Genomic DNA, 144,179 nt, shown 5'->3' with positions numbered 1-144,179 from the left:
GATGTGTTCAATGTTAACCAGTTGGCCGCAAGAGGCTGCCTCAGGGGCTACCACCAGACAACAGCCCCCAGGTTTCTGGGGTGTGTTTTACCTACCCAAGGAAAACCATGCATGGCTTCAGGGCAGGGCAGGGAAGGCAGAGGGAATGGGCAGCCGAACAAGTGCACCAGACACTGTAGAACCTGGTGCCGGGAAGAATCTCGATATGTAGATTTTAAAATATGCTCAGGGATCCGTGCGTTGGAGGGTGGATGATAGACTCACAGGAGCCTGATGATTGTTGTTACTTCTTTGTATTATAGTAGCACCTAGGAGCCCCAGTCCTGGAGCAGGACCCCGTTGTGCTAGGCGCTGTACAAATACAGAACAAAGAGACTGTTTCTGCCCTAATGAGCTTACAATGTAAGTATAAGATGAGAGACAACAGATGGGGGAATACAAGGAAACAATGCAACAATATTGGTCAGCATGCTAGGCTCTGGTCTCAGCACCCCAGCTGCCTCGCTGTTGCCAAAAAATGTTGGAGGCATAAAGTTTAAGGCCAGAAGGCATCATTAGCTCATCTAATCTGACTTCTTGTAGACCACAGGCCATAGAATTTCCCCCAGTTACCCTACATTGAGCCAAACAGCTTGTGTTTGACCAAAGCCTATCTTCCACAAAGGCAACCAGTCTTGATCTGCCCCTTCCTTTGGTAGTTGGTTCCAGTGGTGAATCACTGTCACTGTTCATTGGTTAATGTGGACAGCGAATCAGGTTCGCACTTTTCATCTGAAGATCTCAAAGCGCAATAGTTCCATCTCATTGCTGGCTGGAGTGCCTCCTCCTTAGGGTAAAATAGGGTTCAACAGGGCTGAGTGAAGCAAAGAAATAGCCTGTTACCCATCGGTCCCCTTCTTTTTGAAATGTCAAATTTCAAACATTCAGAATTTGAAGCATTTTAACTCACTCTTCGGTTGGTCAAAAATGGGAGTGGGGTAAGAAATTTGTGAAATTTCACTTTAAACAATTCTGAATTTTTCTTCAATTTTCAAATGTTGTTGGAATTTTGAAAAGTGGAAAATTTGCACCAGCTCTGCTTTTAGTTACATTAGAGGTATATTAGAATGGCACTGTGGAAATGTACGTTATCAGGATTATTAGATGCCATTCAGCAGTGTTGTCAGGGGCAACGGTGCACAGAGTTCAGTTAAATTTAGTAGAGCTGCTGAAGTTTTTTTTTCATTTTAACAATTTTTTGACCAAAAATGGCTTTCCAACCGAATCAGATGTTTTGGCAGAAAATGTTTTTTGATCAAACTTTTTTGGGTGTTTGCCAAAAACACAAATTCCCCCCCAATATTTGGTTTTCAAAAACTATTTTTGGTTTTAAAAATGACTGAACTTTGGGGTGGGTGGGTGGCGGGGGCTTTCTGTAAAAATCTAGAGGGATTGTTTTTCAGCAACTGAAAGGTTTTTTTAACAAAAATGGAAAGATTTTATCATTTATGTTCATGAACATCCAAACAATTAAATTTTACTAACAAAAATATTCAGGGGACCCCATATGTGAATATGCACGACAACCACCATTAAATTTGCATGCATAAATATTCACAAACTTGCACATTCATTCAGTCTGGGAACAGAAGTCATGCCATGTGACTGATGGAACCAATCACAATTAGGACACGTCTGGAATATTGACTATCAGTCTATATAGTAAAACATATTAATCAAATCAATACAAATAGTGACCAAAGTTGAGGAAATCATGATCTGGTCTTTTATAGTAAAATTCACCCCTGTGCATTGTGCCAACACACTTTCTGTGCTCTGCTTAATATTCAATTAAGCCCTCAAAATAGAGTGTAAATTGGATTTACATGATGCATAAGCATTGTGCTAGTCCTCTGCAAATGGGTGATTTTCATCCTCATTGAAAATGTTTTCTAATGCGAATGATTTACTCAGTTGTAATTAGAAAGACTCTCTGGCTACCCTAGGGGATAAATTTTATACACACGCCTCACACACAGAACTCAGGAGACCTGGCTTCTACTCCCAGCTCTGCTGCTGGCCTGCTGGATGACTTTGCACAAGTCACTTCATCTGTCTGTGCATCCATTTCCCCATCTGTGAAATGGGGATAATGATACTAACTTCCATTGTAAAGTACTTCAAGATCTAATATATTAAACCTAATGATTATTATTATTATTATTATTTATTATATTTATTATTTATTATTATTTCATTATCCCCAAAATCTTACAAAAAGAAATAACTCTGGCAAACTCTGTCCCCCTCATCCCTACTCACTCCAAATTGAAATGTTATTTTCAAAAGGAGAAATGCACCTTCAGATCTTAAAAGACCACAATGGGGAACTGTGTATGCTCTGGAATATAACATTTTATGGGTTGCAATTTAATCAGCTCTAGCTAAATCTCACATGCCTGGCTGAATAGGAGATGTCCCTTGCTACAGTCTGTACTCTACATAGTGGTATTCTGAAAAAATATTTTCTACTGCTTTTTTTTAATCAATAGATGTTTATTAATTGGCAACTTCAAAGTTTCTTAGCAGTCTGAATGGGTCAGGGGATTGGTAATAAGATTACAGAGCAATCTGATTGTAGGTCACAATACTAGTCTGCTAGAATCTGTGGTGGTGGGTGAAAGTTGTTCGGGGGGCCTACAGTAAGTTGGCAGTTCCCAGTGAATTGGTGTCCTCATCACAATGAAAAATCCCATCATAATTAGCCCCCATGTTGTTTTCCATGGTGAGTACAAGAAGTGAATAGTCCAGACAGACTGAACAGCTCATCACCTCCAGGGCAGAGTTAAGGCTCATCTGCAGAGCAGGGTGGAAGAAGCTTGCCCTGCCACCACTCTCCATGCTATATTTTTTCCATGGATAAACAGAGGCCTTGAGTCTCCAGGGCTGTCGCTCCTACACCTTTCCCCAGCAATAAATTCACTAAAAAATTGTAAAAGTAAAAAATAAGCCCTTTGCGCAGCTAACTGCACACTAGGTTTGGGAATACACACACGGGCGAGATTTCAGAGCAGCAGCCAGGTTAGTCTGTATCCGCAAAAAGAACAGGAGGACTTGTGGCACCTTAGAGACTAACACATTTATTTGCGCATAAGCTTTCGTGAGCTACAGCTCACTTCATCAGATGCATTCAAGAGAGAGAGAGAGAGAGAGAGTGCCAAAAGGCAGGTTTCCTGGAGTGTAGCTATAATTTCTCTGTACCACATCTGCATCAGACCCACATCTGCATCACCAACATCTCCGTACTGAAAAATCTGCCACAGCCTCTCTTTAATTCTGCATTAGCACTCGGTAGCCAGTGCTTTGTGTGTATGTAGGGGACGTTGCCTGAAACAGGAGAAGACAGGGGCTAAGAGATTATAGAAAATCATAATTATAATCTAAGAGATTATAGAAAATCACTTGAATCTTGTTGCCAATGGTTGGAGGGATCCTAGCTCCATCTACTGGCCAACAGGCCACTGGTGCCAAAGTTCAGGCGAGTAAACATTAAATGTAAAGAATGTAATTTATTTTTTAACCACTTCCCCTCCCGCTACAAATGGCACCCAGCAAATGATCCCCAGACCTGAAGAAGAGCTGTGTGGAGCTTGAACGTTTGTCTCTCTCACCAACAGAAGCTGGTCCAATAACAGATATTAATTACCTCACCCGCCTTGTCTCTCTAATATCCTGGGACCAACATGGTGATACCAACGCTGCACCCAGCAAAGTGCTATATTACTAATACCTCCTGGTCACTATGCACATGCATAGGAGAAATGTGATAGGTATTAACTAAAATGCCATATATGGCACTGCAGCTCGGAATGTAGACTCTTGGGGCCTGATACTGCTGAAACTTAAAATGCTTTTGCACCACTCTTATTCTATGGGCTTCATTGGAACTGATCCTGATTTACACCAGTGTGAGAGACATGATTTAGGCACTTAGTCTAGGCTGCCTACGGGATTTGGATACTCAATTCCTCTGTGTGTGTGAGACAGAGAGGGGAGGGGGAAGGGAAGGCATGAGAAAGATGTGATACTCAATACAATGCAGAGGCCTGGGCTCTGCAAACCATGTTGTCCGGCAGCACTTGATGTTAAAGAGAAGCCATTATCAAGGCTATCCAGTAGCAGTGTAAACAAACTAAGAGGGTGTGGTGGTAGATGGGGGCTGAAAGACTATAAATGTTTTGCGTATCAGTTTGAGAGCCTCTCCCCATTCCTGCACTCTAGTGGTAGGGGGAGAAGTGCTGTGTGGAAACTAGTCTGTGAAGAGCCATGTGATTGACCAAACACATACATGAATGCAAGAGGTAGAGGTGGTGGTCTCCTCCTCACAAGGGAAACAGAGCATACACATGACACGCCCACTCACTCTCACGCATACCCGTCACACCTCGCTCATACAGCCATACACACAACAGCAGAACTGCCCTGCCTGCTTTCAGACCAGAGGAGAAGTGCAAGAAGAGAGCAGTTCTGATGAATCCTACTTATCCCTGGCCAAGGAGAGAGAAGTGGGTTTCTGCAAAGCGTGACAAAGTTCCTCCTCTACCTTGGTGGGTCTTGTGCTTATTGGCGGATTTGCTCACCTTGGAGCTTCACGGCAGCCCTCAGTTTGGCCGTTTTCGTGAACCCACAGTCCAGGTCGACTCCTCCTGTGTCTGCCCAGGAGTTGAGAGGTTTGGGGGGAACCCAGGCCCGCCCTCTACTCCGGGTTCCAGCCCAGGGCCCTGTGGAATGCAGCTGTCTAGAGTGCCTCCTGGAACAGCTGTGCGACAGCTACAACTCCCTGGGCTACTTCCCCATGGCCTCCTCCCAACACCTTCTTTATCCTCACCGTAGGTCCTTCCTCCTGGTGTCTGATAATGCTTGTACTCCTCAGTCCTCCAACAGTCTGCGTTCTCTCTCTCAGCTCCTAGCACCTCTTGCTCCCAGCTCCTTACACGCGCACCACAAACTGAAGTGAGCTCCTTTTTAAAGCTGTAGCTCACGAAAGCTTATAAATTGGTTAGTCTCTAAGGTGCCACAAGTACTCCTTTTCTTTTTAAACCCAGGTGCCCTGATTAGCCTACCTTAATTGATTCTAGCAGCTTCTTGATTGGCTGCAGGTGTTCTAATCAGCCTGTCTGTCTTAATTGTCTCCAGAAGGTTCCTGATTGTTCTGGAACCTTCCCTGTTACCTTACCCAGGGAAAAGGGACCTACTTAACCTGGGGCTAATATATCTGCCTTCTATTACTCTCCTGTAGCCATCTGGCCCGACCCTGTCACAATAGACTATTCACACAGGGCCAGATTGTGGTACATTTACTCTCATCTCAAGTAGCATCTTATCCCATGAGTGGTATATCATTGGCATCAGTGGAGTAAGATAGTATTTAATGTGAGTAAAGATACCCAGAGTCTGGCTCATAGATTGTTTAAATGTTGTGAAGTCCTCATGGTGATAGGCAAGGGATAAAAATCTAGACAGATAAATAGATTGATGTAGTGGTAAAAAAGGAAGAGGGTAAACTAAATGGGATGTGAGTAAATTCAGTTCACCCATGTTAACCCTTGACTACACTGCTGGATCAATGGATGGATGGGTAGATGTGGATTTTCAGATTTTCTGAAAACTGAATGACTTTGCTTTTAGCAGGAAATAATCTGCCCAAAATAGGATGCCAACTTGTGTTGAAAAGTCATGGAGTTTGTTAGTTTGGCTTTACCTATCTCTGATTAGAGCCCTACAGGAGCCTACTGTGATGGCCCAACACACTGCATGCACTGCAGTTAGATGTTGTATTTTGGATGCCGAATGTAGCACATGGAAATATTTTCTCTCGTTTTTTTAAATAAAGGATAGACTCATTAACTGCTGCGGGTGCTGCCCCGGGCTAAACCATTCATTCAAACCCAAATGAGATCTATCAATCTGACATGTGCTATTTATCTCCTTGTGACGCTGGCAGACCAGATGCCAGCTCATGCCAAAGCTCCAAGGGCTCAAGTGAACACTGACAAATGCATAGCCGGACCCAGTCTAGCTCCCATGCGTTGGTACTGTTAAAACAGGTATTCAAATGCTAAGTGCGTGTGTCGTGTTTCGACTTTATGACATGCTTGTACATTTCTGCAGGCATTAATCTCATGTCTATCTGTATCCCATGTTATAAGGTAATAGTGTTTGCGCCGTAACTGTAAATCACCAGACAGAAGCGAAGCATTAACAAATGTTACTAACAGGAGGTGTTATCTCCTGCCCAACAAAGAAGGCCCATCAACACCAGAGGAACTATTGTGGAACATCAGAGGACAAAATACCTTGTTGGTTGCTCTCTTTGCCTCGCCCCCCCCCCCCCCCCCAGCGCCCCATGAAGAGGAGATGTGCAAGTGAATTCCTGGTAACTGAGGAGTTTACACTTGATCATTGGTTGGTGACATCTAAGTGTAGAGCTCACAACCAGTTTGGGTTTGTGCCCTGCTTCTTAGCAGTGTGCCCTGAGGACAGATTGGTACTCCATTATTGCATGCTTTCAGAATCTCAGGCTACTGGTAACCATGTGGACCCCCACAATATGTATTTGGAAAGGAAGGATGATCTTGTGATCGAGACACTGCAATGGACTGAGGAGAACTGGATTTGGTTCTCAGCTCTGGCACAGAGCTCTTATGGGGCACTGGACGAATTGCTTAATCTCTTCTGTAAAATAGGGCCCAACCCTAGTTGGTCTTTAGGCATAATAATAACAATAACAGCTATCAGGGAGGGACTGGTTTCTACTGTATGTCTGTACAGCACCTAGAACAATGGGCCCCCAAACTTTGTTGGGGCCTCTAGGCGCAACTGACGAGAGAACCAGTGGGTCAAACCCCAGGATTGGGAAGCCATGATTCAGTGCTGAGTAAAAACTGGGGCTGGAGGTCTGGAATTAAATGGACTGAAAGGAAAGAACATCAAAATGTCAATTCAGTGGGATCTGGGCCAGCTAAGCAAGTGTGGTTTGGGCAGCAAATTCCTAATTTGCAACAGCGTGCTGAGGAATTTGGGAGGAATCCGGAGGCTTGTCACTCGAATCCCATTTCAGCCTTTTGGAAAATGCCTTAAAAGAGCCGTCAAAATTGTTTATGTAATTTTTTTTCAACACCCTTTTTTTTTTTAAACCTTCAAAGTATTCCTCCTCCCCCACTCTTCACCCAGCTTTGTTTTTTATTGTTATTTTTATTATTTATAACCTTTTCATTCATAAAAGGTGCTTTGGAAAGGGATAATGGGCTTAATCTGCAGCAAGGGAGATTGAGGTAAGATATTAGGAAAAACTTTCTAACTCTAAGGGTAGTTAAGCTCTGGAATAGGCTTGCAAGGGAGGTGGTAGAATCCCCATCATTGGAGGTTTTTAAGAACAGGTTGTTCAAACACCTGTCAGGGATGGTCTAGGTGTATTTGTTCCTGCCACAATGCTGGAGGGCTGGACATGATGACCTCCCGAGGTCCCTGCCAACCCGGTTCTATGCTACTATAAGTTGGGTCTTTGACGGAGGGTTACAAAATAAAAACTATTCTATGGGACAGATCCACAGCTGGTGCAAATCACCCTAGCTCTGCTGAAGTCAGTGGGGCTATGCCAGTTTTCACTGAGGATCTGGCTTTTTACAGAGAAGAGTCAACTCTCTGATATGACAGTCTGGAGATTTCCATCTTATCCGTATGAGCTCCACCGTTGGGCTGATGATGTGTCTACGAGAGAGAATCCAGAGGAGCCTAGCCTGCTTCCCTACCCTAGCCACTCCTGCTCCACACAACTGGAACTTTATGCAGCCTTGGCAGCAGAGGTGAAAGTAAGCCGGTCCGGTCCGATGTACCGGTAAGAGCCGGTACACAGCCGACCACACTGGTGGAGGCTGGGAGCCCCGGGGCTCCGGTGGTGATTTAAAGGGCCTGGGGCTCCGTCCGCCTCTACTGCGCCAGCAACTGGAGCCCCGGGCCCTTTAAATTGTCACCGGAGCCCCAGGGTAGCAGCGGCGGCCAGGACCCCCTGGCCCTTTAAATCGCTGCCGGAGCCCCGGCCCTTTAAATTGCTGCCAGGCCACGCTAAAGGGCTGGCTGGGGGAGTGTGGCTCCAGTCCCGCCCCTTCTGCCGAGGCCCCGCCCCTTCTGGTTGCTCAGGACCCCAGCCCCCCTGCATACTGGTAAGTCCCTTAAGTTACTTTCACCCCTGCTTGGCAGAGAGGCTGCAATGGGGTCAGGGTGAAAATGAAGCATGGCCCAAAGAAGCCAGTTCCGCGGGCGCAAGCTCCTTTCCATGCACAGAACTGGGGCTCTCTGTCCCTCGGGAAAATCTCCCAAGAGAGTTAACCTCAGTGAGGTTTCAGAGTAGCAGCCGTGTTAGTCTGTATCTGCAAAAAGAAAAGGAGGACTTGTGGCACCTTAGAGACTAGCAAATTTATTTGAGCATAAGCTTTCGTGGGCTACAGCTCACTTCATCGGATGCATTCAGTGAGGGGGGTGTTGTCACTTGTATTCCAGCAGGGCCTAGAGGCCCCAGCACAGATCAGGACCCGGGGCCGGATTTCCAATTAGGCACAGTAGGTGCATGCCTAGGGGTGCCGGCGTCCTTGGAGCGCCTTACCTCTCAAAACTGTGTGCAACACAAAGGTCAGATGTAGGCGGGGACACACGCACACACTGAAGATGCTGTGCCTAGGGGCGCGTAAGGTGTAAATCCGGCCCTGTCAGGGCCCCGTTGTGCAAGGTGCTGTGTAAACACATAATGGAAAACAGTCCCTGTCCCAAAGAGCTTACAGTCTAAACCAAGAAGACAGGTAAAAATTGAGGGACAGGACATTATTTGTTGTGTTCTGTATTCTGCCCCGGATTTCCTATGTATCAGGTGGGCAAATAACCAATTATTTTTGTGCCTCAATCTGCTTAGCAAACCAGTGGATTTAGCCCTTGGAGTCCAATTGTGATCATGATACTCTATGGCTGAACAGTGCCTGGCACAATGCAGCCCTGTTCTCAGGCATTATTGTGATACACACAATACATAATCATAATGCCGCCCTCAGCCGGCTAGGGGGTTGCAGGGCTGTAGAAGCCCAGAGGAGGTGCAGGATACGTCAGGGAGCACTTGTGGGCCATGAGCTGCTCTCATGCTCCTCGCATCTGGTTTTGAAAGGAGCCGAGCAGGGGAAGAATTGCTCAGCAAAAACAAAACATTGGAATTGCATTAATTTGGTGTTTTAGTTAATTAGGTTTTGTTTTGTGGCCAGAGAGAACCTTCTCAGGCCTATTTGTTTACAAACCTCAGAGGGATACGGGATGACAAGGGCCATCGCTGTGAATTTTGCACAAATCCTGTTTGATTTATGTGATCAGTGGCTCCTGTCAATTACGAAGAATAAAATAAAAAGTAGCACTCATGACAGCAACCATGAAATGGGATGAATATTGTGAAAACTCTGAGGCAACCCGAAGTGCATATTCCCAAGGCTCTAGACCACATCTTTAGCAATACAATTCACTTTTATATTGACACATTAAAGGGTCTTGTGACATTCCAGCTTGCAAGGAAGCTGGCTTAAAGTGATGTAGTCAGGAGGGTTAGGCCCAGAAATCAGGTAGTGAAAAAATAGACGTTATACAAAATCTGATGAAATAAAATCATGAATATATTTGTATTTCTATTTTCTGTGGGTGGGTGTTGTTGTTTTGTTTTATGAAATTATTTAAACATTTCCCCACACGCTGGCGATTCAAACACTGAAGCATCTTGCTCGTGCATGAGCACCTGGAAGTGAAACAAAGTATAAACAAACAATGAAAGACTTAAACTAAAATCGAAAGCTCTTCATGGCAGTCACTGTCTCTTACTGTGGGTCTGTATGCACCTAGCACAGTGGGGACGCTGACCCTAGCTGGGGCATCTGGGTGCTACCATTATCAACCTAAACAACTATTATTATTTACTATTATTTAATATGACATTTCCCATACAAATATTTTATTGAAAAACTGAAAATTTTTCACAGAAGAACCAAAACTGAAAATTGGGGTTTGGTTTGGTTTGTATTGTTTTGGGGCTGTTAGTTTTCAAAAATTGTTTTTGGCATTAAAAAAAAACCCCGGTAAAAGTTTTCTGTTTCTAACTGGATATATTTACTGGGGAAAAATGATTCATTGGGAAAAAAACCCCCAGAAAACGATAATTTTGGACCTAAAAAAGCCTTTTTGTCTAAATTGTAGAATCATAGAAATGTAGGGCTGGAGGAACCTTGAGAAGTCCCCAAGCTCCCTGCGCTGAGGCAGGACAAGTCTACTCGGGCCAGCCAATGGCTGCTAACTCATGCTAATACCAGGAGCCGCATAGGTCTGCCCAGAGGGTCACGGTCTGAAGTATCTCTCTGACATCCCTGCTGGGAACAGGGGAGAATCTACTCCAATGGGAGGTGCAGGTGCTCAGCAGATCTGAAAATCAACCCCTTCCCAGGATCTCTGCTTGAAAGAATTTCCAGTTCAGGGGTGAAATTCTGCTTGCCTTACAGGATCAGCCACAATGAATTGGATACGATCTGTGTTGGGGTTTGGGCCTGTCTTCGGTGCAGATGCCATCCTAAAGCTGGTTAAAAACCAGGCAAATGATTGTGTGAAAAATGCCAGCTCTGTTTTCTGTTTAGCAGATTTTGAAAGGCAACATGCCATTTCCTCCACAATAAATAATGTGAGAAAAATTTCAACCATCTCTTCTCAATACCATATTGATTATGAATCATGTATAGTGTGGTAGCACCGAGGAGCTCCAGCCATGGATAAGGGCCCCACTGTGCCAGGCGCTGTACAAACCATGAACAAAAAGACAGTCCCTGCCCCAAAGAGCTTACAACTGAAATACAAGACAAAAGACAACAAGTGGGTGCCGCAGACAGATGGGGGGAGTGCAGGGATACCAATGACACCATGATCTGTAGTGGCTCAGTACACCAGCTCTCTAACCACGGTCCGCTTTTTGTAGGCATCATAGCAATGGAGACGTACAACACAAAGGTAAGTAAACCATTGCAGGATGGGAGACAGAGGTCTATAGGACAGCGACACAGCTGTGTGGTAGCGTTAAGAGGTGGTTGCTCTTGGGTTATAGGCACGGGTGTCTGAATGAATGTAAAGGGTTGTGAGTGTGTCCTAATGGACTGACCATTAGAGGTGGCAGGGAGCAGCTCTGGGCGTGAAAGAGTTAAAGAGCTGGCAGGGTGGAAAGGTCTCCATTCTACAGCTGCCTTTCCTCCTCATCAAGAAACTAGAACAGAACAGCATTTGTGCCTGGGGGAGCCAACTGGCCCACGCAGCTGCCATATGTACATCCAAACCCATTGGCATCCGGCCATCTCTTCTGGCTATTCTTTAACAGGAACATATCCTGGAGCTGTGCCAATGCACATTCATCGTGATTGGGCATTTATGCCTGGCTGGCACTGGCAAGACATCCTGGCCATCTCAGGTAGGTAGATGACTCCCTCACCCAATGAAGGAAGAGGAGATAGAAGCTGGGCTGGATTTCAGTGCTTGTGCCCTGGGGGTGGCCCAGCTCAGATGGCAATGAAGGACTTAGAAATACGAGCTAGAGTCTGAAATGAACCCCTAACCCTTGGCCTTAAAGTGATTGGAAAATGCAGGGAGCTTGAACCATTTGTGCAGCCTTTCAACCGGCCGAGTACTAACGGCTGTTCACCAGCAGATGCTATATGATGACGGCACTAGTGCTCGCTTGTCTTTTCCCCTTCCCCCTCCAGATCGTAACCAGCCGAATCACAGGTTATTAACCACTTAGCCGTAATGCCGCTGGAATGTCCCTGTCTCCAGAACGAGTCCCCTAACAGGCTACAAGATCTGAATCTTAAATCATTAATTTATTCAAGAGCATTTGATATCCAGCGATCTGAGCCTCAGCAAGAGAGCTGTCGGGGTTTGTGGTATTTTTCAGCTCACCCGGACAGGCCTATGCTACGAGGGCATTTGGAGGCATAAGTTATTTATGAGCAGGAGACGCTAACAGGCGTGATTAATACTTGACCACAAGCATGGTAATGTGTGTACGTTATTTAATGTGAGGGTTTCAAAGGAAGGTTTTGGGGAGGGGAAATGGAAAAGTTCAGTTGTGATGGGAGAAGGGAGGCTCTGACATGCTTTGGGGATTTGTTACAAAGAAACACTTTTCTTTCCCAATATCTCTTCCTTGAAGTTCTTTGTTATGCAAATGAGCACGCAAGGATTTCAGCCTGGAGACTGGTTGTGGCAGGACTTCAAAAGCGGGCATGGGTGCCAAGGGCCAAGAGCTAGGCGCTGACCCTTGTGTTTGTAGGAACCTGGGGAGGCCTGCCAGCACTGAGTCACGCAGGGCCCAGACTCGGAGTGGGTTGAGAGAAGGGCGATGAAAAGGATCAAAAGGGGCTGGAGGGAGGGACTGATTTGTGAGGGGGAAATTAAAAGAACATGTCTAGCTAGCAGCGATGGCAGAGGGAGAGAAACGTCAAAGCAGGCACAATGGAGGCAGAGGAATTGTCAAGGGTGGCAGCAAGGAGGGATAACAAGGACAACTGAGGCAGCATTTCAAGGAGAATTGCCGGGTGGGGGTGGGGAGCTACGAGATTGTGGAATGGTCTCCCAAGGACAGCAGAGCAAGCCCCATGGCTCAAGGCACTTAAAGCTGTAGATGAGAGATTACACTGCCTGGAGCTAACTTGGTTGGGCTGGCGAATGGGTCACAGGCCCAACACATCTATTCCATCCCTGACTCTCCATTTGTACACATGTGCTAGAAATGACAAGCTTAGCCATAATCTCCTGGATTATACCCTCCCGTGGGTGAAGTCCTCAGGAGAGAATCATGAGACGGAATCTCTGCAAGGCATTTCTCACGGAGGCCCTGAACCAAGCCCATTGAAGGCAATGCAAGTTTTTCCATTGGCTTTGGATCAGACCCTGAGGCTTCCTGGAATTTTCTCTGGTGCCACTACAGCTTACCTCCCCCGACCCTGGAAGAAGTAGGAAATCCAGCTCTAAAACCTTGTGGACCCCCTGAGCCCTGTGCTAATCTCAAGGGATCTAGCGGGGCGGGGAGGGGGGCACAGAGCCAATGCATGCACACAAATCCTGCATTGAATTGAACTGTGGCCACGATCACCAGCCTAGAAGCATAGGTAGGAAGTCCTGAGTGGTATTGTTTCTATGGTGGGTAGGATAATTAAGCAGGTTTAGCAGCCAGATCCTGGCTATTTTGCACATGACCATCTTAAACCCTCTCTCTCCGACGAGCCACATTTGCAAGTTGTTTTACATGTGGTCTCCAATAATTCACTGATCAATGAGGAAGGGCTTTAATCCAGGTGCCAACAGCTGTAGTGTTGCATTTCTACCTGCTGGGGAGGGGAAAAGCTGTTACACCAAATAAGGAATCCAGATTCTCTGATTACATGAAATAAAACAGCCCTAAGTGGGGTGCTCTGCTAAAAGGATTTCTTATCTGCAAACATGACAGGGTATTTATAGCAGGAAATTGGTTACACATTCCTGCTCTGGTTTGATGGCTATTGGGAAGGCATAGTGCTATTACCTACATGTAACTGCAGCTGGCCAGGGCTTGAGTTAATCACAGCACTGTATGTGTGAACTTTGTCTCAGAGATTTCTTTGTTTTGCTTTTTCACAGCTACTTTGGCTGCTGGTGGGTGAGCTCGCTGGTGCGAAAGAGCATCAGCAGAACCATGCTTTGCTTCTGAGGCAGATTGTGGCACAAATGTAGTTTCCCCCTTTTTATTCTGTTCTGCCCCTACAACCAGATGATCCCAAATCCTACTGCAAAGGGCAATTGAGCCATCTGCAAATGTCAACAGGTGTGAGCGTTGAGGTCTGACATTAGAAGAGAGCCCGTTGCAGCAATATACCCATAGGCCGAGCTGTCGTGGAGTGGGCTAAGTGTGGCTTGGAAAATGCACAGGTGATCTGAGCCAGCCATAGGACCTTTAAGGGGATCAAGGGAGAAAACAGGAAAATCAGAGTTTCACAATGTCTGGACTGAAAGAAATGAGAGCCTGGGGTAGCAAGTCCAAGCCCTTGACAGGAAATCCAGAGCAGGACTAATTTATGGCTCGCTAGGGGATCTTTATGAGAGTTCAGTAGTAAAATGACATCAACTGACAGGTTCTCAGACTGTTCTCTGTTCATTTAGCCCCAGAACTTGGACCATAAGGAAGTGAGGGGCCCGCCATTAACGAGACTCATGCCTGGAGGCTTGGGTTCAAACCTAGCTCTGGCTAAAAGCAACATGAGCCTGTTGATCTCAGCTGCTGGGCACAATCTGGTGCAACCAGCAATCTCTGCCCATGCCTGAAATAGTAGAGGGTGTTGGAGGTCCTCAGAGAGGTGCAAGCATGGGGCTGCCAGCAGACCTGGCATGTTGGCAGTTCTGCACATAGGAACCTTGCATAGCACCTGCCAGCGTGACGCCTGGCTCGAGTCAGTGCTATTAGACCCACAAATAGCCACTACATACTTAGCTATGAAATACGGGAATTTACTCTTAGCCCTTTCAGGGAACAACCCACATTAACGTGCAGTGCTTTAAAATGGCAACGTAGCACTTGGCTAATGCTGAGGAGGCAGGAAAACACCCAATCGATTCCTTGATATTCTTGTTATTTATGTAGCACAAGAGGAGTGTATGGAGTGTGGATGTGTCTGCTTTAGTCCAAGCTTGGACTTTGGGAGACCCCGCATGGTGGTGGCTGTGTTTGAGTTTGTCTACACACATGAAAGTTAATCTGGAATAAGGTAGAGTGTGAATTTAAAGTGGGTTAACTCTTCCTGATTAACTCCGTGTGTGGACACTCTTATTCTGAAATAAGAGTGCCTTATTCTGAATTAATTTAAGCCACTCCCAAAGTGGATTAAATTTATTCGTGATAAAGCATTCTTATTATGTCTTTGGGGTAATGTGGTCTAGGGCCTTGGTCTGGGACTCCAAAGACCCAGGTTCTATTCCTGTTTTATTTATTGCCTTGCTATGCAAGCTTGGGCAAGCCACTTTCACTCCTTGTATTGTCTATTTAAACTGTAATCTCCTTGGGGCAGGGATACTGTCCTACTATTTGTTTGTACAGCACCTAGAGCAATGGGAACTGGGCCTCAGTTGGGCACTACTGTAATGCTACTCCTAATAATCTCTCTTCTAAGGAGACACAGAGGATTTACCATCTGCAGGGTTCAGTGCAGCAGTTTTAAAAATGATCTCAGGCAAAACGAAGCGGAGGATGCGGTTTCCCCCCCACCCCAAATGCTTCCTTCAAAGGAGACTGTGTGGTCGGCCATGCGGGAGCAAAACAGCTCCACATCACTTCCATTTACTGGAGGCTCATCCCTGTGCTAATTTACCCTAGAAATCCTCACCCAGATAGGCTCAGCTGGACTTGCAAACAGATCTTTGGCTGCTCAAAATAACAAACATGCATCCGCAGCTATAAATTCAGCACTCACTTGACACCAGTAGGTTGTTCTTTCTGCAGGTGTTGGTTTTTTTTTTTTTTAATGCACCTGTTTCCTTTCATGGCCTTCTGTTTGTCTCCAGTGCCGGTGCTGACAGCCATTCTGTGCCTGGTGTGTCTCAAAGGTAGAGGTGCCAAACTAGGGAAGCTGTTGTCAAGATTTTTTTTTTTCCTCTCTCCCTTTTTAATTTTTAATTTTCCTGAACAGCAGAATCTGGTTTGGAAGCTGGGCCAGCCTGGCACCTGCCAAAGAGACTTGCTGCTGGCACTGGGATGTAGCTGAGATTGTATGAGGATTGCAGATCAAGGGGCCTGAAATCTCTTGCAACCAGTACATCGCATTCATTGCTGCTGAATGCCAATCTGTGACACAACTTCGTACCTGAACCCTTAACCTGAGCTTCCTCCTGACCTAAACCCAAACTCTGCGTTGCTGGAGCAGGTCTGGGTGCTAGCATAACTAGGTGGCGAAGGCATGGACTCAAAAGACCTGAGTTCTAATCCCAACTCTGCCAGTAAGTTATTTTTGGCAAGTCACTTCCCCTCCCACCCTGTGTCTGTCTTGTCTATTTATAGTGTAAGTTCTTTGGGGCAGGGGCTGTCTCACTCTTATGGGTATATGGAGTGCTAGCACAATGAAGGCCCCTATCATGCTGCAGCCTCTCGGCACAATTGTAATACACGTATAAATAACAGGACATCTATGTACGTAAATGGACCAGGCCCAGAGTTTGGCAGATAAGGGGTTAAACCCTCTTCATCCTGGAAGAAGGAGCATGGTTGCTAGCCATGAGGGCAGCGGGGACTGGACCAGCTGTAGGAAATTTGTTAATTCCCCTCCTCCCTCCCACCCCCACTGCCCAGTACAAGATAAGAGGAAGAGGTGAGGACTTCAATAGCTCAGACATAGGTGAGAGGTTTATTGCAGGAGTGGGTGGGTGAGATTCTGTGGCTTGCATTGTGCAGGTCAGACTAGATGGTCATAATGGTCCCTTCTGACCTTAAAGAGTATGAGTCTAACCTGTTAGGCCTTTGTTTTGGCTGAGGCAGGTTGTGCCTTGTCCCTTCACTTTGGGCTTAGGCTAAAAGAAGGCCCAGTGTGCTTATGGTGGGACCTTAATAAACCCTTTGGGCCAGGTTCTCTGCTGCCTTTTACATTCTGCCACCGTTTCCACTTGGGCAAAGGGCATGCAGTAGTAGTATGTATTAGCTGGATTGTGGTAGCACAGAGGGACCCCCCAGTCGTAGCTCAGGACCCTGTGGTGCTTGGAGCTGTACAAACAGAACAAAATCCACCACTGCTCTCAGAGGGGAGTATCCTGAGCACTCATGTTGTACAGCTGTGAATGACACTGCAAGGCTTGTTAGATTTACCCTTCCATTCCCCCATGAGTCCACTGGCAAAATGTCTCCACTCTCTGCAGGTGTGCAGGACCCTTTCCTGCTGCAGTAGGCCTGGAACAGCCCTTCTGACTTCCGGAGGCACCCAGCCCCTCTTTAGGAGGAATCCCCCATTACCCATGGGAAAGATAAAGGAGTAGTAAACACACAGTGAATTGCACCTTGATAAAATTGGAAGCGACCCTCTGAAAAAAAGCATATGTGGGGTAAACCATCTGGGAGAGTAAATTCTCTTTGGACTCATCAGAAATATATGGAATACTCCTGTGTATCTAGGCAGCATGGGCTAAACAGGGGATATGAAGCCAGGCACCAGTCCTGACTGCTGTTTGATTTGGGGGTAAGACCCTCGGTCTCTCTGTGCCTCGGTTTACCCATCTGCCAAATGGGGATAATAATAATGTTGTCCCACTTCAGAGTGAGGAGATCGTGAGGGTTAATTAGGGAATGTTTGTAATGCAATTTGAAGATGAAAGCACAGGCTTTCACACACCGGGGGTTTAATCTGCAGTTAGTTCAGAGTGAAAATGCCTAAGGGCACACAACGCAATTCATTAGAGCGCAGTGACTCTGCGTTTGCCGCGAATTCTAGACTCCTCCACGACAGAACCCCCTAAGTAGTATTATGCCCCCACTCTATTTTTCCCATAGACCCGTCTTTCTTTGAAAGCCCACTGCTGCCCCGTGCTGTCAGACAGATGGAAACCCTAGAGCAGAGCTCCCGCTCAGACAGCAAATCTTCCAGAGGATTAGGGTTTTACTTCAAATAGAGGAATGTAAATGTGTCTGGCTCCATCGCGGCTGGAAATTTCTTGCCGGAGCCAAGGTTGGTCCATACTTGGCGGTGACAAGCCGTTTGTTTGCCCACCCCAGTTGGACGACAGCTCTCGGGCTGGAAAATGTTAAAATGGGCTTTGCACGCTTGCAAGCAGAATCAGAGCCACCGAGGAGAGAGAACTTCACAGAGAAACCTGGATTTAGGTGGTTAGTCTCCGGCACTCGCAGGCGCTCGATGGGGTGATGTGAGCCTCGGAGTCTAGGGCAGGTTGGCTCTTTCAAAGCTACATTGCAAAGCCAGGAGTTTTAGCTCACAAATTCTCTCTTTCAGCCATCAGTGGGGCTTACAAATAAAGGGTATATCCTGCCCACAGGGTATATCACCTGCCCACAGGTGAAACAGTAAGTGGAAGCGGCAAAAAGATCCTCATACATGTTATATGAGTGACCAGAAGCCACTGAGTTATTGTGCATCTGGCCCTGAGATCTGTGCCAGTCTAATGCTGACGGATTGTGTATCCAGATCCCAGGGAGGCGTGGTTAATTCAGGATCTGGCTACACGGCCTAGCAGACCCATTGTGAAGATCTGCTAGCCCAGCTACGAAATTTCCCAGCCCGCCCTTCATTGCAGTGATTCCCGAAAACCCACAAAGATTTTCTTTCCTGTCAAATAAGTGGCTCACCCTGGGGAAGTGGGTGAGTAGAATTTTTGCAAGCCTGGGCTAGCGCTCTGCTGCCAAGCCATCCTTGGCACATGCTGGCTGGCTAGCTAGCTAGCAGTAGCAGCTGAAAAGCCAGTGCGGATGCACAGGGGCCCACGCATAGAGGCTGCCGGGAAGCTCAAAACTTTGCGGCAGGTTTGTCCCAGTGTGAAAAAGATCACAGATAACGTTTGTCAGGGACTTTTTTCTATGTTGGCGGCTCACCCCTGCAGTGGTAACTCCGGCAGTTCCTGTGTGCTGCAGCGTCCTGGTGATCAGAATTGCTTGTACCAGATACTCTGCACGGTTTGTCCGGGGCCATGCAGAGGCTCACGCTGTCTGGGCATTTGCCCATATTTCCAGGATTTGGTCCTAATTCCCGCTTTTCTTTTAAAAATCTTACAGAGACGCTCTAGCTGCACTACCATGCAAAGGGGAGAGGAGACCTCTCAGGGCAGTGGGAGTCAAAGCCACATTCAGGCTGTGATAAAGCTCACGAAAGCTTATGCTCAAATATATTTGTTAGTCTCTAAGGTGCCACAAGTACTCCTTTTCTTTTTGCGGATACAGACTAACACGGCTGCTACTCTGAAACCTGTCATTTTGATCTCTGACATCCCCTGCTGGATAATACCGGAGGAACAGAATTGCTGATGGAAATCCTTGTGTTAAAGCCATGCAAAATGTTTGCTAAAACCTCCTCCAAAACCAGCTCCAAATTCAGCCTATGTTCAAAGAAATGTTCACAAACCTGAGCAAATCTGGGAGGATTTATGGGTTTGCTTCAGAATCCCTGTGAAATTGGCTCTTTCACATAGTTTTGGTCTCCAAAACCCCCTGATGCATTTAGTACTCAGACTGCAAGCTCTCTGGGGCGGGGACTGCCTTTTTGTTCTGTGTTTGTACAGCCTGGGGACCTGGCCCAGGACTAGGGCTCCTCCAGGCACTACGGCAACAGAATAAACACATGACATTCCTTGAGTTTTGCTCTGAGGTGTTTGAACCTGCAACCCACAGCAAAACTCATAGGAGGGGATGTGATCTTGGTGGAGACTGACGCCAGAGGCGATATTCACACAAATCCTTGCAAAGCAAAGCCTTTAAGTCCTTCCCGATGCTAGTAATATCCTCCCTGGGTCTGCACCACTGAGCAATGTTGTGCTGAAGCCACATTCCTGCTAGAGGGGAAGAAGGGGAAGCCGGGAGCTGAGAATACTCTCCTCTTACTTGTAGGCCTTGGGTACAATTTAGCTGCATTTAAACTGGAGATTGCCCCCAGATCAAAACCGCTAACCAAACCGAGCTTTGGGGAAATAACTCACACAGGGAACTGCAGCCTGACCCTTTTTGCACGTGGTACAATGTGCAGCAGGAGATGCACAAGGAAGCCACAGTTTTGGTTTTGCTTGGGTACGGTTTTATAAAGCCAGGTGGTGGAGATCAGGATTCCATTTTATTCCAACCCTTAAAGTTCTGAGAGCTGGGGGGGGACTCAGAAGATCCCAACTCTGGTGCATATTATTAATCATTAGAGTCCCTACCTGAGACTAGAGCCCCTTTGGGCTAGGCACTGTACAACTGTACAATAAAAAGACAGTCCTTTCCCCCAAGTTTCAGAGTAACAGCCGTGTTAGTCTGTATTCGTAAAAAGAAAAAAGAAAAGGAGTACTTGTGGCACCTTAGAGACTAACCAGTTTATTTGAGCATGAGCTTTCGTGAGCTACAGCTCACTTCATCGGATGCATAGCATATTGTGGAAACTGCTATGCATCCGATGAAGTGAGCTGTAGCTCACGAAAGCTCATGCTCAAATAAACTGGTTAGTCTCTAAGGTGCCACAAGTCCTCCTTTTCTTTTTTCTTTCCCCCAAGGAACTTCTGCTAACCATCACCCTCAAGAGCAGAGATATCAAACATGCACTTAATTTCTTTTTCTGATGCCAGCTATGAGCAGAAATTGGTTTTGACAAAGCTCCCCTCTTACAGTTAACATCAGCATCAAAGGCGTGGTAGTTGTAAAACCCATGGGAATCTGGCTCAGAGCAGGAGAGAGAAAAATAGGGCACCAAACAAAGGAAAGATTGTGCAATTAATGTTAGAAGAAAGTAATCATGGAGAAAAATTCAGACAGATGCTGAATGTAGAAGGACTCTCATGTTTTAAAGACTAATAAAAAACCAGCTACATTTATCCGGAGTGAAATATATATAAGCGTGAGGGTGAACGGGTCGTTTGCTGGTGTCTGAAAGGAGCTGAACAGGTTAACAGTCTCTGGGAATTTTACATTAATTAATTAAGGATGGGAATTTTCCAAAGCAGCACGTGCCGCACTGGCAGCCAAAGGGACTTGTGTTCCTAAAGCATGTTAAAATGTTTTTGAAAATTCCACCAAAAAAGAGTCTTTCTGGGGTGCCTCCCTAGTTGCGTCAGGGCCCAGGCCCCAGTTACCAACACAGTGTGGTCCCAGGCCCCAGCCTCTGAACCCTGGAAGTGGGCCCCACCCTTGCAGGCCGTCTTCCTTTGTTTACAGGTGGGGAAAAGCAAAAGTTCAAACTCAGAAGAGAACAAGCCCTTCCTGGGTCTGCACAAAGGGGAAAAGTCAGTGGTGCCACTGATTTCAGGGCTCGCTTTACTGGAGTGCTTCCAGCCAGGCAGCCAAATCCCTCTCTCCTTTCTGGGCTTGCCCTGGGGTTCGCTGGACTCTTTACAGAGTTGGCGAGTCACCAGCCACTCCCTCCTCAGGGCTTCTCCCTGGCTGACCACAGCGTTTTATAGCCCTTCTCACTACCATGAATGACTGGCAGGGCTGCCTCAGGGCACAGTCAGTCCCTGTCAGTGTTATGCAACCGCTCACACCCACCCTAAAGTAATCAGTTGAAATGAGCTTACTGCTCCTAAAAGGCACTGGATTTAAGGTACCAGAGAACGAAGCCTTCTAGGTAAGGTGCAGCAGAGCCAGCTCTCCGCACACCTACCCACGGGAGCCTCTCAGGGGCATGACGAGGTGATTCGTTGCTGAGCCTGCCAACGGAGCTTCCAAATGGCACGAGGCTTGTTTCCAGTTGCTTGATTGTCCCTTAGGACCTGGACTGAGGCCGCTCGCTCATTCCCCTGGACCTGTGGGAACCATTTCCAGCCACCGCCATGTGAAGGATTCAGGCTGGCCAACCGCACGCCATTGTCATGCCTCATGAGTCATGTGTGCTTTCTCTGTAGCATTTTGTGCCCTAGCCTTTCTGCCTGGCCACTGTTAGGGGTACACCTCTGTTTGCATGCGCCTCCTCTTATGTGCCTGTCCTCTTCAATGAGCTGCACGCCTCCCTCATTAACGTTAGGCATTGGTTCCAGGAACAGGGCTTCACCTCCAGGAGTGACACTGTCTTTCCAGAAATGCCAGATAGGATGGGTGGGCACTTGACAAGGAACATCATGCTGTGGGTGTGTAGCAAAAATACATAGCCTAGCTATGGCTCTGAGTATTGCCCAGGCGTTGGAGATACCTGAGTATGCCTGATACATGTCTAATGCCACCTGCACCCCAAGTCATAAATCAGGCCCAGGTTTCCTCCTTGCTATAGCAGCCCCATCTCTGCCCCAATGGGGAATTACCTTCCCAGCTGGGAAGAGCAAACAGTGTTCAGTCAGGGCTTGATCAGGTTTGCTTTCAGCCACACAAATGTTCAGAAAACACCCAACTCCTCGTCATTTGTGACCTTAACTGTTGAGAGAGGCTTCTCTCCCAAATGGCTACCAAATGTAATATTAATTTAGTAACTACATTAGCTGAGTGAGTGGGTGTGTGATGATGTCTCCCTCTGGTGGTTGGCCCAAGTAACTATAACAGCCTACTATTTTGTCATAGCTAGAGGAGTTCTCCCTTTGTTCAATTTGTACAAGTGTTGAAGGTCATGAGTTCAATCCCCACACCACCGATTATCATGGTGCCAAGGGGCAGGCCATCTTGGTTTGTTACATCATCATGCCCAGTAGCCAACAACAAATGGGGCAGATCACTAGTCACCGGGAAATTTATTCAGGAGCAAAACAAGAAAGCTTCATTCAAAGCAGTCTCACTTTCCCCAAGCGCTTCACGGTGCAATTCTTGCTCATTCCTTGCGTTCTCAAGCACAACTGTCCCCCTAATTTAATCGCAAACATCAAAATATCTTTCACTCCTGACCTTTACTGTCCTTTCCAAAGAAATATTTTCAGCCGGGGGTTTTGTAAGGCTCAGCGCTCCAGCCCTCAACTGCAGTTTGTATTTACGTAAGTGGAACGCTAATATTTACTTAAGATTATATTGTATTTTTCATGACTGAAAGGAAGATTATGCCGCATGTTTTTATGTTTAAAAGATGGGAGGAGGGAGTGATCCCATCAGCTCGCCGAAAGGAGCGTGAGACTGGTCTGCTTTGCATTAAGGATGAAAATTGGAGTAGAACAGCGATCAGTAGGGCTAGAAGGAAAGTTATGTGAATGAGGTGGAAACACGCACACTAACACGATTTCTCAAGAAAGGGGGTGGGGAGCTGAGGAGGGGAAATGTCTGGTTAACCAAGATCTCTTAAATGGGTACAAAGTATCAGAGGAGTAGCTGTGTTAGCCTGTATCCACAAAAACAACGAGGAGTCCGGCGGCACCTTAAAGACTCACAGATTTATTTGGGCATAAGCTTCCGTGGGTAAAAAAACCCACTTCTTCAGATGCATGGAGAGATAAATCTGTTCGTCTTTAAGGTGCCACCAAACTCCTCGTTGTTTTAATTTGGTACAGAGGCCCAGTTTAGATTAGCATTTGTGACTACACTTGCATAGGGAGAGACTTCTGGTAAGTCCTTCCCTGAGTCCCCCTCCTCTCCTTGTTAATTTCCTGCTGAGCCAGGTGATTTCATGTTCAGATGCTTATTTCTACAGATGGTCTGCCTCAGATGTTTTAGGAACACTTGTGGATTTCTCCGTGGAGATGAAGGGTCTGAGTCAAACACTGCTGAAATCGGTGGGAGTCTTTCTTGCTATTAACTCCAACAGGCTTTGGAAAAGACCCTGGGTGGGGGAGGGGAGCGTATGATGACTTTTTCCCTCTTGTCATGCCCAGTTTTCAAATTTGAGTGCCTAACGTAGGTATATTTGGGGTGCTAAACGCTACCTCAGGGTACATGTACACTTACAGCAACACATAGAGACAGACACTCCATGCCCACCTACCATGGGTATAAATAGCCATGGCACAGCTTAGGTGAGTACAATACCCTGCGCCTGAACCCCCAGGTATATACCCTACACATGCTCTTTATGGGCCAAGCAGTGCCTCCCACCTCTACACTGCTAAAATTAGCCATGTAATGTCCTGCTGCCTTCCCCCTCACCAGAGCCTTTCCCCGCTGACGGAGCCTTTCACTGCGGCATGTCGCTACACACGTCGTGCCTGTATTCTAGACGACATAGCATTAGTTGCTTGTATGGCCCCCATCACCATGGTATCTGAGCGCCTCACAATTTGTCCCCACAACGCTTCTGCTATTGTCTCCAGTAACAGAAGGGGGAGCTGAGGCCGAGATAGGCTAAGCGACTTGCCCGAGGTCACACAGGGACTCTGTGGCAGAGCAGGGACTTGAACCAAGATATTCCAAGTCATAGACTAGTGCCCTAACCACTGAGCTATCCTTCAGCCTCCTAGTGCCCTTGGTGTAACCCGCTGTTCAGTGTATATTACGTGTCTCCCTCTCTATCCGATCCACAGAAGCTATGAGTCTGTTAGGGCTCCTTGCTAGGGGTCTGAGGACCCACTCCAATGCCAGATGAAGTCAATGGGAGTCTTCCCATTAATTTCAAGGGATGTAGCATCAAACCCTCAGTCTTTTATTTCAAGCAGTAGAGGGTCATGCTCTTAGCTCTGCGGATCCTCAGCTCAATCACTGATGATGATCGCGAGGATGGTTCTTACACAGATACAACATCTGAGATCAGGATGCATAGCATTGCATGCCCTTGCTCTTGCTGCTTTCCAGTGCAGAACCCAAAAGCGTCTGACTTTCAATTGTCCCCACACGTTTGCACCCACGATTAACCGCTGGGGCCAACACTGGCATTAAAGCATAGACTGTCTTCACGGCTCACCAATCAGCTAGCTGGCGATTTCAAAGCTAGCGTTGATGCCTGCATATTTAACTGCCGGCCCAGAACTGCTGGCACAAATATATGTGGCTGCAAAAACAACAAGAAGACGAGATCCTGGGTTGGTATCCCTTGAAAGCTGAGGCCCTTAATGTCATTCTGTGTGGAGCAGGGATTTTGTTTTTTGTTTTGCCTGCATAAATACATTCAATACACTACCAGCAGGTATTAGCATTGCTTGACAGCGGTTCCAAAGAAAGCAGGAGATGTTAGAGAACAGGCGCGCATGTTCCTTTGGAGACCACCCACGGGCTCTATTTATGCACTAAAGAAACAAAAATGAAGTTGTCTCCCTCTTTAAAAAATACCTGACTAACAGAACTGTGTGGTCTGGTGGTGCCTCTCCCGCCGTGTGTAACTTATTGGAGAAACAAACACAGCCCTCGTTCGGTTTTATCGCTCTGCTCAGGCTTCCATGGGATCTGAGCTGTTCAGTGAAATGCCCCTGGTAAGCCGTCGAAGGAAGGCCTCTGGGCTGGTGACGATGGCAGTCAAGGATCAAATGGCGCAGAGACTGGGTGGTGTATGGCACCGACACTTCTTCCCCTCCGTTTCCGCAGAATTGAAGATTTCATTTAAAAAATATATTACATTTCTAGCCCTTGTATTTTTTATTATTTATTGTTTGCATCATCATGGCGCACAGGAGACCTAGTCATGGACCAGACAGAACAAAACACAGAACAAAAAGAAGGCACCTGCCCTAAGGAGCGAAGGAAACCGTTCTGACTGGGACCCAGGGCAGCGCTGTTTTAGGCCAGGTCTACACTAAAAAGTTCAGTTGACCCAGCTACCTTGCTCAGGGGTGTGAAAAATCCACCCCCCTGAGTGATGTCATTGAGATGACCTAATCCCTGGTGTAGACAGTGCTCTGGCGATGGAAGAATTGCATTGGAGAGGTGGGTTCACTACAGGGTGGGGAGAACCCCTCCTGTTGGGGTAGTGAGTGGCCACACACAAGCCCTGCAGCTGGGCTGTTGAACCGGTTTACGTGTAGACCTAGTCTTCCTCAATCTGCTGATAGCCTGCCTGAAATGACACTTCCAGGCAGGGCTGGCCCTAGACCGAATGGCGCCCCAGGTGAGGAGTGTTTGCAGCGCCCCTCCCCCACTCCATTGGTTAAACTTTTGAATACCTTACGGCGCCTCCCAAGTCCGGCACCCGAGGCAGTCACCTGGCTTGCCTGCCCCTAAATCTGACCCTGCTTCCAGGAGAGGTGTGAAGTGTCCCCATTCCCCTCAATGGGGCATTGGCTCTGACACATAACCATGGCGGTTTAACTATCATGATTAACTATTTTGCTGTTGATCATTTTTAACATCCAGCTACGGTGGCTATGTGGCCAGAGCTTGAGTAAATTGCTCACACACTTCAGGTCGGGTGCTCCAGTGCAAACCACTGAGCTGAGGACTGGTACCTCACTGAGCTGAGGATTGATACCTTCCCAGTCCTCAGCTGTTCCAGCAGTCTGAGTTCACGTGTTGCCGGGCGGAGCGGGGTTCATCCCTTCTCTTTGGTGTTGGTTCCAGTTCACGTAGGGTCTACGACTGGGAAATATGCTTTGAGTTTCAGGCTTTGCTTTCATTATTATTGATCTTGCAGGAACACCTGGAGGCTGCAACCTGGATCAGGGCCTTGTGCACGTCCTACCCCATAACGAGAGACAGTGACTTCCCTGAACTTCGTACCGCAGAAACAAAGGATGGGGAGGGGAGACACAGGGGCAAAGTGACTCGCTCCAGATGACACAGCCAGTCAGTGGGAAAGCTGGGAAGAGAATCCATGTCTGCTGAGTGCCAGCCTGCTCCCCTGAACCACACCCCCATCACAAGCTCCAGCACCCCCCTCAACACCAGCAAGGCCCCAAGAAATGTACTTAGAAGAGACAGCCTACAGATCTGTATCTGACCTTCCTTCCTTGCCCAGCCCCTCGGTATGTTCCTGTCTTACCAATGGTAAGTCCCACAATTTTGGGCCCCAGCCAGCGAAGCCGTAGAGGCCTGATGCTGGAAGCCATATGTACATTTCTTGAAACAGCCCATGGTTTGTTGCTGCATGTGTTTATTTTTTGTATGGCTGCTTCAGACAGGCATGGAGCATCCCTGTACCTAGGGTGGGGAAATCACCCTAGGGAAGAGGGGGCCAAGACAAATGTCAGCATCCGAAGGTGATGAATCTGTCTTCCCAGGCTGCATGTCCTTAGAGCAGAGAGACTATTAAAGAACCTTCCCCTGCTTGGGGCTCAGAGGCAGAACCTGGACTTCCCCAAATCTGTGCCCCCTGCAGTGCCCCCGAGGGAATGTGTCATCCTGGCCTTGCCCACACTTCGCACAGGTGGTTTTAATTATGGCTGCTGAGCTAACAAGCACCTGGGCAGACTGAATTTGCCTGCAGAGGCACAAGTTAATGAACCCGGGCCTATGAGGTTCCAGCCAACTCACTGCTCATGAACTGAGCTCCGAGAGCCAGCCCTGGCACAACTACAAAGCAAACCTGCTCCCTCGGCGATCCAAGTCTATCTGCTTGTAGCACTTTGCAGATGGTTGGGTCTAACTCCCTGGCAGATGGCTGCTCCCACATCCAGGATGGAGAGAGGTGGAGCTCTCTTCTCCCAGGCCAAATGGGTCCAAAGGAGCTGAGCTTTGGAGCTAGAAATGGGAGAACTGCAAAAGGTTTGGGGCTTGGAGAAGCACCCCAGAAACGTGGCTGCTTCTCTGAACTAGCACCTGGTGAGTGTGTAAAACTGGGCTACAGTTATCTCAAGAAGAGGCTTTCCTGCAAGATTTCCAGTATTTCTCTTTTCCGCTCCAGCTGGAAATACCAGGCAGGGACCATTTTTTTGTTCTGTGTTTGTATGGCACCAGTTTGTCACTGGGGCTTCTTGGCACTACAGATAATAGCTAATACCACAAGCAGAAACTTTCCATTTCCTGCACGCTGGAGTGGAAAGGTCTCCAGAACAATAAGACAAAGTGTAGCTGAACGTGTCAGAGTCTTCAAAAGGGATTGTTTCTAAAAACGAGTAAAGATATTAGGAGAGTTCGGGTAGGAAGAGACTCTGGGGCATTAACAGCCTTTTCAGACTCATTTTCACCATCCCCATTGGAGACAGTCATGCAGAGAGGGCCTACATTTTAAGAAGCTTCTTCCTGATGCTTGTCACACAGCCGAATAAATTGAGAGAGGAGCTCCTTTGAATTCACTGGCTTCCGTCTGTGTAAAACATAAGCAAGAGGGAAAACATGCCCCGAGCAGGCAAAAGTGTGTCTGCCCTTTTGTGCATGGCTGAGATGTGTGCTTCAAATGACCTGTCTGCACATGTGTGTGCAAATTAGGGATGCACATGCTCAAAAAAACCAGTGTGTGCAAATCTCTGACTCACCTGGCCTATGTCTCTTCCCAATAGAGTGTGTGCTATGATCTTTTTACCGTATCTCATCCTTCCCTCTGCCCTTATATCAGAGTTCTGATATAAGCAGCATCAGATCTCTCCTTTGCCCCACAGGACTGAACAAATCCTGCAACGTATTGGAAACACTTCAAACGCTCTGTGAATTTCACAAATTGATACCTGGCGGATTTATCAGCTTTAGCAGTTTAACGCTTCTCTGCTGCGGTTTAATTTTACGCTGTTTTCGTTGACAGAAGGTTTAATATTCAAAGAAAAGGAAAAAAAAATTTTAAAGCTTAGAACATTTCCCCTGGCGATAACCACTCAGACGCCACGGGGATTTGGCCTGGAGTTGATCTCTGAACAGGTATCATTTTTCCCCTATTAAAACATACCCTTAGTGGCTATGTGGCAAAACATAGCAGGAGGATGACCAGGACCGGCTCCAGGCACCAGCAAAGCAAGCACATGCTTGGGGCAGTGCAATTCCAGGGGCAGCGTTCCGGCCCCCTTTGGTGCTTGAGCGGTTGTGTTGTCGGAGCTTCGGGTGGCCAATCTTTTGCCTTGGGGCGGCAAAAAACCTAGAGCCGGCCCTGAGGATGACCTTGTGGATAGAGCACTGGACTGGGACTCAGGAGACCTGGATTCCTGGCTTTGCCATTGCGCTGCAGGGTCGCAACACCCCTCTGTGCCTCAGTTTCCTCATCTTTAAAATGGAGCTAATGGTGTTGACATGCCTTTGTAAAATGCTGTGAGATCTACGGCTGAACAGAGCTAGGCATTATTATTGTAAACTCATCGTTTACAACTGCTGCAGGGCGTGGCGATTGGAGCAAATAATCCACCATCTGTGGAGTCTCCCTCGTACAACCAATGACACTGTTGCATGCAAATTAGCTGTAGCGTAAGGGTGTTGATTGGTTGAGTTACCTCTGATATCACAATGGTCTAGGGCTCTTAGCACGGCATCAGTGCGTCCCTTACTGTAGCTGTATGCTGCACCGATGTAATTCATAAAGTCAAAACGGCTGACAACTGTAAAACTGGATAGTAACAGGCTGTGAATCCCAGTGATCATTGAACCTGGTGATAGTCTAAACAAAACGAGCTCATAGCCATGTTTGTAGCTGTTTCCATCGCTTCACACAGACTCAGCAGACATTCTAGGCTTTAGAATGACACACACAGACCCTGATAATCCTGCAATCTTACACAGACACAGTCACTCACCCACTCATTCACAGCTTGGTCTGAGGAGGGATGGGATGAGCACAAGCCCTGGTTAGTAATGAGTGGGTTGGTTTAATATAAATGGGAAGACAGAAGGAAGGTCACTGTCAGCATTAAATGTTTGCAAAAAGAAAAGGAGTACTTGTGGCACCTTAGAGACTAACCAATTTATTTGAGCATAAGCTTTCGTGAGCTACAGCTCACTTCATCGGATGTGCTGTAGCTCACGAAAGCTTATGCTCAAATAAATTGGTTAGTCTCTAAGGTGCCACAAGTACTCCTTTTCTTTTTGCGAATACAGACTAACACGGCTGTTACTCTGAAACCTGTCATTAAATGTTTGTGGCTCACTCGAGTCTTCTGCAGATCTCAAGTCCACAGGAGCTTACACTAACAGTTTTTATCTTCATTTTGTGTCAGTTCCGCCCTCTCGGGAGAAACAAACTCACAGTGAAACTCAGCCAGAAATACCGAGTTGTGTCCAATGCTGGGTTGCAATTCTGAGGCTTCTCAGATCCAGATGATGCATGGCATGCTGGGACCTGCAGTCTCAGTAGACTGCACCTGCCATGTTGGAAATGAGGCTGTCTGTCTAGCTCGGTACCTAGATGGCCCCCATCACCTTCACATCTGGTCCTCACTCAAGTGGGTTCTACTCTTACAACACCCTGATGTGGCCGGGGAGTGCCATTATTCCCATTTTACAGATGGGCAATTGGGGCACAGAGTGATCAAGTGATAGGCCCAAGGTCACACAGCCAGTCTGTGGAAAAGTCAAGAACTGACTCTAGGGTTTGTGTCCCACTCCAGTGCCGTAACCACAAGAGGAGCTTTCCTCCCAGTGAGTGCTCTGTTAGAGCTCTTTGAGCCACATTTGACCTGTGGGCTTCACCTGCTAACCCAGAGGTACTATTTTCATTGGCGGCGGGACATTGTTATACGTTTGAATAGTTAAATATTGTACCCATGCCAAGGAGAAATAATGATTTCAGGCGGGGAGGCAGGCTCACCTTTCTGTTGTTTGTTTCTTCCGCTGACTCCTGCCAATACACACAAAGCTCCGTGCCACTGAGAGTTCGAGCAAGACGAGGTTTCTGCATATCACAAATAGGACTCCTGCTTAACCTTTCTCCTGACAGGATGTGGGCAGCGTATCGGCCCAATAAATTGCTTTATGGCCTTGTTTGCTGCAAGCAATGCAGCCAAGGTAGGGAAAACATTGGTAAGCTTTTTTTTTTTTTTTCCTTTTTAGTTCAGATGGTGGCATGGTTCCCGTATTTATTTACTTTAATGTCGTTATTTAAAGGGACACTGTTGAGTTATATTTGACGCCCTCTGATTTAGTTTTTCTAAGAATGAGCTCATACGTGTGGCAGAACATTAAAAAATATTGAACACAAAGGAGTTTTAAGTAACAAAAATAAACAAACACTCCCCCAGTGTTTGTGCAATTCAAGTATTACAAGGTTTTGGTGGTTCCGAGGGGCTTACACATTTCCTGTCTATTCTATAGAGGTTCTTATATTGCCTCATCCTTCTAGAATCTGATCACCTTCCAAGATTGTATTAAGTAGCATTACTAACATCTGTCACTTGCGGTTCATTCTTTCTCTGATCTCCAGGGGGAGAATTCTGTGCAATGGTGTGTTTTGTTTAGATAGGATTTTGCTTGGGGCAATTTTTTTTTATATCTACATGCTGCTAATGTGTTTATATCGGAGAAGGCAGGTCAGAGAAGTGCACCTTGCATTTGAAGTGGAAGATGGTGAGGTTTGTGATGGTCATTAGTTCTTATGGGAGTTTGTTCCACAGTCTCAGACCTGTAAAGCTTCTCTCCTGCACAGACAGCTTTACGCTTGTTCCACACTGCCCACCACAATGAGGCCCTGATCTCAGGCTGACATCTATGTGCTACCATAGGGGCTGGACATAGTGGTGCTGGGGAAGCTGCTGCAGCCCCTGGCTTGAAGTGGATTCCATTATGTAGAGGATTTACAGTTTGGTCAATGGCTCTCAGCATCCCCACTATACAAATTGTTCCAGCACCCCTGGGTGCTACTATAATACAAATGAAACAAATAATTAATAAGAATGCAAGTGAAATGAACCCTACACAGAAGTGGAACTGTCCTGTCTATTTCATTGCCTACTTTATGAGAGAGAAAAAACAAACATAAGAAGCAAACTGACATCATTAAAAAGAAAATGTAAACGAAACTTCTCAGCTTTAATAAGGTATGGTATTATGAGCACAGCTGATCTGAAACTGGACAGTATTTCTGTGGAAAAAAAATTAAAAGAAACAAAACACTTTCTTCAAAAAAAAATCTGTTTTATCAGCAAAAAGCAAAAACTTGCACACTTTTCAGTTCTGTCGTTCATTGAAACAATGGAAAATTTAGAAAATAACCCCCTGGAAATGCTTGTTTAGAAAAAGAGCCAGTTTTCATCAAACTAAATTGAAAACAAAAATTTCTTCCACCAATTCTATTTGTGAATAACATAATGAAGAAATTTGCTTATGAAAAATATGTGATTTGTATCTTGACGGTTTCTCTTTAAGGAGAGGTGCCAAACTGCCAATGTCCAATCATAATATTTTGCAAGTATTTAGCAACTTTTATCTAAAGATCTTAAAGCACTAAAAAAATATAATAGAGAGGGTGATTGTTTTTCCTCTCCCCTTCCCTTGTCTATTTAGATTGTAAGCTCGCCAGAGCAGGGGCTGCCTCTTACTATGTGTTTATACAGTGAGAAACAGAATGGGACAGTGATCATCTTGACCAGGACCTCTAGGCTCTTGATATTGTAATATAAATAAATAATGATGAATTATTAGGCAGTGTATTTTAGTCTGTAGCAGGTTGGCTGGTCCTTTAAGGCAAGCCAGGCTCAGCCGGGCCTGGGAATTAGTCCCCAGCTGATGGTGATATGGTAAACCTAATGATAATTAGTGACCCCAGCTGCAGGGAATCCGAAAGGACTACTTAAATAGAACTGGGACTGCAGTGTGGAGCCAGAGGCTGCAGAGAAGTTAGGGCTCTCTCCTTCAGGCTGGCAAACCCGCAGGGAGCAAGGTCAGTAAAAGCAGGTCAGTGAAACCCAAGAAGGGCAGAAGACTCATTAGTTCAGCAGAGAAGGGAGGAGCCAGAGGCTGGAGCACCAAAGGGAGGCTGTTAAGCACAAGGAGAGGCAGGCAGTGGCCTACAGAAACAGCAGCACATCTGAAGAAGCAGACTTAGCCCTGGTCTACGCTACAAATGTATGTCGGTACAACTACATTGCTCGGGGGACCATCCACACCCCTGAGCGATGTTGTTATACCGACCGAACTCCCGGTGTAGACGGTGCTATGTAGAGGGGGCTGCTCCATCGATGTGGTTACTGCCTCTGTGGGAGGTAGATTAACTACGCAGGCGAGAGAAGCTCTCCCGCAGTGTAGACAGTGTCTTCGCTAAGTGCTATAGCTGCACTGGTGGCTGTAAGTGTAGACAAGCCTGAGCTGCTTAATCCAGGGTCCCTGGGCTGAAGTAGAGGGTGGGTCTGGGTTCCCCTACGAGCCCTGAGAGAGGAGCATGCAAGCTCAATCCAGGAGCACTAGGTTCCGCTCCTGTAGGGGAGGGCCAGTAAAAACACTTCAGTGGAGCCTGAGACGGGTGCAAGAATTATTATTGGGCTGTTTAGCTTGGATTTTCAGTTGGATCCTGTTTTACCTTGGAAGGGGACCGAACATTTTGCGATTGGGCCGGAGGACTGAAGACCTGGTGAGAGGCAGCCGCCCAGCAGGAAGTGCCGGGGGTGAGGACCCCTTGCAGCATTGCACCCTGACACAAGAGGATGCTGCGGGTGGAGAGTGCACCACATTGTACAGTCCCATTTTGCTGACCCCTGTGTCGTAGTTAATTGAAGAGATGTGACTCTCCCAAGGTGACGGAGCGAGCAAGTGCTTTAGCTTTAGACACCTCCTGTGCCTAGTGATGACCATTTCTTCCATTGCTGTCTGTCCAGAGCAAGACATTTGATGCCATCATAAGTGTCAGAGTTGGGAACAGAAGTTGGGAGTCTTGATCCCCAATGTCTTGCTCTACCCATTAGATCCCATTCCCTCCCTTGGTTCCCGAAGACTGTAATGTCTTATGGCCAGTGAATCCAGCTCCAGCGCTGGAAAGTTCATCTGGAATGTCAGACGCTGCTGAGGTGACAGGAGTCAAAGGTACGAGGAGAGGCAAGTCTCTGGAGAGTGCCCGTGGCCAGCCGCAAATCCATGTGAAGCCGGATTAAGAGCGCACAGAGATAGTGTCATGTTTGGCCTGGGCCCAAGACTCTCGATTCCTAGAGTGCTGGAGTCAAGCTGCCAGAAATGTGATCGCCTGGAATGTGCTTTAAAATAAATATTTCCTCTCAGGTATTTCTTTCATCTAAGGGTTACTGGCAAGGTTGACATGCCTAAGATCCAACGCCTAGTTTAGTTTGGGATCTGTTTCCTAATAGAGAACAATTTATCCATCCCTCCCAAATCAGGCCTGCAGATTGGCTGCTGAAATCTGAACATCTCAGCTGCGTGACCCAGCAAGGAGAGCGGTAGGACTGAGTTGGTCTCCGTGGGTGCATGGGCCATGAGCCATATTTTGCTTTCCCTTCCATCTGGTGCTAGCAAGAGGCTGTAACATACAAGAGCCCGGAGTTCTGATGCACTCAGATTTGGACCGAAAGCAACCAGCAACAATCAGAGAGATTAAACCGGAGACTTTATTCGGGCAAACGTAAAAGCCGTACTGCCTGCCATCTTGTCTTTCTCCGCCCCACTCTAGCACCCTCTGGTGTTCTCCATTGTATACTGCAGTGTAGGTTTCCGCCCCTGCTCAGTTCAGTGGGCCTTAGGTGTGATTTGCCAGGAGTGCTATCTCATGAATAAACTTAGTTTTTTTCCATTGATGGAAATCCCATTGTAAGAGCCAACTTGGCAAGAACGGAGGGTGCTACTTATATAATTGAACAAATTATAGGACAGAATATTAGCTCTGCATAAAGCAGAGTGAATGATTTATAACATGCAAACACTGCCCACCTACTCCATGATGTACAGCACACACAACTCTCTGGGCTTGTTCTGTTTGCTTGGCCTCAATACAACCGGGCAGAAGTTTCATATGAATAACCACTAGTTAACTAGGTAACCAGTAGCACTGGGGATTAAATGAAATGAACATTCAATGTTAATGCCATTGGTTGGGAAAGGAGGAGTTGAGGGTACAGTTCTTTTAGACCTCCACAGAGACAGCCAGTCACCATCTCTGCGATGCATTTGGAAGGAAGCCACTTGGCTTTGTCCTCTGGTTTGTGGAGAATACTTTGCAGCTCTCATCTTTCAGGAAATATTTCATTGCTGGAAAGGGAGAATTATCAGAGTCCCTTGCTAAATAAATATGGGTACAAAATCCACAAATATCCCACACGTCTGGACAGCGGGTGGTGAGTTCTCTGCGCCAGGCTCCCTCTGTCCAAGTAGCTAAGTTCAAAGTTGGAACCAGGAGAGGAATAGAAAGATTGGGATGAACTGAAATGGGCGTGAGGTGGAGGGGAAGGCAGTGGCAGATGAACCGAACTACTCAATGTGTTTCTCATGTAATCGCCAAAAGCTTCTCCTGGGTTTGACAGACGGTGCGACTTGTTTTTCAAATGATCTCAAAGATTTTGTTTTCTTTTTTCTCACTGGGGCTTGTGAAACTGAAGGACTGATAGCAGTGACAGCAACCAGGCAGAACGTAGGTGAGCATTTCTGCTCATGCACGTTTAGTCCTGACCTGCAACCCTCTGCTAGTCCACCTCTGGGTACCCCCAGAGCTCTGACCCAAGGTGTCTCCTGAGCAGCAGCTATTGTCAAATTGCTAAGGGGTGAGCTGGTGCTTTGGGATGTTATTAGTTATCCTAGGTGTGAATTTTTGGTGATCCTTTACACTGTGTAGTTACTAGTGTAGTTGGAGATGGACAGATACCGAGGAAACAACACACCGCACCTGGCCTGAGTGAAATGAGCTGGGAGCAGGCTCCTCATGGACAAGTATCTGCATTGCATTACAATCAGCAGCACAGTTGCACTTATTGAGCCCTTTGTTGTTACCCTCTGCGGGGAAGCCCCAGAGTGAATAGATCCTAGATGCTCAGGGGGTGGTTACCTCTGCAGATCAAGGCTGAGACACACTGGCAGGGGGTCAGATGTCTGAGAAGCTCCCTCTGCCCCATCCACATTGTTCCTATTCCATGGATAAGAAAAGGATTCCAGTCTCCAGGGCTGTCAAGCTGGCACCAAGGAGCAATGGTCTCATGTTGCAGTGGGGGAAGTCTAGGCTGGATATTAGGAAACACTATTTCACTAGGAGGGTGGTGAAGAACTGGAATGGGTTACCTAGGGAGATGGTGGAATCTCCATCCTTAGAGGTTTTTAAGGCCTGGCTTGACAAAGCCCTTGCTAGGATGATTTAGTTGGGGATTGGTCCTGCTTTGAGCAGGGTATTGGACTAGATGACCTCCTGAGGTCTCTTCCAACCCTAATATTCTATTCTATTATTCTAAGTCCATGTTTTAGCATTTGTTATCCCCTGGGTTTAGTCCATTCCTGGCTCTCTGGCCCCTCCTGTGTTTCAGGGGCTGGGCCATTTGCAGTGCTTAGTTTGTAATGAAAGAGGTGCAATTTTATTACATTCATAACTGATGCAGCAAGTCCAGAGGTGCTGGGGCTATGAACTGCGAAGCCAAGTTGCCAGGGCTCAGTCCTGGCACAAATTCAGCTCTGGCCTTTTTGCTCTAGTGGGCTTCACGCACACTTCTGGGATTTCAAACAGGCTGGCATTACATTCATTTTAAATAAAACAGATCACGGGGCTCCAGCTCTGGTCATATCAAATGTTGTTGTTATTATTGTTTTGATCATAGTCATGGACCAGGACCCCATGGGGCTGGGTACTGCACAAACATAGACCAACAAGACCCAACAATCTTACAATCTAAGTGAACAGCATATGTACAGCCCCTAGCACGCTGGGGCTGTGGTCTGTGACTTGGGCTGCTAGATGCTACCACAGTACAAATAATAATAATAATTAATATAATGATGCCTGGTTTAAAAAAATACAAAACTAAAAGATCACATCCCTCTGGTGCTCCCTTCAGCTCCCCCATCCTAAAATTCAGGTTAATCCATTGTAAACCACTTTCTGGAGTAGTGGCGTAATTCATCCACCACAGGAACGCTGAGATCCCACGCCACCAGCTTTTAGGCTGCTCAGTGGGCAGTCTCTCTTAGCTAGAGCCCGGCCCCTTCCGAAAGTGCGGAATAAAGCTCTCTGTAATCCACGCTGGGAACTCTGGTATTCATGAAGCTCAGCCCTGCTTACGAGAACCGAGATTCCAGAAATATGTTGGTTTATAGAACAAAGCGGGTGGGTATGCTGGAAGGGGAGGGAGGTCTTTTGGTTTGGTTTATATTCAAAGATCCAAAATATCACAGAAATGTCTTATGTTGATGAAGCAACCTTCGACACCAGGAAACATACAACCCAGGGCTGCTCTTGATAACACAGGGGTGAACGGATGCAGCAGCCGTTCAGAGTCAGCATATGATGGCCTGGCGTTAGGGGCCTACTCCCATGCTTAGAGGTGAGCACGTGCTTCAGTATTTGGCTGGATCAGGGCCAGCCCACTCAGCATGTTGCAGCGTGGGGAATCCCCCCAGGGAAGAGATGAAGGGTTGTTTCCTTGGTGAGCTGTGAATGAGACAGGCCATCAATAATGCAAACGAAGGGACACTGGGGACACCATATATGCTGGAGTATGAAGCTCTGAAATGCTGTTAAGAATTACTGCATGCCCTGTTGGTCACAGGATATGAGAGAGACAAGGTGGGTGCGGCAGACCTGCTGACAGGGGGCCAAAGGGGCCAATTGCCCAGGGGCCCAGGAAATTTAAAAGGGCTTGGGAGCCCCAGGCCCTTTGAAATCACCTGGGCAGGCTGCTGGGCTCCCTGCACACGTAACCGCTCCAGGCACTGTGCTTTGGGGGGCCTTGCAGGCCGGCGCGATTGGTCCCAGAAGTGACAGGTAGTCCCGGAAGTGACGGACTCATCACTTCTGCCCCCAGCCAATGTATATGAAGTGCTTTGAGATCCTTGCATGTATTCCATATAAGTGCAAAGATTTCTTAATAATAAACAAACGCTTTTTGTTTATCACAAAAAGGAAAACAAACAATAAAACTTGCACCAAGCTCACCGTTTCAGTATGCAACACCCAGAGCATCTAGAGGGGAAGCAAGCATGCATCTGCCAAGGATATCTGGATCTAATTTACAAAGGGCTAGGAGGGGATAATCACAAGGAAATGGGAGATGTCTCCTTAGAAGCTCTTTATAAATTGGATCCCACTATTAGCAACAGTGTCTGAAGATGCCCTGAGCTCTGTGGACTGAGACGATGGAGCAGGACCAACTTCTGCGTAAAGTTTGTGGTTTTCAAACAACTTTCTTTTTTAATAGACTTTTTGTGGAAAGCAAGCAGTCAATATTGGTTTCAGCTTGTTCCCTCATCTTTATAAGCCTGTAGGTTAGAGATAGGCTCACACTAAACCTCCAGATCTCAACACACACACATTTGGTGTGCTCAAAATACAAATTTTGCAGCTCAGCCTCTCAGGAATGCTGTAACAGGGGGTGAAGTTCAGGAAAAAGGTCCAAGTTTGGGATCAGCTGTGGGTAGGAGACACAATTTTGATTTGAAGCGTCTCGGAACTTCTCCAGATGGCAAAAATTGTTTGGAAAACAAAATATTAGGAGATTAGCTTTTCCTGTAGTATTTCTGAATTTCAGCTTCTAGTCGTGCCTGAGACCTGGCAAGACACGCAGAGCATGAAACAGAACAATATTGGGAGTGGAACGAGTAAATGATCTTTCCTCAGCCTCCAAAAAGGTTTCATTCAAAATGTCTGAAGCTATGAAATTCTGGGAAAAGGATCAATGGGAGAGAGATTTTTTTTTCTCAATTCTGCCATTGTGCAAATTCTGTCAAGGCATTTGGTTTGTTTCATTTCGAAAACCTTTAGTGCACCTTGAAGTAAGAAAAAAAACCCACCTCAAAAATAAATAAAATCCATTTTGTCATTCTCCTTTTTAAAAAGAAATTAAAGAGAGGGAACGAAAGATCTACAATTAATCTCCCAACATGGCTTCTGTAGATAGCCCCTGCTCTAAGGAGCTAACAGCTGGGCACTGGGTGCTGCTGTAATACAAATAAATCATAATAAGAGGTGTTTTGTGAAGTGTATTTGGTGATAGAAAGATAAGGACTCACCGCAACTGGGCTGGGGGAGCTAGTCAGGTCTGTTAACTTCTTGAAAAGTGGGTAGGCCAAATCCCATATCCCATTTGCAGATGATGTTGCTAATACTTGCCATTCAGCTGCAATCTAAAGACCATTCTGTGACTGGAAAGAATTCAGGCATAGAGCAGACGGCGCCAGGCTGGAGGAAGGAAAGGCACTTTCAGGATCTGCCTCTTGGCAGTTTAGCTCACAATAAAGGGACAAAGAGACAGGGTAGAGTGTGCTTTATTATGGCTGCTTATTTTATTTTGGAAAATGAATCTGGAGCTGGGGAACAGACTGGGATTGGCAGTCCAGGAGTTGTTGATAAAGGAAGAAGTACAGAAAACACAAGTAGCAAGCGTGTGCTTACACACACAAATACTCGGTGGTACTGTGACTTGCCGGCACAGGAGCAGAGTAGAATGGCCCCAGTGCCATACCGGCTAGTAGGTTATGGAGGACGAGACGTTGCTTAGCACCAACGGTAATGGTGAGATGCAGAGGTTAGGAGGGAAAGTGCCCCTTCGTCTTAGCAATAAAGCTAGCCAGGTGGAGGCATTGTGGTCTAGCTATGAGCACGCTGGTATGGGAAGGTGGCAGTCCGGGGTTGTGTTCCCAGCTCTGCTACTGACTTGTTTTGCAGTCTTGAGCAAGACACTTCATTGCTCTGTGCCTCAGTTTCCCATCTTTAAAATAGGAATAACGATACTTACCCATCTGTGGGACGCACTTTGAATCTTTGCATGAAAAAGTGCTATCAGTGGCTGATTTTTACTAACTAAGGGGAGAAGGTGGCTGATAAACTGAGAAAGGATCATGACCCCCCTACCAACCCTTTTGTACAATTTCTGGCTTGAAAGGCCAAACCCAAACTAGATTTAGGGCTAACCAGCCGGGGTCAGAGTCAAATTGGGTCAGAGCCAGGCCCACAAGGCAGCACATGGCTATTCAGAGGCGTGTGCACTGAAGTCAGCCTGTGCCTCTGCCCACGAGCCTGTAGGCTGCCTGTGTGGTTCTGTGGTGGTGTGAGTTATGACTTCAGAAGGGGGGGCGAGGGACAAAATAAGTAGCCGAAGATGAATAGTGGGTTTTTTTGACAGCTCATTAAGCCTATAATAAGTGCCTGGCTGTGTTGCTTTTGGGAGCAGGTTCTGTGGTCGCGGAGGAAAAGATGGCTAATGCGTTTATTTGTACATCGCATTTCGGAAAATTGCTTAAGTTGTATTTCTGACTGTTTCCATCACTGCCTCGGCTCTGTCTGCGCGCAGCCTGCCAAAGCTGGCCGGAGGAGAGCCATGCTGCAGCAGGAAAGGGCTTCTGTGCTTTCACAAGAGCCCTCCCCTCCCTATACCCTGCTTCCCCCCACCCCTCAGATAACAGAGACCTCGGCGTCATGGCAAAGGGGACTTGAAGAAGGGACAGACCCTGCCGGAGCCTGCCTCCCACGCCCACCCAGCTAGATGATTGAGTCTGTTTCTAATGCTGTGGGCAGGGAAGGTGGTCACCATCGGGGACTGTAGTCCCGCTGTGGGCTAGGCGTGGCTTGGACCCCTTGCCCCTCTCTCCCCACCCTTTGAGGGGGTTCAAATAGATTTCCTCAGCTCTGGATTAGCTTCTCATTTGGCCATGGGCATTGCTTTGTCTTGGGATCTTTCCTGAGTCTGTTTCATTTGCAAAAAGTGAAGCTGGATGCTGGTTAAGTTGAACAAGCGGCACTCCATTGAACCCTATGGACTGCTCTGTCTGTGGGCCTCAGTTGCTTCCAGCTTAACTCCCCGCCTTCCCCAGTCCCCGGCTGTCCCCTCGGACTCTAGTTCCGCTGATCATGATACATCGATGAGAGAGAGCTTGGCCATGAGTGACTGCACAACGCTGAGTGAGCTACCCACGCCAGCAGTCTGTGCACAACGGAGCAGCCCCCCTGCTCCCCTACCCCAATGCAGGAATGAGCGGGCAAGAAGTGGGTGGAGCCAAGGCTGAGTTTGCCCAATGGGCTGCCCAGTAGAGCTGAACTGGTACGTGGGGGCAGTAATTTGTACCGGGTTCAGGCATGGCATAGTTTACTTCCTGCCTGGAGCAAGGGAGGAATCAAGGACAGAATTGCAACCTTTTCTGTTGCAATTTGGTCTCTGGTCTGCTCTGAGGCAGCTGTGCACTGTCCTTCACCTAGGACTTGTAGTAACTGCACAATCCAATCCAAAAACGGGCCAGAGCTGCAATATTTGGATTAAGATCCAGAATTTGATGCCTCTTTTCTCCACCACCTGCTCGGGTTGCCAGTTTTGGTTGGATGTAGTGTCATGACTTCCCATGTCGTCCTAGGACATAATCGTCAATGCCCGGAGACTCCAGGACAATCTTGGAAGCTTGGTAACCCTACCCCAACGGTCCAACAATCATGGGATAGAATTTCAAGCCATTGAGTAATCAGTGGAATTCTGGCACATAAGATTCATCCAGAGCTGGGGGTACTTGATGGGGAAGGTCTACAACTAATAGCTGCCATGTGTTCCTTACAGAGTCCTGGCACTGCCAATGCTTAAATCATTACCTGCCACAGGAACTCCACACCTAGGGCCAGTCAGATCTTCATTAACTCCATGAGAGCTCCTGGAGGGTTTGGAAGTGGAAGACTTCAAACAGATCTGCTCCCCGTGAGGACTGGCTACTGCTGCTGGGGAGTGCAGGGGGGGGGTGCAGAAAGTGAGGGGATGACATTACAGTGAGGGGGTGACATTGCAGCTACTGTAGCTGTAATTCATCCTCTCACTTTCTGAAGATGTCCCCCCTTCAATGCCCCCCCCCCCACTTTGTTAGTTGCTGTTTCTCTCCCTGCCCCCAGCCACCCACCCGCCTGGTCGTCTAGACTGCCAATCTGCAAGGTTCCTCGTCTTTCTGTCTGCACAGGATGAGTAATGTTTACACTCATTTATTTAATCCCTGCTACTTCAAGATGTCCTCAGGCCAGCAGGAATGCAGGGCTGAGACATTAACAGGAGACCTGGAGAGCAGTAAAAACAGAGCACAAAATGTAGGGCCTTTCCCCCTCGGTACTGGTGGGGTTCGGGATTCCCTAGAACCGAGTATCCTCAGTGCACTGGGGGGATGGGGGGGAATCCCTTCGTCTAACTGCCCCTCCCAGCCGGGTCAGACGTTCCTTTCCTAACTACCCTTTAAATCTAAGGACTCCTCTTTTCCTTCCCTGAACGTTCTCTTCACTGACCCTGGCCCTAGAGCCCCATCCCGTCCCTTTCTCCTCAGGACTCTACCTCTGGCTTCTTGGGCCATCATGCTGCAACCACTGCCCTCGCTAACTTGAGATTAGGGCCATTCTATCTACCTGCATAGTATTCCCTATAGCCCCCCAAGTTCCCCCTGTGGTGTCATGCCCACCCCTCACAAGCCATCCCTTTCCATTACCACCCTCCCCAGCAGGCTTTCCCTGGGAACCCGCCACCCTTCCTCTCATGCGCCCCTGCCCCAGAGCAAACCCTTCCTTAGAGCGCACCTCCTCGTTCTCAGCCACCCACACACTCCTTGTGGTGTTTGGGCTCCTCTGCTGATGAGGATCCCCCTGTTCTTAGGCGGTGGGGTTCCTCCAATGAGCCCCCCTCGCCTTTGCCTTTCTTATGAACTCCCCAGCCAAACAGCCTAGGGGTGAGCCCCAGCTAGTTCTCCCATGTGGCCATTCGCCCTCCTGGGTTTCTCCTTCCGTCCACCCCCAGTCGTCGATAACCCCGTGTCTCAGTACGCTGCCCCTGAAAACTGCGTCCGCCAGCTCTGGAGGTCCTAAAAACCTCTGGCTTGCTGCTGCCTCAACATGCAGCAGGTTGCTGACCTATCTGCTTCTATACCAGTTGCTGTTGATTCTGCTGCCAGAACCACGGCGTCCCGGCATCCCACTGCTGGTACCATGTGTGCAGGGTCCTGCCTGGGCTTCATGACTCCGTTTCCCTTGTCCTCAGCATAAACTAGCCCAAACAGGCTTTTCCTTTAGTCTCTAGCGTGTTCTTCTGTACTCTGACTCATCTCTCCTCAAAAGCAGTCATACACACCCTCCCTCCATCCCCGCAAGCTGGGGGTTACCAATCTTTTCTTCAGAGTTGTATCTCACCTGTCTACATCTGCTGGGAGTGTATTCCTTCAGAGTGTCTTTCCAATTCCCTTCTCCCTCCCTGAGCACTATTTTTTCCATCACAGGCCTCTTCTGAGTCTAGAGACCCTTCCTTCCTGCCCGCCTGGTGAATCCCCTTTACTGTGCTCCAGTCCTGATTTGCCAATAAACCACCCCCTGGAATAGCCAGTTGCTCCAAGGTGGAGTACAGACTAGGGTTGTCATGGGCAAACTAAGCCCATTGAAAGGCCATTTGCCCCATAATGCGGTGGAGGATATCTGAATGGATGGCTGGGTGGATTCATAAGAGGATGGACAGGATTAGAGGTCCTAATCTCATCCCGTGATCCAGACCACCAGATCATGCCTATAAGCTACTGCAAAACAGGATTCATCCTGGAATAAACTGAGATCCCTGTCTAGAGCTGCTGTAGCAGCTGCTGCTGTCTTCCCCTGTCTTACAAATTTTATTTTTAAACAGAGACTGCATCTTTTATTGAAAACCTACAGCAGCAGACCATGAGTGGCTTTCTTTGATGGAAATTTCCATCTCCTCTAGACTTCAATAGCATGAGGCAAAAAGACGGAGCATGAACATGAGGAGCTGTGCCTGGCGCCACCGGTGGGCCTGTGGCTTGCCAGGCCCTTTGACGCTCTATCAAAGGCCCCACACTGAGAGCGTGTTTGGGTTCCATGTCGGTGGTTTGTTTATTCATTTCTCCAAGGGGTGTCTAGGTAAACTCCATGGGTCTGTCCACGTGAACACTCACACCGAGAGAACTTGCCACGAGCTGCGGTGGGGATTCTGGGCGCCGCCATGTGACAAGACACCCCAGCGTGGCGAGCATAGCTGGAGGTAACATCTAATTCCAGGAACGAGGGGACCAGCCAGCAGTGCTATGGTCATGCAACACAGCGCTGTGATAAAGTAGCTCTCATGGTCCCAGGAGGTTGGATTGAGTTGTGGAGACAAGCAGCACAGCCCTGGGTTGCCACTCCTTGGGAGAATCAGAGGCCAGTCTTTCAGCACAACACAGCTTTGAGTCTTCCCTGTCCATTGCCTTCATTACCTCCCCTGGCTCCATCCTTCACGACGTGTGTGGTGTACCCTACCCAAGCAGATGTATGCTGGCCTTCCTGTTATTAGATTATTCTTGGCAGTTCCTACACTTCTCATAATTAGCTCTCTAAGAGGGCTAAGCAAGAGCAACACGTACTCTGCCATTTTGTCTGTGAAGCTGGTGGGGGAAGGTACAAAGGCAGAAGGAGCTGTGACCTGTAGAAAGCATGGTAGAGGAGCCTTCTCTCATTTCAGAAAGCATCCAAAGGCCCTTCACTCAAACAGGACAGACCGTCAGGTGGTGTAACGCTAGGTGACCCAGTCAGGTCAATGGGATTATGCCACTTCATGGCCACCGAGGTACACACTCAACATAATTTTGCAAAAGACGCCAGCTGGGTTTAAGCTAAAGCAGGAGCTGCTGCCACTGTGACCCAGCTGGAGGTTGATATGGGCTGAAGCCACAATGGAGAAGATGCACTGGTTAACTCAGCTATGCAGATGACGTTCTGTGGTGCTTGATCAAGCAGCTGCGGCTGCTGCTGATGTAATGAATGTGGAAACATTCTGCATTGCTGAACTAAGGCAGATTTAAAAGTATAATAGCTGGCAATATTCAATAGTCACCCTGACTCCGGGAGGGCTTATCTGGACTGAGGTTTGAAAAAGGAAGTGGTCAAACTCGAATGAATTATTTGCCATGTTGTTGTAGCCATGCTGGTCCCAGTATATTAGCGAGACAAGGTGAGTGAGGTAATACCTCTTACGGGACCAACTTCTATTGGTGAAAGAGACGAGCTTTCGACCTGAAGGAGCGCTCTGTGTAGCTCAATAGCTTATTTCTTTCACCCGCTGGAGTTGGTCCCATAAGAGGTATTACCTCACCCAGCTTGTCTCTCTGATGAAGTGAGCTGTAGCTCACGAAAGCGTATGCTCAAATAAATTGGTTAGTTTCTAAGGTGCCACAAGTACTCCTTTTCTCTCTGATGAGTTATATCAGGCTCCATGAAGAGAAATTGTATAAACATAAACTCACAAAAAGGCAGAACATTCATGATAAAAAAAAGCCGAGTCTCGGCTCTGATGGTGAAATTCACCCCGGGCAGAAGGCCAGCACTACCTAAGCACCACTTACATCCCACTTTAGGGCCTATATGGATCTAAGTGACACATAGGTCTTGTCCTGGAAATCTGCACAGGGGTGAATATCATCCTTAACTCAAATCATGATTATCCCTGTTGTTTTCACAGCAGCCCCACTGCCGCTGACTCAACACATGGCCTTGGGTAAATTATGTCACTGCTCCGTGCCTCAGTTTCCTCACCTTAAAATGGGGGCTGTGCTCCTTGACCTACCTTGTGGATGTGTTAAGGATGGAGAGAGCCCCTGATAGCTTGGTCTTTCATCAGTTTGTTTTACAGTGCATTTTTTTTAATACACACAAAGAACCTGTGTGGAAAGTCCAATAGAAATTAATAAATAACAGGACTTTTCGGCAGGTTCTCAGCAGCAAATTACAATATCCCTTGTGTTAGTTTGTCAGCTGGCACATTGGAAGGGGAAGAAACCAAGTCTCCACCCATTTCGTTCCTCCTTGCCCACTTGCTCTGCACATCTTACTCCTGTAAGCCCAGCTCCACGGTGTGGGTCCCATCCAGCGGTGTAAGGGAGACTCTTACTTCCCTGCATGGACAGAGCGCCCAGTTACAAGCTAGCCATATGAACGTTATTTACAGAGCCATAAGTGCACAGAGCTCTGGTATTGTGGGTGATCCGTAGTAAAAATACAGCGGACTGCAGAAGAACACACCAACAAATTTACAACCTAAAGCCACAAGCTCAGGCAGTACAGTCTGAAGCCAAACACAGAGTGCACATCCACAGCACTTTTCATCTGCAAAGCAAGAATTGACTACAGCGAAGTGCAGTTGTGCGTTGTGCAGGAGGTCAGCTTAGATGGCCACAGTGGTTCCGTTCAGGCCTTAAAATCTACGAATTCTGCAAACATTAACCAATTAATTCTCATAACTGTCCCACGAGGCTGGTCAGAATCATTATCCCTATTTTACAGATGGGAAAACTGAGGCAGAGAACAGTCAAATGACATATCCAGAGCCACAGCAAGAGTCAGTGGAAGATCTGGGATAGGAATCTCCTGGTTCGTAGTCCTCTGGAGTTCCTCCATCTTGTATCTGAGGAGATGCATGAGCTAACTTCTTGGCTGAACCAGCCAATATATGAAATCAGCATTTTACTGTCAGGATCTCTGATCTTTCATGGCAGAATGAAGTTAATTGACTCGGTTGACTTGCAATTTCACACATAACGGCTCACACGTTGCTAAACAAACAAGCGTCATTTGGTAGCTCCAGTTCTCTCAACATGAGATCATGTCCGGTCTGACTCTAACACAGTATTTTTGTTTTATGCTGGCCTGACGCCTGGGTAAAAACTCTACTTGTCTTACACTGTGTTCGGAGGTGTGTGTGCGTGTGCAGGGGGCTGGGAATGACTAGACTTCAGTTTTGAAAGCGACGTATTTCCAAGAACACACTCAGCGTGAAGGCATTTAACCCTAAATCTTGACTTACCTTTGCACAGCACCTTTAAAATTCTTCATACTGAGTTGAAATCAGAGGACTAGCAAAAGACCTAGGCATTATTTAAGTCTTTGAAATGCAATTTAAGTGGGACTGCAGCATGGTCAATGCTCACTATTTTATCGCGAGGCTGAGGATCTGGGGTGTTCTCAAAGCTCCAGCTTCCGGATTCCTATGATGATGTGAGAATCTCAGCTTTCCTTTAAAAGAAATAAATATGTTTTTTGTGGCTGCAGAGAAAAGCCTGAAATTGTTGAACCCCCAAAAGCCTCCGATTCTAGAAGGCCAATACGAAGACCCCTGCATAGATTATGTTTAATAATCTCATGTTTTTTAAAGGTTTCAGAGTAGCAGCCGTGTTAGTCTGTATCTGCAAAAAGAAAAGGAGTACTTGTGGCATGCATCCGATGAAGTGAGCTGTAGCTCACGAAAGCTTATGCTCAAATAAATTCATTAGTCTCTAAGGTGCCACAAGTTCTCCTTTTCTTCTCTTAATGCTGTTTTTGCTTCTGTTCTGTTTTCTCTGGGCCCTCCATCAAAGATATCAGAGGGACTGGACCTACTACCCCATCCCATCGCGAGGGGCAGGATGCCTCTGTCTGTATGTAGGGCGTGCACAGATGGGCTCGGTATGGAAAGTGCCCCATGGCCATGAGAATGGTGCTTTGTTAACGGTTACATTCAAAGAAAATATTACAGCCCTCAGCTAAGACACATTTAGTGAAATGAGTCACTACCAATATCCCTTTAGAGGGGGGTCTGTTTGCTTTGAATGCAACACCCCCTTGGAATGATAACATCAATTTTACAACAGCAAATGTGTCACATTGCAACCTGGGGCTATCCTACCAGCTGTGAGCACCTATCACATTTTGACAAGAGAAGACCCGGCTCTTTATTGTGTTTGCTCAGAGACGATGACTGCCTAGCGAGGTCTGGCATGCTCATTTGATCATTAGCAGTCATCTGTTAAGCCAGACTTCTTGGAGGGGCTGGGGATGGGGGAGGGAGATGTGCTTGAGTGAAACAGAGCTGGTTTGCTCTCAGGGTGTCAGACAGCGGAGTGAAACGCAAGCAGAATAAAGCCATCCTTGCTCACGCTGGTTAAGGAAAAAAATATCATTACAGATCTGCTTCTGCTGGCTGCTGGGCTGGCCACAATGAATAGCATTGGGCAGATTCTCCAGGGGTGTAAATTGATTTCAATGGAGCTGCACCTGTTTACACCAGTCGAGGATCTGGCCCCATATTTGGGAGAAAGAAAGAAAGATTAGAAGGAAAATAGGGAAATGTCTATGATTGCTTTAAGAAAAGGAGTACTTGTGGCACCTTAGAGACTAACCAATTTGTTTGAGCATAAGCTTTCGTGAGCTACAGCTCACTTCATCGGATGTACTTCATCGGATGTGCTGTAGCTCACGAAAGCTTATGCTCAAATAAATTGGTTAGTCTCTAAGGTGCCACAAGTCCTCCTTTTCTTTTTGCGAATAACACGGCTGTTACTCTGAAACCTATGATCGCTTTTCTGCTCTTCGCCCACAGCCCTTCTGTGCTACCAGGCACATTTCATTGACATCAATAGAATGGGAAGCTGTTCCTGGTACTTTCTGCAACACAGCAGGTGCTGTCTAATCCAGGTGTGTTCTACCAGGACAAATCTTGTGTGTTCATCGACAGGAGGCACCTGATACATTCAGCTGTGTGGTGTTCTATCAGTTCGTACCTGGTGCATTCCGTAGCCGTTCAGGTGTGTTCCCCCCAATGTACTACCTGGTACGTTCAGCAGGGGAGTTTAGCCTGGATGTTTTACAATATTTGTCATTACACAGAACACATTGTCTCCAGATGTGCCTGGAGCATGCAGTAGCAGCTGAGCTGTGTTCTACTGGACGCGGGTGGTACATTCAGCAGCACAGCAGAAATGTTCTTCCCGGATGTACTTTATTTCTCCACGACTCTTGCAAGTAGAACCAGTTTAGGGGCCTTTTTGGTTCAACTTAGGCACTTGGGGAGGACCCCAGGGGTTTTAACCCATGCTAAGAGGTTGAGTCATTGTGTGAACATGCAGGACTCGCTGTGCGGTCACTCTACCTCTTTGTGCATCCCATATGTCAGCCTTTAAGATGGGTAAAGCACAGCTATGGGCAAATCAGTAAAATTAGGGCCAACTCAGACTTTTTGGAGTTTTGTTTAATTCTGCAATTCTGTTTTCATTTCTATGCACCTCTTCACTTCTGGTTCTGCCTGGCAATTCCGGGCCCAGCTGGGAACAGGACCAGTCAGAGATCTGGAGAGAGAGCCTATTCCCATGAGATCGCCAGCCCACACTTACAGGCCAAGGTGGGATGGTTATACATTTTGGTTCACACCCTGATGTCTGGGTGCTTAGCTGAATTGGGCTGCTGAATCTTTCCGGCTTCACCTCTTGCTATTCAAAAGCAGGAACCTCAAGGAAAGCCAGATTCGGAGATGATTTTTCTCAGGGAAACATACTTTCCTTCCTACTACCTGGGCAAGACAGGGGTTTAGGGCTGGATGCAAAGCCCATTGAAGTCCAACTGGCTTTAATGGGATTTGATCAAGCCCTCCCAGCAACACAAATACAATTCTCCCCTGCTCTTCTCTGCTGAAAGTGACCTTCCTGACCCCCTGGTTGTGAATGAGTTGGGAAACCCTCAGGGCCGCCCAGAGGATTCAGGGGGCCTGGGGTCTTTGACGGTCCTTCTGCTCCGGGTCTTTGGGGCACTTCGCCGAAGACGTGGAGCGGAAGGACCCCCGCCACCCAATTGCCGCCGAAGACCCAGAGCGGAAGAAGCGGCTGCGGGTCCTTCACTCTGGGTGTGTTCGGCGGCACTGAAGGACCCCTCGCCGCCGAAAGCTCTTGTGGGAGCCCCTGCGGGGCCCGGGGACTGGGGCAAATTGCCCCACTTGCCTCCCCCTCTGGGCGGCCCTGGAAACCCTTAGGGATTGTCCTGTTTGCCTTACAGAGAAGTTGAGTGAGTAGGATTCGAGGCAAGCTAACCTTCCTTTCACTCATCTTTTTGAAATGCTTTCTAAGTGGCAGGAAACTACAGCCCCATTCAGACAAAATCAGGTTGGGAGTGTTCACAACTATCGATGAGCTGTTTAATTAAGATAACAAAGGCAGTAAGTGATCCCCAGTCCTGTTTTTGTTTCCAGAGGTATATTTCAGGTGTGTTCACTGCTACGTCCCCGGCTGCAGCCGTAGTAAATATTAGACCTTTCAGGACAGGATTATTCTTTCCTCTCTGCACTCAGAAAGGCCAGGGAAAAGTTTGATCAACTTTCCTAGCAGGAATGAGACGCTAAGGAAAATCACCAGTGTCCACTGCCACTCAGCCTGGTCTCAATATGGTCACGGACTTCTGGTTCTACTGACCATGCCTGCTACATAAGGACCTTTATGGGAAGCATATTCCTTTCTTTGTAGCACCTCAGGAGATTGGTGGAAGTGGCAAACAGCTTTAAGGGCCCATCTACAAAGGAAACTCTGTAAGCGTTTTTCGGCACGGGTGGAAGCTGGATTATAGACCGGACATGGGGATTTTACCCTGCACTGAAGAAGGTCAGATGACACATGGATAAGATTGCTGGTAGACAGGCCTCCAGCATTGGTAACTGCAGAAGTTTTCCTACCACCGTCAAGACCTTATGGCTTAGTTACCCAAAGTTGAGGCCATTTTCCCCACAACAACGTATGGTGCACATCACAGGGGTGTGGGTGTGTGGGTGTGTATTATATATTCCAAGCGTCTGGGTCTCAGACCCACCATTAGAGGATTACTCTACCTATACCTATATCAACACAGTATCTGAGCACCTAGGATATGATCTAAGAACCTGTGGTAAACGGCACCTGTGAAATGTAGCATGGGAATGAGGGAAGAATATCAAAGGTCCCCAGCACCTAACTATGGTGCAATGGCTTTAATACTAAATGTATTTCTGCTTTCCCCTGACATCCCAGCTCCATGCCACCGACAGAACCAGGGAGATCCTCTACTGGAGTGTGGGTAGAATGTGCAAGGGGGATAGGATGTGGATAGGATGGAGGAAAAGCATTCTCCCTGGGAGTCAGTTCATGTCAGGGATCGTGTCATCTCCCACTGGACCCTTGGCACGTACAAGCCAAGATCCCTGCTAACAGCAGAAGCCTGCTAGGATTTGCATAGCTGCTGCTCAGCTCACCATCTGTTGCTGATCATATTTCAGGAGCTAACTGGCAACTGGAGCAGCCCGGATGAAACAAGAAAGGAGTAACCGCTGATCTCCCCCCACGTTGCAATTGCTCAGACCCAGTCCCCTTTCCACATGTACCAGAATCTACTGGAGTAGCTCCAGGATTTTATCCCATGGTCAGACCCCGGGAACCACCACCACCACAAACACCATGAGATGTCTTCCTTTGCTTGGCTGCCCAGTACAATATCATAAGTAATCTGTGGGATGCAGTTGATTCCTAGGGCAACCTGCTTCTGATCATCCATGAAGTGGCACCTGGTTTCTGTTTTCTCTTCAAGTCCGTGGGCCAAATTTCCTCCTCACCGGTGGGACAACAACATAACAGACGAGAGAATGACAAGCTGGAAGCTTGTCTGAGTGTGAAGCATTCCAGTGGGCGAGGGAACATGATGGTATTTACCGCTGGGAAAGGATGGGAAGCAAATTGTAGATGAATACTTTACATGTCAAAAGATGATGAAGAGCCTAGTGCCATCTACTGGGGTTTGGAGAGGAATAAACAGGAAAGCCAACGTCAGAGAGGGAAAGAATCTGCCTTTGAAATGGACTCCCTCCAAAGGCATCTGCTGATGTTCTCACTGTGAGGATGATTTATTACATGCTCAGCACGGCCAGTGAGCCCAGCCTGCTGCAGAACACACAGGAAAGACCTACCCTGCCCCAAAGAACTTACAGTATAAAACATAATCACCTCGCTGCGAGGATGCAATGGGAACCCAGAGCAGGGGATAACTTTGGGGCTGAGTCTTCTCTTAGGACTTGTCTACCCCATTTGAAAGTTTGCACTAGTTTAACTTCAGTTAGTTTTTAAACCAATTTAAGCTAAGCTGAATTAAGTCACTGTTAAATAGAAATCAGAGCATTTACAAAGGAGTTTGCACCACTAGAACTAAATCGGCTAAAAATTGGGTAAACTGGCCACACTCTCTCATGTCCACAAGGCCTTAATCATGCCGGATCAGACCTTACTCCAGAAGTTAGACACACAGGGGCTACTCACTGATCTATGCAGCATGACTAAGGGCAACAGAATTGGGTCCTTCTAGGGTTTTTTCCCCCTTTCTTGTTCATTGCCATATGCTCCCTTCTTGTGGGCACTCTGGAAGATATGGGGATTTGAATGATGGGAAGAGGTGTCTTAGTGAACTGGGACTTTGTTCTCTGCAGAAGGAGCAGTGTGGAGTTTTTACTTTGTTCACTGAATTATGAATTCAGCTAATAGTCGTTGATCAGCTGATCAGTAGTGGAGTTGGCTGAAATTCACCAAAAAATGTATTTGATCAGCATCCCATTAGCTCTGCCTTCTATCCAACGCTGCACATACACAGCAAGGGCCTATGCCTGCATCCATCAAAGACAACAGGAGTTGCCACTGACTTCAGTGGAAGCGGGAGCAGGTCTTTATCCAATGGACTTCATTGTTAATGTCTCTAGTACATCCTTCTTGATTGCTAGCAGACCTTGAGGTGCCTGCCGCACATTGTCAAGGTAGGCATCATGTCAGCAATAAAAACCAACAACAGGAAAATGCGCCTATTTTCTCTTACAGAAGGAAGCAGTGGAAGCAGAAGGCACAGAAAAAAAATCAAATCACATGGACGTGATATCAGGTATCCCTAATTGGATACATGTAGGTCCCCAGCAAAACTGTCCACATGCAACATCGGGACTAGAACTCAGGACCAGATCTCGGCCAGCTCAGTTAAAGGAACATGCCTGCGACAGAAGGTTGACATGATGTTTAGCAATATTATTAAAGTTCACTTCCACTCTGTGAACCAACCACAAGGGGGCGACAGATTCTCACACGGGGACAAGTCTGATCCCATCCAGTGGTGCCCAGAGACACCAGCCGCCTACATTAGACAATCACTCATACAGATCGTCTAAGTGGTGGTGACCAGAAGGCACTTAAGAAATACAGCCAACACCCGCAGAAAACTGGAGTAGGAGATGCGCAAGAGCCGTGCTTTGCACAAAGTGAAACAAGCTGGCTTCCATTCCAGAAAATGCTTTCATTCACTGGAGAATTTAATTAGCCATGGAAGGCTCTAATTACCCTTCTAAAAAAAAAAGCCCAGAATACCCTTGACTGAGAGCCACGTTCTTTTCCTGTTTCTAAAGTAAACAGTGGAGACTGAGGCAGTTGTTTTCTGAGCTACAAAGGGATGTATTTAGTAGATCTAAATGTTTGCTTTTTTTTTTTTTTTTTTGGAAAACGAGGTATTTCCCACGAGCCCCGTGCCTGGCCCTGCCAGCAAGTACACACCTGGCGGCCACGCTCTGAAACGTCGCACCGCTACAAAGAAAGAATAGGCTGTGGTATGTTTGCAACTGATTTATCCACGAGCCATTTCCCCAGCATTGCTCCTACAGGAATGCTGGTTGTCTGTTTGTCTTTCTTCCTTTGTTTGTTAATAGACAGATATTCCACATGCTGGTTAACTGGCCAAAGGCAGGAGGTACCTGTTATGGAACGGAGGTGTGAGGGAATAGGAAAGTGAACAGGCCACCTCACACAACACAGCATAGCTTATTCCCTCAATAGAATGGGATTATTCTGACCAACGGGAAAATCACAGGGAGGCCCTGGGAGTTAGGACTGCTAGGGTCTGTTCCTGGCTTTTTCACCAGCTTGCTGGATGCCCTGGATAGTGTTGACAACAATGAGCACCCCCAGATATTTCTGACATGGTACAGATCAATACTGTACTGTACATTCTTGGGGCTGGCAAATGATTGTAATACCATCCTGGGCAAATAAGTTCTGGTGCTCACTAGAGATCCCATGACTTTCTTGTATGAGTCATGGTGGTAAATTAACTCTGGTAGCCTGGCTAACTCCTAATTTGGGTTGTTTTACACTCCACCTATCTAAATTCTTTCTGCAGTCCCAACTGGATTCCTCTCTTTCTGTCCAGTTGGCTGCATGTCAATAGTGGGTGATGGGATCCCTTTGGATATACTGTTACAGCCGATGTCCCCAGATGGAGCTATCACACATAGTCTTCCCAATTTTTGTTCTTAGTATATGATCAGTGTTCAGTCCTCAAAAAAATGCAGTATTGTTAGTTTCTGATGCTGGATTTTATTTATTTGTTTATTTATTGAGGGACCTTTCTGCAAACAGCAGAAGAGCTTGCGCTCTGCCTTGATCTCGCTAAGGACAGTCAATTCTTGGTGCAGTTGCTCCCTGGCAACCCGGCACTCGTGTTTGGGCTGAGATTGCTGAAAGAAGGGATTGCGTGCTTGCTCTTTGTGACCACCTCTGTACAAGGACAGGTGTTGCTATAAATAATAATAAGAGAATATAAAGGAAACCTATTTCAACAAGTGCATTGAAATCTCGTTCTTTATAATCCACCCTTACACTGATCTTTTGCCTAATATTAGGTCTTTAAACCTTGATCCAAAGCACATTGAAGTCAGATGGAGCCTTTCTGTTCACTTCAATGGGTGACAGAGAATTGTTGGTGCCCAGCTAGGGAAATCCTTGCTAATGATGGAGATTTATTTATTAGCTGCAGTGTTAACAGCCCTCAGATCAGAGCAGCAGGAGGGGAGTTTATCCAGGCCCAGAAGGTTCATGCTTTATAATGGATTATATGGGATCTGGCCACCCACCCTGGCTATGCTTTATTTACCCATGTGTAGCCACCCTGATTGCTTCCATAGGGAATGTGGAGGAATATGTTTATTGGCTTTCTACTGCATTTAGTTAACCTCTTCCTGGCTGCTAGTGGGACCAGCCTATATCCATTGCAGTGCAACTCCAACAGGGAGAGCAAACGAAATGCAGAGAGAGCTGTCAACCTGCAGGGCATGGGGGGGGCAAGTTCGGAGCTGAGAATAGGAGGGCATTTTGCATAGCTTTTACTTAATAACAATAATACCTAGCTCTCCTGCACTGTTAACCTATGGAACCTCTCCCAGGCTCAGCTCAGCCCCAGCACTTGTCTACAGGAGGTCAGACTAGATGATTCTGATGGTCCCTCTTGACCTTAGAGTCGAGGAGTCTGAGTTGACAGTTCAGCTTCAGAAGAGGTGATTAGATATGTGATGACAGCCCGGTCCTAGAGCTGTCTAGACTGGAAGAGTGTCCCCTTTCCCCTGGAATCTGAACTGCAACATCAGATCATATCCTTTTGCTACAGCAAAGCTCATGTTCCCCAGATGAGTAGTAAAATGTGCTCTAGAAGTGCACAGTAATAGTAATTGTAATTGAGTTAACATCTTGTATTTACAGGGTGCCTTTCAGCCCGAAACATCCCAAAGCACTTTGCAAATTATGGTCTGAATCCTACATTCCTTACACAGGCAAAACGCCCATTACCGGCAAAAGGAATTTTGCCAGAGTAAGAACTTCAGAATGTATACATACCGCTGATGTGCAGCCACCTCTGGGGTGGAGCACCGCAGACCGATGAGGCACAACATGCTGGATCATACTGAGAGGAGGGTCAGGAACAACAGAACAAACCCCTGCTTTTGTGAAAAGTGCCAGGGGCTCAAGAGCTGATAGAACCTCAGTTTCTGGGTCTCCTCTGAAACACACACACACACATACTCTTTCTCTCTCTCTCTCTCCTCTGCAGAAGGCCAGCACAAGCGGGAGACACCAATTAAGAACTGCCAAGAGGGCTGAAGTGGTACTTAATTGGTGTCTAGGCCTCATGCTGATTCCTCTGCATGGGTTGAATTTCACTTACAGAGAGCAAAGTAACTGGGAGTAAAGTGAATGAAGTTCTTATTCCTGCTGCTGCTAATAGCCTCCAGTATTTGCCTAGAAAGACAGCTGGTATTGTGAACCATGGGCGGGAAGAGCTAATCATCCACAGTTCCATTGCGGCCTCTCACTGCTCAGAATCCACCCAAACTTTGTTGCCAATACCTGCTGCACCCAGACCTCATCCGGCACTGGTGCTGTCCTGGGCAGCTGGCTCTGCTCAGAGCCTTCCCATTTTTCAGCGTGAGCCCATTTCCTTGGGTTAGAATCACGCCCAAGATCCATCCATGTTGTTTCTGAGCGATGCTCGCCTTCAGGCAGGAGTGTGTCACCCTCTGGTGCATGAGCGCTGAATAGCAGAGACCCCAGCGAGAAGTGAGTTTGGCGCGTGACCAGGCTCAGGCTGATCAGTGCCTTTGGGGGCAGGGTTATGATGAAAATAACTGACAACAGGCCAGTAACTTCAGGAGTGTGAAGAGGAACGAGACCCAGACCCACAGAGAACCGTGGAATCAGACTTACATTAGAGATGGAAAAGTCTAGTACTTCCTTTGCCATGACCGCCACCCTGAGACCAGGACCAATGTCCAATCTCGCCCATTCATCTGCACCAGCTGACTTAGTTCTAGAGCTAATCAAAGAAAAAACGTGGCTGGAAAATGGCCTTTTTTGGAAACATTTTGGAAAAAAAAATATGGTTTTTTTTGGAAGAATGGGAAAGTTTTGATTTTTGGTAGAAAAACCAGAAAGTGTTTGTGAACATTTTCTACAAATCCCCCCCACACCCCAAATTTTATATTTCTTTTGAAAAATTTCATGGAAAATATTCACCATTTTCTGACCGGCTCTAACTGGTTTCACCAGGCCGGGGGTTCTGATCACTCTCCTAGCTGCCAAGTTTCTTCCAAACACCTGCATGGGATAGGGAGGACTACCCAAGCCTGGGTTGCTCAGGGCCCCCAGCAATGTCAAGCCTGCCCAGGTCCTGGGCAGTGGCCCTGGCATTCCTGGAGCTGGCTCTGCCATAGGTGAGTTGATATGGACCATTGTGCATGATCCCAAAATGTCGGTCTCCATTTCCAAAAATTGGAGAGGGGAATTGTCGCTGCACAGCTGCACGTCACGTGTCACTGCACTACGGAACCTCGCTGCGCACGCATGTATCACTGCATTGCGGGGGTTCGTTGCCTGAGCGGCGTGTTTCGTGAGGCCCTGGGGCCTGCCATTTCCTCGTCTGAGAGGATTTTTCTTGCAACAGATATGCGAAAAGCCCCCCGAAAGAGGCACTCTGAGCTAAAATAATCAGTCCCTTTCAGAACCAGAGAGAACCCGACCCAGAACTTCAAATCTAAAGTCTTTTTGTTTTTCAGGGCAGCTTCTGACACAGAGCCTGGGAACTATGATTTTTGGTTCTGGAGAGAATCCAAAGCCAGAAGGGGGTGCTATTTTCTGGTTCAGGTCAGGCCAAAATCTCAGGCGACGTTTTCAGCTGTAAAATGATGGAAATTTCACGAGAGCAGCTCATCTTGCTCGATTCGCACCATTCAAGATGGCAGATATCTTGCTCGTTGAGCTAATTTTGTGAAACTTCTGCCACTGTGGGACTGACATCTTCCCATCTAGAAGCCTGCACAATTTCAGTGCTGATGAACTGGAACCCAAAACAAGGTTTGGACACAAACCCAAACCAAACTCAGACTCAATCTGGATCACAGTCAAGTGCAACATATTCCTTTGGGTTAGCTCAGGTCGACATGAGAGGGATTGTTTTCAGCATAGGGCTGCAGCTCTCAGCAACACTGGCATAAATCTGAAACAACGCCACTGGCTTTCATACAGTAACTCCAGGTTCACACGGATGGAACTGAAACGAGAATCTGACCCTTCAGCTTCTCCTTAGAGGGGAAATATTGTCCCCCTATGCTGAAAAAAATCCTTCTCATGTGTGTAATGGGGGACGGCCTTGCAAACATAATTTATGTACTGCGGTCAAATTTAAGCCTCAATTTTTTTTATTCCTTTGCTTTTAGTGATGAGCTGGAACTGACTTGAGCAGCCTCCCACTGAGAACCATGTGTCACCAATTAAAAACACTCTAGCGCCCTCTTTTGTACGAAGTGCACACCACCCACCACTTAGGGGAATCCTTCCCATAGGACTTTTTTCCGATGAAAACCCAGGGCACCTCCAGGTTCCCACCGGCCCACCGTCTCCGGTAATGTGGTCACGTGATCGGAGCCCAGAAAGGGAGCATACTATTTTCTTCATTTCATTTTGTCTCCTTGATTTGACAGCCCAAAAGATCTGGTTTCTGCTCACTGCCGAGGGGCTCACGCCCGTAGAAGAAGCTGTGTGCACATGTTGTGGCGTAAAGAGTGTGTCCTTCCTCCCATCAGTTGTCTTTATTCCCGATGGCGCCTCATTCATCGTCGCTGGAATGCACTAAATGGCAGCCTCGTGGGGCGGAGCTGAGGCACGAAAATCCTCCTTGGGATTGGGTGCCACCTGCCTCAACTGCCCTCAGCCGCCTTTGTTCAGAATCTTCTGGTGGAACACGACTGAGTGCAGGTGTGAATCACAGAGACGGGGCCGAAGTCCACCTGATGCCCACCGAAAGCTACCCACTCCCAAACTCTGCTGAAAAGCGCAGTCAGCCATGAGAACGGGCCGGGGAGTAATGCACTCATCTTTTATTGCCTGGAGACATGGGGTAAATCCAGCTTAAAAACACACAGGAGTCAAGGCTGGGCTGCCTCTCTGTTTATCAAGAGAGGCCCAATGCTGTTCCAGAAGCAGGGGCGTTGCAGGTCAGGGTTGAGAAACCCGAGCAGAAGGCTCGGGTTTAGGACTGGGATAATGGGGGAGTGGAGGGGGGTTTGCAGATCAGGACCCAGAACTCTGAATAGGTCCAGATGGGAGGAAGCTCTGGAATAGCAGGAGCGTTATCAGCAAAGTAGCACCTGGCTGCCCCAGCTGAGAGCAGCTGCATGCACATAGTGATAGATAGTGTCTGTCCAAAACAGCTTATAGTGTAAATGGACAAGATGAAAGATGGGAGAGGAAAGAGAAGTGCAGAGAGGTAAAGCAATTTGGACAGGGTCACAAAGCTAGGAATAGAATCTAAGTGTCCTGACCCGCAGTCCAGTGCACTCTCCAGTAGACCACACTGCCTCCGTGTGGGCCCTTGGCAGAGCTGTACCGGTAAGGGGCCCAAGACTAGCATACAGAGGAAAGCGGATACTGTATCGGGATTCACCTGCACTGAACAGCACAGAGGTTTCATAGATGCTGAGCTCTGCCCCAGAGCTGTGCAGAGAGCCCAGAGATGGCATGGCAGGGAGGTGTCCAAATTAAGGTCTACTAGCAGAGCTGTGGAGACCCATGGAGAAGGTGCTAGCCAAGGGATGTCAGAGGCTTGAGCCTATTGAGTGATGAGTTCTGCTGAGCGTTCTCAGGTGCTGTGCAGAGGGGAGCTTTGGCCACAAATAACCAGCAAACCGGCAATGCCATCAGATTCTGTAGACAGGTAAAGAAACTTTAAAAGTCAGTGCAGCATCCCTCCTGGGCAGGGGTGGAAACTTTTAGCATCCCACATGAGCCCACATCAGAGGGCTAAGCAGACCTTGGACAAGCAGGTTGTGTGTTTGCAGAGCTTAGGGGTTATCCCAGTGCCCCCCCCCTGCAGCATTGCTTTACCCCATGCCTCCCGGGGACAATGCAGCCCTCAGCTCCCACTCCTGCATCCCCTCTCTCCTCCCCACAAGCTCACGGAGATTTGCTTTGGAATGGCCGGGTGGGTCTAATCCCATCCCCCTTTGAGTAAAGCCCTTGCAAAAAAAATCAAGAGAATCCATTTATTTTTTTGTGGGATCTTATCAGACTAATCCCTTGCGGCAGAGTTATTCCTTTCATTCGCTGGGAGCCTGTGTGTGTGCACAGAGCATGCTGCTGCAGAGCCTGGGACTCGAAACCACATATGAAAGTAGGAAATGAATGTATAAATCAGAGTATTACCATGGCGCCCGCGAGCACTGCCATACCAGAGAGATGCTGCATCTCGTTGTCTCTCCCGTAAATGCCCTACTTTTAGGGGTTTCGGATACAGCTATAGGAATCCATACCCTTTTCCTGTCCCACCCCCTCATTGCTGGGATTGGGTTGGCCAGGGCGAAGTTCCAGGATGTAAAAGGAAGGAAAGTTAGCGGTTTGGAGATTGAAGGGCCCTGGGTTTTTTTTTTTAAAAGAACTCCTGTGACTGCGGAGAAAAACAAAATTCTATGGGTTTCATTTATTGCACTGGCAATAAATGCACTAGTCAGCCTGCAAAGTGGATCTACGGCATCTGCCGCTCAGCGGAGGAAAAACGAAATCAAATTTTGATTTATTCCCACGGCCCTGGAGCCTGCTTTGTTAACAGATTATTTCTCCATCAAGGATTTCCCAACCCCCATTCCCACCCCTAGGATTTTGCCTTAGTGGGTCAGTTCTGTGCTGTGCGTGTGGTAACAAAAAATCCCCTTGCTGTGGTCATCATTCCCAAATGAAGGCCTTTTCCAAGGGGATTGTGGCCAAATGCACTATAGCCCCACATGTAGGCTGCGGAGATCAGCATAGGAAAAGAGAAGAGAGAACTAGTATTTATTCAATCAAAAGCCCCGGGGGTGCCAATGAACTATGGAGCCTTCTGCCTCTAGGTCGCCAGTTCAAATCCTGCCTAGGTTGGTCCTCTGACCGAATGTTGCTAGCATCTGATGGCCATTGGGCAGCCCGCATGAAAGGAGTTAGCTGTCCCAGTCAGCTGACAGATGTCCACATCAAAACAAACCATCGTCACAACTGGAACATCACTCCCTGGGCATTAGCAGCCTGAGCAGAGAGACCCACTAGGGAATGGGCATTGAAGGGTAGACAGCCTGCCTTCTCATCTTCACAGGGGTCCCATCCATGGGCGATGGGACTGGGAGGGCCTTTTGGCAGAGCAGAGCTTGTGGGAAGCTGGCAGACCTGCTGCCCAAGCTATACCTGTTCTGTGGGACCTTACACCAGCATTATGTTGACTCATAATTCTTGGATTCTAGGGGTAGGGAAAAGAGGAGGGAAAGGGGAATTATCTCCTCTTCCCACATCAGGATAGGGGGGACTATAGGAACCTGCTCACACCCTTGTGAGTGGAGCTGTCCAGGATCTGAGTGGAGACATAAGAAGCCTCCTGTGTCCCTTAGCCAGGCAAAGAAGCTTTGAGAGCAAAGATGACAGGTGAACTTCTCAGTGCTCTCTGGCCCCTGCCAACCCATCCCACTGGGCCTAGCACGCAGGGGCATCTCTTGTATACCATGGACCCGACTCTGCCAAGTGCTGAGCACCACCTGTGAGCGCCCTCAACTTCCGCTGAAGTCCATGGGAGTTGGGAACACTCAGCCTCGCAGAATTAGACCCTGTATGAACGGAACCATCTAGGCAGAAGAGGGCAGGTGAAGGATGGGATTCCAGTGCATCCTGGACTGAGAGCTGGACTCAGACTCTGCGCATTGCTTTAATCTAGTATTTGTTGGTTTAATTTTCTAATAACGTATTCCACAGAGCAGTGCAGCCAGACTGGAGCCATAACCCAGAACAGCTGCTGGCATGAAAAACGCTACTGTATCTCTGACACTAGAGTCTTTTATAGCCAAGTTACGATGGTTTCAGCACTGGTGCACTCACAACCGGTATTAAATATCTGAATTAGCGCACCCCGTCCACAGCTCGTCTCGACAGCCCCGGTTTCTTTCCAACATTCCCCAAGGACAAGCAAATGGTCTGCAGGCAGCACCTTGAGCTGAAGGCTCAGGGCGGCCAATTGTCAAGGTGACACGGAGCTTTTTAACCTGTCGGTCTCTGGGTGAGCGTTGGAGCCGGTCAGTGGTAAAGTAATGCTGGAATCTCATTAAGTGGCCAGGGAGGATGGTCTCAGCCCATTCCTAGCGAGCAAGGTGTCCACATCAACAGAACCATTCGAGCAACTGGCACTCATTGGCCCCCTGCCGGCAGGCAGCTGGAGCCAGTGGCTGAATGGGCCATGAAGCCTGAACTCGACTATGTTTCCCAGGCGGTACTTGCCCTATATTTATCTTAGACGCCTGTCTGTTCCTCCTGCTTATTCCCAAGCTTCCAAGGCAGGCCTTTACCTTAGGCCTATCCAAATCCCCCGGTCAATTCTACATGCCGGCAGCTCCCACTGACTTCAGGCATGCTCGTCTCGGAAAACAGAGCTTTGAACCGTACGCCATAGTCTGCGTTTCCCGTCTACTAAAACCCCACTGATGAGAGCTGCTAAAAAAATTGTTCAAAATGGAAACCTTAACAGGAAAATTTCAGTCTCTTGCAACAATTTTTTTGGGGCGGGGGGGTGTTAGCCGATGGCCAGGGATGTTTGGTGAGGTGCCAGCTATGCCCGTTTATACCATCCGTGACTTTAACCGCTAGGATGCACTGTCCCTTCGCGGCGGGCAGCCCGGGCTAGGCTGACGGATGCCCCAAGGTCCTAACCACCCGTGACTTTAACTGCTAGAGCTCAGAGCTCCTTCGCAGCGGGCAGTCAACACTGACTGACAGGTGCCCCAATGGCAGCACTAAGAGCCTCTCCACACCCGTGACTTTAACTGCTAGAGCTCAGAGCTCCTTCGCAGCGGGCAGTCAGGATTGACTGACAGGTGCCCCAAGAGTTTGCCCTGTGGAGGCGGCACAACTCAACGCTAGGCTCTTAGTACTCTCACCTAATGGCCAGGCTTTGTAGCCAAAACGGCTGAGGTTCTTTAATTGTGTTGGCTGCTTCACAGTAAACCAGAGAAACAAGTCAGGCTTCTGCACAAATGGTTACCAAAATTTATTAAACTAGATTCTAATCATGTGGTTACAAAATTGCTAGTGCCTACTTATTTAAATGTAGAGATGTTACACACACAAACAAGTTACAAAACTGAAGCTACAATCCCAAAGAAAGAAAACAAAGTATAGAGCTCTATTTCAAAATATGTGTACACTAAAGATAGGAGATCAGGTGTGGGTGCTTCTTACCCTCCTTGCATCTCTCGATTCCAGCGGTGCCAAGCCAGGATCGGTCACTCAATTCCGCGGAAAGACGAATAAGGGACAAGGCTCAGGGACCCTCTTAGCTGCAGAAGCCTTGGGAGGCTGTCACTTATCTGACCAGCAGATAGATAGTGAAAAGCACTCAAAAATCATGGTGCTGTAGGTCCCCTACTTATACCTCTGTACTCCTTTATTCTCTTTCTCCTTTCTTATGCCAAATTGGGGCTAGTCTGTCTGGGTGACGCCAGCTCTCGCAAGAGTAGTTCACACTTGCAAGGGAGAAACAATAAGTTTCGACTACTGGACACTTCTTTTATCAGGGTAAATATTTTCCCACCTAGGATGTTGGTGTGTGTGCATCATGCTGTTTTAGTGGGGGCTAAGAGCCATGTCTGTCACAGGGCCTCTGCCTGCTGTGAGCCCAATTGTTGTATACGTTCCCAGAGGCACATTGTCGCAGCACACCTGTGCTTCTCACAGCTTCAAAGGCTGTGCTGGAGTGCCCTGGTGTTTTGGCTCCCGTGTGTTTCCAGCAATGCTGGTCTGAGGGGGAGGGCTGGCTGTCTGGCTACAGGGGGCGACCAAAAAGAAAAACTCCCAGCCTTCCTAAATTTTTCAGTTTCCAAAAACTGAAAAAATTCCCTGGGAAAACTTAGACAACAACCAAAGCAAAAAAAAAAAAAAGGTTTTCTTTGAAAAATGTCACAAGAAATATATTTTCCCTGAGCAGCTCTGCCATCGATGTGCAACTCCGCAGCTGTGTTCCCTCCTCCTGCATTGCAACGGTGGATGAAAATGACCCCTGTGGTGCATGTCACTATGATGCTCGTTTGTCGGTTTGGTTCCTGAACTGTCCATTGATATGTCTAAGCAGCCCATCTCTCTGCAGAGGCACGGTGTCTGGCAATATCACACTCTCACGCTCATGGGCCCTGTAAATTCACTACCCAAATTTTGTTTAAAAAAGGGGAAAAAAATCCCTAAAGGTGCCCTTTTACCCTCATCCATCATTGTTTATTTAGCTTCTCTAGGCGTTAAGGTGCTGGTCTTGCAAACACTTGAGCATGTGCTTAATTTTAAGCAAAAGTAGCCGTGGTGAAGTTGAAGGCACATGCATTAGAGTTGGCAGGATCAAGACCTACATCAAAGTGGATTCTGAGTGACAGCCGCACCTTGATTTCGCTTTCTTTTCCTTTTTCCTTCTCTCTTTCCCTCCTTCATTTTCTTTCAGCAGAAGCAGAGTGAGCATCAAATCTGAAAAAGATGCCGGCATTCCAGAATCATGAATGATAGTTTAAAAAAAAAGCACAAATCAGAACTTCTCTTCAAATAAACACGGACGTTTCTGATCTAGTTGTTTATGACTCTCTGTTACAGCCCATTTAGCTGACAAAAGCCAAGCGAAATCAGCATTTGATGGCTGTGAAGAAATGAAAAGCCATCGGCCCCACATGAAAGGGAAGGCAGTGGAATAAACAAACTCTGATTACATGGAAGGAGTTGTGTGTTTGCTTAGAAAGAGATCAGTGAATCACAGCCGGTTGTTTGCCCTGGAGGAGGAGGAGAAGAGAAAGAGCACATCCTGAATAATTCGCGCAGTGGGAACATTTACACCAGGGGTAATCAGTTATTTTTTGTCAAGATCCACATTTCTTGGTCAAGGTTCAGACTCCAGTGAAAACAATATAAAAATAATAACAATAAGGATGATCATAAGTCAATAAAAAGATGTTGGAAAGTGTCTGGCGGTCTGGATTTGGCCCGTGGTCCGCCTGCCCCTGATTTACACACATCACACGCGCAATTCTTCTGCTCAGGGCTGTAAGACAGGAAGTCTGGCTCAGTGGTTAGTGCGCTAACCTGGGACTCGGGTGATCTCGGAGTCTGGCTGTGCCTTGGTTCCCCTCTAGAAAATGGGCGTAATGGCACTGCCCTACCTCACAGGGGTATTGGGAGGATACATACATTAAAGACGCTGAGGGACTCAGATGCTGTGGGAATGGGGGCCGTGTAAATAGCTAAGATCAATAAGTGTCTCCAAAGAGTTACTCAGTGCCTCAGTGTGTCACCGGATGGGGCTTTGCGATGGCATTGGGTGGCTTTGATATAGCTTAAATCTTAAAATAATTTAAAAAATATTATCAACACCGTTCTGTTCACTGTGGTCACCAACATCTTTTATTCTGGGGCTCTCACCCTGAGGTTAGCTGGCTTCCATCCAGAGAGAAAGGCTGGTCTAGCCTGGACTCAGGAGGGCTGGGTTCAAACCCTGCCACTGCCACACCCGCCCTGGATTACACCATTACCGTGGACGGCGTGTGACTGTTCTGGCTGCAAAATGTGGGTGGGAAAGCAGAACTATCGGCATTGTACAGCAAATTGAGACGCAGGGACTAAGTGACTTGGCATGAGGTCACACAGCAGGTCAATGGCAGAGCCAGGGATAGAAGTGAGGTCTGGTGATGCCCTGCCCCAGGACTTAGTTGCTGGACCAAGCTGCTTGTAGAAATGCTCTTACGAGCTCACTGTCCTTGAGCATTTCATAGAGAGAAGGATGCTCCCTTGCATCGGGCTCTAGCCTCGGGAGCAGCAGACATGGGGCAGCTCCAGGCTCTGCCAAAGGCTTCTCGTATGGCCTTGGGCAAGTCACTCCACCTCTTTGTTCCCTAGCTGTAAAAAGAGGGTGTCTCTTTGGGGGTGCATGACCACCCAAAATGAAATGGTGCCCATGATCCCATGGTTTTTGTAGAATTTGCCCACCACTACTAGTTCTAATGCCTCCAGAAAAGGGCCACAAGATCTTCTGCCCAGCAGACTCTGAGCCCATCATTTTAATTTGGCTTTGAACGGTCACACTCCCACATATTTCCCAAAGAATCCATGTAAACCTGCAGCCACGTCACCTGCGTGTACACCTTCCCCACTGCCGGCCACAGCGCCTCCCATGCCAGGACACTGTTAATTATCTAGCTGGTTTTACTGGATGGATTTCCAGCACCCAGAGGAACCCCCCGGGTCTATGCAAAGGTTGACCGGAGGAAGGGAAAATCAGTGGGTGGAAACGAATATAAATCCAGGGTCTTTGATCTTTTACATCATCTGCAAGACATTCGAAAGCTAAATGCAACATAATAAACAAGCTGTCAGGAGTAGGGAGTGAAGGGATCCACATGCATTGGGTGCGGTGCTCTCCACACGGGGCAGAACGCAACGGGAGGTGAGACAAGTGACGGGATGCCGCCCAAATGTTCCGCCGCCCCTACTTATGCCATCTCTCATTTGTCATCGGCTTTGCTCACTTCTGATCTTTCAGCACGAGCATGGTCTGCGGAGGCAGCCTCATGCTTCATGCCGCACTGCCGCTTTGATTTGGGAAACGGCAGGTGGAGAAGTGCCCATCACGCTTCCTTCATGTTCCATCAATTCTGTGTGTGTCTGTCTTCTCCAGATGGCTTGGGAGCCCTTCGGGGGCTCTGGATTCATTTAAAGAACAATGGCCAACACAAGGCAAATCCAAATGGAGTGCAAGGATCTAAAGCGATGAAGCCTGAAGCCAGCACAGCTGCTTGGATGAATCTCAAAAAAGTTGGAGGATTACTTTGGTTCCAGTAAAGCATCCAGAAATTTAGAGGCTTGTGTAATACAGTAGATGAGTGTCTGGGATCATGTCACCCTCTCGTGGCTGTCCTTAGTGACTATAACAGATTACTGCTTCCTTTCACCTAGAGGAGGTGCTCATTAAGCCCAGATGGTAAAGGTTTGCGTTTCTGCTGCTGAAATTCCCAAGTTTGACTTCTGTTGCTAACCATGGTGTCTGTACATATGTGGCACAATTTTATTATGCTTACTTAGATTTTCTGAACTTCTTGGGACTGCAGAGGTAAGCCTGATTTCTCAAAGGAATAGGTTTGCACATGGTATTTTGGATTTTCTGCTCTTCACTGTAAGCCCACAGTAAATATACCATACAAATATTTTAGATAGAGAGAATTTATATATATATATATGCAGTCAATTTATATATATATATATATAAAATTCACTGCACATATATATATATATATACATATATAAAACCTTTACTGCAGATATATACAAATTGTCTGTCCTTAAGGATCATATCTGCAAAGGGTCAGAAGCCTGGGGCCATAGGCACAACTGCACAGTTAGTCCACATATTTTCTGCAATGGCCACAATAGGCTGGTGAGACTCCTCTGGGACCTTTGGCATATGCAAATACCCTGGTTGCCTGCATTCATAAAAACTGCATTTGCCAGTTCATTGCACACGTTTAAGCACACAACGAAACAACCAATGACCTCCTCCCCACCACCCAAAAACCCTCTGGAAGTCACAGTGTGGGCACCTACCATCAGCCTGTTCACGCTGTTTGGATGTTGTATCCTTGCCTCCAACCCCCTTCCCCCCCCCGGCCGAATCCATTGGTTGTTTGGCCATGAGCATGTTTGGAAGACATCTACAGGAACACATTGTGGCCACTACCTCATCATAAACAGCAAGGGCTACTGTTTACACAGCACTGTCCACTTGGAATATATGCCTTAGGCCAGCGCCTTAGCTGGTTGAAACCAACTTCACTGCCATCAATGCCCCTTTGCACTAGCTGAGGATCTGGCCTTAAAGTGGGCTAAGCAATACTCTGATTCTTTTGCTCCTGTGCCAGGCTCTGTTCCTATCAGCAAACAGAGCTCCCAGTTGCAGGAGAGCTCAGGCTCTATTGCATTGTTATGTGGATAAAGTCCCTTTTCTTACGGAAGAGACATGTTGGGAATAAAACAGAGGTCATTTCACCCCTTGCCTGTGTTCCGGATTCCCCCTGAGACTGGCGTCTCTCTGTCTTCTCCAGTGACCTCAGCATTCGGGATGGAAGCCTGCCTGGTAGCTGGTTCCACCCTGTTGCAATATTCATTTACTTCTTGCTCTTGTGCTCGCTCTCTGGGACCCTTCAGCTTCCTGACCACTGCACTTAATTTGTCTCAGGTTTTAGAATTTATTTCGGTGTCTCCAGTCCTAGTGTCTGGGACTAGCTGAAAATAGTAACCCAGGCTGATCTTATCTGCAGCTATTATAGACTTCAATTATATCCTCCCCGGACTATCTGTTACTTCTAAGAAATTAGATCTTGGTTGTTGTTTTCTTACCCCTTTGCTTGTCCTCATAAACCTTGCAGGCTCGGGATCTGCCTTCAGTGCAGCGTTTCAGGAGCCAGATTGGGTTTTTATAACAATAATGTAATAACGCTTTGCACTTCCATAGCCCCTTCCATGGAAGACTTCCAACCGCCTTTTGTGAATTAAGCCTCACCACAGCCTTGCACGAGGCATTGTCATCCTCATTCTACTGATGGGGAAACTGAGGCATGGAGGGGCTACGGCCTAATTTTGAGAGGTGCTTTCAGTGGCTTCACTTGGAGTTGTGGGTGCTCAGCACCTCTGAACATCAGGTCCTCGGTGACTTGCTTGAGGCCACGTGGTGGGTCAGCGTCAGAGCCAGGAGTGGACCCCCAAGAGTCCTGATTCCCAGTCCCTTGCTATAACCTCTGGGCAGTGCCCTCCCTTGTTAAAGACCAGGCAGTTAGCCATGCAGCAAATGGCTGCCAGTGTAGGACACTGATGTTTTCCAGATGCAGCATTCGGGAGCAGCTTTGGCATGGGGAGGAGATCCCAGAATTAACCAGATATCCTGGAATCGAACTAAAAAAACTGGCTACAATGGGCTGTTAAGACTGAAGCCAGAGCAGGATGTTCCCCAGGCTCATGCCAAATTCCAGGGGCCCTCTCCTCTTTCCCCACCCCCAGCTCACATGTGCCCCGGCAGCCCTCTGCACTTCATTTCCCTCTCACAACTGCAGCATGGGGCACCCACCTCTTTACCGCATCATCCCCATTAGAGTCCACCTCAATGGCTCCCCACTAACATGCTAGAAAAGCTGGCGAGAGACCCGTCGTTCCTTTCCTCAGAACTTTGCTGCTGGGGTTCCCATCAAATCAGGTAGGTGGCTTATTAGATTAAGGAACTTCTTGCTCCTAGAGCAAAGGCAGGTCGGAGGGAGATGCAGGAAGACCCTTTAGGTACCATAACTGTCCCTGCAGAAGGGAGTATGGCAGGAATGACAAGGAGAGCCAGATGGAGACGTTATTGCCCAGCTAACTCACTGTAATCAGCACCACACTGCAGCCAAAATATCCCACTGCCAGCCAGGGTCTTACCCCCGCAATTCTCTCCAGTCAAATGCAGAGGGATCATATTCATATTAAGAACACAGTGTAGCCTACATAGAGTGGTTATTACTCCTGTGCTACCAGGCGTAGATACAGACAGCTGAGCGAGTTGTTCACCTGGACTCGCTGCCAGGTAAGGGCTCCTTGCTACTGAAGATAAAGAAATTGATCTACGCTTAGGATGAAATCCTGATCCCCTTGAAGTCAATGGCAAAACTCCCATCGCCATCAGTGGAGCTAGGACTTCACCCTGGAAGTTGAGCAAAGAGTGATTTTTTTAGCTGGTTTCTCGGAGCAAAGGACGTTCTTTGTCTTGGGGTCATAGGATGAAAGGAGGGCCAAAGTGACCAGGCAGACCAAAACCAAAACGACAGTTCTGCACGCCCCCAAACTTTGGTGAGTTTGGAATCTAGGTCTGATAGCTACAGCGGCAGTCCAATATTTTCAGCTTAGGGAAGGGACTGTCTTTTAATAAGTGTTTGTTAAGTGCCTAGCACAGTGAGGTCTCAACCCCGATTGGAGCCCTTAAACACTCTGCCAAATAACCACATTCATAAATAATAATAATTCCTATGCTTAAAATGGTTGGGTTATTTTTTTACTTCCACCTATCTCCCCTCTATTGTTTACATATGGTCCTTTCAGTTCTTGAAATGGTTTCTTGGCTTGTACTATAATCAATCACTCTTGAATTTTATGCTGGAATGAATATGCTGCTTGAAAAATAAATAGATCCTGCAGGATATTTAGATAAATAAATAAATAGATAGATCCTGCAGAATCCTCAGCTCTTGTGTGGCAAACAGAAGCAGGGAAACACACTGAGCTGCCACAAGGGGCCTGTGGCTTCATTAACCCTCCTGTGGTGACATCTCGGGTGCAATATGCTGTTCCATATCAGGAGATGGCATTCAGGTGGTGGCTTGCAGAAATCAGGACTGGAGTGATAAGCAAATAGGAGGCAGATGGGATAATTGTGGCCTTTTGAATTTTCATAAAACCTCTAAATATTTTCTAAGTTTCTCCATATTTTCCCCCAAAATCAACAGCAAGGAATGAGGAAGAGGGAGAGGGAGAGAGAACATAAAGAAAATGTGAATGAAAATGATAATATTTTAGCCGCTGTACATTTGCTCGTGCAGAGTGTATAATCCATCTGTAAATGTACACGGCTGCCAGAGATCATTAAGTCAGATAATAGGGCTGGACCTAAACCAGGGCCAGATAATTGCATAGCCACTGGACAACATTTGCATCCTTATTATTATGAATAGCTGTGACCCCAGTCCTGCAATCTGAACTGCATGGGCAGAACCCCACAGAGACTTTAACTGGACTCTCTGCTAACACATTAGTCCCAGCACGCTGGTCAGATGGCAGGACCGGGGCCCACTGACATAGTGGCATGAAGACATACCGCACATTTAGCGATAATGAGGAAGACTTTGTCCCTCCCTGGAGCACCTACACCAACACTGTGCAACCTGCTGTGATATAAGTGTAACCAACCCTGATTCTCCAGGCTGTAAACTAATCTTTGCAGTGTTCAGCAAGGGGTTTCTCCCCTATGTATTGTATTGCACAATTGGCTGGGTGCACCTGATTTGATAAGCATCAGAGTCAAGGGGAATCAGGCCCTTTGCAACCCAGGACTTTTTCTTGTTTTCGTCTGAAACATCAGGTAGTCAGCAGGCCTGATTAAAAGGACCAATTGTCTGATCTCGTACAGGGTTCCCAGGCTTGGTAACTGACGTGTGGAGACCTGATTTCACAAGAAAAATGCTTTGTGTTGGGCAAGAGTGAAGGATGCTCCTGTCAGCCCTGGGAATGTGCAGTGGCCAAAGGGAATTCCACCCATTGCTGAGCATTTTTGCCAGCTGACCTGTGGGTGTCTCAAGACTTGGGAGGAAAAGCACCAAAGAAACCCCTACCAGCTATTTACATGGGATCAGGTTCTCTGCTGTGCCAGAATATATGGAAATATATTGCGGTCAATTCTGTCCTCAGATAAGTTGGTGCAACACCTGCTGCTTTCAGTGGGAGCTGGACCTGCAAACCTGAGGGTGGGGGATTGAGCACATTATGCCATGGCATCGTATGCTTTAGCACCAGGGCATTAACAGGGGCCTGTTTGGCCACGTTTTATACAATCTCACATCTCTTCTGACTCTCCAAGCGAAGGTGTAAGTACTTGTGCAGAGAAGGCCTGATTCGGTGAGCTTTTCTCAGAGGGAGTGGTATTTACTCATGAGAGTGGCGTCATTGATCACGAAGGCCCAGTGCGTGAGAAAGGATTCCTCAAAATTAGTGAGGATCACACAGACTCGGGCTCAGCATAAATAGAAGTGTCGCCCTAACAACGGTAACGTCACCCCCACACACCCTGCTTTAAAAAAAAATCCTTCATTCCACCCCTCCCTCCCCAAATGCCAGCATTGCAATGCCAAATGGATTTTTTTCTTCCAGGTGACTGAGTTGAGTGCACAGTGATTATTTACTCTCTCTCAGAGAGACTCCTGGAGTAGCTCAGCACATCGATATTAATTTAAAAAATCCATCAGTCACGTTCCCGCTTGCTAATTAATTAAACAAAACCGGCAAAAAAGAACCACACACACAACTGGTCAGGACATGTTTTTTCCTTCGAAAATTTTGCAGGTTTTGTTGAAACACTTTTTTATTTTTACAAAAACCCAGAAAATTTTGACTGAAATGGAAAATATTTTTTGCAGAAATGTCCAGTTCTTTTAAAATGTTATTTCTTGTCAAAAAGTACTTTGATGGAAATTTTCCCACCAGCTCTAACCAAATACACATGCACGCACGCACGCACACGATCCTCCAAAGGCTTTGACCGGCACTGGTTTCATTTCTCAAACAGGGCAAAGCTCGATAGTCTCCTGTAACCTTTTAGCCCCAGTATGTCACTGGATTCCGTAAGTACTTCAATAGTGTAAAACCCAGGCACTTGGGCCTCAGATGGGGACCAGTCAAACACTGATCTCATTTCCAGCTTCGCCATGTGGCCTCCATGAAATATTCTTCATGCTGGACTTTGAGACATTAAGAGCATATTTTATGTTCTCTCTGTATATCTGGAAGCTCCATCGGTTTAAGCAGGGGGTTATCTGGGTGGGGATGGAACATGGCTGAGATGAGAGCAAGGTCCTATTATCTACCCTCAATTCCATGGAGGAATACACCCGGGAGTTAATAATGCTGGCTCAATCCCCATTGATTCCTGTGGGCTCCCTGCTGGCAACCCTCCCCCCCGCCTCCAGGAGTCTATCTTAAAAGGCAGCATTTATTAAGAAACATAACAATTCTAGCCACCAAACATGATTCCACGCAGCTTGGGTTTCAGCTTTGTTTCCTTTGCTAACCAGAGACCAAGTCCTGTCCGCAACTCTATAAACACACAGTGACATCTAGTGGCTGAGTGATATACTGCAGGTAAATATATCATACAGCCGGTTGAAAAATCCAATTTGATTTCCATTAAAAATTTCGAATGAACCAATTTCATTCTTAAAGCGCTACAGAAAATTTTAGTTTTTCTAATGGCAAAGAAAAAGAAAAGAAAAATTTCATTTTATTTTGAAGTGAAATTTTTGTTTTGCTTTTCAAAAACCGACTGAAAATTTCAATTTGAAACTAAAGAGAAAGTTTCATTTTTGTTTCAATTTTTTTTTTCATCTACAAGTTTAAAAAATGTCATTGACATCAAAATGTTACACCAAATGTTTACACTACTTCAACAAAAAGGCATTTTTCAAAGAAAAAAACCTTTCAGCTAGTCTTACACAGGCCAGAGAAAGCAGGTAGGGGCAGTGTCACAGGGTAGCTGGCCCATTACGGGAACTGAGTTTAGCCCCCATCTGTAATTGATCGGCTGCCTCCCAGCGGAGGTGGTGTGGCCAGTGATCATGTGATAGCTTGAAGATCACCTGGTCCTCATAAAAACCAGCAGAGGCAGGCAAGCAAACTTAGTTTACAGGTGACTTCTAGGTGAACGGCCTGCAGAGTGTTATCCTGCAGGGAGCAGGTTATGGAAGAGATGGGAGCTTGCTGGGACTCCCAAGCAGGTGGCCTGGGGAGTATAATTCTGTAGGGTGCAGATAGGTCCCTACAGACCCAAGGGGAAGAAGGAACATGACTGAGGCATTTAGCTTGTGTTATTTTGAAGAAATAACAGGGAAGCCCTGAAGAAAAGGTGACTGGAATCCTGTAGCTGGAGCGTGCTCTTTGGTGCAGGGACCAGTGAGTTAGCCCCCTTGGCGTGCTTGAGGATATCTAGAACTACTCTCCCAGAGGAGATGGAGGGTCCCTGGCAGCAATGCGGAATGACCAGCCCTGACCAAGTCAGCTGGCACAGGCCAGCTGTGGTTTTTAATTGCAGTATAGACATACTGTAAGAATCATCAGGGCTTGGACATAGGAGTTGGCAATTTGGAGAGCGCCTCAGACCTTTTACTATTTTGCAAACTTGCAAAGCAAGTTCCCAGTTTGTACAACCATTTCCCGCACCTCCTATCAGCGAAGGCTGGGTTTGGTTTCAAGGCAGATTCAATTAACAACGTATTTGCCTACCAAGGGAATCCTGTGCTATGTAGACAATGAAGAACCATGGAAGGCTATGCTTGCTCTTCTCTCCAGGCCAGAGAGAGAGCGCCCGTGCCCAGAGCAGTGACAGGTGCTCAGATACCAGGATGATGGGTACAAGTAGTACAACAGAGAGATTGCAAACCCCACACTTTACAATTTGCCTAGTGATTTGTACCTAAACTGAGACACCTTAAAGGGACCTGATACTCAGAGGACAAGTGCTCAACACTTTCTGAAAATGAGACCCCCTAGCAGGTGTTTGAGTTGGAGCCCCTAAAATCACCAGCTACCTTTGAAAATGTATTGCCTTAAATATAGGCTAGCTTCTGGCTTAACTTGATCTATTAGCTAATACAAACAAGACGTGGGGGTGTGTTTACAGATCAGACATGAACATTGGTGTTCTGTGATTTGTTTAGAAGTCCAATTAAAAGACCTTTCTAGTCACATATCCTCCTACAATCTTGTGAAAGCAAAACACATTATAGCTGAGGTTTTGCATGAGAATTGGAAAGCAAAATTCACTATAAACAAAAATGAAACTGAACAGACTAGTCGCAAATGGTGAAATGCAAAATTTAAACAAATAGCAAAAATACTGGGGTTAAATGTTCTTGCCATTAATAGTAAGAGAGGTAAAGGACTTATTTTAAATCGTGATTTGTTATGTTGATAGTGTCTTAAAATCAGTCTCTCTGTCAGATAATGTCAGTCTTGCTCTTAATTTTGTTGCGAGGATGGTTTAGACTGGGACCACAGAGACTGGGTTCATCTGCTGGCTCTGCCACAGGCACCTAAAAACGGGGACAATAATATTTCCTTTGTACGTCTTGTCTATTTAGACTGTAAACTTCTGGGGGAAGAAACTGTCTCTTACTATGTGTACAGACAGTGCTTAGCACAAAGGGGCTCATTCTCAGTTTGGGGCTTTTACGTGCTACTCTAATACAAATAACTACATAATTGTCTTTAGCTTGTAATAAGCCCACTGAAATATGCTCCAGTTGTTCATGGCCAGACCAGCCTGTTATGAATGAAAGTTTTGTTGTTGCTGTTCTTACTTGATTATCTCTATTCATTCTTCCCTCTTCTTACCCCTTTTTACTTTGATATATCAACCTGCATTCATGTATGCCAGGAGGATAGCAAGGAACCTTTCCGAGTTTAGGCTCAATGCTTTATGGCTGCGACTGCTTATTTCTATTCGATTGCATGGGCTTGGAATAATTTCTGAAGTGATCTAAACTCAGTCATCCAAGTCCATAGAAACCAGAGCCAATCCAGCAATGAAGACGTGGCGTATCCCAAAGAGACAATAAATTAAAGATGTAACATAGCCAGGGCCTACATAAAGCATAACTCATGCATAATTCACAATGCCTCCCAGCGAACTATGCAAAAGCCATACACAATCCAAGCCCTTTGCTCTCAGTTTCCTCAGGAACCATTGAGATTAAAACGATGAAGATGTGAGAGTGTGCCTGCGAAAGCTCATTCCCCCCACCCTTACTCTAACTCTGACAACCATAAGGTTGCATGGAGCGCTCGAGCAGAGAGGGGGAAAGCTGAGACCTTTAGTCTGTAGCCAGATGCTGAGCAGGGGTGAAAGGCCGCACGTCTCCCGCGCCGGGTCTGGGATAATGAAGATGGGTCGCAGAAATGGTGGTGGTTTGAAGCTCTTATCCTGAGTGTTCTGGAGTCTGGTACATTTGCATCTCTGTGCAATGGCAAAGCAGGGCTCTCGGGGATGAGCTGGGCTATCGTTTATTGCCAGGGACTTTGCCTCTCCAGTGACTGGAAAAGCAATCTTGGGTTTAGAACTCACCCCGATGCAGAAGCCCTCTTCTTCCCCTCAATACCCAAGTTTCCTCACCTCCCCTGAGTACCGGAGCACCAGCCAGCATAGAGGAGCCACTCAAGTTTCCTCTTCTTGGTAAGGATGCGTTAGCCTTCTCTCTCGCTATCAAGTAATCTAGGCTTTGCTGATCCTGCCCCTCCCTATGGTGTTTAGCTGTCAGCTAAGGAGCTCACAGGAATTCACACCCCTTTATACCCTGTTAGTCATTAGCCCCCTCTTAGTGATGGATAAGCCAAGGCACCGAAATCAGGTGCTGGTCCACATTTGGGTGAAAAGCAATATAGACGTGACTGTACGTCTCATGGTGAGCTAGGGCAAGGAACAAGGATTCAGCTCTCTCCGTTTTGTACGCCATAGATGGAACTTGGACACAATGGTGGGGGGGCTTTAGAAATGCTATTGGCAGTGGGTTAGACTGGTATAGAAAAGGGCCCTCTCACTGCATGGGCTAAAGAAGAGAGGGGGGCTGTAGCAGAGCACTGCTGTAATCCAGACCAGGGAGAGGAGGGGGAACTCTCCCGGACTGCGATTTTAGCAGAGGAGAGGGAGCAGGACTCGCCTTTACAGCCCCTTTCGAGTGAGCCATATATCCAGTTCACTCTGTGACCAACACACCCTCCTGGAATTCTACTCCAGTGACCTGGGCTGAATTTGAACATTGAAGGCCTCACAAAAATCTCTTGCCAGTCTCCTGAGCCACTTATGGCCAGATTTTTAAAGCTATTTAGGCACAGAGTAGGATTTTCAAAAGCGCCTAGGCACCTAACTCCTATTGGGCCCCTAAGCACTTTTGAAAAAAGAAAAGGAGAACTAGTGGCACCTTAGAGACTAACCAATTTATTTGAGCATAAGCTTTCGTGAGCTACAGCTCACTTCATCAGATGCATTATGCATCGAAAGCTCATGCTCAAATAAATTGGTTAGTCTCTAAGGTGCCACTAGTACTCCTTTTTCTTTTTGCGAATACAGACTAACACGGCTGCTACTCTGAAACCTAAGCACTTTTGAAAATCTCACCAGGCACCTATCTACATCTTTAGGAGTCTAAATACCTTTAAAAATCTGTCCCTCACTCTCGGCTGCATGCCTAGCAACTGTGATGCACAAACAGGTACTCGGGAACTCTCCCCAGGGAGCCGATAACCTGCCCAGTGTTCATTTTTGTTCCCAGGAATAACATTTTTGAGATTGATTTAATCTTTTCAATTTAATTTTGGTGCTTTGCTTTTATTATTTGCTTTCATTCCAGGCAATAATCCATCTGCAAATGATGTCGAATTTTAAACCGCGGTCAGAGTGAACATTTGCTGAGGGAAAATTATTAGCAAGGCTCTCTGTCAGAAGAAGAGGTACAGACAGTGTAAATAAGTTAAATTAATGAATCTTGCTAATTCAATTTGCCCTTAGAAATTAAAACTAACCCAGGAAATCCTATTTGTTTGTATATGTCCCCTCTGAAGAGCATTAATACCTCATGCCACTGAGGTCATATGTCAATTGAGAGACCGTGAAGCAAATCTAGGGCAAAATTACTAGAAAAGAGTATAATTGTTTGTATTATTGTAATACCTAGAGGACCCAATGGTGCTATACGCATGGACAGTAAGACATACTCCCAGTCCTGAAGAGTTTACAATCTGTCCAAGGCAAGACAGACAACGTGTAGGTGAATGGAAATACTGTCATCTCCATTACACAGAAGGGGCTCAGAGATACAGAAAGATTAAATGACTTACCTGAGATCACAAAAGGAATCTGTGGCAGAGACATAAATTCAGCCCAATGAACCCACATAACTTCCAATGTGAAGCTGAATAATGGAAGTAAAGACTGATGCCTGCATTGAGCGGAGAAGGTCAGTTGAGCAGGGAAATGTGTTTGGTTTGATAAATGCAACAGGAATTCCTTCCCTTCAGTTGAGGCAAGATTTTATTGTGTGAACAACAAAAGGTTCTGAGGATTGAATTGGATGAATCCTCCAAAATCTGAGTATCAGTCTGGACTATGCAAACCTCTTGGGCCTGCATATTGAAATGCAACTTTTGCAAAACCAACCTGTTTTCAAGACACTTCTACTTCTATTCCTGGTCAGAACTAGCAAACCCCTGATCCAACTCCCATTTAAGTCAAAGGACCATTTCCATTTCCAGGAATTAGAAAGGGTCCTAAAACAAAGACTCCAGGCTTCAAGATGAAAAATAACATGGAGAAAATTCACTGGGCTTTTGCAGACTTCAAAAACAGATTCAGTTCAGGGTTGCTTCCAATTTTAGGTGAGTTTGGGTCAATTCTTCTGCTGCAGTCAGGATCCCTGTCTATAATTTTCAAAGTTCATTAGAGTTCGGAACATGTTGCATTTTAGGTTCAAAATCATTTTTCCAAGCCATATAATATACAAATGCTTATGATCCTTGGACAAACTATTACTAACATTCTGCTCTTTCATGTCTTTGAACTTGCAACATGGCAAGCTACATGAAAGTAACCAATTGAAACGAATAATTGGAGAGTTTTCCAGCAAATAATTGCTGCCCTGGGTAAAAATAATAATGGATTTCTTGATTTATTTTTCTTCATTCCCCACTCTGCATAACATAATCTAGGGGTGTTAATGAGAATGGGTGAGCAATCAGGTTAAATGTGTTATTAAAGTTTAAATACTCCACTGTATTTATACCCAACAAATGAGAGATTATTTGACTTCATGCTAGTGAAATAATAGATTGTGTTCATAATCTGATAATTGCAAAGTGCTTTACAAATATAAATTATGCTCAACACTGCTCCTCGGTGATAAGTTTTATGATACCCATTCTACAAAGAGAGAATCAAACACAGAAAGGTAAGGCCTAATTTTTGTAGAATGCCTACTAATTCTGAGTGCCCAAACTGACACTTTGGGCCTGATTTGCAGAGATTCTGAGCATCTGCAGCTCCTATTGACTTAAATTGGGGTCAGCAGCACCATGCAATGCCAGAGCCAGGGTGTCTCAAATTGGGCACTCAAAAAATGAGTCCCCAGAAATTGAAAATTTAAACCTAAGTGATCTTCTCAAGGCCACAGAGCAAGGCACATGCATAATCAAGGACAGGAGCCAGGAGTCATCTACACCTGTGCTCTAACTGTCCTCTCTGGCAGGATAGCTTTATTCTACCAAACATCCAATAACCCACAACGTTCCTTTGTGACTAGTTGACTATGTAGCATTGCTACTTGATATTAAACAGGTCAATTTATATACTGATAGAGTTGCTCCCTGGGAACCAGGGATTAATATTTTAACTGAGATTCTTATAAAAGGAGAAAAGGAGTATTTGTGGCACCTTAGAGACTAATTTTAAATTTGTTAGTCTCTAAGGTGCCACAAGTACTCCTTTTCTTTTTGCGGATACAGACTAACACGGCTGCTACTCTGAAACTTATAAAAGGAGATTACCTCCATGCTGTTTGACCGTCTCCGTTCCAGGACTGGTTTGTATAGTGTAAATAAACAAGTTGAATTCAGAATATACCCAGACTCCCCATCACTAATTTCTCCTCTAATTGAGAGCCAGCCAGCAATGCCCCAACGTCTGCTACTGCTTTCATTCACCAAAGAATAATCTTTCCTCTTATTATGAAATGCATTTTGAATGCAAGGTCTTTTTAACTGCACTACAGCCCTACAATCAATTGCTCCAAAGACACGAAGGGAAATCATTACCTAAGTGCACATCACTTGCTTTATGGCTCTAAAGCTAGTATATATATTGCCACCTGCCACACTGTGGGTATGTTGCATGCCATAAAGAGAGAGTGCACCACAGGATACATCTTCCCATAACCGCTTTCCTGTGCAATGCAACAGCAAGATGCATAAAAGCATACATCCCCTCCCCTCCACATTTTATTTTCTTGTTCAGGCTGCTTTACGCAACCTTAGCGGTGATCTTCCATCACTTATAGCTGTTGTCTGTTGAGCAGAATTTTTCATGGAAGTTTACTTTCTTCCTGGCTTTGCAGCATTCCCTGTGGTCATTTGGGTTTTGCACAAATCGCAGTAGAGAACAACTCTTGCTTGTCTGTGATTTGTTGTGGACGGAGAACAAGGCATGGGCTGTAGAGATAGGGTGCCAAACATTTAGCCCTTGGGCCAGATCTGATGTATTGGCATGACCATGTGTTCCGCACTACAGTAGCCACAGAACAAAGCTATAGTTTTCAAAAGGGCTGGAAGCAATTAGGCACACAATTCCCACTGAAAGTCTATAGAAACCAGGTGTTCAGTTCCCACAGATAAGTATTTCTCAATGAACGGTCCATGGACCGGTGCTGGTCCCCGAGATCTCCCTGACACAGTTTAGGAAGGCAGCAAGCCGGTCCCTGGTATCAAAAAGACTGAGAAACAATGAGATAGATGCCTTTGAAAAGCCCAGCCCTAATTAATTTTCATGTACTCGCATTAACAATTCATCCAACACTTATAAGGCCAAATGCAAACAAACACCTCTTTGCCTATTCACAAATACAGGGCTCAATTCAGGCTGCAGGCAAGTCCCCCCTAAAGCAAATGCACATTAATGCAGTGAAAGCAGGTTTAGTGATGGCCTTTTACTAGATGCCCTCAGCTCCAAGCACAGCCAGTAGGCAAAACATACAGATTTATGTTATCAGTACAAAATTCAATAGCTTGTTGTAGGCACCCATGGCATAATATAGTACAAATATTCAAACAGCTCCCTTATTACAACTCCGGCATTCCCATCCAACAGTTAACCAGCAAAGCCAGGCAATACAAACTGAAAGTCTCCCCATCTCCCACCACAATCAAAGTTGTCCTCACTCTCTAAAAGCTGGAGAAAAGAGATGGGTTTTGCAGCATGTGCTTAAGGGCAACTTCAGTTCATGAAAACACAACGGACAGAGCGTTGGTTTATATGACAGTAAGGCCTGATCCAGCAACTCGCTCTCCACGGATGAGCCCTGGTTGTCAGAGTCTCAGTAGAGCCAATGGGGCTCCACTTTGGTGCAAGAGACCCAGCTTGACAGGATCAGATTGCAGGATTGGGGTCATAGTTATGATCACGTAATGCAGGGCCACCTTAAATTGGTGCAGGCTTTTTCGGTTCCTTTTACATGCCCAGCACACATATTGTGGGGTTCTGTATGGTCATGATGGCATTCAAGAGATCTGAAGGAGAAACTTCTTACAAGTGGGCAGCCTCTTCTACTGGAGATGGGCATTTCCCAGAGGAATTAACATAAACGTTTGCCATTAATTATTTACTGGCACTATTGCTTTCAACCATTCTCTACAATGAGCTGCCACATTTGAGAGATTAAAGACAAACCAAGACCATTAAGCACATGGCTTGACTTTGTATTATCAGGATCCCAAAACTGCAATCCCACTTCACAGTTCAGTTTGGTGCCAGCTATTTTCCTTGACGTAATGCAGAATTGAATGTTTAATGGATTTCTTTCCCCTGAAGATTTTTTCCCCACTAGTTGGAGAAAGATAAATACAAGTGTGAATATGAGGTAAAAACTGGCAGGCATGCCAGACCAAAAAAATAAATAAAAATTGCATTTCAATTGTGACAAGTTAGTTATGGCCTGATTATCCGAATTCCTTAGCATCTGGAATTCCCATTAAAGGCAATGGCAGACCTCCCATTGACTAATGGTAGAGGATCAAACCCCCAAAGGTATTATATTAATATACTATAAATTATAGGATAAATGCAGAGGGCCAGATGCTAATCACAGCCCCATGTGGTGTGCATCACTGCACATCGGTAACTGCACTTTAATGAAGTGCATCACTGAAACACTATTGCCATAGGTCAGGATGTACAACAACTGTGTTAACATGCCTTAGGGCATTACTAATACACCTGTTTTTTCTTGTATATTTATCCTAAAATAATCTAATTAACATCTCGACAGATCTGACATTTCTGAAATCAGAATTTAGAGCATGAAAAAAAATTGCAAAAAAAACAGCCCTGAGAATTTAACTGACTGGTAAGGCAATTGATGGAGTAGCTGAACTAGAAGGACATGAGAACAAACATGTAGATTTGCTAAGTTAAGATGAACAAGCCAAACATGCTCAAAACAAGTTATGGTAGGTGTCCTTTAGCAAAGTCTGCTTCCGCTTCTTCTGGTGTTTAAGAAAAAAACCCACCAAAATACAACTTAAGTGTTGAAAGTCTGCCCTGCTTTCCACTGCATTGAATGTAGCTCGCATGCTACATACAAGCAGGTGTGACAAGAGTGTTACTAGTATTTAAACTGGTCCTCAGTTTAAGACCACTCCAGAAAACTGGGCAGGTAGCAACCTTTAAATTCTTAAAGAACGTCACAACACATCATTCAAAGAATCCTCCTTCCCAAGCAACAGAGCTACTTCCTCCTCAGGTCTGGAGAAGCCTCTGTTGACCTAGTGCCCCGATTCCATGGGATAGGGAGCCAGATGGCCAGTGAAACCTCTATTCCAGTCTAAATTTGCTCTTGCAGATATTTATTAAACAAAAAGTAAAATCCTATATTAATATAATATTAAATCTGCAAATTTAGGCCCTGATCCAGCAAAGCACTTAAGCACCTGAGTAATCTCAATGAAGTCAAAGGGACTACTTATGTGTCTAAATTTAAACATGCTTAAATGCTTTTCTGGCTCAAAGCCTTAAGCACAAAAGTTACATAATGAACATTTTAAGGTTTGTATAGCAAGACTGATTGGCTCACATTGTGTCATCACACAATTTTGTCATTTTTTAACAACTTGCATAACCATTTTTCTTGCACTTTAGCCACATAGGATATTGTCATTTTAGAGTTCAGTTGATTTCTTAACTTACATAAAAAGGGGCTGAAACTATATACTGAAATAAGGCATGAGTGACAGCAGTGTGTTATAAGGGATGTCACACTGCAATCTTAACTTTAGCTTTGGCTGTCATTAAAGTGGTAACACAGGTTTGTCAGATCCCAAGCACAGAAGTAATTATAAATGATTAATGTACGCATTTCAGAAGCAAGTATCAGAAGGGTAGCCGTGTTTGCCGCTTTTACAGATCCAGACTAAGAGTCCTGTGGCACCTTATAGACTAACAGATGTATGGAGCATAAGCTTTCGTGGGGGAATACCCTGTATCCGACGAAGTGGGCATTCACCCGCGAAAGCTTATGCTCGAATATGTCTGTTAGTCTGTAAGGTGCCACAGGACTCTTTGCCGCTATTTCAGAAACACAGTCTTTATCTATCAAATCACTACTTCCCCAGGATTGTACATCAGCAAATGCAGTAATATACTTAATACAGGTGTCACACTGTGCTGAGTATCTGAGTCATCTCTTCTAATTAGGTCAGAGCTATTCATAGTTAGGTCAGAGCTATTCTTTTTATACCACACTAGAAATCAACCAATATGGCTAGTGATGCCTTAAATTTGCTAAACCTTTCCAAATGCTGTATACCAGGAATAACTGCATTGTTTTTATACGAAGATTAAAATAGTAAAGAGGAGACATTAAGTATTGGTACTCCAGGTAGCATGTATGAAAGTTTTTCCTTGACAGGAAAGAACAAACAGGTGACCACAGAGCTGCCAATGAAAACCGGTAACCTTTCACAACCAAAATATAAAATTTGAATATAGTTGGAAGGAATAACCGGTTCTAACTCAAATTCATTTTGGACCTGTAACTAATTCATTTGTAAAATGTCAAACACATAGGATTATTCTAATAAAGACAAGACTCTGTCAGTGCTAGTTTTCTGATCTGTTTCTTTCAATGCCAATTTAGCAGTAAGAGAGAAGATGGGTAAGAATATAGACACTTTTCCAGTAGGAGCAGAACTCAGCAAACAGGAGAGATGTTTTGAAAATGTGCTTTCAGTTGAACAAATTATTCTACTGACATCTGAAAATCACCTGCAGATATTAAAGTGAAGTGTCTTACGTTTTGCCAGAATTTTTAAAATCCACTGTCTATAGGATTTGTATATCAGATTAGACATGGAATGGTTTTTGAGAAGTTAGGGTAGGACCCAAGCCCATTTAAATCAATGGGAGTCGTTCTACTTACTTCATTGTACTGGGATCAAACCCTTTCATACCTGCTAACAATTAGAAATGAAGGTAAATATGTGCGGCATTTGCCCAAATACTAGTTTCTGTGTATTCTGTATATTATTTATTGTATAAATGTGTCCATATCATTGGACCTGATCTTGCAGAGCTAAGGCAGAAAAAGAGACAACCTAGGAAGAATGTTGATGTAAGCGCTGAGATATGTTTTGGACTTGTTTGCATTGTGTTTAATAAATGGAGCCTGCATGCTGATTTGGGATTCTGGGCATGATGGGAACATTACATAATTTATGGAAATGTTGCACATGCAAGGACTGCATGATTGGGCCAACTGCCTATACCTCTTCTACGCAACGTTATAGAAAAAAATTAAATATAACCAAAGTTCATATTGAAGTTGACTTTTTTCCATATTATACAAGATGTGACCATGACAGCAACAGTGATTTTAATAAAAGTTCTAGCACAGAGACATTTTTTGGCCAATAAAGGCATAAAACTAAGGAGATGGATAGCTTAACATGCAGTATACAAGATGCTTCTTATCACGAGTACTTTTAGTTTCTTACCATTCTTCTCTATACAAAGGCTGAAAGAACAGACAACTGTGACCTCCAACTGGCAATGCTGCATAGCTGAAAATGGGCGACTATACTGGGCACAAAACCTCAACTATTGTATTGTTTCTAAAGGCACGCTTTATAACCAGCAACTTCCAGCTTCAAGAAGGTCCAGTAAGTAAATTGAAACACTCCCACAGCTGACTAGATATTGGATAAAAACGGAGGGTGGTCTGTATTAGAAGATAAGAATTAACTAGCAAAGTAGCATACCAGGAATGAAATAGTTTTAAGATATTTCACAGAGGTATATGAAGGAACACTTGCAGGAATACTCTAGACAGCACATCCAAAATAACCATTTCTATACATGCTCTATTGACAGCTTATGTCAAGTATACAGCAACATTAAATTCTACTTCAGCTATGATTCTGGAGTTGATCGGAAATTCATAGAAGAGCAAAGCATGACCACCTTCCAATACCCCTAATGTTTTTCTTAATAATTTCTTTTTCCTGGCATTAAGGCTAACGCAGCTGTGGCATGAAATAGTTCCTCCAGTAGTTCAAAGGCCAAAATTAACTGATGTAAGTATATAAAATGTAATATCTGCCACAAATAGCACATTTTAATGCCGAACTTCTGCATTCTTTATATGGACAAGATTAGACAGCAGGGAAATTTGTTTTTCCTGGTAGCGGTTTCTTGCAACTCCAAGAAGAGTATTTAGTTTAGGTAAATAGGTAACTGACTTCTAGATGCAGGCCCTTACTGAAAGGGCAATATGTTTTTTAAAATAGCAAAACTATTTTTAATTGATTTGTTAAATTTTTAATATAAGACTCAGCTAGCTCACTTTTACACATTAAACAAGATCACGAATCATTCTGCATGCCATTTTAAAAATCACCCAAAGGAAAGCAAAATTTCTGTTTTTCTATTTGAATTTACATCAGAGTGACCATTTTAAGAGGAATTCAATAGGTGCACCAAAATCTTTCGGTCTTGTACTTGAAACACTATCGTGGTAATAGGATTTTATAAAGGACCTAATTTAAGGCATGCAACTTCTAACATGGATGACAGACAATTCTATATGTACAATTTGAAAACTATTAAAGAAATCATCCAGTGAATAACAAAAAAAAAAGTTAAAAATGCTTTTAATGTTCTGTCAAACAGCATAGTTTTACTATAGCCCTGCAAAGAACATAAGTGTAATATTAATATAATATTTCAAATAAACAGTGACTTGCAGTCCACATCAACTGCTATTTAGAAAACTGTTTAGGTCAACTGAGGTGAGCCATCTTCCTCTTGTCTTCCAGGGAAGAGTCCTATGGACATTTTCTGCAACACCATAATAGTAACAAGTATAAATGGCTGACTTTTTTTTTTTTTTAAATGAGGAACTCCCTTAGAAGTCAACTGAAATGCTATTTAAATAAAAGTTTGATTCCATATAATTAATTTAACACAGACATGAAAAATTACAAATGAATATATTTTGGGCCTGATCTTGCTTCTATTGAAATCAGTGGCAAAACTCCCACTAACTTCAATACGAGGATCTTTAAGGAAAGGCCAAAATACTTTGTACTTGTTAGGAGCAGAGGTTAGGCACTCTGGGTGAAATCCTGGCCCCCATGAAGACAATGGACTTTCCCATTAGCTTCAACAGGGCCAGGTTTTCACTTTGTTTTTCAAACAGCAGTACAGGACGTCTAATCACCTAAACCATGAAATCCTTATACTGCATTAAATTTCTCTGATGTCAACATCCCTTGTAAAAGAAATACAGAACTCAGTCATAAGGTCAGAAAAACGATTTTCAGCTCTTTTGTTTTAAAATATATTTGTCGTTTAACCCTATATTTTATATACGTGTGTGTGCGCGCGTGCACGCGTGCGCACATGCATGTGCTGTTCTGGATCTGGGATCTTAAATGCAATTTTTAAAATATAGGTTCATAATTAAATGCAAACAAAACATTTTAATGCAAAAGTTAGGGTTGAAATATCAAGCACTTGAGAGTCAAGCAATATAAAACATCGCCTGTGTAAAGTTACTTGATATTTAACCTTAACATTGCATTAACAGTAGGTTTTTTACATGTGACTTTCTAATTAAAGAAATACAACTCTTGAGTTATTTGGCTTGTGAAGCTGATAATGATCCTGGATTTATAATAATGACTTCTGGGTCACCAGTTCTCTTTGCTGATTAACTCAGCAGACTCTCTGCCCCAGTGACTAACAGAACCAACCTTAAAAGACTTTTTAAACTCACTGAACTGCAATTTATTTGGCTTGCAGATCTTGCACACTTTGCCAGTTCGACTGAGCATCCAACATGCAAAATAGCAGTCATTAAAAATTCAACTTTGGAATTTTTAAAGTGTCAATCAGATCTACGAAGTCAGACAGGTTTGAATTTCTTTTATCTTGAGGCACTTGAGAGTTTTTCAAGCATAAATATTCTGATCAGAACATATGGGAAAATGTTTTTTCTATATTCCAGAAACAGAAAAAAATGGATCAACTTACATAAGTCATACCTTCCAAAACAATTAATTTTTGAACTGAGAGGCAAAATATAGGTAATTCTAGACCAGAAGGACTTTGTTACTCAAATTTGTTGTTAGATTTCAAATAGAACTATATTTACCACAATAATTTATGGACTTAATTCTTCAAGGTGCTGGGCACTCTGGTCTTGATTTTAATTTAAGTATGTGAACAGTCCCAATGAAATCAAGAGGACTACTCATATGTTTAAGTAAGTACTTTGTAGGATGAAGCTCAATATTCTTGGAACTCAGGGGCATAGCAAGAACTCAGCATTCTACAAAAAAATTAACCATCAGTGTGTGTGCGCGCATTTGTATGTTTTCTTCCAGCCAGATGTCACATGGGATTTGACAATTAATTTTCCATTCTTCTGAACCTCAAATTCTCATCCTCACATGAAAGCTCCGAAAAGAGAACCTTTCAAAAAAAACAAAAACAGAACAAAACAACAAAGAAGCGACAATGCCCGTGACTTACATAAACATTGATATTTAGACAAATGGGTGATTAGTACATTCTTACCAGGTTAAGAGAGTCATGCAGCAGATTTTTGGATCTACAACTCAGACCCTATTTAAATTAGGAACTGTACATCAATAAATTAAAGCATTTCACAAATAATACTAGTGAAACTTAATACACTTTCTCAAATAATTATAAAATAAGATGATACTTAGCTATCTTAAACTTTTAACAATAATAGTACATTTACAATATTTATAAATAAATTATCACAATTACAAACACTGAACTATGTGTGTACAATACTAACTTAGCCCAAAGACCAAAGAGACATACAGACTTTAAAAGGATTACTGAAACCAATTTAATGTCTTGCAACCGGGTGAAGTCTTAAACTTTTTGTTCTGCAGGAATATAATCCACTAAAGGGCACATCTGCAGTAAGTGTCACTATGTCAAAGTACAAAAGACTGGATGCATCAGATTAAATAAGTTACTTTTTCGATGTCTTCATTAGCTAATTTTGTTTTTAGAAGGAAAGTTACAGAATGTATTGTTGAAATACTTAATGTAAATAAGGAGTTGTTTTCCTTTCCAAAAAGAGTTTTTTTCCACTTAATCCTCTCAAGAAATTGTTTAAAACTAGATAGAAGAAGTGCATTTTAATGACGAGAAAATAAATACACTTGATTCCTTTGGAATAAATTACTAAGTTGGGTCTGAAAAGCAAAAATGTTATGATGTCAGCACCAAATCTTATTATTTGAAGTTGAAGTCTCCCTCCACAGGTAAGAGAAAGGTGTACCGTCCAGTGAGAGAAAGAAAGAATAATAGTATGAAAGTGCACTGTGCAACAAACTGTAAGAAAGACTGAAGAGTGTGAACATGCCCTTTAGGCATCAACTTTAAAGCTGATGTGTCTTTACTAGAAAAGAGATCTGTTGCTGACAAAGGTTTTCAGAAGGGAGTCCCCCTGGACCAGTGTGGACAAAGGTGTAACCGTGTGCACAGATGGAACCATTTTCAACACCATTACAGGATATCAGGATTATTCAGTCACACAACTAAAAGTCTGCACAGAAAATGTGTTAGAATTATTTGAGAGTGTAATGCATTCTGTCACTGTGCTAAAAGTGGCCCATTTATACCTCAGTTACACACCAAACATGCCCAACAATCCTTGTCAGCAATGGATTCATTTGTAGTGTAGACAGGACTACAGAGAAGTGAAAAAATAAACCCCAGTCATTTACATACCATATTAGCAACTAAAATAGCCAATTCTTCAGATTTATTTTTTTTTTAACAGATCTATTGCTTTATTTTGAAAATCTAGTCCAGATAACTTGATAAAGTTTTGTACTTCCAATTTGAGACGTTATAGGTCCAATCCTGCTAACTCTTACTCACATAGGTTATCCTTACTGATGTAAGTAGTCCTATTGTTTGCATAATTAGATCATATACTTCTTAGTGGGATCATTTTTTGTAAAAATTAGGAAGTTAAGATTTCTTTGTACACAATGCACTTGGAGAATACAAGAGCAGTTTCTAATCCCAATAACCGAGTGCTAGGTTTGTAGCATAAATGTCTACTTCCAAATCAAGATAGTTGAGAACCTACCCTAATACTGCAATATGGCATGACACATACACTTTTCCAAATACAGACCTATTTAGTAGCTGCCAGATAATCCAGATTACATAGTACATCATAAACTATTTTAAAAAAATGATTGAAGATTTAAATTCAGGGATATTACCCAAGACCTATTATAATTAAATCAGAACTCTTTCCAAAGACTGGACACACCACCCTCCCCCTCATCGAGAGTATAAAGTAACCAGTGCAAATATCTCAACACTTCCCTTCATTTAGATGCCAGGCCAGTGGTTCTAGCCAGCCACCTGCTTCCACTGGCACTAGCAACTGATTTGCTCTCTCTTTATTACAGTCTTAAAAACTTGCCAATATGGTTGGCCAAAATGACACTTTTTCCCTGAAAAAATTAAACAGTAGACATTATTTTCACAATCTTGGGGATGGTGTGAAGGCATGACACGTTCTCAAACAAACAAACTTTGGAATCTGGGACACATCTTCCAACCTGCTCTGCATCCAAGTTATGTAAAAAAAAGTTCTCTTTTTCCCCCCTTTGCACTAAATTCCATCATATAACCTTTCCCTCACTTCCCCCTTTTTTCCTGTATTTTGTGTTTCAGTAGCTTTTATGAATTATGGTGCTATGTTGGTCCTGCACACAGTCTTGACGTATGAATCGTGCAAAATCTCAGAATAATTTTTAAGCCTTACATACAAGGGTGTCCCCATATGACACTGATCCAGCCCAGAGAGTTATCCTTTGACACTTTGCCCTTCCTTTTTCCAAAACTTTCAGGGGATGCCATCTTTCCTTTGGCAACACTGTGAAGGAGGCACTCCCCAGTCATACATGTAGGATAGCCTGAGCTTAACCTCCTCCTTGCAGAGCTTCCCTTCTTTGGCCAAAGTCTGATGCTTCTCTAACATGTCCTCAATGCTCTGCTTGTGAGTGACAATATACTTATTGTTGCAGCCCCGTGACTTGTACTCAGTGTCAAAACGTGGGTCATGCACCCTCTTCACATCAACAGGAGCCAGCCAAGCTCCCAGTGAGACATCTTCACTCTGCCACATGTTGAAATAGTCTTGGCTGAGTCGCAGGTAATGCACCAGGTCTGCAGACAGCACATAGCCACCACCCAGGGCGTAAGGCAGGTAGTAGTCGCATAGGAGCCAGGTGCTCTCTTTCCATTTGCCACCCGACTTCACTCGACCACGGCCAGAAAAGAAGCCCCAGTAGAGACGACGTGGCTCCTTGGCCCTCAGCTCTTCCACGAGTACGTCCAGGCGTACAAAGGTGTCATCATCAGCCTTGAGGACAAAGCGGAAGTCCAAGTGCAGATCAAGCCAGACATACATTGCCAGGACCTTGGTAGTCAGGTTCTCATAGGAATCACGAAGCTCAGGCAGCAACAGCAGGTCCCGGTGACGGCTCTGCTCCAACTCTAAGCTGTGAAGCTCCTCCCCAGCCAGGCTGCCTGTGCCAATCACGAAACGACACCAGATGTCGTCCTGAGGGGGCCGGCCAGCCATCGAGAGCCAGGTGCTGCGGATAATGCTGCGGCGCTCTGTATACTTGGGGCCGCTGGCGATGAGGACAGCCAGGAAAGCCGTCTCCTCAGGGGGCAGCGGGGCTGCCAGTAGGGGCGGCCCGGCTCCCACTCCACCGCGGGGCGGCTGCAGTGCCTGGTTGTGGGGCAGACCCCGACCTGGCAAGGGCCTGAGGCTCTCTGAGGTGCACTTGGCCAGGTAGAGCAGGACTACAGCGAAGAGCGCCAGGCCACCCAGGCCCAGCGCTGTCTTGTGGCGACACAGGAGCCGCAGCAGCTTCATCGTGGCAGGGAGAGACACCGACGCCTCCTCGGAGGCCGAGGCGAGAACCAGGCCCAAGGCTGCTATGGGCACCCCCTTCCTAGGGCAGCACCAGGCCAGGCCCAGCCCTCACACCTCCCTCCTCCCGAGCGGGCAGCGCAAACCTCGGCCCCCACAATGGCTCCTGCCCCTCAGCCACAGGCCCCACCCTCAGCACCTTGCGTGGCCCTGAGGATTAGGCAGGAATCGCAGCAGTCCTGCCCCCTTCCAGCTGAATGTCCTGGATGGAGACTGGTACGGGTAGCGGGCTGGGAGACTCTTCCTCTCCGAGCACAGTGAGGGCGCCACAAGTCCCCTCAGAGGCGGCTTCATGCCCTGGTCCCTCCACCTCTTTCTCTTCGCTCACGGAGCCGTGCCAGCAGCTCCCTCGCTGCCGAGTCAGCGTGAGCAGCACCCGCTGCGGGGCCGCCTGCCCCTGTGCCAGGGGGAGAGACTCGGACGGGGGAGAGGCTGGGGCTCGCACCTAGGGTGACCAGATGCAAGAATTAAAATATCGGGACACATGGGGGGGGCGGGGGGGGAAGATGGGCAGCAGGTGGACCCCCACACACACTCCCCCCCCCCAGACTGGAACCCCCAAGCCCTCCCTCTCCCCCCCCCCCGACTGGAACCCCGAGCCCGCCCCCCTCCTCCCCCAGGCTGAAACCCCTCTCTATTCCCCCCCATCTGGAACCCCGAGCCCCCCTCCCCCCACAGCTGGAACCCTGAGCCCCCCTCTCTCTCCCCCCCCCCGCGGCTGGAACCCCAAGGCCCCCCAGGCTGAAACCCCAAGCCCCCCTCTCCTCCCCCAGGCTGAAACCCCTCTCTATTCCCCCCCCCGGAACCTCGAGCCCCCCTCCCCCCACGGCTGGAACCCCAAGCCCCCCTCTTTCTCTCCCCTCTGCCCCGCGGCTGGAACCCCGAGCCCCCCCCCTCTCTCCCTCCGCCCCGCGGCTGGAACCCCGAGCCCCCCCCCCCTCCCTCCGCCCCGCGGCTGGAACCCCGAGCCGAGCCCAGCCCCCCCCCTCCCCCCGCCCCGCGGCTGGAACCCCGAGCCCCCCCCCCCGCCCCGCGGCTGGAACCCCAAGGCCCCCCAGCCTGAAACCCCAAGCCCCCCTCTCCTCCCCCAGGCTGAAACCCCTCTCTATTCCCCCCCCGGAACCTCGAGCCCCCCCCCGCGGCTGGAACCCCAAGCCCCCCTCTCTCTCTCTCTTCCCTTCCTTTCCCTTCCCGCCCCGCGGCTGGAACCCCGAGCCCCCCTCTCTCCCCCCCTCCCGGCTCGAACCCCGAGGCCCCCCTCTCCCCGCGCAGCCCCAGCACCACGGGTCGGGGGCGCACGGCCCCGGCTCCGGCCCCCGCTGCAAGGCCGGGGCTCCGGGCTGGGGTAAGGCGGGGTTGGGGCGCGGGAGGAAGCGCGGGCTCCGGGGCCGGGCGGCACTTACCTCGCGCAGCTCCCCCAGAAGCGGCGGGGGTCCCCCCCCTCTGGCTCCTAGGCGGAGGGAAGGCCAGGTGGCTCTGCGCGCCGCAGCGACTTCCGCCCGCAGGCCCCGCCCCCGCAGCTCCCATTGCCCGCAGTTCCCCACCAATGGGAGCTGCGGAGCCGGCGCGGGTGGCGGGGGCAGCGCAGGGAGATGTCCCCGCTTCTGGGGAGGGAGCCCCCTAGCACGCCAGTGTAAAAACTCCGAGACTCGGGTGCCCGGGGTTCTCTTGTGGGCAGGCGGTGGAGGGTGGGCAGCTGGGGGCTGACATGGGGCCTTTGGACACCGGTTACTCTGACCGCCAAGGCCCAGAGCCTCAAAGGTATTGAGGTGCCTAACTCCCCTTCCCATAGAAATCAATGGGAATTAGGCACCTTAGTACCCATGTGAAGTAATTTAGAAAGGATCAGCTGGGGCTTTCCAGTCAGGGGTTGCACTGGAATGCTTTCTGATGGAATAGCAGTTTATTTGGAGACTTCCATGTTGTACTTTGGAAACTAAACTTAAAAAAAAGAAAAATTAACCCCCTTGCTCGCAGGCTGGCAAAGATAACCTGCACATTGTGAACTAAGCATGACACAGCGATGTCTGCCTGAGTCGGCAGACACCCTTCTACAATCACTCTGAGAGGTGAGGTGACCAAGGCCTGGAGAAGGGGGCTAAGGTACTGATTTGATAGAAAAGTTGCCACCCTCTTGCAAAACAAAAATTGGCTTATATTATATTTGTGTGATCTATTGAGATTCCCCATCTATTTAAAATTAGCATTAGTAGTAAACAATTATTTGCATTATGATAGCCCCCAAGTCCCCACTTGGGATTGGGGTCCGATTGCACTGTACATATATAAGAGGCAATCAGGACTTACATCTGACAGAAACAGAGCAGACAAGAGGTAGAGGGTAGGGATATGGCAGAGAAGTAAATGAATATGAGGATGAAATGGAAGGGTTTTGTAAATTACACTTTGCTGTTGTATTTGTTGTTACTTTGGGGTAGAGGAAGGATGAGGAGCAGTAGGAACTGGGAAGTTAGGAAGAAGAAGGGGAGCTGGTCAATTCCATTTCTTAATATTTCTATTTTATATTATCATGTATGAATGCATCCGACAAAGTGAGCTGTAGCTCACGAAAGCTTATGCTCAAATAAATTTGTTAGGTCTCTAAGGTGCCACAAGTCCTCCTGGTGTTTCAGCTTGACCAGTGTCATCTGGTAGCTGCATAGAGGGTCCTCTGGCCCCAATCAAAGATGGTTGCCAACGGTATTCCGATAACATTTGCTTCTCTGCCCCAAACAAAGATGGCCACCCACAGCCACGCAAAGGAATAGCGACTATAGGGCTCTCTGCCCTAAACAAAGATGGCAGCCCACAGCCATGCAAAGGAATAGTGACTATAGGGCTCCCTGCCCTAAACAAAGATGGCCGCCCACAGCCACGCAAATGAATAGCTACTATAGGCCTCCCTGCCCTAAACAAAGATGGCCGCCCACTACGGGAGAGCCTTCCCTCCCCTAATCCAAGATGGTCGCTCACTCCGCGGGCCCTTTTTCAAAGGTGGCCTTGGCGGTGCCTGCTTTGAACTCGCTCTTTCGTGGCACTGCTCGGGTGTCCGTTCCTCTCAGGAGAGCGACGTCTCCGTGTGTGTAGCCCCCGGACCGCGGCCCCGCGCTGTGGCTCCTTCCATCCATCCACTCAGGCGGGTTGGGACGCCCCGGGGTCCTTGCCTTAGTGTTGAGTGGCGCTTCCGGCTTCCTGTCCCCCTCTCAGCCATCGTTGTCTGAGGGGGTTTCGGAGGAGGGTCGCGCCGGGGAGCGGAACCGAGGGGCCCGGGCCGGGGTGGGCATGAGGAGCCTGGCCGCTTCCCGCACAGGTACCGGCGTTGGCGTGGGCTGCCTGCCGCGGAGCCCCCCCGCGCTTGCGGCGGGTTGGGCGAAGGAGAGGGGCTGGGAGCTCTGAGGGGCTGGGGGGAGGAAGGGAGCTGAGTGTCTCTCTACCCACCTGGGGTGGGGGTGGGGGGCCTACGGGGCGGGGCGGGGCGGGGTGGGGGGGGGGCTGCGCTGGGACCTTGAGACAGAGGGTGGATCGAGACTTGGGGTCTGGAGATGGCCGTGTGGGTCAGGGGGGGCAACGCTGGGACCTGGAGGTGTCAGGGGCTCCTTCCCCCCCTCTCCCCCCCCCCCTTGTCGCTCGACGACCCTCGTCCGTTCCCTTCAGCTCCCTTTCCCCCGGTGTCTCTTCTGCCCCTAGTTGTGTGTTCGTGCACGTGGCGCTTACTCCTGGTGGGGGGGGGGGGATTCTGCGCCCCCAAAATGGCACATTCTGTGCACAGTATTTTAAAATCTGCCTCTTTTATTTGTCAGAATGACCCTATAGAATCATGCCGGATTCAATTGTTTTGGTAATTTATTTCAAAATACCTGTAACAGTACCGATGACAACATTCCCCTAGGAGCAGAGAGTTAAAGAAACCCCTGCGCCAGCCCAGTTCTTGTTGCTGTGGCCCCTCTCCTCCAGATCCCAGCTTGGGTGGGGGGGCAAACACCCACACCCCCTCCCCAGTGCTTCATTTGTAATGAAAGAGGTGCCGGGGCTCAAACAATTTTTTTTACTTTCATAACTGATGCAGCAAGCCCAGAGGTGCCGGGGCTATGAACTGTGGAGCCTAGAGATGCCAGGACTCAGCCCTGGCACAAATTAAACACAACCCAGCTGAGAGGTGCCCCCTCCCCCCAGAGCCCAGCTGCGTGCCCTGTCTCCACTGAGGGATACAGATGGAGAAACTGCCTGATGCTGGATCCGAGGCTTGAGTTTCCTGCACAAGGCTTCCTTCCTTCAGGGAATGCCTGGATCCCTCCAGCTCCCCCTTCCTCCAGCAATGTCGACTGTTTGCCAGCTGGGATCTGCTGGGTCCAGCAGCCCCTAGTGGTGGCCAGTGGCTATGCAGTGCCAATTCTGCAGGTGAAAAAGAAAATTCTGCACAGAGCACTGATTTTTGTGCAAATTCTGTACTGCACAGTGCTGCAGAATTCCCTCAGGAGTAAGTGACTGTATACAGTGTGTACAGTCTGTGCATGCTGACAGCTTTTCCTCAAGTTGTTGCTGTATAATTGAGCTATTGGGTGGGATGGGGCAGGTGAAGGTTCAATAACAGAGTTTGGTAGAAAGTGGGGTTAGCCTGCAAAACGGGAAACTCGAAATGGACTTGTTCAATTCAGCTTTGTAAAAATGGTCATGAAACTGTATCAGCCCTAACAGAATTTGCTTAAATTTACCATGATGATGGGACTCTGGTAGCTTGATTTTTATTTTTTTTTTTAATTGACTAAAAAAATAGAGTGCCCTCTAAACAGCTTTCCCTTAGTTAAAAACAAAATCATTAAACCTTCTCTCGCCCCCCCCACCCTATGTTTAGAAAGATCTTTTGGCTGGGCCTGAGAGTAACAATAATAAATGTTATTGGACTCTTGTTCCTCTCCTTGATGCATAGCTAGCTATTCGCTTTCAATTTCAGCTTCCTTGCAGTAATTAGTGTAAACACTCTTGCGGTGACTGGATAATGGCATCCACTGTCAACAAATAGTGACACTCACTACACACACAGTTATGTCAAATGCACAAACAAATTAGAGAAAATATTTTCTTTTTTCAATCTCTTTCAGTTGCAGTAATTTTAGGGATTATTGGTAACAATAGTAGATACAAAATTTTCAGATGGAAAAGTGATGCTTGAAATTGATATTATTGTCCTTGTATAATGGTGATGGTGGGGATTTTCTCACATGTCAAAATAATAGTTCTGTCCAGGTAGGTGTGCAAACAGAAATTTACAAGGTTGATTTTAATTGTGTAGTTCAGCGAGGAAGGAAAAATGTCCTCTTCTAATCTTAAATGTGATCGTATTAAGTTCTGAAACATTATGGTTGATATTCCTCAAACCTCTGAGCAAATGTCCTAAGCTTGTCTGTTGTAATTATCCAGGTAGATATCTATATTCTTCTTAAATCTTTCCTCAGTAGTGAATACTGCAGGTTTAGTAGGTGCTGTATAGTGTTTCTCCACTGTTTATCCCTTAAAATTTTTTTAAAATTATTACATCATATTTGCTAAAACTTGTAATACTTTTATGACTCTACCAGGATTCTGTCAGAAACTTATTTCTGTAATTGGCTAAATCTCCTTTTACCAGGATGTTCTAGTAAATGCACTTTTGGTAATCACTTTATCTCTTGAGATTTAAAATGTTGTTTTAGTCTGAAAAATGATTTAAAAAACAAAAAAAACAAGCATTGTGATGTTCCATGTTCATTTCTCACTGATTCCACATCATATTTGCTCAGTTCTAAGTAAAGATTCTTTCCTACCTGCCAGCCCTAGAAACATTTCTTGGGAACTTGGTCATGCGCTGCCCACGAAAAGTCTTGAAACAGTCTGTTGTTGGCACACGCTCTAGGTTAGAATCAGCTCTCTCTTTTAGAGTTGAACTGGATTTGGAGTGCTCACTGAAATAAAGTTAGTAAAAGGAGTAAAAACTTAATTCAGGTCCTGATTTTAGAAATACTTGTCCAGTGAAATACTTCTGATTGTCAGAAGCTGGGAGTGGATGACCGGGAATGGATCACTTGATGATTGCTTGTTCTGTTCATTCCCTTTGAAGTACCAGGCATCTGCCACTGTTGGAAGACTGGACACTGGACCCATTGGTCTGACCCAATGGTCAGACCCTTCTTATGTACGTATATGTGTGTTTGCAAGATTGGGGCCTTAGGTCCTAGTTCTTCAGTGAGTTTTATGACCACGCAATGCCATAATCAACCACAAGTGATACTCTGTGCAGGCACAAGCATCTGCCTACATCGGGGTGGGCATACATTTTGGCCCGAGGGCCACATCTGGGAATAGAAATTGTATGGCAGGCTATGAATGCTCAAAAAAATTGGGTTTGGAGTGTGGGAGGGGGTGAGGTCTCTGGTTAGGGGTGCATGCTCCAGAGTGGGGACAGAAATGAGTTCAGGGTGCTGGAGGGGGCTCCAGGTGGGGGAGTGGAGGGGGGGGGTGAGGGCTCCGGCTGGGGGTGCAAGCTCTGGGGTGGGGCTGGGGATGAGGAGTTTGGGGTGTAGGAAGGTGCTCCAGGCTGGGACTGAGGGGTTCGGAGGGCAGGAGGGGGATCAGGGCTGGGGCAGGGGTTGGGGTGCGGGAAGCCATAGGAGCTGGAGGGGGGCCATGGTGCTGCTCCCCAGCAGGAGCTCGAGGGCCGGATTAAAACGGCCGGATCCGACCCGTGGGCCATAGTTTGCCCATTCCTGGCCTACATGGTGCCCAAAGCAGGATGGGGGGGTCTTAGCAGCAAGCTGATGTGATTCTGACTCTATAAAGGGATGAGATCTGTTAAATTAGACACTTTTCAGAGCAAAGCCCCATGTTAGAAAGAACTGTTTTCTCTGTTGGTTGTGGAATGTAGCTTCATATGTCTCAGACTTCCCTGATGTATGCTAGAATTATGCCGGTAATGTAACATTTTGCCTCAGCCTTTGTCATCTGATCTGTACATGTGCTCTTCTCAAACAGACATACATTGAACTTCTCGACATTCCCTATAATCAGATTTTACCCCCCTCCCTTTTTTTATTTTGGTAGCTGGAACTGCTTTTGCAACTGCACTACACTTTTTTGCAAAACCTGTTTCTTACTCTAGTTACTTATACAACATTCGTTTGTTCTAATTGCAAAACAGGCTTCTGTCATTTAAGATAAGCTTTTAATGTTGACCGACAGAATATGCTGGATTTTTACTTTTAGATTTGGAGCTTAAAATAAAATTGTAGCTTTACAATTTTAGGTTCCTTATTTCTGCTTTTTTTCCCCCCTACTTTCAGGTCATTTAATCTCTCTTTCACCATAATTTAATTTGTTAATATTTTGGACAAGAACAACAACAATGATGTCAAAACAAGCCTTCCTCTGCAGTTTGGGCTCTCTCTATTTGTCCCTCCTGTTTCTGTTCCTGCTGATGGATGTCTATGCCAGGCCTGCAAATAATTCTGCCTTAAAAGAGAAAGCGGTTGACAGCAAAGATGAGAATGAGATCCTGCCCCCAGACCACCTGAATGGGGTCAAAATGGAGATGGATGGACATCTTAACAAGGAGTTTCATCAAGAGGTTTTTCTAGGAAAGGAGATGGAAGAGTTTGATGAAGATTCTGAACCAAGAAGGAACAGAAGGAAGCTTATGGCCATATTTTCAAAGTAAGTTATGTTATAGTGTATCAAGAAAAATATGTAACCAATCCCGCTGCATTTATATTTTTCTCTACTTCCTCTATGTTCAGTTAATTAAACTTCTTTGAAAAACAAGCTTGAAAGATTTTTTTGAAGGATGATTACAATGAGAGGAATGAGCAACCTTGCCTAAAGCGTTACATTTATGTTAGTAAAGTATTCAACTAACTTAGGCCCTGACCCTTTAAACTAATCAGTGGGGCTTAAGATGTGCGGTTCTCCGCACCTCCAGTGCCCATGCAGAACCACTTTAATCAGCTTTCAGAATTGGGGCCTTAGATTGTTGTTAAAATCCACCACAGAAAATGAAATTCCCACGTGAAAAAAATTAATGTTAAGTAGCTTCTTGGATTACTAAAATTGAAAGATTTTAGGAGGTTTTTTTCCCCCCTCCAAGAAGCTTGTTTACTTCTTGGATTTTGAGTGCTTTGGGTATAGTCAGGCTCATTTTCTAGTCTCATGCATTAGTGTAGTAGAATTTTCCAAAGGATAGGGCGCTGCACTGTGAATTGGAAAACATGGGTTCTGTTCTATACTCTGCCACTGGACCTGCACTGTGACCTTAGGGAAGTCACTTCATTTCTCTGTTACTCCGTTTTAATCGATGCGTAAGTATATGTTGTTTAGGGCTGCTGTTGGGCCTGGGCTTACTTCCCTTCTGGTATGATCCACAGAAATACTATCAGGGGAAAAGAAAATATTGTGGAGAGAATCAGGACTAAAGAAAAAAGACAAACTCAGCAAAAAGCTCACTTTCCCATAGCATGTATAGTCCCTTTTTGTTCAAAAGCCTCTTGAAGTTGATACTATGTCTGACTCTTTTTTTTCCTTGTATTTTATATGTTTAAATGATTAAATAACTCCTGTAACCTTAGTATCTTGGTCCATCCCAAGTATTTATAAACTGAAATAATTTCTCTCCCTTTCTTCATTCTTCATGAGTTCCTGAAGAGGTTACAAAATTCTGTTACTGCTGCAGTTAAACATATGTAGGCAACTCCCCAGAGCTTAGAAAGGGAAGTATAATGAAAGGTAAGGTATAATATTTAAATTATGACACCATGCTAAACATCATTACTTGAAGGTCCTCAGACTAGATGGGCTTTTATTCTAATGTAACAAAAAAAAATTAATCCTATTTTAAGCATAAAAATGTGCCCACTTTTTGTATTTGTTTATAAAGCACCTTTCGTTCTATTAGGAGAGGCTTAAATCAATAACTAGATAAATTCCTATTTTAGCAGACCTGGAAATCAGTGCAGTAAAGTGCACTTGTGTAAGTTTTAAGACTAGAACATATGAAGAATAAAACCACAGTGAATTGTCACTACCACTAGATGGCAGAGTTGCTTCTCTTTGTGTTTTGTGACCGTGGATTTATTTGTTATAACAGTGTAGACTGAGTTGGTACTTCTAATATTTGTAGGTAATTCTGGTGGCAGTAAAAAAAGATCTTGAATATGTGAAGTTTTTTCATTTTGTTTAATTGTGCTGGAGTTGGCAGGGAGGCTTTGAAATCAATTTTTATTGGAACAGTTTGTAATTGAGTATCTGGCAATGATGGAGGTGACTATGCATTTGCAATTTTGAAGACTGCTGATTTCCCCAGATATTTCTGTTTATCACCATGCAGCAATTCTATTCTTTAGCCACTGCAACACTTGGAAAACAGGGTGTTGCTTCTTCAGTAGGTGCTGTCAATGCAACTCCATTGAGGGTGGTTGTTTTATTTTTTTTTTTAAGGTCCTCATTTAGCATTCAGTTCTCCCTGCCAAACAAAGCAATCTACTCCATGAAATGTCTGATTTGCAATTCCTGGGAGCAGGATAGTTCTGTGGTGTGCTGTAATGACACCACCCCTCTCATTAGAGCTCTGCGCGGATACAAATTTTGTATCTGCGCAATCTGCAAAAATGATCTGCGGATATCTGCATCAATGGATATAAAGCAAATATCCGTGGATTTACAGGACTCTAATTATCATTACAAGGAATGCATTTTGTAATAGTTACTATTACACCTTTAAAATGCTGTATCACTAACTAAACTTTACAGCACTCCTATGAGATGGTCACTTATTGTTCTACTTTTAAACCTAGGAAGAACTGAGGCACAGATGTTAAGAGGATTGCTCAAGGGTAAAGAGAGTTTGTGTCAGACTGGGGAGTTCCTGGCAACTAATGAAAAGGAGTACTCGTGGCACCTTAGAGACTAACAAATTTATTTGAGCATAAGCTTTTGTGAGTTACAGCTCACTTCATTGGATGGTTTGCTTGGATCATAGCTCTTTTTTATGGTAGACTGGAACCTTGCAGAACTTTTTGTCTCTTTAGCCAGTGCAACAAACCCAGTTCTGAAAACGTAACTTACTAATGAAAAATTGTGCTGTATTCTCAACAGCAGATGTCTGAAAGGGTTAACACACAGCTTATTTTTCAAATGCTAACCAATTTGTATACTTATCCTGGCTTACCCTTCTACACTTAAACTAAAATCATTTATTGCTAATCTGCTGTTCAACCAATCACTCCACTGACAGTTTTACAAATTAAGGATTTATTGTTAAGCCTGTATCAAATAAACATTTGGCAATAACGAAACTGAAAGCTGATTAGCAGATTCAGATGTTGATTAGTGACTTTTGTAAATCACAAATTGCAGTCTCCCTTTGCTTTTATCTATTTGTTGCAATGGAGGCTGCCTTGGTAGGTCAAAAGCAGTTTGGCCACCTCTGTCCTGACCTTAGAAATGATTATCGACCTAATTCACGTGCTTTTCCACATTGTGCTCCCTCGGTGAGATCAGATTAGAAGGTTTGCCAAATTCTTTAGGGAATTAAAGAAGCTTGTTTTCCAGATGTACTCCTAAAGATTGAGTTAGAAGATAAAAATGACCTTCCTTTCACCAGGGGTAAGGAGTCTTTGGGAAAAGGAAAATGCCTCTCTTAAAGACTTTTTAAAAAAAAATTACTTTTCTTTTTTAATGAGCAGCAGCTAAAGTTCCTGGATCTATTTATATGCCACTTGGAATGGTACCCTCAAAGTGTGTAGCATGTTGTCTAATGGGGTGATTAAGGAACAAGGTGAGACACTATTCCTTTTCTGGAAAAGGTAACTCAGAGGTAGAGTTTTTATCCTATCCACATTCTTCTAGATAAATTAGTAACTATTGGATCTTTTAGGCTCTTATCAAAACAGGCATGTTTTCAAATCTAAAGACTGAGACAGAAATTTGAAACTCTGAGACGAGTGGGTAAAAGCAGCAGTTGCTGTATGAGGGAGTAATCTTGTATAGGTCCAGTTTTACATGGAGATGGAGATTGAGACTGGAGATGAGACGGTTTCCCCCCACCCGCTCCCCTGCATCCTCCCATGTCTTGTACAATTGGGGGATGCTGTCTTTTTAAATGGATAACTTGACCCAATAGCTAGATATTTAACTGATGCTGTCTTTGAACCAACAACGGGGCTGAAGTGACTAAAGTTCAGGGGACTAGAATTTTTTTTCTCTAATTTTGAGCCTAGAATTTTTTATATTTAGCGAAGTACAGCTAAAGCCCCTTTAATGGACTGGTGTTTAGAGTAAACTGTGCCCAAAGTAGATCTGTCAGCTCTGTTCTGCAGCTGACTCTTCTTTAAATATATTAAAATAAACGTGTTATTTTCATGTTCTACTTGACTTTTCCCATACCAGAAAATTTGGTTGGCCTTGTCTGTTATTTTCTGGTATCACTCCTATCAGCCAAAGTGTGCTTTGATCAAGTTAATTAGGGACACAGCCATTCTTTCATACAAAATAGTAGCTGACATTTTTGTGGTCAGTAATTAATATGTTTTTGATCAAATGCAGTTTGTCTTGTGGGGTAAACCCAATGATGTAATTTGCTGAATATCTAATTGGAACTTAATGTAACTTTCAGATATGAAAAATACAAATTTTATAATATGATTAGATTTTGCACATCAACCATCTATAACAAACTAGACCTAAGAAGTAAGAATACATGCCTATGAAATGTCTCACCATTGTAGCTGTTCCAGCATTCATACGTTATGTAATATTTAAAAATGATGGGGATGAGCTAGACAAAATGTGGTGATAAGTTCTGTGTTCAATGCAGCACAGACAGTTGCAGTCTCATTGCATTTTAACTAGTCCTCTTCTCATATTAGCCTGTACGGTTTTCTAAGGCTGTGTTCCTTGTGATACAGTTTAGGTTTCTTTGAATTATATTCATAAACTTTTTTTTTCTTTTCAGAGATTTTCGAGAGCCTGGAATAGATAAGATTATATAATTGAAGAGAGTAAGGTATTTGTCATAACAGTCTTGGCTTCTGTTTCTGAGGCTACTCTCACTTAGTGGAGATAAGATGTCTCGCTAGCACAGAGTCATTCTAAATGTAGTGACTAAATATGTATTAAAAACAGACTGTTCCAGTACTTTTGGTGGCGTCACCAGGGGGCGGTGGTGTTTTCTGGGTTTTTTTGGGTGTCTGGGGACGTAAAAAAAACCCAGTGAATCTGGTACTAAGGTATTAAAGGCTCTTCATTCTCTGTCCAATTACTGAAAAAGAAAGCAGGGAGAGGTACAGCAAACTTCAATTTCTCCCTGTGATAAGAGCAAAGTTATTTTTAATTATCAGGTTCCACAGGGGAATTAACTGAGAGGGTATGATCTTCAAGATTCAGACATACGAATGGGCTAATTGATTTAAACAGTAACTTGCCTGTTGTAAAGACTTGAGATATTTTCATAAATTCTGAAACCTGGATGTTAAGTAAAGTCTTTTTTTTTTATTATTATTATTATTATTAAACAAACTACTTAATTTTTTTATTCTTGTTATGGAAAAAGCATACTAAATTGAATTTCTGGGTCAACGCAAAAAACTCCATATTTATCTGTCTCTAAAACCAACGACAACAAAAAAGTCCCCTGAATTGTTTCCTGGTGGAAGTACACTGGGATAAGGGCTAATTTTGACAAGACATCTGTCATTGAAGTCTTGGCCAAAAATGATCACTTTATGCAGAAATTCCTGCTGCATATCATTAGAACATAAGATTATCATAACATATAAACATATCTGCTTATCTTTTTATCTTTCCGTAAGAAGGTGAGTATCTGGGCACTTGATGGGCGAAGAAGTGTGTTAAGATATTCAGTATTCAATGTGTGGCCATACCATGAATTACCATAGACTAGACTGGATGCCAGAATTCAAATCACAAATCTCAGTTGTAAAGGGTGGGCTTTCTTAGTTTAATTAAATTAAATCTGTTTTGTAGTTTGAATTTAGTAATTCCATTTCAGTAATGTAGTACATGTGGTTTCCTGTCAGGATGTCTTTGTGGTAATAACCTACCACTGTGCGTGTCTGGAAAGTGAGTATTCACCTTTTTAATTGCTCATATTTTGCTAATATCTCCTACCCCTTGTAAGCACACACATTTGGCAATTGAATGCCAGTCCTTGACTAATCATTCATGGGGTCCCTAGCCAGAAAACTTACATCCTGTTTGCTTCCAGTATGTGTAGGGGTAAGGTTGTTTCCCTCTTTCTCCTGTGAAACTCCTGAGCTCACTCCTTCTTGAGGCTGAGCATGTGGGGTTCGTACAAGCACTGAAAGGGAAGAGGCTGAACTTTAGTGATGCTTGTAAGCTCTCATAGCATTTGAGGTCCATTATTCTTATCGCTCAGAATAGAAGTAGGGGAGTGGTTATGCTGGGGATTGCCAAAACCAATGGAGTGTTTTAATGTATAGTTAAAAAGGGCATAATTTGGGGATAATGTTGAAGTACATCTGGTATACCTAATCACAATTTTCATTTATAATGTCATTGCCTATCCTTTTGTGAGGGAAGGCAGATGATGAGATTATAGCCATAGCAGTGGTAGATTTGAACAATTATACTGAAAGTAGAATGAAGCTCAGGGAACATGTTAGCTTGCTTGTTGTTATGAAGATAGACTTTTAGATTTGATGGGTTGTTTAGCTAAAAACCTTACCTACCTTGATAGTTGTCCTATTTGTCATGATCTGTGTATTTTTAAAGTATGCTACATCTAGAGATTTAAAGAAGTTGTCTAGCAAACTCTTATATATCACTTTAACTGTAAATAAATGACATTGTTCTCATTATTAAATATTACCTTTTGAGTCTGGTTTTCATTATCTGTATGCAATGGGAATAGTCTTGTTCTTAAATAAACTGTATTTAGAGCTAATGGAAATTGCTAGTCTGACAATCTTAATATATACAGCAGGAGCAATGCAGTCTTCCCCAAATGGCTATGTCAGTGTGCCTGGAAACCTGATGTGGGGAATGGACTCTAGTTATAAGAAGGGAGTTCAGTCATTGACCTGTTTGCTGAGATTGCCACAAAGGTCCAGTTGTGATGCTTTGTGATGTGGACTCCTGCTGGGCGGAAAATAGGCTGAGATCACCAAGCTCATTTCATGTAGGCCACTGGATAACTCTCAGTTGGTGGCTGGTTTTTGTTACTTTGGTCAGTACTGTGCTTGATTCACTACAAATAAATTGGATTTCTGTAAGTAAGCCTTCTCCTATGGAACACCTGTAATAAGGCCACATTTGTTCCTTTTAACAGAAATACTGTGTTTATCTTTAAAGGCCCGATATAAACATTAATACTAATATTTCTTAACTATTTTTGCTGTGCATGGACAATGAAATATGGTACATGCGTACTCCCTGACTCTCCCTTATATCTGAACTTATTGCCACCAGTTAAGAGTGCTAACCTTGACTGGGTTTATTTGCTTATTAAGTGTAATGGTATTTGTAACAGTTTTTGTGAATTACACTGGATGTCACTAAAGTGCATTCAGACCATGGCACAGTTATCACATATTGCAGCAGCTACCATCTATTTTTGGAAATCTGTAATTTTCTTGTGGAAAAAGCACACAGTTTAGTGAACTATAATGTAATATCATTTGTCTTGTATTTTATGTTGTTGAGAACTCAGGATTATTGTCAGAGGAAGGTGTTTCAGTCTGACTTCTTATTCTGGAAACAATTTCTTGGAGAGATTTCTACAGAATTTATGAAATGCTACATTAATTTTTGCTGTAATATTAATGGTATTTCTTGAAGAACAAGAGGAACCAATGTATTTATCAGAGCTGATGCATGACAGTGTTGAAAGATTATCAACCTGCATCAGGCATTTTCCACCCAGAGACAACTGAGGAATGTCTACGCTGAGTTGTGTTTCTTCTGTATATTTTGTTCACTTTACATGGAAGCTTAAATTCTCTTAAGATCATGTAGGCTACAGTTCTGTGGAATATACATTATTTCTGAACTAAGATCTGGGTTTTTTCCCCTTTAGCTGAACACTTTGCTGTCGTCTTCTCAGAGCTCTTAGCAAAACTTTCTCTATTACTTAAATATTTGTGAATTGTAGGCTGTACTAGTATCATTTGTCATCTTTGTTTGTACAGCTTTAGCCCCATGTTACCCAGTAGCTAACCTTTCATTACTATTACTGGGAATCCTTTTCAATAGTCCATTCTAAATAAGATATCTACATGCACTATTATTTTGATGGTCCATTCTGCCTCTTAGATTATAAGCTCAGAGCAGGGACCATGTCTTGTTCTGTACAGTTGTAAGCGCACTGTTTGCCTAAAAAATATGATGCTTTATAGATGTCAAAAGGAATATGGCCAGCCTTACCACTGGGTGTACCAATTCATTGAATCAATATGTCTGGATGATTCTTGGGAACCACAGTGGTGAAGAAAAGCAATACCATATAGAGAACTGAGGAATGGGTTAATGGGCCATTAGAGGCAAATGCAAGAATGCTGCCTTTTTACAATCACTAAATGGACAGTCTTATTTGGGAGCCATTATTAAATTTCTATATTGAATAGAGGTCATGTGCAGTGACTGTAGGCTTCTGGTCTGGTCTAATGCAATTGAGAGGTGTCAAAGTTAAGGATAAAACTTTCTGTTGCCATTTTGTTACTTATTCAGTACCAAAATATCACAAATATCATTACTCGGGTAGCTTAACTATAATGTATGTACAAGTGTGATGAACATATTTTACTATTGTCAGCTCTAAATTACTGCTTGCCACAGTGAGTCTGATATTCCATGTGTGCATGTACTTACATTGTGAGAAAACAATACAGTATTTAAAAACTTTAATGTTGCACTTTTTAATACAGATGAATATTTAAAAAGATCAGATGTTTGGGTTGTTCTAACTGTAACATTTGAGTTGACATTTAAAGGTGGAGGAACGTATTAAATAACCTAAGTGTCAATGATAAAATTTATGAAGTCTTAAGATAGTGATGAAAACAGATAAAAGATGAAGTGAAGCCTGTGTCTGTATACGCTTCTTAAAATTTTAACATGGGTGGTTTTGGTATACTTTAAATAGGTTCTTAAATGTCAACAAAATGTCTTCTATTTTTGATGCTCACTTACATTTGGATTGTTGATATGTTCAGAAAAGGGACTCTAAAAATGACATTTGGGTGATGGTACTTATTCTCATTTCATGATATATTAAATTTGCGTAACTGAAATATGATTTAACAACTGCCAATGGTACAGTCTCATCTGTTCTCTAAAAACTGAGCAAACTTCTTGCTCTTTTATCCATCATTGCCAACAGACTTTACAATTAGCACATATCTTGCAATTTGGTCAATGAGTCTGAATGTAATATAGATTACGGTTCTGCACTTGACCAGTAGTGAACATAGAAATATCTTGTCTTTGTACTAAAAAAGGAAAGCAGATGTGACTGGCGAGACTCACAGGGAGCAGATGTCCATTACCTCGGTTTTAACTTTTTTGTAAGATCGCTTTTCAGTCAACCATCCTATAAACATGTAGAAACAATGGTTGTCTTCATGGATCAAGGGTTAAAAATAATCATTAGAAGACCTTCTGGATATCTTTTAATGTTACAGCAATAACATTAAAGGAATTGAGAAACCTTTTTAGAGGCTCATGCACCAAGGTTTTTCACTTTATTTTCATTCTCTTAATGACTATAGCTTTTTCTAATAAATGGTTAAGCATAAGGGGCATCTCATCTTCCCAGTAAATGAAGGAGAGTTTATGAATTTAATAATAAAAAAGGAGGGGGAAAGAATGCTAAATCCTGAAAGTCAGCAAGAGACAAGCTTGGAAGTACACTGAATTGAGATATTGCAGTGAACTCAGAGGAAGAAAGGGTCTAGAAGGAAGCAAGAAGTAAAAGATGCTGAGACATCTGCACTAGTGAGAGTCTACAATAGCAAGCAAGTTGAAAAATCAGAAACAATTACACTTTAAGTTTAGGAAAGGTAGAGTTAGCATAGCATGGACCATGCAGTGTACTCCTGTCTGGGATTTCTTTATTTAAAAAAAAAAAAAAAAAAAAACTTTGCAGTTTTTAAAAGCTGGGTAGATGTTGCCAACTTACAGGATAATGAAAGATAATTAAGCACCTTACTTCATTGGGCAGTCCCACGAACATTGTTCTTCACTTGAGAAGAGCAAAAAGGCTGACTGCTGCAACTGAAGGAAAACAGCGTGGCGTACTTAGAACACGATGGCCGTCCTGAACAGTGAAAGAAATAAACTTAAATGAAAATAACTGATCCTATTAAGGGAGTTTGTCTCATTCTGCCCACTCATCTATTCAGACTTTACATTTAGCCATTTTTAACTTCCCAGGTAACTTTATAGCTGTCTCTGAAATGTTTACTCTTCAGTCAATGGCTCAGTGTTAAATAATATATTACTCAAGTAGTGAGTAATATTTTTTTCTGTAATTAAACTGAACCATCTCACTTCTGTTTTAACTGTCTTCTGTTCATGTTAGTGGGCAGTGAAGTGACATGTCTAGTGTTTTGGGGTATTTTTGGACTCTTAACTGTTCTTATATCTTCCTCTGCAGGGTAGATATTAATAGGGACAAAAAAATAAGTGCTAAAGAGATGCAGCGTTGGATCATGGAGAAGACAGAAGAGCATTTCCAGGAAGCTGTGGAAGAGAACAAAATGCATTTCCGAGCTGTGGACCCTGATGGTGATGGTAGGAGAACAACATTTATCTTGTGAAATAGTCATTCTAGGGCATCTAAAAACATTATAGCTAGAGGTCAGACTGACTATGGGCTACACATTTAATTGCTCTGAAACACTCACCATAGGCCAAATCCTAATCCGGGGTGGCCAACCTGTGGCTCCAGAGCCACATGTGGCTCTTCAGAGGTTAATATGCGGCTCCTTGTACGGGCACCGACTCCAAGGCTGGAGCTACAGGTGCCAACTTTCCAGTGTGCTTGGGGGTGCCCACTGCAGAACCCCTGGCTCTGCCACAGGACCTGCCCCCACTCCACCCCTTCCTACCCCCTCCCCTGAGCCTGGCATGCCCTTGCTCTCCCTCCCCCAGCCTCCTGCATGCCATGAAACAGCTGATCGGGAGGGAGGGGGAGGCGCTGATCAGCGGGCTGCTGGTGGGTGGAAGGCTCAGGGCGCGGGATGTGGGGGCTGCTGATGTATTACTGTGGCTCTTTGGAAATGTACATTGGTAAATTCTGGCTCCTTCTCAGGCTCAGGTTGGCCACCCCTGTCTTAGTCCCTTTGAAGTCCATGAGACCAGTTTCATCCTTACATTTGTATCATTCATTGGGGAGGACAATAGAGGATTTTTCTTCTCTGAAGACTTGACTGCACTAGGAGAAACTTTCTTAATATTTTCCATGATTGCTATCTCTGGTTCAGCTTTACCAACATTAGTAATATTGGGAGCTCTCATTTGCTCCCACAGTCACTTTTAACGTCATGTATATCATGTAACCTTGCTCAGAGCAGGTCTAATTGACTATTTAAAAACGCATATCAGTATTGGGGCTTCCAACATTACTAATGCTGGCTGAGATGTGCTGGTGTTGGCAACGGTCGGAAATTAAAAAAAAAAAAAAATCCCCAGGGTTATCAGGGCCTTAGAGTTGGTGTTTTATTCACTTTGATTTCTTTCAAGAGAGCAGATTCAATGATAACACGGTAAGGCAAAAGCAGTATAGTTAACCAGATAAACGTAGCTATTAGATCTTTGATCACTCTCTGGGAAGCTACTTAGTTTATAATATAAAACACTTAAAAGGAACTTAAAAGAAATTTAAAATGGTTGTCATGGAGTCAGATTGAATCCTTAGGCAGTCCTACGCATTAAAAATAACATAGGGACCAAATTCTGCCCTTGGTGATGCGTGTGAGCTCTCATTGATCTCCAAAGACATAATTTTGACCCTTAGAATGGACAGCTATAGGAATATTTCAGGCCTTACCTTTGTGGAAAGGAACCCTAGTCCACTTTGAGGAGGATTGGTTGGGAGGTATTTTTGCCATATCGCTGCTCCCAGTGAAATTTACAAGGGTTGGGTGGTTATGAGTAAATGTGAATGGATGTGGTTCTTACAGATTGCAGATGTGTAAAGGGTTTTAATAAATGATTTCAAAAGAAACAAGACCAGAAGCTTGGATTTTAAAATGTTAGACTATTTTTGATGTCTGAGATATGTCTCTGTCTTACAGGCCATGTGTCTTGGGACGAGTATAAAATAAAGTTTTTGGCAAGCAAGGGCTTTAATGAAAAAGAGATTGCAGAGAAGATGAAAAACAATGAAGAGCTAAAAATTGATGAAGAAAGTAAGTATTTTCAGTTGCTGATACCAGCATATTTTGCCTAAGAAAAGCATTGTACTGCTCCAGTTCTTTGACCAGCAGTAAATTGGCTGAACTGGCAGCTTAGAAATCAAGACTCAGTACAGGACTACTGTTCCAGCTGTAAGACTGCATCTACTTTGGCTTTGAAAGGAGACAGAGGTGAAATGCCACAGAAGCTGCTACCAAGAATGAAGAGAGGAAAGGAGCTGAACGTTAAACACCACCTTGCATGATCAGGTCCTTGAGAGCCCTCTAATCCTATAAAGATTGGGCCCTACATTTTTAGGATCACTGGATTTCAGTTTTGCAATTTTCACCTTTTTAGCTGTGATTTATAAACTGGGAAATTCACTTCAATAGAATGGCAAGATGGAGGGGTGGGGGGTGGGGTGGGGGGGAAGGCAGAATAAATTAGTTATTGTGCCCAATATATTCTACAGCAAGTGCAGATTAGCCCAGGTCATTGTTTACTTTGAGAAGTAGGAATGGTCATGTGAAAAAAGAAATACAGCATAGCCCCATTTATCCAGTCTAAATGGGACTGGGACCAGATTGATGAGCTGGAGAATGGGAACATGCAACACTGCAGCACCATCTAGCAGCCACAGGAGAGAGTGCCTGCTTCTGGACCTCTGCGAGAGCTGGATAATGGAGGGTTGGATAAATGGAGTTCTACTGTGAATTCTTTTTCTCTATCCTGGGCTGGGTTGTGTGCTGGGTTGGTACAATAGCTTTTCGTTTCTGAAGACTTAAGGTCAAATTCTTTGTCCAAAGTGAAGGTTGGTTAGGCAGTCTCAACTTTGTCTTCATTCATCCAGTGTGCCCTGTGATGCTGGCAAACCAGGGGCCAGCTCTTACCAAGTCTATAGGTGTCAGCTGAGTACTGACAAATTCATAGCTGGAAACCAGACCAGATCATCTATATGTTGCTGCGCACCCACCTCCCTACCCCTTGACTCAACACATTCAGTTGCAATTTCTGCAGCCTCCATAATTGTGGAAGGTTGTAACTACCCATAACAACTGCTCCTGTACCATCAGATGAGTTTTTCATAGCCCCTGACCCTATTATCAATTTTTCATAAAATTACACATTTTATGCACATATTCAACACAAGTGATACTGTCAAACATTTTAAGATTCCTATACTTCAAATCGATAGGACTCAGATGTAATCTTAAACCTTTTCAATATATTTTCTTTAAATTTCTTATACATCTTAGCATCACCCTCCTCTGTATCATTAAAAACTCATCTTGCCTCCCCAGTTATTCTGGTCAAGAGGATTGGTATCCACTTATCCTTTGGAATCTTGTGGATACCATACAGTCGCTCAGAGATGGACAGGAACTCCTCTGTACAGTCAGTCTCTTGATAAATTGGGCAGGCTTTCTCCCTGTGCGGAGGTATACTCACTCGCTGGGGATGCTGCTTTTGCTCCTCCAGCTCTTTGAGCTGCAATGTGTGAGCTTCCATCTGTTTCTGGTGTGCTCTCTCCTCAGCTTCTAGTTCCATGCATCTTTCGTGAGCTTCCTCCTCCACCTCCTAGGTTTCTGTCTTCTCCTTGATCTGCAATTCCACCATCAGTCTCTGGTGCTCACGTTCTTCCTGGGTTGCCCGGAGCTTCAGCCGTACCAGTCAGTGGCCGTGGCATCTGGGGCAGAAGGTATTCGTGCCCCACCTCTATTCCTTTCCCTGCTGCCTAGTCAAAACGTATGCACAAAGCGCTCAGTTGCAGATTCGAAGCTATCCTTTCAGGACTTTTCAAGGGGGGTAGGGGCAAATCCCAAGGGAAGGGAAATCCCCCTGTCCCCCAGGTTAAGAGGGGGGAGGAGGGGTCTAGAAATAAACCTAACCCCAACTTTAATGAAAAAAACAAAACAAAACAAAACCTCAAGGGAGGCCAGATTTTAAAGCCCCTTACCCGAAGGCAAGGCAGTTAGTCTGCTACACTGCTTGGATCCCAGTGTGATGAAGTTAGGCTGGACAGTTATAAAGAGAGTGGTGGGTTTTGTTTTTGTTTTTTTTTTGTTTTGTCCCAGCCAAACCAGGTTTTTATTGTATACCTGCCACATTCAACTACAAAGACCAGAACCAGTCCAGAACGTCAAAGCTCAGGGCTACCACCCATACAGATGAGACCTTCGTTCTTAAGACAGAAAACTCTTGGAGATGGCTAGGAAAGCACTCCTATCACCAACACACTCTGTGGAAGGCAGGTATACTAATTCTAGAATGATAAAAGCCCTTTTCCCTATAAGCTGAAAAGGGGTTACCTCTGGTCAGCTAGGGACATATGAGTCCAGTTAAGGGCTGCCTGAGACCTTTTAAAAACCCCTTCTCTTGTGAGAGAGGAGGAGAGGCAAGCTGCTGAAGGGCTAGTGGGAGTAGGGAGAAAGCCTTCTCTAGGGTAGGAGGCTGCACTCCTTCCTACATGGAAAGCTACCTAACTGCCTGTTTAGGGGAAGGACCGGCACCTTGGGGCCAGTAACAAGGTTACCCCACCCCCAGAGAGGGGGTAATAAAATATATTCCCCTTTGTTTTGTGTTATGAATTTGTTTCTTTTGTTTGGTGGAGAAGTACTTGGGCCTGCCCCGAGACCTACCTCGAAAATAATGAGAAATAAACCCCAAGTGGCGAAATAAACATCATCCAGAGTGGGGCTGATTTACTCCAGCCCACTATCAGATAGGGAAGCTCTGAGCCTGGCAAAGTGGATGAGGTGCTTTGCGACTCCAGCCATATAAAATCAAGTTACCCAAAGCTTAGATTCCCCCACAATTTACACTCCCGACCCTTGGTGTTAGTGCCACGACCATTGCCCCAGGCTCAGCAGTAGAGGAGGAGGAAGAGCCAGTGAACTATTTAGGACTGAGTCTTGGGAAAGTAATGAAAAATGTATTAAGGATGCTAAGTTAAATGTCATAGATTGTAAGGGCTGGAGGGACACAGCATCCGCAAGTCACTTTGGTTAAGGAGAGTTTGGTGAGAGGAAGACAAAACTCCCTGTAAGAGTTTAAGTGTAATGCTTTGACTGAGTTCTCTGTGACTGTGCCTCTGGCTAAGATCCACCCTGAGCAGGGGAATTTTAAGGGTGAGGTCGTGGTAGCATCAGGAATTTGCTTCCTGCTGATATTTTAATAGGTAGTAACATTTTAGCCATGTCTAAGCAGGTTAATGTTATAACTCGCAGCCAGAAAGAGGGCTCCTCTGTCCACAGACAAAGCAGGGAGGACTGGAAAGGGGCTGGGGGAATGCCCTCAGTTCTTTGTTGAGAGTAATAACTTGTCTTCAGAGGAGGAATTTGAAAATGCCATTGCTGTGGCCAGAATCTGCTCTGAACTTAAGTGAGGCTCAAGAGGAGTTTGTGAAGGCTGAACAAGCCAACCCTTCTCTGGACCAAGAGAGGGTTGCGGCTCAGAATAATACCCCTGCTGGGGAAGAAAAAGGTAGTTTTTTTTGTTTTTGTTTTTTGGTAGAAGGAGACATACTGGTGAGGTTTGCAAGCAGGTAATTGTGCCTGAGAAATACAGAGGAGAGTTGCTGCAGATAACTCATGATTGTCATTCACAGGACACTTAAGAGTGGAAAGAACCTGTGACAGGCTTAAACGGAATTTGTATTGCCCTCACATGTTTGAGACAATACAAAATTACTGTAAGAGTTCTGACTTATGGTCAGAAGTGTAAGAGATTAAAGGGACCCTGCAAGGCCATTTATGCTAATGGCTATACAGCCATTGCCTATAATCAAAGAGGTGTTTACCAGAGTGTCTGCAGATATTGTAGTATCCCTCACTAAGCCTTCCAGGACTGGAAAGAAATATATACTTGGTGTGGCTCACCTGAACCTGAAGCCGCAGTTTTATCTAATATCAAAGCTCCGATGGTAGCCACTGCCCTATTCACCATTTTTAGCAGGTCGGTTTTCGCAGGGAAATTGTCATAGAATCCGAGAAGAGTAGGACTGAAAGGGACTTCACTAGGTCATCTAGTCGAGTCCTCTGCACTCAAGGCAAGACTAAGTAATAACCTAGACCATTGCTGACAGGCGTTTGTCTAACGTGTTCTTTTAAACTTCCAATGATGGAGACTCCACAATCTCCCTAGGTAACTTGTTCAGTGCTTAATTACCCTGACAGGAAGTTTTTTCCTAATGTCCAAACTAAACCTCCCTTGCTGCAATTTAAGCCCATTGCTTCTTGTCTTATCCTCAGAAGTTAAGGAGAACAATATTTCATCTTCCTCCTTGTAACAACCTTTTACGTGCTTGAAAACTGTTACGTCCCCCCTCAGTCTTTTCTTCTCCAGAATACACAAACCCAGTTTTTTCAATCTTTCCTCCTAGGTCATGTTTTCTAGACCTTTTAATAATTTTTGTTGCTTTCCTCTGGACTTCTTTCAATTTGTCCACATCTTCCCTGAAGTGTGGCACCCAGAACTGGACACACTACTGCAGCTGAGCCTTAGCGCAGAATAGAATGGAAGAATTACTTCTTGTGTCTTGCTTAGAACAATCCCAGAATGATCTTTTTTTCTTTTTTTTTTTTTCTTTTTTGCAATAGTATTACACTGTTGACTTTTATTTAGCTTGTGATCCGCTATAATCCTTCCGCAGTACTCCTTCCTAGGCAGTCATTTCCCATTTTGTATGTATGCAATTGATTCTTCCTTCCTAAGTGGAGTACTTTGCATTTGTCCTTATTGAATTTCATCTTGTCAGACCATGGTGCAAACTTCATGTCTGTTATCTTTAAAAAGTTGTGGGAGTTGTTTGAAGTGAAGCATTTAAAGGCTGCCCCCTATCATCCAGAAACTAATGGTCTGGTGGAGAGATTTAATGGAACTTTGAAAGCTGTACTGAAAATGTATGGCACCAGGTGAGAGAAGGAGTGGGATGCGTTACTCCCTTATTTGCTATTTGCATGCAGAAGTGTCCCCCTAGAGTCTTTTGGCTTTGCCTCCTTTGATCTCCTGTATGGGAGACTGGTTAGGGGACCCGTAGATTTAATTCAAGGCTTTGGGGAGGGTAGTACCGAGGAGACAAGACAACCTGTAGGGGAGTATGTCACTTGTTTTAAAGAGAATTTACAAGCTGTGATGGATCTGTTGCAACAGAACCTGGAAAGAAGTCAGGAATCGCAGAAGGCTTGGTATGATAGGCGTGCTGAAGAAAGATCATGTGATATTGATGATTTGGTGTTAGTGCAGATTCTAGTGAGGAAAAACAAAATGCACAATTGTTGGGAAGGATTGTCAAGAAGCCTCATGGCAAGGGAGCTGTACAAACTGTACGTGTCAATAGATGGAAAGCTTACCACAAAACGGAGATGGGAGTGACTATGATTTGTTGTGCTGATAAGGGAACGTTTACTGACCCTTTAATTGATTTGGTCAGGGAGAGTAAGGAAGAGACTCCTCTGGAGAGCACCGAGATGTGGGAGGGTCTGAAAAGCCCCAAAGCAAGAAATGTTAGTCCCTTTAAAGCATCACAGACAGGTATTTTCCAGCTAGCCAAGTTTAACTGACAGGTTGGCACTCTCAGTCAACCACTCCAGATAGCGTGATATGCCCCTCCTCCTCCCCTAAAAAAAAAAAAAAAAAGGTACCACTGCAGTTTTTGCATAGTGGGTGGTCTTTTCTTAGGAGATACTTAAGACTTGGATAACAGAAGATCTGTCAAAGCTGTTAGGATAATGGTGGGTTTGAACTAACACTGTCCCTGTGACTAGCCAGGGTTTTGGGTCTCTTACTCTTATGAGGACCAAATCCAGAAAATAGTCTCCATCTCGGTGCTGAATGCTTCCATTGCTCTTCTGTTTTTGTGGACAAATATATAGCATAGCAAGCTGATTAGTTAGTAAAACAGTGTACGATTTCAGTCCTATTGCAATATTTTTGTTTATTTTGTTTGTTAAAATGATGAGAAGGCGGGATTTGCAATTTGCAGAACATTATCATTTATATATAAACACAAAATATATGCAAGAAACTATATGAAGTGTATACTGTCTGCCTAGCACTCAACGAATACTACAAATATAGCAGCAAAATCAGATCAATTCAAAGCCTTCTCATTTCCATATTATGCAAAAAGAGATTCTTCAAGTTAGTGAGGTTGAACATTGCTCTGTGCCATTCTGCAGTTTTGTGTTGAATCTCACCTGTTGCTGTTCTAAACATGGTTACTGTTTAAGGAGTAATTTCTTTTCCTGTCTCAAAAGTATTAAATTTACTGTTAGTCTTTCCTTGCAGGAATTAGTCATTTGAAAGTGGGTTATGTTTCCACTCATCAAAAGGCAACTAAAATGCAAATAGGCCTTTGAATTTTATGCAATACAGGTGTTTTCCCTGCCATATCTTATGGCATTGTGGTTAACTACAGTTTACAGGAATGCTGATCAGATAAAAATGTTTTAAGATTTGCTGAATAAGGAAATTGTGCGTACAGTTAATTTTAGTACCTGGGCAACAGACAACTGAGCTTTGTTTGAGAAAATTAAACTAATTTGTCTACCACTTCCTGAGGATGAGGACAGGCAGAATTACTTTTCATTTAGTCTCTCGGTACAATATCTTATTTTGATTAGATAGTCTAGATAAAATATTCATCATGTTGCTCTCAAGGTCCAGGCTATGTGTAAGGATGGCACTTTTACTCAGTAATTGTGTAAATGCAATGTAGGGCTGACCTGCAACATCCCTGCCATTCTGATACTGGGACATCCAAAGTGTAAGGGCACTGGGTGGTAGTTTGGTGCGGCAGACTAGGTTGAAACTATAATTTTACTTCACTTGTGACTAAAATCCACATAGGAAAAGGGCAATTTTGAGGGAGCCCGACTCATGATTTTTAAATATTTAGGGTTGTCAATGTTAAGACTGTGTAAGCAGACCTTGCAACTAATATATGCTCAGTGATGCTTATGAGCAGCCATGTGCACATCAGAATCTATTTTAGGGGCCTGATCCAAAGTTCATTTAAGTCAGTGGGTAGTCTTTTCATTAACTTCAATAGTCATTGGATCAGGCACTTACTGAGAGCAAGAAAGTTGCCCAGGAAACTTGGATTGTCTAGCTCTTCTTTTCAAAATATGCATTGGTTATTTTAACTCCTTTCTGGCTGGCTCCTGGTATTACTCTGACTAGCATGTTCTAAAGCTGGAAGGAGAACTTGTTGTAAGAAATGGACAGAGGGAACCTCAGGTTAAAAAATACAGTGTAAACTGTAGTTTGTGCTTGTTTCCAAACTTGCCCCATAATTGGAGTACATATTAAGACCACTTGAAGGATTCCTCCTGCCCTCTGTGATAAACCCTGTTCTAAATTCTGGGGAAGGATCATTACTTATGAAATGGCTCTAGAACTATAGAGGCAACTGATACTTTCTTCCTTATTTATAATTTAACAGCACCCAAAAGCGTGTTAGACAGTTCCCCAAACAGATAAAACATGATCCCTGTCACAAGGAATTTACACATTAATTTTGGACTTGCATCACAGGATTATGTAGAATGTTGTTGGGTCTTGCTAAATGTATGTTGGCATAGCGGGTGGGTGGGTGGGTGTGAGAGAGAGGCTGGACTTCGAGTGTTTCTGTCCTTAAAAATGCCCAAAATAGGAGGAGAGAAACGTTATGTATTTAATCCCTTCAAGTTCAGTTTCAGTCCCAGACTGTCTAGGTGTGTATTGTAAATTATATTGCAGATTAAAAAACAATTCTGTAGTGTACTTTCAGTGGAAACTATTGTTCGGATAGTAGTTTTTTCAGTCAGTCAAATTCAGGAAAACATCCGCGTTTAAAAAAAAAAAAATGCTTGTCAGCCATATGACACATGCAAAAAAATGAAAGGAACAGAAGCGTAAGCTAGCCTTTTTTGTTCCGATGTAACTCTGTGCATGTGTGGTTAAATTTGCATCCGCTCCTTACAGCAAAAATGTTCCACTTATTAGATTCTAACCATAACTGAAGAATTTGCAAGGTTTGGCTCTATAATACAACCAATTTTTTAAATAAAACATTCTCAGATACTCCAATTCTAATATAGAACACTTGGATTACTGAGAGGAGTTCCAAACTCATTGAAATGTAAATTTAGTTTTTACTGTGCAGCTGGAATGATAACTATGGTTAAGGTTGCCACAGCATTTCCATTCTAAGCTGTTTAAGTCTTTTATAAGTTTCCAAAACTTTCATCAATTGGACTGAAATTTCACAGGTTTAGTCTTTGACCAAGGTCTTTGGGTGTTCTTGTTTTTGTTTTTGAAGGCTGAGTCAAAAATGATTCAGACATAAGGTACATTTGTGGTACATGGTACATATGGGGGTGTGGAGTTTTTTTTTAATCAAACTTTAAGTATGGCTCTAGCTGTTCGAAATTGATAGAATTTAGAAATTTGGAAGGAGCAGATCATTGAGAGTGCCTATGACTTTCTTCATAAACTCATGGATTTTAAGGTCAGAAAAGACCATCATGATCATCTAGCCTGACCTCCTGCATGTCGCAGGCCACAGAATCTTACCTACCCACTCTTGTAATAGGCCCGTAGCCTCTTTCTGAGTTACTGGAGTCCTCAAATCGTGATGTAAGGATTGCACAGAATACCAGTAGAGTACCAATACCAATAACTTAGTAGATACGCTGAAAAATCTATAAGAGCAAATCCAGTTCAGAGAAGTCTGTTTGGATTGGGGACATTCAATGAACACTTAAGCGGTGTAGTGTTTTTGTGATTTAGTAGGTGACAGTCTTTTGTCTTTTCTGAACCAGTTACCAGCATGGTAGTAGGGGGTATTGTGCTGCTAAAGATGATCTTTTAGATAAGCCATAAAACCAAAATACTGAGTCTGACAACTTGTTGCCATTAAAGATACCATGGCACTTTTTTTCCAAACAAAGAAGTGTTAACCCCATTGTCTTGGCTCTCTCAATACTCTCCATGTCCTGTACTAAATTGTTTTGTAGTATTAGTGTTTGCTAAAGTTGTTTTTGTCCCAAAGGCGGCTATATTTCAGTGGCATAGGAAATGATTTCTTTGTATAGTTTGGGATATTTTGGAGTGAAACATTCCATCATTGTAAGAGATTATTACTTATTTAGTACCCTGAAGTATTAAAACAGGTTCCAGCTGATAGGTCAGTCTATCTTACATAAATTCATGAAAAATTGTGTTGTATTTTAACAACTGTAAATAATCTATATTCTCCAAATACAGAATATTATACTACTATTAAGTTTCCAGGGCTGATTATTACACTTTTTTTTTTTTTTTTTTTTTTAGCACAGGAAGTTTTAGATAACCTGAAAGACCGCTGGTACCAAGCTGACAATCCACCTGCTGACCTGTTACTGAATGAGGAAGAGTTCTTGTCTTTTCTTCATCCGGAGCATAGTAGGGGGATGCTGAAGTTTATGGTCAAAGAAATCATCCGTGATCTAGGTATGTCAGTTATTTGGGACCTGTGTACCCTACAAAACTTACTGTTTGGGTACATGTTACATCATGGTAGCATCCTGGAACAAACTGAAACATGGTTTGATCTTGTATGTGTGGATGGGACCAAACTGCTATCATCAGGGTACAGCTCTGGAGGCAACTCGATGGAGTTGCTCCTAGTTATATCAATGGTGAACTCTGCCTGTAACTCAATACTAACTGTAAGGGTGTTATAGATTTTTGGTTCACTGTATACAGGCAAGACCCAACCATACTACAGTATGTTTGGGTACTGCTGTGTTACTACAAGGTCACTCAATCTAGCAGATCGTAGCATAGGTGGATTTGATGTGTGTTCTCGTCATTTTGTGATTCAATGGCATGAAGGACTCTCACAGGGTGACACTGGCTCTATAAGAGGGAAGATGCTTGTGCACCCATGATTGGTCAGCTGACTCCAGTTAATCTTAAAAGAGGGCACTGGGCACTAAAGGGGGAGATATCAGCAGGTGAGAGCAGCCTGAGACCAGGACACTGGAGGAGTTCCCCGAAGGAAGCTGTGGTGGCTGCTGGGGGAAGGCTGAAAGCAAGAGAGCAGCAGAGGGAGTTGTCTGCTGACTTTTAAACCTAAGAATCAAAACTGAGGGCCAGAGAGGGTTGAAGCAGGGGTGCAGTAGACAAGCTTATCCACTGATGACTCCACGCTAGAGAGCTGGAGCCAGGGGAACAGTGGAAGGGCCTACCTCTTGGCCTGTCTTAGACAAAACAGTTAACAGAACAGGGGGCATGACAGATGCTCCCATGAGGAGGATTAACTCCCATAAGAGAAGCTGGGGTGGGGGATGCTCTGCTAGGAAGAGCGGGGTTGCACTCGAGCTGAAGGGCTGGGGTGGCGGTCCTGGTTCAAGGACAAGAGAGGACTGACACAGAGCCTGGGTGTGGTGGAAGACACTAGAACATAGTATGTGCTGTGTCTGAACTTGAGGATCTGAGACTGAGGATGGTATGCGCTGGATGTGAGAAATGGACTACGTTTGGGACTTTCGTTATGGATTATTTGAACTATGTTTTAGTAATAAACCATCCCCAAAGAGGTTATTAGTGAGTCAAGAAAGTTCACATGGAGTTACTGGAGAGTCTAAAGGAGGAAAACTGAGGTGTTCTGGGCTCGGTTGCCCTTTGACAAGGACACTGTGGAAACTAACTACTTTGTCCTTTCCAGGTACCACTAGTAGATTATCCAGAATCATACTTTTTACGCATGTTAAAGTAGGAAATAGTCGATATTTCTAAGAACTTAATACCTCAACAAGTGTTCATTGCCACAAAATCATTGCTGTGTTTTTTAACTTGTTAATAGTTCATCAAAATAACTTCTCTGCTTGTTGGAATGTAAAAACTGTTTAAGTGCAAGAGTTTGTCGGTTCTGGAATATATCTTTAAAAGCATGATGGATGTTCCTGTTTATCTAGGATAGGCATGCCCAGATTTGATGGTTGTCAATGCTTCTTTACAGTTATATCAAAACAAATGAGCTTTAAACGTTATCACTTATACCTAAGGCTCTGTGTATGTCACGGAGGTCGCGGATTCTGTGAGTTTCTGTGACCTCTGTGACTTGTGCAGCAGCCTGTGCGGCTGATCCCCGGGAGCCATCTGAGCAGCTCGGGCACCCCTGGCCAGTTGCACTGGCTGCTGCTGGGGCAGTCTCGAGCCTCCCCATTCCCCAGCAGCAGGAATTTGGGTGTGGGGGGCTCAGAGCGGTGTTTACTTGTGGGGGCTCCCCAGAAGGGTGACAGGAACTCCCCTCCTTCACCTCCTAGTTCCACATGCTGCCTCCATCCACATACACCGCCTTCGCAGCTCCCATTGGCCGCGATTCCCAGCCAATGGGAGCTGTAGAACTGGGGCTTGGGGTGGAGCTAGAAGCTGGAGGTTGCAGTTTCTCAGGAGCTGGGTAGGGAACCCGTCCCAGGCCTGCCCACTTCTCCAAGCACCCATGGTGCCCCCCCCCCCCACCCCCGGCACAGGTTTAGTCGGGTATATAGTAAAAGTCATGGACAGGTCACAGGCCATGAATTTTTGTTTGCAGCCTGCGACCTGTCCATGACTTTTACTAAAAATACCCATGACTAAAACGTAACCTTCATTATACCATTCACAGGCAAACATCAAATACGTAAAATAAAATTGTGATACCTCTCATTGGACTACTAATAGAGTCTGGTTCATATATTTAACTTTCCTCTGTCACCATTTTAATTAGAATGATTGATGTATTTTTATAATAGTGCTAGAACAATTCATTATTTCAAAAACAAATTCACAATCATCAGTAGTAAGTCTTACAAAATATTACTGGAAATCCTTCTGTAGGTTTCTTCTAATGCACATCGCACACTTCAAAGATTACAATATCAAGAGAAGATCATTTCAAACATCAACAAGGAAACACTTGTCACATATATTAAGAATCCCTACTGCATTCAATTAATGTTGTTAAAATGTCACAAGTCCAGGGCTCTGGAGACACCCAGAGTTCTCATTTTTCCAAACTGCATGTTCAAGAAGAAATTCAACTTGTATGTCTTTCAGTAAGGGACTTACTGGAATAATTTTCAAATAAGTACAAGTAAAGCCTTAAGATATGCATGGGAATTTATAGTATAAACCTTTACAAACTATGGAAAAGTGTACATTGTGAAGACTATTTTAAAAACAGGTTAAAACACTGTAGCCAATTTGTGTTCATGCTCATGAGGATTAAAAACATGCTGTCATCATTCATAAACCAGAAACTGGTTTGAAAGGACACATATGGTTTATGAAAGTGGCGGTGAAGCGGAGGGAACCAATTGTGTTCTACATATAGCCAGACTGACTGACCAGCTGGTGCACAAAGCCCTCTACTGTGCATGCAATAGTGAGCTGTTAATCTGACAGTACGTTGCATGACTCTTTTTTTTTTTTTTTTAAACTTTCTCTTTGGTTGGAAAAATGAAATAACTTGCAAGTCAAGATTTCTCAGTTGAATCATTCTTAAAGCATGTTAGTTTTTTTGGCCTAATATCCTTTGAGTGTCCTTTCAAAAAGAACTGGTTCCTGTTTGTCGCTTTATCTGCAGGTGAGGTGTAGTGTAAGCAGTATATGGTTCATTTTTCTCTGCTGCTCTGCTTCAGATCAGAGATGGCATGGATCACCCCTAGGCATAAGCAGTTTGAGCAGTATGAGCTACAGACTTATTGCACCTAGGGAGTTGGGTTTGTGCCTATAACCAGAAGGTGAACACTGAAACACAGGGTTTATTTCACTTGGCCAGCCATTTCCTTGACTGATTATTTTCTACTTTAACTGGAAACATAACTTAGACCGGATAAAATTGTTATAAGGAACAAATGGAATCAGTTTTATAATTTCCTCACTTACACTTGTGCTGAAACCACAGGGTACCACCAAGAGCCTTGAACTCTAGGAATTGTTCATGTCTTACTTCTCAATGGACACTTGTAAGTAGACTCCTCACTCCAGTTGTTTTTTGGCTTGCATTACAGATCAAGATGGAGATAAGAAACTCACCCTTTCAGAGTTCATTTCCTTGCCTGTTGGTACAGTAGAGAACCAGCAAGCTCAGGATATTGATGATGATTGGGTGAAAGATAGAAAGAAGGAATTTGAGGAAGTGATTGATGCCAACCACGATGGCATTGTCACCATGGAAGAGCTGGAGGTGGGTGACTCTGAAATCATTATTTTATTTATGTATATCGTTGAAAATATGACAGCACTTTCCAAACCCAGAGGAAGCCAAAACCTGGCCTCAGATGAAGGGTGATGGAAAAGATGCAGTTCTTATGCTTACATTTTGGACCATAATATAGCCAGGTACAAATATAGAAGGATGCTAGAGTAACTTTAGCCTACATGCTGGGTTTTTTTTTTTGTTTTTTGGGTTTTTTTTGTTTTGCTTTTGCATATTGCCTTGCATAGGAATTTTTAAATGTGTAGTGCACAAAACCAAATTGTTGATAGGAGTAGAAGCACACTTCTGATCTGAACGTGAGTAACTGACAACCTATGTATTCAAATTCATTAAAAAAAAAAAAAGTGAGAACCATGATTTGTGAATATACTTTTTTCAAAAGTCATTTACCTGTAAAAGTTGCCAAGTAGGTGCGCCATCGACTGCACCACATGCATTTGTTTTTTGTTAAGAGATTTTGATTCTGAAGAGATTGGATTGTTAAAAACATGAAAACTAGAGATGAATCAGATTAGGCAGACTATGCTCTGTCTTGTTATGTGAAGGAGTCCTAGAATTAATGAGTCTTTTCTCACTAGTTCTCCCGTCTAAGGGAGGTCACTTGTGTGTGGGTGCGGGGACTGGGGGGAGGAATAAGATTAGTGAGCAATAAGAGAACAAAATTCCAGAAGGTAGATGCTCTGTTTAGATGCTTATTAAAGGAGTAATCAGTAACATGTGCAAAAAGTTCTGAGTTCCAAAATCTAAATTTGGAATAGTAGGGAGGAAAGTGAACTCCTCATTTCTGGCCCCACCGCAGAGCCCGCACCCCCCAACCAGAGACCTCACCCGCTCCCGAACCCCAACCCCAATTTTTTTCAGCATTCATGGCCCGCCCTACAATTTCTATTCCCAGATGTGGCCCTCGGGCCAAAAAATTTGCCCACCTTTGCCTTATAACATGGGATACAGATGTTGTATGTGAGATTAATGCATGCAGCAATTTACAAGCATTCAATAAAGTCTAAACACTAAAGACGTTTTTATAACTTGGGTACCTATTTTACCAGTACTAACACACAGGTGATCCAGACTGATTCAAGCTATGTATTTGTCAGTATCCAAGTGAGCAAGGGGACCTTGGTGTAAGTTGGAATCTGGTTTGCTAGTGTCACAGTATTGCATGTCAGATTTTTGACACTGGGTTTGGAGGAGGCTGTCTAGATCAAAAGTTTCCTTCAGAAATCCTGGTTATTTGATAGTTACAAATACATCTCAAATTTTAAATATTGTGATTTGTTCGCTTCATCTGTCCCAGGTCCTCAGTGCATGTAAAGCAATGCTTCCTCCTAAAAGTGCCCACCAGTGCCCACACCCATAAATCGTGCAAGAAAAGAAACCTCTTACAACTTTAATCTATATTTTTTTCATTTACTCAAAGCCTGATGTCGTGGAAACTTCTGTAATTTGTTTCCGTTTTAATGTTCAATAGAGCCAAAGTTTAATAGTGTCAATTCTTGTGTGAAACTAAGTCATCACAGAAAATGGGACATTCTTAGCAATCTTATCAAAACAGGTGATCACATTTGGTTGATGTGTTTTTTGTTTCTGGGTTAGTCATTGTGAGAGATTTTAATTTGGATTTTTCTAGTTTCCATTTTACAAAAATCTGCCAGGCAGAGAGTAAGTCTTAGAAACCATTGGCACCTTGAAATTACTCTGGTAGAACTTGTTGCTGCTTTATCTGACTTGAAGAGCTTTACATATATCATGAATGGAATCCTTTTTTCTCTCCATAGTGGAATATTTTGAGTTCAGAATGAGGGAGAGTCCTTACAAATGCCTTGTGTTTTTACTTTCCACATGTGTGGTGTCTGACTGATAAATTCTGTTCAATAATAACTTAAACTGAAAAAATCGGGTTTTGTCTTTTGAAAGAAAAACCTTCCTTTATCATGAAAATCTACCTTGTTTAAGAGTAGCAGCCGTGTTAGTCTGTATTCGCAAAAAGAAAAGGAGTACTTGTGGCTCCTTAGAGACTAACCAATTTATTTGAGCATAAGCTTTCGTGAGCTACAGCTCACTTCATCAGATGCATGCAGTGGAAAATGCAGTGGGGATGTTTTTATACATACAGACCACGAAAAAATGGGTGTTTATCACTTCAAAAGGTTTTCTCTCCCCACCCCACTCTCCTGCTGGTAATAGCTTATCTAAAGTGATCACTCTCCTTACAATGCACTCTCCTTACAATGTAATGTGTATGATAATCCTTGATTATCATACACATTGTAAGGAGAGTGATCACTTTAGATAAGCTATTACCAGCAGGAGAGTGGGGTGGGGAGAGAGAACCTTTTGAAGTGATAAAACACCCATTTTTTCGTGGTCTGTATGTATAAAAACATCCCCACTGCATTTTCCACTTTTATACATCTGATGAAGTGAGCTGTAGCTCACGAAAGCTTATGCTCAAATATATTGGTTAGTCTCTAAGGTGCCACAAGTACTCCTTTTCTTTTTACATTGTTTAAGAAAGTCTAAATGAAGAGGCAATGGGTGTCCTTTTATCAGAGCACAGATTCCTTTAAACCGGTATCACCAGAATACTTATTGTGTCTGTGTGTCTCATGCACATGCTCATAGAATTTGTTAGAGTTGGGAAGTGAAGTGACTTTAAAATGGATCCAGGGCTTCCATCAGAGACTTCCTGATCACATTTGCTCAGGTTAGAAGATCAAAGATATTGTTTGTTACCAGCACTGCAGGCTCAACCTGCTTTCTAAAAGTCAAGCTGTGTTCTTAATGTCTCCTACAGTTCATGAACAACTAGATAGCAGGCATCTGCATCTCCTGGCAATTTTGTGAACAAAGCATGATGCAGAGTGGGTTTCAGATAATTTCTCTCATCAGTCATATGAGCTTTACTTGTAGAAGAGGTCTCGTAATAAATGCCTATGCAGAAAAGTGTTAATCCAAAAGATTGAGGGTTAGCCTATCAAAGAGACCTTAACTCAGCCTCTCTACTTGCAGGTGTAATTTTCCTCGGAAAAAGAAATTGGGAGGAAACAAAAATAAAAAAGATCCCTAAAGTTGTCTAGTGGGGCCTGAGCAACCACTACTTTTATTTTGTGTGGGATCTTTCCTTGGCTGATTCTAGGTCTAATCTGGTGTCTGGAAACTTGCAGACGTCTCTTACTTTCTGTCACTGACTAAGACTGCTGGAGGCCAATTTCCACATCAAACAAATTGTTGAAATACCAGTTGCAGTCAGCCACCAGCTAACATCAGAGAAGTTTTGGACTTTTGGTAGAACCAAGGAGGGGATGGGGTTTGGAAGGACCTTTGAGAAGAAAGTTATTGACTGGGCCGACTGACGTATTTTGGTGCTTTCTATCATTTATATTCATTTTTGGGTCAAATAATGGAGGCTTCAGTATTTTCTCAAACAGTCAAAGGCTGAGGGTTCCAAATTTTGGCTTGGAGGCATGTGCTGTACTGCACCCAATGGCAGAAATTGAATCCTTTCTTATCTGTTGTAGGAATACATGGATCCTATGAATGAGTACAATGCCTTAAATGAAGCCAAGCAGATGATAGCTGTGGCAGATGAGAATCAGAACCATCACTTGGAGCTGGAGGAGATCCTGAAATACAGCGAATATTTCACTGGCAGCAAGCTTATGGACTACGCACGTAATGTCCATGAGGAGTTCTGATCATGCTCATCTCTGCAGAGCTCTGAAGCACCTTCTTGCTTTCCAAAAACAAAAAGAAAGTTACCTTGCTGCTATATGTGTTGTGTGTGTATGATGTGTTGTCCTAGACTTAAAAAAAGCCCCGTCCATATAAAAGAACTGCACTTCTCCTTTAACCTTCAGTATAAAGAAGGAAAGGGCTGTAAGTAACAAGGCAAGATCTGGACTAACCAGTTCATACTACCTTGTGCAGTTATTATAGCTGAAAGTTCGGCTTAGGCCTTGTGAAGGCATCTTTAAATATCTAACTTCTCTTGCCTACGAAGCTGCTGATCTATGAAAATCATCATTAACATTGGAGGATCTTAGTTTTTTTTAAAGGGGATCGTTTCAGATATTTCTTTTCTGACAGCATTCTAGGAGAATCCAGCAAGGAATTAATTGGCTTAAAAGCTGCATTGGTTTTGCTCAGCACAGGATCCTTTATATTTAGGGGTGTGGATATGTACTTTTCAGCTCATGAATGTCAGCTGTAAATTGCATCAGAGGTGCACGCTGTCTTAATGTAGGTGGGCTGATTAGGTTGTGTTTTCAGCTGCCTTTAATATATATTCACCTCACTCACTTCTAAATGTACTAGAGTGGCCACTGGCCGGGTGAAGAAAAGAAAAATTTGAACACTCTCTTAAAATATTCACTCTAAGTGAATGGCTCCATCAGATGAACTATGACTGCTGAGGAGCTTATTGATATTCACCATTGCTTTTGGCTGGACAGGCATGGCTTTCGTTGCATTCCATTATATGAATGAGAAGCCTGCTGCATCTGAGTCAAAGTTTTTGAACAGAGTAAGTATTTTCTTTTAGCACTCTGCTGACAGGAACCATATGGCTGGAAAGAACAGACAGCCATGAGAAAGGAAATGGCAACCACGTTGATTTAAAGGCTGTCCAACCCGATCTGTACTTTTTTGGTTCATCCTCCTCCTCTTCTTGCATTTTTCACAATACGTTTTAGTCTGGATATTGGGTGTGCAGTGTTGGAGACTATTAAATAACTGCTTTTCCAACACTGCTTTCACAATCTGAAAAATTACTTTCCTTTTTAAACAGGAGTGTTTGAAATTTTACAAGTGAAATCCTTTTTTCGATTTAAAGCAGAATGGAAACTGATCTACAGTGTCACAGAAATCCCACTCTTGTGCTGTTCTGCAGCTATGGGAATGAGAAGCTCATTTTAATCACTTTCATTTCAAAACGGTTCACATTTCTAAATACAGAGAGGGGAATGTCTTAACCTGTGAATGTTCAGGGAGCTGCAGGCAGAAAAAATGGATTCAGCTTTTAGAATCATGAGCTGTGTTGCAACTAATTAGAATTCACTCTGTCTGTCTGGTTAAATTTGTTAAAACTAGTTAAATGTGTAGAGCTATTTGGTTAGGTCTCACAAGCTAATCCCTACAAGTAGGATTGGTCTCAACCACCACTGGTTTAATGTATGTCCCACTCTTCTCTAGCTGTACTGTGCTCTAGCAGAGGCAGTTCAGAACTTCTTAAGGGTCCTTGAGCTTTTTGGTTTAATCTGTTTTGGCGGTAATCTCTATGGAGAATTGTGTAACACCAGGGTCATAGCCACTCATGTTTAAAATAAAAAATGCTTCACTTTATTCTAGCGTTACCCTTGCTGTAAAAAACCCATCTTTTGGGGGATTGCTTGAAATTCCAATTAAGGTGTGTTCTATCTGATCAAGTTTATTCTCTTAATATAATGTAAATACAGAGATTGCTGTTTGTTTTGATTTAAAATGTCCCCTTTTTTTGTTAAATGGCTTGTATCAAAGTATTTTTATATACATTGATCTTTTTTGCATTAAATATTTTTCTCTGTGCTTTGGAAATGCTCCAGCATTGAGATTCTTCGTTAAGACAAACTATTTAAGACCTCAGATTAAAGAAATTGAATCATGAAGTGAAAATAAGTCAAATAGAAGGGGGGAAAGAGTGGGGAAATTGTGAAAGTCTACTCATGTTCTACTCATAATCAAAAGTAGCTGGATGTTCCTTTTTAAAATGAGTTTCCAGAGACTGACTTAGACCCCAACTACTCTAGGACTTGCAACCAACTTCGGGTTTTGTTTAAACATGGTTGGTTTGTAGTGTAGACAGGGCCTGAAACAATACCTCTGATGTGATTTTTTTATCTCACACCTGATGTTACCCTGGCATCACTGTTACCTTTTTCATTGTGGATTAATCTGTTCAGTTGCCATCATGAGGATTAGAAACCGAGACTTGATCTACACAATCTCCTCTGTCTCCTCCCCCTCTTCAAGAACTAGTACCCCTTTTGGTGGGGGAGGGGGGCAACTGGGCTGTGTGGAGAGACTCGGATTCCTCTCTCCACATTTTACAAAGAAGGAAACTAAGTTCAGATACCATTCTGTTTAATCATCCTATGGTTCTTTAGTGTTCTACTTCCAATCTTGCCTTTCCCAATTTCTGCATCTGTCAGATTTTTATCCACAGGGCAGTTTTCATCTGCCAGTAATCTACTATTGATCCAGTTCTTCCATTTAGCACTACTTACAGTAGTTGATTGTTTAGCTTTTATCCATGGTCATTTACCACTGTTCATAACATAAAAGCAGTCTGCCTACTGCTATAAAGTGCTTGGTAGCCAAGCTATCACTGGCACGTGGCAGGTGGGAGGGTTTGTGTTTTGGGGGAAGGTGGGGGGAATTAAATGAAACCTATTTGGTCTTTAGTAGACTAATGTTGAGTTATTCATTGTGTAATATAACTTAGGGTGTGTGCATATAGTTACAACTTCCTGAAACTGCAATGTAAAGTGTGTACATTAACAGTATTTACCAACTGAATGATACTTTACCAGCATTCAATTGTAATGAAGTAGCATCTGAATACATAGTCATCAGCGTTTACATTGTTTTTGCTTTAAATGTGTTTAGCACATTTCCAACCTTATGTTGTTTGTAAATTTCATCCACATCAAAGTCTTTTGTTCTGATTCCCTTTCAAATGAATAAACAGATCCTGCTACTTGCTATGAAAGGGGGAGGAAGACCGTTGAATTTGATCAAAAGTTGCAAAGGGAAGAAATAAGTCAGTAAGATATAAAATTATATTTACCTGATTTTTTTTTATAGTGATGTTACCTAGCAAGACTGAGGCCCCTGTATTTCCTATGTACAGACCAGCGTGGGTCATGTTCTTTTTTCATTGCAGGTAGAGCAAAAGATGATTTGGAATGAAAAAAAAAAAAAATCTGCAGCTCTGGTTTCTTTTGAAAGGAACGGCTTTACTAAAGCTGTAACTTTCCAATTATTTGGAGAGGACTGTAGACTGGAAAAAAATTGGGATATGTCTTTAAAAATTCAGAGACATTGGGGGAACAGCATAAATAAAATACAGCAATAGAATTGCTCTGCAATCCTCTCAACTGTATCAGATTATAAGGGATGTCATTCATTTCAGGTCCAAATTTACTTCCCTCCAATAGAGACCTGGTGGTGGTTTCTTGCAAGTGAACTGTAAATTGACATCAGAAATGCCGAGGCTTAGAAGTCTGGTTCTAAAACACTTGACAAATTTTAAATAAAAATCAAATAAAATCCCTTTTTGACTATTGTCTTCTAATTTGGGCCTTGGCTTGAACACCTTTAGAGGCCATTATCACTAGGGTAGCTAAGCAGATTCTGGGAACCCCGAAACCTGTGTATCTAACTCCTGTTGATAAAACTTGAATGATGAATGTAGGTGAAACCTCGCTGCTTCTGTCATCGGTCTCATTCTCCCTTTCTGTGCTGTACTAGTGCATGAAGGAGAACAAGCTGATGCCCTCTCCCACACTTCTCACTACTGCTGGCTTCCCCCTCCCACATCCCAGGCACACCTTCTTTCAGGTCCTCCTCCTCAGTCATGGAAGGGAACAGAATTGGTGTGATTTTGCTGTACAGGAGGACACCAAACAACGCTAAGGGACATCCATGTGGGTTCCTCATCTCCTGTGCCCTAAGGGAAACAGTTCTGCAGGGTGCTTCATTTCCCATAGAGCACAGGAAGGCTTTGAGAGAAGGGTCAGAATGGCTGGTTCGTGTATAGGCCAAACTCCCCTGGCTAGAGCAATGCAGCTGATGTGGAAGCTACTGTGGCTCTAATGCAGTAGCCCCACTGTTGGGCAAAGGGGCTGATTCCATGTGCACCTAGCCCCTGTGGAATTAGCATGTACACAGTCCGTATTTCACTTCCACTGTACCCTGATGTACCACACTCTTAATTTTAGTACTTAGGAGTTAATTTTGTCCTAATAATGGTGGACACTGTCTCCTATTTCTCCCTCCATTAAAGCCCTGCCCATTTACACTAACTGGAGTGATACTTGCAAAGCATGAGGCTAATATGTGACGTTTAACCACTATCCCTAAAAGCTGCTCACCAGAATTCTTGCAAAACTATTGAGTACGTTCCCCCTTCTGGCTTTCAAAATGAGTGACAGCACTTCAGCTCACATAATGGGAGGCTAAGGCTGGGGTTTCTCACGAAGGACGTGGTTCGTTCCTAATAAAAGCTTAAGCTAAGAAATGGCATGTGGCCTTTTTTTAGGGCCTAAAATAAAACTTTCATAGAATTGATTTAGAAAACTTTATTTTCCCTGCTTCCTTGAAGGAACCCGAAAGCTGAAAGAGGAGGAGCTGAAAAGAGGTGGTACATGGCTGGGAATTTCCCCATTGCAGGCATATGAATTGCCTTCCTGTTCTTCCGCAGTCTAGGTTCAACCTGTCCTAGAGTTTACTTTTTTTTTGCAGGGGAAGTGGAGAGTCAGCATGGCTGGACGAGGATTAGCCAAATTTGTCTTCTCTTCTTTTACTGCTGTTCTGTTCTTCCTGTTGCTCTCTGCTATGCAGTGTTCAGGGCTGATATGTGGACAATTTGAATATCCCTTACATAAGAGATGCTGCAGGGAGTGTGCTCCTGGTAAGTCCTCATCATCAACTCAATATTGACTGTCCTTGTTAGATGTAAAGTCCAGCACTTTATGAGGTGGGGGTGGGGGAAATAATCTTGTGAACCCAAAATGTTACTGATATGTAGGAAACAAAGTCTGAACTGTAAAATACTGTTTTATAAGATGTCTAGAATTCTGTCTAGTTTGCAATAAACTCTTTCTGTAACTTAAGTGGGTAACTGTGAGAGACCCTATGCATCACTCTGTGGAATGAAATCTTCAAAGGCTCGTCTGCACTGGCTTTTTCCTAAAATTTCCCACTGGTGCAGGTCCGTGATGCTAGACAGACTGGCTACCGACATCTTAACTAACCTATTGTCTAGCCTGGCTCTGATTAGGACGAAATGCTATGTTGGTTAAAATGCTGGTGGACATAGAAGCCTTGTTGGCACTAGTACTTACGTTGTAGCTGCAATGGTGGGTCATCTTAAGGAAATAGGTCTAGTAAAGTTAAGGGTAAGACTGTGCAAGATGTCTTTAAAGCTGCTTCCGTTGAAAAAGCGTTTACTGTAGCTAAAGCTTATATGTTTTTGTTTAAAAAAAAAAGTGTCGATTGACCATATGCTGTCCTATTGAAGAGAACAGGGCATGCCAAATATCCCTGGAAAAATCAAGATTTATGGATGGCCGGCATCCTTGGATTTTTAAATTGCTCTGCAGGCATGATCCACATGCCATGTGGACTTCTCCCTGTGAAGAGAGCTAGTTCTCGTTGCTTCACGTAATTCATGAGCACGATTTGGCAAGACCATAGGTGGCAGCAAACAGAGTACTTATTTCCTCCCACTTTCTCCTTTTTGGTAGAAACTGAATGAATTTTGCTTTGTCTGTTTTTTCTTTGTCACAGCTGCTGTTAGAGCGGAATGACAGTTCTGCAGACAGAGCTGAGGAAGTGGAAAAGTGCAAAAAAAATACACAGGCACTGTTAGTTGGATATGATTATAGAAATTACTTGACAACCGAGAGTAACCACAGCTGGCATGTGACACCACACTGGGCAGTCTGTTAATAGAAAGTTGCATGTAGAATTCAGGGCTGACAGGAAGGGAAGGTACATTCTCACCTGTGCAGGATGATTAGATTGTATGCCTGCACCTTTTTGCAAGAGGTTTCCGTTTAAAAAAAATCCTGCACAGAGTTGTCTCTGCATCTCCAAATGAGAGCTCTTTCCTTCTTCACGGTTCCATCCACCTGTCCATGTAAAATTTGTACTGCATTCGCTATTGCAGCGAAAACTGAAACCAGTGTTTTTCCAAAGATCCTGGTTGTAACAGATCCCCATTCTTGAGACTTGGCTTCCGCGTGAGCTCTCTCAGGGTATTCACAAAGCTACTGAGTTATGAGGGTTTTTGAGTTCCTCATTCTGGGATACATCCCACCCCTGGTAAGTGGGTACAGCCAATCCCTCATGGGTCACATGCTGCTACTTTTCTCCTTAATCTGGTGAGGGAGTTTCCACTGGCTGTCGCTTAGTTAGAAGCTACTGAGTCAGTTCTAGACGGGGGGGGAAAACCTGTCTCCCTCCTGTCTCCACAGGCAAATATATTCCTATGTCTTGCAATTAATTACTGAGGTAAAACAGTGGAGATATATATTCTTTGGTAATTGCCATATGAACATGCAGCAGTCAAGATAGTTGATCTAGACAGTATCTTCTGTGGTACAAAGTCATTTGATTGTGGGTGTTGTGGTTTTGTTCAAATGAATTCTCTCCCAGCTACTCAGAAAATGCCCTGAATTTTGCCTGCCAGTTCTTGGAACATTCTGCATTCAGGAGAGTAGTCTGTTTCCTGAGAGTGTAGGATGAGCAAAAGATAGTGAGTTATTGGGTTTTAGTGCTGTGAGAATGAGTTATCCTTTCTCAGAACTGCTTGGTGTTAGCACCCAGTGAAACTTAGAGAAAATGAATGAGTGGGGTGGAAAAAAGTACAGTGTGATCCTCATTTTCCAAGAGCAAGGGTGAGAATAAAAAATTAATTACAGCTGGACTTCAAAAGTACTGAGCATAAAAATGTTTGTTCCTTATTTTCAAGTAGCCTATACCGGGGTTCTCAAACTGGGGGTCGTGACCCCTCAGGGGGTTGCAAGGTGGTTACATGGGAGTTGCAAGCTGTCAGCTCCATGCGGCTGACAGTCCCAAGCCCACATTAAATTAACCCCCCCCATTTTTAATTTATAAGGGGGGGGGTCACACTCAGAGATGTGCTGCGTGAAAGGGGTCACCAATACAAAAAGTTTGAAAACCACTGGCCTATACTGTATGTTAGGCCATTAGCAAGATACAGGAAATGTGCCTCGATACCTAGAGCATAAGACGGGGACTCAGAACCTCTTGATACTATTCCTGGTTCTGCCACTGACTTGCTGTTAGCCCTTGGACAAGTCATTTAATCCCTGCACCTTGTTATCTGTCTACAAAACAAACTAGATTGAATTGTTACCTACTTCAAAAGTGTTGTGAAACTTAATGTTTGAAAAGCATTCTGAACTCAGCTGAAAGTACAAAGTACATTATTGTTGCACTATCTGTTGCAGCAACATGAGTGTGCCTCATTTCTTGCAAAAAACTTACCCATTATAGGCAAGTTTTCTGGGGAGTGTATGCAAGTTTCAGGGCTTCAGATCAGGGCACAACTGACCAACAATTAACAGGGGGCACTTCCTGTCCATTCAGGCATTCCTTTAGTATAATGCCGTGTGTATCTAAAACAAGTACTCCTCAAAGGGGGAATTCTAATTCTGAGAGAGACACATGAGATCTGTTACCTAGCTGCCTGTAACAGCCGTGAGTAAAGCAGATAGCAGCAATCTCTAGAATAGAAGGAGAGACGTGCTGTAGTGTTTTATGTCACTTTACAAATGTGATTTGATTATTTCCTGACATACCTGTGAGTGGGCTAAATAACAGTGGGATAGTGCAGATGAGGAAACAGAACATTTAAGCCCAATGCCAGAAGAAATGAGCATCAGAGCCAGAATTAGAACTCGCGACCAATGCTCGAACCGCTGTGGCACTCCACTCCTCTGATCTCAGTTATGGGAAATGATGCCATCTCATGTCACTCCTGAATTAGTGGTTTGAATCCAGACTACTCTGACAGCTGTTTTGGTGAAAGTGAAATGATTTTGGTGGCATTAATCAAGTTCTTAGTGGACAGACGCCATGCTAATTGAGCATGTTAGAAATGAATTGGTGTTCATATTAGACACTGCTATCATAGTTGGCACCTGTGTCTAAGGAGAGAGGCTGAATCAATTTCCAACTCCTAGAGGTGGTCCACATTTGGATGACGCTAGGAAAGACTTCAGTGCTATCAAACCACAAATCTGAAAGGCAGAGCTAATACTGATTTGGGTACAAAACAAAACTGAAACATTTGTGTGAAGAGTTAATTTCCCACATCTTCCGCGCCCCCCAACCCCCCCGTTCTATGGATATGTCAATGTATTCTCAGTTTGGGCCAGGGGGAAGTGCTCTGAAGAGAAGACTGAGAAAAGTATGTCCAGATCCTCAAAGTTATATAGACTGATATGGTCTACTGATTTCAATGGAAGTCAGATGCGTAAATAACTTTGAGGATCTGGGCTATAGGGGCTGATCCTACAAGCTCAGAAGTCAAGGGAAATATGCAGGATTGGGTTTAAAACATTTTCTTTTGCACAATGTTGCTCAACTGAAGGTGCTTATCCATTTACTGAAACTTCTTTTACAATTTTGTAGCAACCTCCCTGTTTCAAATAGGAGCCCTCTATTGACTCAAGATCCCCCTCTCCCCCATGAGTCAGTGTAAATACTCCTTGCGTTGTGAATTCCTGCCTGGAGAATCTGTACTTTCATCCACCTGCTGCAAGTCTCTATTAAAGAGCGGCAGTATTCCTGGGTTCGAGTTCTGGCTCTGCCACGGACTTACTGTGTGACCCTGTCACTTGCTCTCTCTGGGTCTATTTTCCTGTTTAAAAAAAGGGGACGACAATATCTGCTACCGTGATGAGTGCCAATAGAAGAGCTTGGATGGATGCATCAACACCTCAGAGGGGAGGCTGTCAGGCTTAATACATTAATGTTTAATGTGCTTTGAGATCCCCCTGGAGAAAGATGCTATAGACATTCATATTAACTATTTAATTGCTGCACGTCATAATAGGTCTATCCAACCTACCTGCTTTAGCATCCAGTGCATCTGTTTGCTCCTTGGTCCCTACTAAGGCAGTTCAAATGACTTTTTATCTTGGTGGAGGTACTGTGGGAAAGCCGCAGTATTGTACAGATATCAGCCTCTTGTATCACAGCTGTAGTGGCAAATTGACCCTTGTCAGCGACCTCAGCTGCATACCCTGACATTCAAATAATTCAAAAAGTTCCATTATAGAAGAATGCTGTTTGAGATGCATTGGTGAAGGGGATGGATGTTCCTGTCTGTTTTCAGAAGGCTAATTGGTGTCTAGAAGTGGGTCATGGCTGTTAATGCCCGGACAGTGACACAAAGGGATTCCTCTCCCATATGTGCTCTTTGTCCTAGGTGAGGAAATGAAAAACCGCTGCTCGCCAACATCAGAAACGGAGTGTGTCCCCTGCCAACATGGATACTATAACTCAAAGCATAACTACTATCCGTGCAAAAGCTGCACCATCTGTGACACAGGTAAGTCAGCTATGCAGTGGCCACTTCTTTACAAGGGGTCCCCAGACTATCCCCCTAAAGCCTTTAGGTGCTCGTCTCAGGCCCCCCTTCTCTTTCCTACTCCCCAAAGGGCTGGGAAATAAAGTTTTTGCACACACAAAAATTGCTCATTTTTTCAAGCCATTATAAGAGCTGGTGGATTTTTTTTTTAATTTTGAAAAAATGGTTTTGTTTAATTTTGCATTTTTTTCATATTTCAAGTCAAAGACTCTAACTTGAACCCATTCATTTGCTCTTTAATTACCTTGTTAAATGGCACAAGGGAATCCATTGCATGCAAATAGTTTCAAGAGACTAGAATTGACCTCCATGTCTCTCGTTTGCCAGTGCAGAACAATGAGCACTAGGCCAGTTTCATTTGTGCTTTTAATTAATTTCCTTTCTTCCCTACCCCCTCCCCAACTCTTTGCTCCTAGATAGGGGAAGCATGGAGGTGAAGAAGTGTGATAAGATATCCGATACAGTTTGCATGTGCATGAAGGGTTACACCCCATACGGCAGCAGATCGTCAGAGGAATCCCCGTCAGGAAAAGGTGAGTAATTAGCTTTTTAAAAAAATTATAACAGTATTCCTCCCAGTGAAAAGCACCTGCTGGCTGTTTTGTAAATTATCTCCGTCTCCAAGACAACCACTGCTAACAGGGTGATGTGCAAAATGCTGCAGGAAACGCAAGGTATCTCACCAGGAAACAGAATAAAAAGGGTGTTGTACTTGTTCAGTATGCTACCTTCCCTTTGTACAGATCCAAATGTTGACTGCAATTTCAGTGGTGCTGTTGTATGTACTCTGGTTTTGCATGACGCTCTGGAATGGAAGCTGTTTTATACATGTAAGGTATCGTTGTAATGGTCATGTATCGTTCTTGCTCCTGGCTTATCCAAAGGATGTTCACAGCTACTCCAAATCTGTATCAAACCACCATAGTTTTAAAATATTGTCTATTTTTCAGAATGCTTCCCTTGTCCTGATGGGCATTTTTCCAATGGAAACAATGACAGATGTCGGCCCTGGGTCAAGTACGTATCCCTCACCCAAACAAACTGAGCTTAAACTTTTGTTTCTTGCACAGTAGTTAAGAGTTGCTTACAGCAGTCCTTTCTATCTCCTTCCCTAAAGTCAGTATATGGAATTCCCGAAGATAAGCCAGGAACAAATGCAGTAAGACTTGTATTCATGATGACTCTTAGGATGCCTGCAAGTGGGCTATGTGCCAGCTCATGGGATGCATTGGTATCCTGCATTTTCCCTTTTCCACCATGATGGTTTCAGTAGAAAGATGGCCAAGTGGAAATTTCACATAACTGGAAAGGGCTCCACCACCTCACACAGGGAAGCTATCCGTGATTGTAGCAGACCACATGGAACCTGAAGGGAGGACCACAGCTTGCAAGAGGGAAGAGTTTGGAGGAGGCTCCAGGAAATTGGTCTGTGTGCACATGACTAGAGAACGCTAGCTGATGTCCCGACATCCCTGTAAACAGTCTTCTTTGTAAAGAACCAGTTTAGTTTTATAAGCACGGAGTCTTTTCATGTTAACCCAGCATGCATTGCCTGAAACAATGATGTTTTCTTCCCTGGGAGCAATTCTTCACCCCTCTTCTTTTTGTCTCATCCCATGGGGCTCTCTCTAGTTGAGCAGCAGTTGGGAATACAGCTGCAACCCATGCTCCACTTTGGGAGGGTTCATCTGAATTTCCAATGTTCAAGTAAGCAGGAAAAGATTTGTTGTTTTTTTTTTTAAATTAAAAAAATGAAATAAAAATCCAGGCCTTCATTATACAACATAAAGAAGTCATCTCTTCCCCCCCTCTCCCCCCCACCCCAACCTCCCAAAAATGTGCATATGCTCCATCTTTTTTCCTGTGCAGGTCACCTTTATATTTGGCACTGAAGCTGTTTAAGTAATTCCATTTGTTTATTTACACTGGCAGCTGCATCGCTTATGGTAAAAAGACTCTGAAACCTGGGACAAAAACAGAAGATGCTATCTGCGATGACCAGGACAAACAGGCCACCACACTCCAAACATCCACCTTGTACCTGTCTCTCATCAGCCACAGAAGCAATGGATCTACTACAGCATCCACCCCCTTCACATCCAAAGACACCATTTCCACCACTCCTGTTAAAAAGGAGATTAACTGGGGTAAGGGAAGGCTGAGTCTTGTCTTCTAGTAGTTATCTCCTTTTGCCTGCTCTTCTGAACAACTCTTTTGTTCCCCTGCAGTCTATCCAAAATGCCATTGCCAAACTCATCTTCCTCCAACTATATCAGCCCCCTTTGTAACCAGTCACTTCAGATTCCACATCACCTTCCTTAGCGGTTTCAAACTCCCCACACAGTTCTGTTGGTGCCAACATCTTATCACTTGTTGCCTGCCAGCCTCCTCTTTTCCTCTGCATGCCTCCATGCCCCCTTCGTTATCTTTTTCCACAAGCTCCTCTGTCCCTTCCCCAAGCTTTTGGATGCCTTCTCCTAACCCCATATGCCATGCAGCCCCCATCTCCTCCTCAGACCTGTTTTCCCACAGCCTCTCAATGAGCATTCCTCTCATCCTGTATATACACATAAATAATTCTATCTTTAAAAAAATAAATCAAGTCATTAACAAGGTGATTGTACCACCCAGGCATCCCATAACCTCCCATGTGTATTCCCTCCTCAGGCAGGAAGAATGAGCTCATTTCCACTTCCCCAGTTGATGTGGTTCCTGCTCTTCCTTAGCTTCATGTACGTGCTAGATTTGAATTTGGCAGCTCACATGAACTGTCAACTCAGTGAAATGATTTAATCTCTTACCATCGTAGCCACCTACCACTTGCAGTCATGGTTAGCTTTTAAAAACTATGGGAAACGTGGACACTCTGACTCCTGTGACATAAATGTAGCCTTAATTGTAGGGCGATATGTTCCCTTCATGGTTGTGAGGTTGCCACAGTTCTGTCATTATCCTTATTGGAATCATCACTTTCTCATGCATTCAGTCTCCCAGATTCCATGCTCCTCCTCTTATTTGATTTAACAAGTTTTTGTGTAATGCTCATCATCACGGCATCAGAGTGCCTACGTCTTATGTAACTTGGGATGGTAATAACGCAGGGGCTCAGCAGTGCATGTGTTCTCGTTCTCTCTCTCTCTCGTTCTGTCTCTTATGCGTATGTAATGTTCTTCCTTTATTTTTCTTCTAGGGTCCTTATCGCTCATTCTGATTTGCTTAACGTTGCTCATGGTATCTGGAATGTCCATCCTCCTCTTGACTATCCAGACGACCAAAAAGGATAAAACAAAGAGGCCTCCTGTGAATGGACAACTCGGTGAGTCTCTGTTAAAAGCTTGCTGTTCTACACTATTAATTTGGAGAGAATGGGTGGATAACCTGGGTCTCTCAGGGTATGGCTACACTGCAGTGTAGGCCCAGGGTTGAAACTCAGGCTCAATTCCTAATCCTCCTTCCAGCTAAACACACATTGTGCTAACCCAGGGCTCAGATCCTAGGACTCTATGGGGTAGAGTGTCCAAGCCTGAGTCAAGCCGGGACCCAGGGTTCCACCCCTATTGCTTAGCAGTGTAGACACAGCCCCATTGGAGTCTGCCAAAAATATTTCACAATCCCACTGGTCAGCTTTGTTTGTCCTCTGGACAGTCAAGTTTGGTGAACAGTAAAGTTCTCTCTCTGCATGACTCTCTAATTTAAATGATCTGTGGTGGGCCTTGAACAAAGATTTGCATACATCCCTGGCCCTTAGCCAATGGGAGAGTGCCTTGAAAAACATTTAAAAACTCTGCTTGTGGTCTGTGTGTTAAGGCTGATCCAGCAGAAAATGATTTTTCATTTATATTGGTCCCTGTATAAGTTATAGTGCATGGGTCTGGCCAGTGCGGTCTGTTGCTGGAGGTGCGGGTCTGCCAGAGCCAAGATCTGTTTTGGGGGATGTATCTGATCACCCTGGAAACTCTCCAGCTCACAGAAAGCTTGGCTTTCTAGAGCAGTGCCTGTAGCTGAATGGCTTGCTTAGATGGAAGAGAAAATTGCCTCCAGGGGTAAAAGCTTGACTTAGCGATCTGGATGACCTGGTAGCTAAAGAACAGGCAGTATTTCAGAGAGGAGGGACTTCAGACAAATCTGAAGAGATTTGGTCTAACTTTTTAGAAGGCTTTAATAAACCCCTAGTGGATGGGAACTGAGATGTTCTCCTTTCCCCTCTCTGCTCCCTTCCTTCTCTTCCAGTCCTTTATCTTTTCTTCCTCCTGCCTTGCTTGCCGTTCCCCCTTCCTTCCTTTTTCTCTTTACTTCATTATTCTCTTTTCTGTATGGCTTTATAGCTACCAAAATATTTGACACATACCCGCACCACGGAGATCGGCTCGCGGAGGAGGAGGATTAGATTGATACAGCATGCTGAAAAAAATAACATAGCCTCATATACTCATTGAGTAAATCTGTGGCACCGGACCAGCCTGGCTGAAATATACTGTGTCTGCGTACGCCATCAGCACGTGTGTTTCCCCCTCTATGTGCAATTTTGTACTTTCCTTCCTTTTTTCTTTATCTCTTTTCTGCTTTCCCCCTTACTTGGGGAGAGGGGAATCAATAATACACAAATAATAAAAAATTGCCACTCTGCCGGGCAACCTTATAAGATGCCTGCTGAAGGTGTGACCCTTTTCTGTCCATGAACAAATGAGCTGCTGCAGGGTCTTTCATTCACCTCTTCCAAATGACTGAATTGTTTGACTGGCCAGGGGGCGGGCACTCAATTCAAAGCCAATTATACGCATGGTTCTGGGTCAGCCCGCTGCTGCCTGCTCGTCTCGTTACACAGCCCCAATAAAATAGGTTCCCATTGTTCCCTTAACCCATCCCACTTCTATTAGATACCCCATATCGGCTAGGCCAGCAAGCAGTAATCTAGAAGTCGCTCCCTGCCGGAGTAATTCTGTGCGCCCGTGTGTGTGTGGAACCAGAAGAGCCATTTGCTTCTATTTCCCCTCTTGCTCTGTACAAAGTTTCTGTACTCCGTGTTTTTCAGATGGAAAGAGCTTTCGAATTCCTATCCAGGAAGAGCAAGTCGACTCCAATTCCAGCCTCATCAAAAACTGATTCCCTGTTATACTACAGTGTACTGTCATCTGAGCCAGACAGTAGGAACCTAACAATGCAACAAATACTCCCCCCCATAAAGGAATATTCTGTATGTGTTGGTGCTCGTTCCAGGGCTGGCTGCACCTCTGTCTCCTTTCTGGTCTCTCTGAGTGCACCCACTCAGGTCTTAGGCCTCATGCCTGTTCCTCTCTTGGGGTGGAATCGTGTGATTCTCCCACTCTTAGACTGAGACGTGGGCTATAGTACCATGGGTATCAACTGAGCTTACCGAGCAGGTCCAACTGAGTTTGGGCACCTACCGTTCTTCCCTTTGGGAGTTTGTGACCAATGGTATATGGTAAGCAGACCTTTTAGAACCCAAAATACTGTATTTAGCAATAGTAGAATGCATTCGAGAAAGGATTTCAAAACAGTCTACCCCTACCATCCTTTGGTGACCTAGGCAGGCCTAGCTTCTCCAGACCCCCAAGTGGCTCCTCTTTCCGAGTCTCATTCCAGTCTGGTTTCCCTTTTGGCTCTCCCTCCCCCTGAGAGAGTGACCCCCTTTAAACCTTGCTAGTATCCTTTGTTGTCTTGTGTTTTGTGGGCCTTGGCCTTTCCTGGTCAAAACCGTTTTGTAGGTCGTCTGGAGACATGGAAACAGAATCATGGAAGGTAATAACTCCAGCAATGCCTCTTAACCGTTTTTAAGCATTTGTTGAGAGGTGTTGATCTGGAGCCATTCTGCTCCTTTCTGCCTGTCAGACACCTGTTAAGCTAAACCAGTGTGTTCATACCATCCCAATAGCCCTTATTAGAGGGTAGTCCAAATCTGTGTGTCTATGTATAAGGGCAGAGTTTTTATATTCACAGCCTTGAGAGAAAGCAAATTCAGATACGTGAGGAGAAGATTAAGAGACGGCCGCTCAAAGAGAACAAGCATGCAACTTGTCTCAATTTCAGACTTTAGCACTCAGCATTTGCACTGCTACTTTACCTGCAAACCCTGCATGCCCAGTGCACACCCACTCTTGTGCTTCCTGTTTATGTTCATGTGCATCACAATGAACATCCTGTCAAGATGGGTGTTTGCAGATGGGAAAAAGTAGGTGAAAGGTGGGAACAGACGGCATGAAAAGCAAATGCAGAGACTATGAAAAAAGGGAGGGGAGCGGAAGGAATAGAGAACTTCCAATGAAAGCATAGGTGTGTGCCACTGGGGATCTGGCCTACTGCCTATATCTACATTGTGTGTTTGTTTGGCCTCCATGGGTACGAGCGTAGCTTTCGAGGCCCTCCTGGCCCTGACATCACAATTAAACTGAATCGGCATGTGGAACGAAATTACAATCAAACTCCAGCTAACCATTCAAAGCTCCAAATCGTTGGAGGTTCACAAACCATCAGGCTCCCGTGTCACTGGTTCTTGCCCCTTTCCGCTGTTGCTTTTGAACCCCTTTCTGTGCCCACGGGATTATCATTATTCGCTAAGTAACCTCGGCAAACCCCACTCGGAATGCAGGTGTTGTCTTGCTGGCATGGCAGAACATGACAATGTGAACAATTCAAAAAACACAAGGCCCCCTCGATATAATATTTCTTCTTCTTGAAATGTGGCGTTGGCTGGGAAGAGCCAATGGATTGATATTCCAGTAGTGACACCCAGGGCTTTCTGCAGGTAGCATTACAGTACAACTATGCAGAATCCTGCCGGTAATGGATAGACAATCCAGACACAGGCTGCCATCCTGTATCTGAACACTTTGCGGGAGTTCACACTCGAGAACTGACCAAGCACTGGACCTGATCCCGCTCCTGGTTGAAATAAATAGGAGTTTGGCAATTAAATTCAGTTGGAGCAGGAACAAATGGTACACTGGTTGCCCAGTGTATCTGTAATGGAGGTGCTGCACGTCGTCTTGTTGGCTCATATATTTTCAAGGGGGTGAATGGGTTTTAAAGTTAATGGGAAGTGCCCTGTTAAATACAAGCTGTGAAACTGGTCTTGGCAAATCACTGAATCCCTCTGTTCCTCAGTCTGTCCGTCCGTAAAACGGGAGTGGTGATATTTACCTCCCTCCTGGCCGTGTGGGTGAGGGTTCATGTTTGAAGTACTCTGAAAAATCTTTCAGAGCTCTTTGAAAACTGAGGAGTGACAAGTTTTGTTATGGGCATTCAACAGTGTCAAAAGCAAAGGATCTGCCCTTGCACTGTACAAATGAATAAGTTAATTATGCCCTACATATTTTGGTTTGTCTAATATAAATACCCTATGGTCCCAGCTCTGCAAACATATACAAACTAGACTCCAGAGAGACTACTTCTGTGCTTAAAGCTAAGCATGTGCATAAGTGTTTGCAGGATCAGGGCTTTAGTGTGTGTGTACGTACTTCTGTGTATATATTATAATATATTTTACATGTATACTCACAATCATGTAAAACGTGATTTTTATATATATGATTACAATATTTAACATGCTTGTAAGGGTGTGTCCACACTGCAGTTAGACACTTGCCGCTGAACCGTGCCAGCCGACACCGGCTAAGGGGCTGTTTAATTGTGGTGTAGATGCTCAGGCTCAAGCTGCAGCCTGGGCTCTGAGACCTTCCCACTGCACAGGGTCCTAGAGCCCCGGCTCCAGCCAGAGGCTGAACGTCTACACCACAGTTAAACAGCCCCTTAGCCCAAGCCCAAGTCAGCTGGCACAGGTCAGCCATGGATTTTTAATTGCAGTGTGGATGTACCTGGAGTGAGTTTGGCCTACCCATAATATGTTACACGATTTTGCAATATATTTTCCTG

The 144,179-nt window shown here is 44.7% G+C and overlaps 3 protein-coding genes across 3 annotated transcripts; 2 read left to right on the top strand and 1 right to left on the bottom strand.

Moving 5' to 3' along the window:
• Positions 1-84,581: 84,581 nt before the first annotated feature.
• On the bottom strand, positions 84,582-91,800 carry B3GALT6 (beta-1,3-galactosyltransferase 6). Its single transcript, XM_074975351.1, has 2 exons — positions 91,683-91,800; positions 84,582-90,724 (listed from the first exon to the last, which is right to left on the bottom strand). The coding sequence occupies exon 2, from the start codon at positions 90,220-90,222 to the stop codon at positions 89,182-89,184; it is 1,041 nt and encodes a 346-aa protein (XP_074831452.1). The 5' UTR covers positions 90,223-90,724; positions 91,683-91,800; the 3' UTR covers positions 84,582-89,181.
• Positions 91,801-93,439: 1,639 nt separating this feature from the next.
• Positions 93,440-126,751, top strand: SDF4 (stromal cell derived factor 4). Its single transcript, XM_074934014.1, has 7 exons — positions 93,440-93,589; positions 97,593-97,962; positions 107,933-108,069; positions 109,575-109,688; positions 118,990-119,148; positions 122,697-122,872; positions 126,427-126,751. Exons 2-7 carry the CDS (start codon positions 97,655-97,657, stop codon positions 126,601-126,603), a joined length of 1,071 nt encoding a protein of 356 aa, XP_074790115.1. The 5' UTR covers positions 93,440-93,589; positions 97,593-97,654; the 3' UTR covers positions 126,604-126,751.
• Positions 126,752-129,253: 2,502 nt separating this feature from the next.
• TNFRSF4 (TNF receptor superfamily member 4) lies at positions 129,254-143,876 on the top strand. Its single transcript, XM_074934015.1, has 8 exons — positions 129,254-129,827; positions 131,408-131,576; positions 136,128-136,250; positions 136,706-136,822; positions 137,240-137,306; positions 138,222-138,436; positions 139,480-139,605; positions 141,322-143,876. The coding sequence occupies exons 2-8, from the start codon at positions 131,426-131,428 to the stop codon at positions 141,390-141,392; spliced, it is 870 nt and encodes a 289-aa protein (XP_074790116.1). The 5' UTR covers positions 129,254-129,827; positions 131,408-131,425; the 3' UTR covers positions 141,393-143,876.
• Positions 143,877-144,179: the final 303 nt, after the last annotated feature.

The sequence above is a fragment of the Natator depressus genome, chromosome 18 (assembly GCF_965152275.1).
Source record: "Natator depressus isolate rNatDep1 chromosome 18, rNatDep2.hap1, whole genome shotgun sequence".
Classification (NCBI taxonomy): domain Eukaryota; kingdom Metazoa; phylum Chordata; order Testudines; family Cheloniidae; genus Natator; species Natator depressus.
Note: the sequence above shows the minus strand (reverse complement) of the source record. Positions and strands in the feature narration are given on the sequence as shown.

What these genes read in the sequence shown, in the direction of transcription:
- B3GALT6 (XM_074975351.1), bottom strand. Translation starts at nt 90,222, where the DNA reads ATGAAGCTGCTGCGGCTCCTGTGTCGCCACAAGACAGCGCTGGGCCTG.
- TNFRSF4 (XM_074934015.1), top strand. Translation starts at nt 131,426, where the DNA reads ATGGCTGGACGAGGATTAGCCAAATTTGTCTTCTCTTCTTTTACTGCT. An exon ending in AGATGTCGGCCCTGGGTCAA is followed by an intron (nt 137,307 to 138,221) that starts GTACGTATCCCT and finishes TTACACTGGCAG; the next exon opens with CTGCATCGCTTATGGTAAAA. An exon ending in TCCTGTGAATGGACAACTCG is followed by an intron (nt 139,606 to 141,321) that starts GTGAGTCTCTGT and finishes CGTGTTTTTCAG; the next exon opens with ATGGAAAGAGCTTTCGAATT.
- SDF4 (XM_074934014.1), top strand. Translation starts at nt 97,655, where the DNA reads ATGATGTCAAAACAAGCCTTCCTCTGCAGTTTGGGCTCTCTCTATTTG. An exon ending in CTTATGGCCATATTTTCAAA is followed by an intron (nt 97,963 to 107,932) that starts GTAAGTTATGTT and finishes CTTCCTCTGCAG; the next exon opens with GGTAGATATTAATAGGGACA. An exon ending in GCTAAAAATTGATGAAGAAA is followed by an intron (nt 109,689 to 118,989) that starts GTAAGTATTTTC and finishes TTTTTTTTTTAG; the next exon opens with CACAGGAAGTTTTAGATAAC.